Consider the following 144,179-nt stretch of genomic DNA (forward strand, 5'->3'; position numbering starts at 1 on the left):
GGATGAGGGAAGGAGGGGTCTCACAGCTCTCTCAGGCTGATCCCCACAAGCCCTGTTTCACTTTGAGAGAAGCTGAGTCCCTGGGGGCTAAACCCCACTTTGCACAAGCCCCACAAGTTCAGGAGGAGGGTTTAGCCTCCATCTGCATGTCCATCATGCAAAGACAACAAACCCCTGCCTGTGCCAGGGCTCTTTTGGCTGGAGTGGAAGGGGTTTGCCTCCCATTTTTGTGGCTGGGAGAGGCCACAGTGGCCCCATCAGCTGCTTTGTGCCAGGCAGGTGTAGGCTCAGGCCACCAGTTACCAAGAGCAAGAATGACTACCTCTTTTGTGGGTCTTGGCTAAAACTGTCAAGTTTGAGGTAAAGCTCAGCTGGGGCAATGAAAGCCCAAACAGTTTCAGTGTCTAAAGAGCATCCTCAGAAAGGGCTCCTGGAAGTCTGTATTTGGCAACACCCTAGGCTGACCAGGAGAACCAGAGCAAGTGACTGAGGCATGGGACGCCTCCTCCTCATTGCTGCCTTCAGGATGCTTTTGGAGATGGGCTTAGCTGAGATGCTTAGCTTTCAGTATGACCACTTTTATCTAAAATGGACAAGCTTCAATGTTAAAACAATAAATAACAACAAAGTTGGTACTGAAGCACATATTGAATTCATATTTGTATGGAGAATGACAGAAAGGAAACAGAGCATCAGGTAGATAAGGATGGGAGCGTGAGCCCCAGCACTGCTTTACTCGCTGGAGGAATATGCAACGTGGACAAAGAGCACTTGGAAAGGAAATTACACATCGTGCACCTTGCCTCCTTCTCCCCAAAGGATGTGAAGTTAATCAGGGGAGGCCATGCTCCTATCCAGCACATCAGAGACTCAGACTTGTGTCTACTGGAGTTTTTTTATTCCAACACACTGAGATGAGGCTCTTCCATCCCTCTAAAAAACAAACTATTTGGTGGAGCAGAAGGATTTGGGAGTAGATGTCTCTATTTTCAGCTTTCAACACACAAACCAAGGAAGAATGTAACTTCCATCAGATCACATATTTTTTTTTGTCTTTCTTTTTTAGGTCATGCATACATTTTCTGCTGTTACTTTTTATCTAACATCTGTAAGGCCTTTTACAGTCGGACCTGCAGGAGCTCACCACTTTGCAGAGGGAAGGAGTGGGGGGAAGCAGTCTTCTTGCCAAATGGCCGCTCTGGATGCTGCTGACCTTCACCAGCTATGTAAAGTACATTTCCTTCCTATGCCAGAGGATCAAATCAGCTGTCTGCAGAACAATGCTTACATGGACGTGGAAAAGGCTGCTGAAGCCCTTTGGATAGGGAACCCCTCGCTCTGGGCTTGGCCTCCTGCCAGGCTCCGCATGCATGAGCAGACACTTTGATGGCAAGCGCCTTCGAGGGGGGATCTCCGCCAAGCCATTCAAAGGCATTTTGGAGTTGAATTTGCAACGGTTTCAGCGAACATTAGGCAGCAAAATACCTTTGAAGTTTCCTGCTCGGATTTATTCTTTCTGTGAGATTTGGGCTAGGGGTATTCCCAAGTGAGCAGATGATTAACTTGAACTTTCTACTAGACTGGAGATGTAATACTACACTGACTTGCAGACCCTTCTGCTGTGATTAGATATGGTCCCACATGTTTACAGTTCCTGTGACTTTTACAGCCCATGCCTATTAAGAAATCAAGGGGTCCACGATTGCTGTTGTAGCACAGGACCAAAATCTATGTGCCAATTGGAATTAACTTATTCTAAACCCTACCCCTTGTGGGGGGGGGGGGGGGAACCCACCCAAAAAAAACCCCCACCAAACCAAAAACCAAAACATTGCATCAATCTGTTTTTGTTCCTGTGGGCAAGGCTTACACACTGCATTTATTCATGCAAAATAATGCTGACAGCCTGTAACTCAGCCCCGCTCCACGTGGCAATCTCACTGCCCGGGGGCTGGAGGGAGGCCGTGATCTGGGGGGACGCAGCCCCCAGTGGTGTTCCCAGCCCTTGGCTCCGCCTCGGTGGGAGCGCTGGGGGCACCACGGCAGCCTTGTGCTGGGGCAGCAGGGCCCTCCAGGGCCGGGACACAGCTCTGCCTGCCTGGCTGGACAGGGAAGTCGCCGATGAGAGCAGGAAGGGGATCATCTGTCTTTGTTTCTCGCTGCCACGTTGGTGTCTGGGCTCACATTGCAGAGAGATGGAGAAAATGTGAAGAAATTCTCCACCACAAGTTCACAAGTTTCTCTCCCCTGCCCTCCCCCCGCCCCGATCTTTTTTTCTATCTGGGAGAAAACGCCCTCATATTTTAAAGCATGACAACAGCCCGCGGCTGTATAGTTTTATGGAAAAACATGATTAGGAGGAGTCTGGGTGCCAATTTATAGCCAGATCTCTCTCCAGAAGCAACTATTGCATGCTCACACTGCCTATTTGCAACCAAACGAGTGTGAGGAACCCGTGGCTGGCAGCACACCAGGTTGGCTGTGGACATGTCCAGGGCTGGTCCCCTCCCCAGGGCTGTAGCTGTCCCAGGCAGCTCATTCCCCACAGGACTACACACACCGCTCTGCAGGGCCTGAGATATGTCGTGCTCTGGTGTGTCTTAGCAAGGTAATAAAGGCTTCAGTGCTAGAGTATAAACAGAGCGAGTCATTTATAAGGCAGAAGTATTTCCAGGATAGAGCCTGGCGTGGCTCTTGCAGGAGCAAATGTGTTTCTCAGCTTCTTGCCAGGCAGTGCCACGGCATCTGTGAACTCCTGGCTGAATAGCAGGGGGAAATGATGGACTTTCCTTGCAGCTTTCTAATAGAGGTTTTCATTAAATGTGCTATTTATCTGCACCTGCCAGATGCTTTATACTAGGAAGATGATGCACAGCACTGTTGGGCAAATAGGAGGGTGGAGGAGGAGGAGGAGGAGGGAGGGATGAAGCAAGGTGGCTGCAGAGGTGAGCCTGGGGGCTGCTGTGGATGGGAAGGTTAGGCTCAAGCCAGGTGCCAGACTGCTGGATGGGGCACTGCGGAGGTGAGGAGGCCAAACCTCAGCCTCTGCCTTCCCGGAGGTTTTCAGGAAGGCAGCAGGGCAGGGCAGGGCAGGGCCATGCTGTTCCTCCTCACAGCTGCCCCAGGGGCCCCTGCATTCCTCCAGGAGGCCTGTCCTGCCTGCAGCCGGCTCTGCCAGCCCTGCCTGCAGCCTGCCGTGCCTGCTGCCTGCACCCTGAACCCCCAAGCTGCAGGGGCAGCCTGGGCACTGGGACAGCACAGGTGCCCACCATGCAGCCTGGGTGGGTGCATCCCATGCCCTTGGGATCAGGGCAGAAATGGATCCAGACATTTCTGCTGGATCCTGCTGTGCTACAAGTGCTTACCACAGGGCATTATCTCTGGCAGGGAATTATGCTAGGAGTATTAATTAACACGAATGTAATTAACACTAATGGGAGATAAAGGCCAGGGCAGTACAGGCACACCTTTGCACACTGCCTTTCAGGAGAGGCAGTTCCTTCTTAGCTGCACCTGCAGCATCAGTTCAGCAGGGATGCTGTGGGCCCTGCCTACAGGTGGGTAAACTGAGGCAGGGAGGGTTACTTGGCAGGCCACACCTTGGGAAGGTTAGAGAAGCCATGGGGAATGACCAAGATCCAAACAGGAACCCAGGAAGCAGCAGAGAGAGAAGCTGTAGATCCCCGAGCTGCAGCAGCTCGCTCTCTGTGAGGAAGGCCAGAGCTGGGTGCCAGGCTGCTGCTCTGGGGCAGACAAGAACCTTTACCTTCCTCTCCTCAGTTTCCCCAGGTGCCAGTGGTGTTGGAGTCATTGGTCTCCCTCTGCTGTCATGGGGCCAGAACGCTTCCTTTCAGTGGCTGCGGATTTACACCAACTGATGCAGACAGCTCTGTCGGTTTTCCTACCCCTGCTCAAAAGAATGTGGAATAGTTTGTTTTCTCCATTTTCTACTGAAAAGAGCCTTTTATCAGAACAAGAGCTCGCCTGAAGAATTTTCCAGCTCTGTTTCCCTGCCTCTTTATCAGTGCATTAACACAAACAGCACCGTGACCTTTTTAACCAACAGACGTGGCCTCCAGTAATGCTGGGCTGGAAGCACTCCACAGGTCAGACGACATCCTGCCATCAGTCATCGGCCTCACGTGGCCTGCTGGACTTCGAGTGGATTTGCCAGATGCAGTCAGTGCATCCACTCTGTTCTTCCGTGCATGTCCTAGGAGAAGCTCTCTGACTAACAGATGTTTTTACATGCTCTTTCACATGGGAAAATTGGGAATTACATGTTTTTGTTGTACCCTTGCTATTTCATCCAGCGATGTGGCTCTCCAGGGATGGAGACGTACTTAAGGAAAATATTCACTTCTAAAAGCTTCTACAGATCTTTTCCTTGGCTTAACCAGCCCAGCAACACACACTTGTGTTTCTGTTTTGTGGCAATTAGTAAGATTTGCTAATTACACCGCTATGTGCTTAAAGACAATTGATTTTCCTTTGTAGCAGAAAACAATTTCCTGTTATGCCAATTCTCTTAATCTTCATCAGAAACAAACCCAGGCTGCCACTGCCAGTAATGTGTCACGTTCCTTTATTAAATCACTCTCTTTTTCTGCCCCAGTTATGTGTCCTGTGTTTATTACTCCTGATCAGTGGATTATGTTATGACTTGTATGTATTTTGCTTCATGTATTGCTGGCACCAGGCAGAGTTACTGAAAAGCAACTCCCTTTGCTCAGCAGCTTGCGTGTCTCCTTTGGCAGTGGGACACGGGTGTAGGGACAACCCCGGACCTCTTACGCTTGGTTTTGGCACGTGTAAAAAACTACTGGCAGATGAGGAAGTTCAGAGCCTTGTATGTGAGTGTGGGCCCCTCCCCTGCAGCCAGCCCAGAGAGCAAGCACAAAGCACACATTTCTGCTCACGTAAATGCACAGGTTTTGTTTAGTTATAGTGAAGAAGACCAGGCTCCTCATATAAAAGAATTTCTTTTGCCCAGGCTGAGCACCACTAGTACAAGCAGTGTGTGAATATTCAACTCATTGTACTTAAGCCTGCCCCATTTACACATTCCTTTGCTTAGTGAGAAACGCAGCAGCTCAGCAGAGAGAGCAAATTGGTGTGGCCCAGGCAGATGAGCATGCCAGGAAATGTCCTGGATAACTTTGTATGGAAGATGGTGATGGATGGCAACTCCCCAGGGCTTCAAACCAGACCTGAAGTTTTCCAGCCCGAGGCTTACCTGAGTGAGAGAAGTGCCACGAGTCACAAAGGTGGTGTGTGACTGGGGGCCTCCTGGGACAGACAGGGTTAGTGCACTGAAGACTGCTTTGTGATACCGGAAAGCCACATTATTCAGGAAAGGGAAAAAAATTCCCACCTTTCCTCCACATGTCAGGCAAGATCTCTTTTATCATCTGGACTGCAGATGAGAGCTCTGATCCTCTCCCCTCCTACACTGAGATAATGCTTCAGCTCATTTCTCCTGCTGCTAGGGCTGGGAGATGCTTAAAACTCCCTCTGATTGACTGTGATCAGCTTCATCCTTCTTTGAGACATGAACCCCATTTCCATGAAAAAACCCCAAAACTAACCACGGTGTAGTTCCAACAACATTTTTTAAGGTCAAAAGCAGACTGATAGTATGTATATTCACCACTCAGGTTCTGTGGTCATAGACCTGGTTTAACACTGAACACTTGTCCAGCTCAGTCCTTGGGTACAAAATCAGCTCAGATCATTGAAGGAGAGGACTGATGAAACATGGAAGCAGAAAAAGCATCCAGCAAAGCCAGCATATATACTCTTCCAAGTGGGTAAATAAATATGAATAAAACCAATCCCATTGTAAACTGTATCCCATCTGTAATCCCATCTGTAAACTGTAGTAAGTATTGCAAAACTACAAAAAAAAAAATCAAAACCAAAACGCCAACACACCAACCAGCCCAAATTCTTCATTTATAGCAAGCTTTTAGAAAAATCTCCCATACTGCAAACCTCCCTAGGAAGGAACCAGCAGTGCATTAGTTAACATTCTTTCTAGTGCATGTTGGTTATGAAAGGTTTATAGAATAGGAAAAGCTTTCTGTGAGGCTTTACACAGAAGGAGAGACAAAGAGGAGAGACTGTAGGACCTGCCTTATCTGTGGAAATTCTCCCTCCAAAATAAACAAGCAGGCTTTACAAAGTCACATCAGAAAATGCCATTATTAACCTGATTTCAGTTCTGGAGCATTACTTTAGTCTGGTAAGAGAGCACAGAGTTTTTATTCTGCACCAAATCTCCATGTTTGGGTTCTGATAAAGATCATGAAAATATAAATGCTTGTCCAGCAATGCCCCTGAACAGGGTTTTTTTCCAAAGAACAAGCTGGATAGAGATCTCTTAGCTAGTGACCTAACCTGCAGCAGTGTCCTTTAATGTGATAGAAAAAGCCCTGTTGCCTTGCTGCAGAGCACCACGGGTGTGTCCATGTCACCTCCGTTCTCACCCACACCAAATAACACATTTTTCTACACAGTGGTGTCTTCCAGCACATTTCAGTGCCCCCGTCGTTCCAGCATCTGAGATCCTTTCTCATGAAATCAATGGAATAGGAAAACTACTTGGTGACCTTTCAGGACTTTGCTAGTTTTTATTTTTCCGGAATCAATGTTTGGGGGCTGGATTTTTTTTAAGTTTAGTTACATGAACAATTTTGAGTGGAAAGTGTGGCGGTAATTATTCTTTAAATCTGACATTACTTAAAATAGAAATTTAGTATACATTGGATCAGTGCAACAACCAATCCTCTATCCCTTAGATGGACAGGATGCTGAAAATGCCCTTTCTGTGTCATGGATTTGTTTCTTGGAGCAGCTTGTCTTGGGTCTATCCCACTGGGTTTAGCAAACCTCCCACATCATCTCTGGATCTCACTTCATGGAATAAGGACAGTGGCACCATGTCATTATTAACGTGTGTGAATGCAGTGCAATTTGACTGATCACCTGCCAGCACCTTTCCTTCTCACTTCTCAAGAGTCCCCTGCCCAGACTCCAGCACTATTCACCCACTGAGCTCTCCAAGGGGGCACAATCTATATGTACCACCTTCAGCATCAAGATGCTTCTCTACTGTGGCACAAATAACAACTGCCAAATAATTAACACTTCTGTGCTGAGTTATTTTACAAAGGCTTGGTAACAGGCTGCAGCCTGTGAATCATTATCAGACCCATCTAGGCACAGACCGAACCTGTGAGTCACAATTACTGTAGGACAAACGGTAACTGTGCTGCAGAGCAGCTCACCCTTGTAAGAAATGTCAGCACACAGCAAAGCTCCGCAGCTGGCACCTCTGCCAGCCTTCAAACATACACTTAGCAGGGGATTAGGCTCTGTCACACTGTCTGCATCATCTCTCTCACTCACTCTTTCACCACCTTTTTTGTATCCTCTGGACCACACTGAATTACAACTTACTGTAAACACACTGGCGGGACTTCTGACCTTACGCTTTTTCTGAGTCTGCTGTTCACTACCTTTCCTTTTTTAGCCTGTAGAAAGCCATTCCCTATTTTGATTTTTGCCTGAATCACCAAGTGACATCTACAATTCACTTCCTCAGGCAAGAGCAAATATCTTCAAGTGCTAACAGCAATAAACACTGTGGGCTGCTGCCTGGCCCTGCAGTGACTGCAGCTTTTGTTTAAAGGCACCACGGGGTTGCTGGCCTTACAACATCTTTCTTCATCCTTGAGAATTTATAAAGTTTTTATTTACATCAAACATGTCACCTTTCCCCCAAAGAAAAACTCTGTAAAAATGGTTCCACAGGGTGTGGTAAGCCTTGTACATAAATTAAAAAAAAAAAGAAAAAAAGAAGAAAAAAAAGAAAAAAAAGAAGACAAAAAAAGCAGAACTGGGCTGTGCCACAGATTTTACTTCAAAGGATCTCTTTCACAGTCCTTTTAGGGGCTTCAGAACAGGAGTTTTATAAATTTATAACAACATATATGTCAGGCAGGCACTGGAATTCAAATTATTTTAACTCCAACTAAAGGCCTGTGTTCAAATGTCTGAATGGATTCCTTTGTGGCTCAGATTTCTGGAGTCTTAAAACTGCAAATACCATATCTTAATTGTAAATATTCCATTTCTTAGTCATTCTGCTGTCAAAGGACTGCTGGAGAGAAAATCTGCACAAGTGTGGTCCAGGAGGAAGCAGGAATCAGAAGAGTTTTATTGCAGGGGTGGAGATGTGTAGAGCCAAACATACTTGCTAAGCCTGGCATCTCTGTTATGCATCTGGATATTCGGTACCAAAAATGCAAAAACCCCAAATGAATATTGGCATTGCTTAGCTAGTGCCCACATGGCAATGTGATCTGTCTTGGGCCTGGTTGCTGAGGATCTGTGAGACTTATTTACTGTTATGTGGGATATTTTTCTTGGTTTCCTTTCAATTCAGTACAGAGTTTGGATGCCTGCTGGGCTGGAAGGTTACTGCAGACCTCTGTATTTGCCTCGCTGGTTGTTACTGCTGATTTCTTAACTGTCAGAATGGCTCAGAAATGGCTGGCTGATTGGACTAGTTAGTTGGATGACTGTTAAAGAAAAAAACATTATTTCACAATGAACCCTGCAACTGTTTCCTTGGAAACTCTTTTTCAAGCCATGTGCTGAAGACAATAAATATTTCCATGTGGACATATCAGCAATGCAGTGTACAAATAACCCTGTCTGGAATCAGGCATGAGAATGGCTTTATGTTTTAGGAATGTCTGATTGATTTTTAGGAACATGATGGCTATTTTCACTTAATAAACCCCTCAAAAAAAAAAAAAAAGTCAATTCAAGTTTCACTACAAGAGCCTTCCCCACTGCTGCATTTCTAGCAGCTGACTGATTCCTCTCTTGAGTGCCCTGAAAGTCTCTGAGATGGCTCATGCATAGGAAGTAACTTCCCTGCTGTTCCATGCAGAAACAATCATCAATACTTTGCTGAAGTTGCACCTCTCATGCATGTGCCAACACAAATACATCAGCTAGGAAGGAGAACCCTGGCTAAGGCAGGGCTTGGCTAAATAATCTGACCTTTTTCTTGGCTTGGCTCTGAAATTTATGTGAAATATATCAAACCACCCCATTCTGGTTACCTGCTGTGCCCAAGGCCATTGGTCAGCACAAAGAAATTATTTTTTAAATTAACACTCTAGTATTTTATAGTGTTTTGTAGTGTTTCCTTATAACTTTAAATGCTAGTTAATGGTAGGGTACCCAAACATGAAATCCAGGGAGAAAAGCACACCATTTGGGGTAGCACATACTCAGGACAGTTGTTTAGTCCTGGAATCACATTTATGCATCTGAAATTAGCCAAGCTAACTTTCCAACAGGATATATTCCTGAGGCTGACACTAAGCTCCATGTGCTTTCTTCAGTTACATTCTCTTACAATTGTTTAGTTCTGTGCTTCCCTCTCATTCTCCCAAAGAATAAGGACAAGCAGCATCTTACTGTGACTCAGTAAGAAACTTTAATTCTGCACATTTCTCCATACTGAAAGGAAGATTTAGCAGTAACCTGATTTTAATAAGATTTGTTTCCCACCTTTACATGAAGTGAAATAACCATAATTGCTCTTTTTGCATTGGTTTCCACCTCAAAAGATTCCAGATCCCTTCTGCAGCCCAGTAGAGCCTTTACTATTCTTGCACTAAGAAGTTGATAAGGGCAGTTCTGGGAGACAGAAAGGCCTTTTTAATGGCTCGTCCCTGGAGATGCTTGACTCCAAGTTCACTCTGAAGAACGAGCTCATGGACTTCTTCAAAATTGCGGGCTGCTTGCTGAGGCACAAAAACTTTGCCACAAGCTTTGTTATTGATCTGAAAGAGAGACACGAAAACAAGAAAAAATCAGAAGTTTAACTAGACTGTTTCCTACCACTTAATTTCCTGTATCCAACCCATCTTTTCACAAAAGGAAAGGGGGAAAGTGGAATAAACTCTCTTTTCTCCAAACCCACACTTTCTAAGCAGAGGATAAAATTCTTCCTATCTCCTGTCCACCATAAGATAAAACTCTGATTCATGATGCTCAAAAAAAAAATTGGAGAAGTGGCCACAGGAAGTCTCAGTTTTGAAGACAGCAAGCAGCATGTGACTATGCAATGCAGTGATCTTTTAATTTTAAAAACATGACAGTCACATAAGCTGCATAAAATGTCTGGTGGGAGTCTTGGTTTGTACATACTTCTGGGCAGCAACTTGGATTCTTTACAGCTAAGCAATGTCTTGCAGACATTCAAATGGAAGATTTATTATTTTTAGAAAAATAGGCTTTAACTTAGTGTATGTTGCACTCATTGTTATATGTTGCACCCAACCCATGGCTCATTAATCCAACACTGACCACAAAGACGTCAGCTACTCACTAAGTAACATTTTCCTGTGTGTGGCTGGTTTTCAGTGCAGCCCCCATGCTGGTTTTGCTTCAGTAGGGCAGAATCATGTAAGTAAAACTGAGTAAGTCCTTTGGTGGGAATCACCTTAGCCTATAAAATGGTTTTATAAATCCTTTCTGTCATCTAATAAGAGTAGATAACGGAGACAGACTATAGAGCCTGACTGAGTACCTTTCTGGAGCTGGCATGAAATTAATTATTACAAAGGTTTTCAGATTTATATGGACTATTTTTAGTGGCTTAATGAGAAGAAGGTCAATCACATATTTTAGAAAATGAAACAATTCAAATTTTTTAATGCAGTTGATTGCATTACTTGCATAATAATCTGTATAGGTACTGCAGATTTCTAGGCATCATTTCAAGGAGATTTCAATCATCTAAAAGAAACACACATTGCTTCATGCAGTTTGGACATAAAAATGTTCATGACTTGGTTTTCACCTGGATTTTATCCAGGATATCTGGATATATATGACAAATGAGAAAGACCTAGTTCACTTACCTAGTTTGTATTTTGTTTTATTGAAAATAAAATAATTTGTGCAATTCTCTGAGAGAGGAAGTTGGGACAGATTTTTAAGGAACAAAATGGAGTCTCAAATGCAGGAAGGATGAGCCACTTCTGTTTTTTGACTAGTCTTGACAATAATTTGCAGTGATTATGTCAGTAGGCTTTTAATTACTCCTACACGCATCCATAACGTGGCGTCATAAAAGGCTGGCTGTGTTAAACTTTGCCTTTAGCATCTCATGTAAAGTAAAAATCCTTGAAAAACACATAGGAGTTAATTTTTAAAGTTTTCATGAAAAATAAATCCAAACAGTTCTTTTTGACAGGACACTTCAGAGAAAAAATGCATTCCACAGGAAGAAGAAAACAGTAAAATTCAAACAGATACACTTTTAGTGGGAATATAAAGCAAGCCTCTCAGCTTGCTGCTAGGACACGCAGCCTGCAGTTCAAAGCTATGCCTGCCTAGTTAAAATGTCATTCACTGTCCTCCATCATGCAAATTAATATGTCCCAGTGGATCGATGTTGGCAGGGGGAAATTTTCCACAACTAGCCTATTTGGTGCTGTTCTCAACAGAAAAGCCAAGCAGTCTAAATCAACTTGGTAAATAAATGCCTGCTAGTGGTTGTGTTTTCCTAGAAAGGCTGAGAAGCCTGGGCGACCTGGCACTGTGTACCTTCCCACAGCACATCTCCACCTTCCCACAGCATGTCTCCTGATCTTCCCACACTATGCTCTGAGCTGGGACCATAACTTTTATCAAACAGCAGATTGGTTATGGTTTCAGCACGTGTTTGAGCATGGCTTTCATTATACTGTAGGTATCATCAAGCATTTTAACACTATTCTTAAAACAGGCAGCTGCAGATTTCATCACATGCTGTGTGTAACAAGCATCCTATTCTCATATCCTTTTAGCCCAGGGCTTAGTTTCTCAGCAGGAGAATTGCCTTCTGCTATTCCTCCATCTCTCTTTCTGTATCTCACTAGACCAGCATAACTCTTGGCATTTCCAGGTAGAAGTGCCACACAAGAAAACTGGGTACTGGCAGCCTTGTTTCTTTGGAAAACCATGGCAAACTGCAAGAGGAGAAATACACAAGTCTTGGGTCCTTTCTTTCCCCGAGGAAGGAAGCTGTTGCTTTTTTCTTCTCTTCCTTAATTTCTTTTTTTTTTTTCTGAAAAACATTTGACATTTTACACTATTCCAGATCTACAGGGAGCCAGTGGTAACTACAGAAGTTATAAAAGTTGAAATGAAATCACAAAAGACTGAAAAATAAGCACCTTGAGGCTGCAGAGAGGAATTTTTAATTCAACTCAAATATTTTTTTACCACTGATGCATAATCCTTCTGAGAAGCTAGAAAGAAAATAAATATCTGTGCACTGTTAGGCCTCTCTCATATGCCAAAGCAAGGAAAATGACACCAAATTTTTTTTTATTTATAAAAACATCAGTTATAAGACCACATCTGCTAACAGTTCTGCACCACTTAGAAAATGTGAGGAATGCTAGTCAGAAGTATTTACAGGATGAAATGCACACTACATTCAGGTCAGATTTTTCAGAGCATTAATAATATACAGTATTATTAAAAATACTCAACTTTGCAATAATATTTAGAGGAACAGATACTGTGCATACCCAGTGAATTTAAATGTCTTTCTTGTAGGCAATTTATATTGTTTCAGCCAAGGATACAGTGAGCTGGTTGCTTTTGTTGCTTTGGGTTAAATATGAAAAGACATAACTCCAGCACAGACAGGAAATAATGAAGCATTTGTGTGAAGAGAAATAAACCCAGAATGTCTCAGCAGACAAATCCCTGGCAGCCTGAGGCAGTTTGATGGCTTGAGAAGAATAGGGTTGTGGCCCAAAGACTTGCTTTGACTGTACAGCCTTGTGAAGAGACACTGACTCTTTGCAAAACCAATTCCTCTGTATGGTGAGTGTTTCTTGGTTTAATGAGGGCAATTTATTTTTGCAGCCATACAAAAACCTTCAGTGTCCGCAAAACTTCCCACATTCCGTGCACATTCACATTCCCTGCTCCCCCATATTTCCCTTTTGCTTTACTCTTACAGTAGAAAGCCAGATACACTCTGAAGGCACTACTGATGAGAATTATCTCCAGTTCAAAGAAACAACTTGTCTCTCTGGTTCTCCAGTCACTTGCTTTCTCAGGAGGAAGGTGTTTACATACATATTTCCATGAATATATGACTAAGAACCCAGGGGATGTTTTTTTCTCTTATTACAACAAGACTTACACAAGGCTATGGCTTTGACAAAGCCAACCAGGAAAAGAAACAAAAATAATTTTAATAAATTAAATTAATTAAATTAATTTTTTTCTTGTTCCTTTTTATGAGAAGGAAATTTTCATGTCAGCAGAAAAATATCAGTGAAATATTTAGGCATTTTCATGTTTGGTTGTGTAGTCTTAAAAACATTGTGTCCAGCGCTTTCCCTGTGTTGCTGAAGTTGTTATTTCAAAGATATATTTAATAACATGTTTGCTTTTACCACAACTGCGAAGATGTTTCTATAATTACACAATTTCTCATTCATGACTTCCTTATAAACTGAACACTGGAATTCAAGATGTTTGCTAGCTGTGCTTGGATGTGAAGGCTTATTTTGGGCTTCAGAGAACAAAATGCTTATCACTTAAAGAAAGAAAGAGAGGGCAAGAAAGAGGAAAAAAGCAATTCACCCACAATGACTATTAGGCCAAGTCTTCTATTAACCCCAGCTGGCAACTGAGTCCTTCTTGGCTTGGAAAGATGACAATTGAAAATTTCCTTAAAAAAGACATACTCCTTGGTCTTTCTTAAGTGCGTATGTTTAATGTTGGAAAAACTAGTGCTTTAACATTATTTCTCATTCTGTTCAAATAAACTGACTGAGAGATTGGGTGAGATATGAAATTATTTGCAAAGATACTTTGATTAAGGAAATCTACAGCAAAATGGCTTCCCCTAAATTCAACCAATCTCCTCCCTCCTCAAAAAACTCAACAAAAACAACCCAACTGCTTTGCTCCCTCACCCAAAGGGGAGAACAGAAAAAAATACAACCAAAATGCATTGCTTCTGTTTCTTTTACACACACAGAACATACAGTTTTACATGACCAAATGACATTTCTTCTACAGGCTCCATTTTCACTGAATATCCAGAAACACAGAAAGTGTTTAAGTTGAAGCGTTAATTTTAATTTAGAACATTAAAATTCAGAATGTTAGCATTGAAGATTATCCTTTGGGCAACAGTGAAAAAGGCAGGAGTCCTCAGATCTAGTTAATTACCGACTATCACAGTGCCTGAGCATGAGGAACTTGAAGGCAGGTGGAGCAGGAGTCAGCCAGTGGAAGAGCTGAGTCATTGCTCAGGGATCCCACACCTCTGGCTCCAGGCACTCATTCCCTCTGTGGCCTGCCTAATGACCAAGCTTTAGGATGCCTGGGAGCATCCTGAACACACACTAGAGCCAGAGGAAAGAAGACAGTAAACTACGCCGTGCACATGCTGGGAAACTGGAGGTTAACTAAAGGTAGCTCCATGTGCACTCTTCCACTGAACAGCCAGCTCCTTCCCTGGGCCATAAAGGGCTTTGAGCCCAAAGAGAAATTGGAAGTTATAACATTTCCAAAGATAGCTGATTTTCTCAACTCCACTCCTGCAAATGGACTCTCCTGACATGTGCCAGAAATTCAGCCCAAGGCAGATGGGAAACATCATTTGGCAAAAATCACAACTTAACTGAGTTTATGGTTGGCTCTGTTAGGGAGCCATAGCACTACTGGTACCACAAGAAATATCACTTAATTACACATTTGTGTACAGGGCTGGGTGAATAAATGCACTGTCAGGCAAAACATCCGTATTGTGATCCTAGTTTTGACTGTATCATCCTTGCCATGGCTGTTCATTGGTCAAATCCCCACAGGTACTAATATGCAGTCACTCTGAAAGGTTTATATTTAGGGCACCTCTCTTCCAGACTCACTGTATCTTTTTGTTTAGGAAATAATTTTAATTACTCAGCACAACTGTAATAGCAGCTTCTATTTTGAACTTTCACTGGATCATCTACTATGGGCACAGACTTCCACAAGAGAAGAAATTCCATCATGCTCCAGGCTCATAACACATTACTTGGCCACTACTGAAAATAAATCAAAATGCTCTTACCAGTACAGACATCTCCACAACATCTGATGGCTGAAGGTAATCTGGGTCTACTTTGGGCCAGGACTGATGCAGAACATCAACATCCCAGTGATGATGAGTACAAAGTTTATTCTGTGTATGTGCCAAACCTAGAAAATGAAAACAGTAAAACATTCATCTGTATGGTAACCAGAACATTTGGTCTCTGGAATTTGTTTGACAAATTAGATCAGGATAAAGTTGACTTTAAAAGCAAGTGCCATAGGAGGAAATAACATTGTTTAGATTAGCATACAACACATTATAAACAGAAAGATTTACATCTTTGAAGCATTTGTTTTATACCATGAGTAAGGATATTAACAATGTGGGCACACTTTAGATTTAAATTAACACTCTATAACTTTGCCAAGAGCACAGAAGATTGCTGCTTATTATTTTAAATTGTAATCCTACAACATAAGCTGACCTCTGCTTCTAAAAGTCAACCATAATACTGCATTTATTTTCAGTAATGCCACCAGTTTGATTAGAATTTTACTAACAACTGAGAATGACAAATGATTATGCCTTATTTTACCACCTATAATATGCTGGGTAGTTTCTAAATTTGCAAGTCAAGCTACTTGCAAGATTTTCTCTATTTTGTGTATATTTTCTCACAAATTAAAGGTGATACAAAGGAATGCCTTGCAGATCTTTCTCTCCTTATGATTTTTACATTCTGAAACATTTTATCCTTCGATTTTATTTTAAAAAAATTTCTAAAATGGCTATAAGTGATCTCCTTTTATTAAACTGGTCTTCTCAAGATAATTAATTCCTGATTTGTTTAAGTCATAGGAGAATAGGATGCAAGTCATTCTGAAGCTGCATTCTATAACTGAATAGAAACTCCTGAGTGGGATTTATGTTGCTGTTTACTGCAGCTCTATGACAAAATACAAAGATTTCTTTTAACAAGATGCTGTCAAATATAACCAATACTAATGATGACTGCTCTTGTGATTCTCACAGAGCCAGGAGATTTTTAAATTAAAATAATTCTCTGCATGTGAATAAGAACACAGACTAAAACTTTTTATAAGCACATGCTTCATTCAGGACTGCAAAATGAAATCTCTTCTGCATGTGAAATCTCTTCTAGTTTAGGGAAACTCCATCAAAAGCATAAAGAAAACACATCCACACAAGACTCACTGGTGAGACTGAGGCACTGAAGCTGTTCAAAACAGCACGACAGCAGCCACAGGCATTCACCCAACCCATGCACAGTGCACACATCAATTCAGCTCGCTGGATTGTTTAGACTAATACGGTGAGTAACAGCAAACAGGGGCATAAAGACCATGCAGCTCCCTCCAGAAAAGTCCACCACATTTTTGTCAGTGCTTTTTCAGACAAAGTGCTTCGGTAAAATGACACACAGCTCTGCTATTTGCTGAATGACTCAGAGAGGGACAGTGGGAAGGACTGATGGGAGCTATTTCTAATGGCAAGCAAGAACATGCACATTTCCTAATGACAACAACTATTTGTCAGGCAAATAATTTAATATCAGTGGCTCTGATTTTGTGTATTTTTTCTTTTGCAGCAACAGCTCAGAAACTGAAAGAGCAAAAAATAGGAACTCAAGCAGAAAATAATCTTCATATTGATGATTCATTATCACATTGACTGTAAAGAAAACAGCTGTTAGATTCTTTCCTTTTTGGCTTTTGAACGTCCAGATGACCTCATTTCTTTCCAACTGATCACACGCCTTGTGGCAGAAGCATGAATGCTGGCCATTCCTTATTTTACTGTTGAAAAGAATTCTTCAAACTATTTAAAACCCACTTTCTGATATATGAGTTTCTATCTACAACAGCAAACCAGGGTCCCTTTTAATTCCTGTGGAGGCTGTCAGTCCTAATAAACCGACCAATAAAAAATAATTAAAATATGAATTTAATTATGAAGCGAAGTGTGAGTAAGCCCAGTGTCAATCCTTTGGTTCATTTTCTTGCTGCAAAATGAGTTATGAGCTCATCCATAGAAAAACAGAGTAGAAAAGTCAACAGAACTAGTTTGAGAAAACAGTTTGACAGGAAACCAAAATGAAGGTTTTAGTTATGTTGCTCATTTGGCTTCCTGCCTTAATTCACATTTTGTAAGCTGAAGAACACAGAAAACATAATGATTTGGTTTGTATTTTCAAAATTCAACATGCTAAACAAGAAACGTCATCACCCTGATCCAGAATAGTGATTGATACATTAAAAATGGACCTTTTCTGAAACTTTGATTGTGAAAACATGAAAAACATCTTTTATTGTTTTACTGCACAGGAAAGCACCTAGTGAAGTGCATTTGATGAAGTGGTGTGCATTTTGCATCATATTTTTTTATGTATTTTGCTTTTATGGCTATAGATTCTCTTGCAGATCCACGACAGAAAGCTAACAGTATATTTTTTACTTACTGTAAGCTTTTTACTTATATGTATCCATCCATACAGGACAGATCAAAGACAATACTTGTGCTCAGTCTGAAGTCCTGATCTTGCTGTTGGATCTGCTTCAATGGACTTCTACTGACTAGCAAGCAAATATTAGAGCAAGTTTTCCCTAACCAGTAACTCACAGCATTGGAATCCATTTTAAAACACCAAGTTAAACGAGTCCTATAGTACTGTAAATTAGTGTGTTGAGAGAAAGAGGGGACAGGACCAGTCTAACAACTTTTTAGCTCAGGGCAATGTTTTACTCGCATTACAGGAGTATTTCATAAGCATAATATTTTCCTTAAGGTCCTATTTGACAGGGCAGAGCAGATTCTCATTTTAAACAGATTTAAGAAGGAAGACGTGGGAGCAGTCATGTATCAACAAGGTGTTAGGATGGAAAGGTAATGAGTCTTACAGAAAAAAAGCACTGGAAAAAAATGATCTGTAAAATTCCAGTAATTGTGCAGCTGCATAATTTAGACACAAAGTTATGTAGGCCAGAGGAAAAGTTGTGATTATGAAGTAAATTGAGAAAGAGCTGGCTTGTGACAAGCCCTGGAACAGAGAAGTTAAAGCAGAGAAGGAAATGAAGATGGAAGTCTTAATGGGTGATAAAAGGAAGCTAATGAAAGCATCTGAAACAATGGCAGTATCAGAGTTTAGGACTAGGGATTTTCAAACAGAAGGTATAAGAATATCAGAGGAGGAAGTACAAGATGCCTCTGAGGGTGAATATCCAAACACTGCTAATTTAATTAAAAAACTCAGATCAGGAGTGTGTAAGGGCAAGTGGAGAGACATTTTGGGTGATTATCAACTTGCCTGTGCAGCCTCTTTCTGGCATTGTTACCATGTTACTTTGTTCTTGATATTCTCTTTACTATTTAATGAATCTCCCTATTTGATAGATTTGGGCAAGTTTCATATCTGAAATTTCTTTCTGCAGCTCAGGAAGAATATGTCTGTCAGTCATATGTGAAACAATTTGCAATCTCAAAGAAATGGTAACAGCTGTTTCCAGACAGCTCTGAAAAAAGCTGTATTATACCATTGGTATAGTAGTACAGAACTAGGATGTGAAAAGCCTGGGTTACTGTAAGCTTACTCTAGGATGTGCTTGCAATCCAGCAAACTCCAACCAAATCCTTTTAACTTTCTTAAAACAATCTGTCTTCCTCGATTTGAAAAAACTTTCTCTCCTTCCTTTTATGCTATTACTCTTGGAGAAAAAAAAAAAATTGAAACTCCAAATCACGTTTCTTATTGGATTTGTGAAGGGGGATCTCTTCATTCAGATTTTCAATTAAAACCTGCAACATCAATTAGCTTTCATTCAACTCCATTATTTTCAGAAGCCTTTTTGAGCAAGGGCTGAATTCAGAAAAATTCTTGCAACAGAGCTATTGTAATTACAGTTAAAATATTGCTAAGACAATGATACCATTAAAAATTAAAAAAAAAGTTTAATTTCAGTATTTCCTAAGATGTGTTTATCAAAGGTGTACATATCTTTCATGTGCCATCTCTAATAAAAATTTAGCAACTCACAATAAGCAGTTTCATATCCTTGTCTGAACAGCAAAACACTGTACTACTACAAACAAACTAAAAAAAAAAGTCTCAAATGGTGTCTGTATATTCCTTAGATACAAGGTTTCAGGAAGGAAACAGATTTCCTCATCCTGTTAGTGTTCATAAACTGCCAAGATATCAGCCGGATGAACTCTTCCCACACTGAGGGGCTACGGCTGCTTTTTATGTTATTGAGCGATAAAGCAGCGCGTTCTCTGCACGATTAACACCGTCAGGCTGGCACACCAAAACACCAAAAACTGCTCGTCCCCTAAGGGGGCAGAAGGGCTTCTTCACACACACAGTACCAAGGGTTGCTGTTGTTCAGCTGCTGAAAGGTGAGGCACTTACAGAACAGCACTCAACCAGCTTCCATCAGAGTGGGGTCCAGTGCTATAGGTGCAATTTATAGAACTAACAATATACAAACTCCTTTTCCTGACCGATTTACGAAAGAGGAAGTAGCATTATCCTGACATTCTGATGCAAAGCCAAGGTACAAAAGGAGAAACTTATTCTCTCTGAGTATGGAGAACTAAAGCATAGAGAAAACTAAACAGAGTATTTAGAAACCTTAATTTTCATATTGAAATTATTTAAAATAGTAAAGCATCATCACTTATACACAACAGAGTTTGAGAAATCGGTTACATTAGAAGAGCAGCAGGACTTGGTGGAACTAGAGTGCAATTTAAAACTTGGGGAATCTTTAATCTGAAATCTCAGTCCCAGGACAGAACTGATAGATGTTGGCTATTTCAAAATAATACCGTATTCTTACCACAATGCAGTAGTTAAATGTATGCACATTCTCCTGATAAAATTGTTCAATAACTTCAGTATAATGCAATGATTGCCATGCTAAAAGATACTGTCATTTTTAAATTTAGTAATAAAATTCTTCAGGCAATAATCAACATACAATTTTTTTTTATGATTGCTGCAATGAATTACAGTGCACATGTCTTTGGACCACACAAGTAAAATTTTATCTTTAAATGCAGACAGAGGCTGAGGACAATACACTTTCAATTTTTATATGCTTCCTTTTGATTCTTACATCAGAGAGAGATCCAGAAAATGCTTATCATTCTCATTCTCCAGTGATTTTAGTAGCAAGAAAAGACTTCCTTATCTAACATTCAAAATGCTACAGGATTAGGATTCATGTTAAACAAGTTCTTAATTACCCTAGTGCTCTTTGTCATTTTATCAACCATGGCTGATAATTCTTTTTTTCCTAACATATATTAGAATTTTAAGTTCAGAAGACACTGTATGTATAAGTAATTATCCTGAATCTCTTCCGTCTCCATCTCAACCACTGTAGAAAAGTCATGCTTATTGCTTTTATTTAGCATTATTTTAATTAGATGGCACATCATAGTATAAGACCAGATGGATCATGTCTGATGCCACTCTTTATTCCAGACAGTTAAACCTCTATTAAGACATTTTTAAATCACTTGAAATGAAAACACATGCAATAAACCCAACCCACTCTCCCCACCATATCTTGTTGTTTCCACAGGCTTTCCTTCTTTTGTTACTGCTTTGAACAAGAGTGGTCTTTCCTTGGCAATTAACATTACAGGCCATGCACAACACTGAAATACCTTCAGTTTAGTAGCTCTGCAAACACTTGAATGCACAATGCTTTTTGGGACAACTACTGAAAGTAAAACCATTAAAACACCATCCAAAAGCTAACATTAGGTCCAAAACCACACAGCAGTTTGTGGCCAGCCATGATGCAGAATATATTCCTATCTTCCCACATGCATCTTGGGATTTTTCCCAATAAGCCTTACAATCAGTTGTAAACTCTGGCATGCATATCCCTTATTTCATAGGCTTTAACTGTATCAGCACCATGCAACTTAGCCCATTTGGTATTCAGACCTGTACAACTGTGACAGGTCTTAGAAAAGATACCCTGTCTACAACTCCCATTCTCCATGGCAGGTTAATTTAAAGCATAGTGTCCCTCAGTCTCTGGAGCATCCTAAAAGGGCAGGATTTTTATCGAACATTCCTTTAGCCTTTTTAGTACCCAGCTCTCTGATATGGTTTGCTTTGTCTGAATTCCTGAAAGAAAATATTTATAATCCAAAGGCTCTGACAGAGTTATTTAAAAAAAGGCTGGTTCTGCCCTCGTGTTCAGATCTTAATAATACCACCCATATTCAGGAGCAGTTAGCAGCTGACATATGAATTCCTCATGCAAGTCCTGTCTTGAATTTTTCTTCTAGCTGCCTTTCTCCACCTAGTTTCAAGAAATCCACCTCTCTATGCAAGGAAAAAGAAACCAAAGGCAGAAAAGAGGGATGTGGGAATGACACAAAGTTCAAGCTTGTTTAACAATTATGATGGAAGGCGACAAGCTAGATAAAGAATTCAGAGGTAAGTGACACATGTGCTGAGTTACAGACATTTTTGCAAATTTCTTGTCCTTTTTCCTAGAACAGCTGCATGAAGTTTATAAATACCTTTCCACATCTCTGACGCAATGTGGGGAGCCATAGGTGCGACCATAATGCAGAGTGAAGCCAAAGCATCTTCAAATTCTTTGCTGTGGAGAACAAGGGGCTGAGGAGCATGCTGAGTAAAAAAAAAACAAGAAAAAATAAACAAACTATGAACATTCTGAGGTGGGGAGGAAAGTAGTTTAATTAAGAAGAAAATGCAGTAATAAAACCTACAATCAATGTCTATGCTAAGGAAAGTGCAATTTCACAACAAATTGGAAACGTACAAAAATGGATAATTAAAATCACAACTCTTGGTCACAGAGTGCTCTCTAACACTTAGAAGCTAATCCTGAAGTGGCTGATGAAGACCCTTGGGGATCTGCTCTAGCACAGAACTCTGAACACACACACATGTGGACAAGAGTGGCCCAGAAAACCATTTTGAGTGCTGCCTTTTCTAGAAGTGCAATCTTAGGCAAAACCAGAGCTATCTGAGAAGAGGTGAAGCACTTGTATATGACAGTCAAACTGTGCTGAATGCAACACACGTTTTGTTTGGACAAGGTTCCATTCGACAGGATCATAGAGTGGCTTCAGTAAAGCTGAATTTAGTGACAAAGTGAGGTTTTACAGCTGAAGGAAGCTTTGGGAATGAAAAGCACATAAAAGTCTTTTACAGTTTTATATTCTTATTATTTTAGTAGAGTGTCTGGCTTCTTTAGTATAGAAAATGTGCAATTTCTGGAAAAAGGTAACTTGACTGACAAAATTTGAACTTAATTTCCCCATTTAGCTTAACTTAGGGAAAACTTAATAGAAAAGATGCAGCACTAAAAGTAATCAGATGAACTTTTGTTTCTTTGCCTAAGAGATTACATCCCATGGCAAATTCAGCTGGTGCATTTATTTTGTAATCTCTCTAATGAAATAGCATAAAAAAAGGTCAATACATGTCAACTTATGAGAATTATTTGATGTGAAGAAAACCCATTCTCATCAACTAGAAAATTGTCCAAAACCAGTGATTTGCTTGACTGCAGATGTTGTCAGAGGGCATCTTACCACTTATAGTGCAAACTATATTTGAGTAAGTTTTAGCAACTACTACCCACTTGCAATGTTTAATCCTTGCCCACCTCTCCACTTCCTCCTTCTAACTGGGAGCAAAAGAGGAAGTGTCAGCATGCTATGTGGAAATTCATTCTTCAAAGACACTGCACTGTCTTCTTCACTGCTCAAGAAATATATCAGAGTTCAAGTATCTGGCTGTCTGTAGGACCCTGAATTTTATTTTTTTTTAACATTCATTCCACCTTCCATTAACCCCAAATGCCTATGAGTCATTGAGTTGAAGAACTGTCTGTAACCTTTCCAACACCATACAGGATGCCAGACTTAAGTTGTCTCAATACAGAACCTGTGCACAACGTACTTCACTTTTTGTTAAGTTCCTTGATTGTGCTAATAAGCACCTTGGAATCCATAATGTATAAAATGGTATTTCAATAAAGAAGCTAAAGCTTTCAAAATTATATTTAATTTTTGGTCTATATCAGGTTACCATTATATGCCTGAAGGATTGCTCAACCAGATCTAAGAGTAGTAATGAAAATAATACTAATAGTTTATTATATTTCATCTATCACCGCTGGCTGATAAACAACATAATCTAAATTAAAAATCTTAAAACTTAAGTTCAGCAGTGTAAGCTGTCTTTGAGGACTGACTATGTGTGATTTTCCTTGCAAAGAACAACCGTTTTAAAATCAGAATGTTTGGTAATTCTATAATGTACTACTATACCTAGCTGCTTTTGCAACTTGGCTAAAATCAAGAGACGAACAGAACTAAACAAAATGTATCCTCTTCAAATTACAGGATGCAGACATAAACATCAGAATCTGGTGGATCTAATACCATCAAGCTCCTCCTGCAAAACTGTTTATAATTCAGGGTTACAGTGATACCAGAACATATTTTTTCAATGCTTTTGAACTGAGTGTAACTCAGCAAGGCTCTTGACTTAGTAATACTGTTTATGAAGTTAATGACTTACAGAAAGCTGGACCTAGAGTTCGGGTAGTTCCTGCTTTGTAGAAAGACTGACAGGAGCAGTGTCTGAGAGAAAAATACCTTCATTAATATCACATACTTACATGGAGTACATTTGTGAGGCTCATCAATCGGGAAATAGCTGCATTGAACAAATGATCCTTTGTGAAGTACTCGGTTACCTTGTATTAGAAGAAAAGGTCTGTCATTAATTACTTAAAATTCTCCAACTCAGAATACTGGGTTTTTAAATGGAAAACAATTACTGGTAATCAATTTCAATTGGTGAAATATGTGCATCTTACCTCTTATATGGAAATTACTTTGGTATGCAAACACATCATATGTACAATCACATGTGTTGAGGGGAAAATAGCAATCATATAAAAATTTGACTGATTAGCTTCCCTTCTGTTTCAGGATTTAAAAAGCTTCAACCAATGCTATGAAAAATGTGCATTAGTCACCCTTTATTTCCTTCAATATAATATCTTCCCTTTGCCCCTACAAGTGCCTTCTCTCTTGTAACTCGATTTATACTGGTGAAAACTTGTTCATAGATTACAAGATTAGAATTATAAAGTCTGTTAAATGATCTGGAATATCCCTCACAGCAGGGTTTAAACTGGCAAAAGTTTTTATCCACAGAAAATTACTTGAAGTTAATTTTGCACGTATTTATGTTTCCTTCGAGTCTTGGATAACTGAACTGATACTAATCACAGCAGGAGATAACAAGAGATGAACAACCACTTCAGTATTTTTTTCAAGGCTATGCTAATATATTTTCACCAGTGGCTTTTTTCATTCTATATGAAACAGCAGGCATGATAATGAGGAATGAAACAAACAGACCAAAGCTTTTGTTAGGGTAACCTACAGAACTCACCAACTGTTTTGTTACTTGAAATGGAGTTATCTGAATTCCAGATTGATAAAACTTCAATGTCATAACATTTCATTCCTTACATGAGGCATACATCCTTTAAATAATTTCTGTCCCACAAAATTTGTAGGTAGATAAAATTATTTACATAGAGAATAATTCATGTAGAAAATTAGCTACTCATCTTGGAAAAAAGCTTTTGGCTCTCTACGTCAAACCTATGGTTTTAGCATAAGAAGCAACTTATTTAGTAATTTAGAAACTATGTAAGTGTATCTTTTAACCTCAGAAATGACCAGATTCTTCTGCTCCCAGATCTTTCTGGCTTCAGCCTTCTCTTTCTTATTCAGAAGCTCAGGATTGGGCATGGTTCCTGAAGTCCTTGCTTCAATGAGTTTGGTTACAAGTGCCCAGAGGCGCACCTGCCATCTCTGAACGCCGGGCATGGCATCAGCTGAGATTAATGAAAAATTTCAGAAACAAATGTCAGTTGCAAGTAAAGAATTCAAAACTTTAAAGAAAAGCAGGAACAGAACATTGGAGTTAAACATTAAAAAAAACCCCAAACTCTCTATTTTAAATGAAAGACATCAATAAAATTAAAAATGTCTTTACAAGTAATGCTGAGTTGCTTTAATTAGGAAAATCAGTATTTTTCTGTAATGACTTTAAAACAGATATATATATATATATACCAAGAATACAGCATAGACTAAAATCTGTAAAATAACCCAACATTATGTCAATGCTAGAATGCTCATCTGTTTAAATGACTTCACAAAGGAGTTGTAGGTGCTCTCATTTTTTGAACTCATGGCAGAATATAAACACATACACATATTTTTTCAAACTGAGAAGTTTCTTTTCAAATTTGATTTTAGCAAGTATGTATACTTTGGTTGCTAGAGATGCTATTGTGCTAATGGGTATAGGCTCTGCCCCTTGGTACTCTCTTTTGACTCAGCTTAGTTTGGGATGGGGAGACTATGAAGCTGTTGACCTTGACCCTGCAACAGCATCACTCCTACTCCATGGCTGCTCACACCACAGGAGAGAATGATGTAAGCCCTGCCTTGATGTCCTCCACTGAAAGGACAAGGAATCTACTCTGAAGGGCAATCATCCAAAGGCTATTACATCCAGAGGAGAGAAGGATCATGATAACTGAGAACCACTATTTAACACTCTCTGAAAGAAAAATTCCTGTAATGGCTTTGCATGGCAAAGTTTTGGTAGGGAGGGGCTACAAGGATGACTTCTCTGGGAAGCTTCTAGGAGCTTCCCCCATGTCTGACAGACCCAGTTGAGCACAGGAAAAAGGGAGGGATGAAGGGAAGGTATAACTTTGGTTTTACTTCTCATTACTCTAATTTTAATTGGTATTACATTAAATCAGTTTCTCAGTCGAGTCTGTTTTGTCCATGATGGCAAATGCTGAGTGATCTCCTTGCCCTTACCTCAACCCACGAGCCTTTTGTTGTAGTTTTTTCCCCCTATCCAACTAAAAAGCAAGGAGAGACAAAGCAGCTTGGTGGGCACCTGACATCCAGCCCAAGGTCAAAGCCAACACAAACTGCTTAATTTCTTTCATTTAAACATTCATAATGTTGTTATAATTAAAAAATTCAGAACAAAGTGCAAAGATATTAAAGAGATGCTTTTCACCTAACTTTCTATTTTCTTCTCCCCTGGAAATATCTTTAGGCAGCTAAAATCTCCTTCTGTTCACATTTTCCAATCCTTTTAACATGAGATGATGCCAAAATCTTCCTTTGTATTTCTCAAGTGGTAAACAGGTTGGCTTGAATGACACAATACATTTTTGCTAGCATTATAACTGCATGTAATTAGCTTTCTTACAAAAATGTTTAATCACCAAACTCGTATACTTTGCAACTAAGATTTGGTACACACCATCCTCACAGTAATTTAATTATTCCATCTTCAATATCAGAAAATACAGCAAAAAGAGTGTGCATCACCAAATTAGCTGCCTCAGAGGGAACTGTGTACCTGTGTAGTGTTTGGGATGCAGCTGTTAAGGCTTGATTCTAAGTGACTCATTTTTTTAAGACCTTTTCAAATGCCTAGCTCTCTATTGCTGTGATTAGGTGGTGACAGAAAGCCAGCTGAGAACTCATAAAGCCCATTCCTCCAGTACATACAGTAGTGCAAGAATATATAAAGAAACACAAATGAATATAAAGCATGACAGACACAACTGAAATAAAGTTTAGTGCAGGCTGAACAAAGTGGCAAGAACTTAACATGTGAAAGAATGAAGAAGTACACTTTTTGAGATCAGGAATGGAGTGTTTTATTAAAGCCTTATGCAACAGGAAGGTGAAATGTAAATGAATGTATAAGACTACATTAAAATGTATGAACCACAGTAGATGAAATTAAGACCTGTCAGTATAAGGAATTGCATGACAGGAGTAAATAAGTGCACAGGAGAGTAATTCTTAACTTATTCAAAAAGTAAGCTCATAAAAATGTTGTATCTAGAAATATCAATTACTAGGAACTCTGATTATCTTCTAATGAGATTCTTTCTGAGAACTATTTCATAGTCCATCTTAAAAAAGCCATTGCATATGTGTTAATAAACAGAAATAGCAAAATATTGTGAAGTTGTATCTCTGATCTGATATGATGAGGAAAAAAACAGATTATAAAGAAAAATAATTTTCAGTTAACCAATTACTGCTAATTTAAAAGAAGATAATGAGGTCCAAGTTTTCAGAAGAAAATACAACTTAAGAAGTAGTTTTCTTATGTGCTTTTAGCTTATGAGAGATAAGCTGCTTGCAATAATCTTGTAAGTTTGCCTCTTAGTGACAGCTTTGTGACCCTCCCTCCTTTAAAGGAAACAAACAATAAAACCTGTTTAAGATACTTTTTTGATTCATTTTTCCAAAACTTGGACATCAAGAACTGTATTAATTTTGTGTTTAAAATATACTATTTGAGAAAAAAGAAACAAATCCGCAAGAAAACAAACTACAGAAATAATGTGACTTACTTTTAGCATCCCACAAAATGTCTTGCTCTGGAGGAGCAGCAAACAGAATGTAAAGACGCAGGGTGTCGATGCCATACTCTTTCACTATTTCCTCAGGGTCTATTCCATTGTACTTAGATTTGCTCATTTTTTCCCAAGCAACTTGGAGCTTCTCACCAGTTTTTAGGTGAACCGGTTCACTTCCTAAATATTAAGACATACAAAAACTACTGAAACAAATTTTGCTCACTTGTAACAGCAATTAATTTTGTTCCCTGAGCATGAGAAGAAACAACTGTTGCTAGCGTTTTGGTTTTATTTTTCCAAAATAGCTTAAAGAAGAATACCACCCATTCCAAACACTCTTTTCCTTCCCAAATTTCTCCTGTGTTAATGTTTTTAACACCAGTAATATCCTAAAGTTTCCACCACATCATGACAAAAAGTCTCCTACCATTTGGAAGCTGTATCTGGCATGCATTCTAAGTGCTGCCTTGAGAGCTCTTGATATGTAAACTTTTTTATAACCATGACATTTAAAACTTCCTAGATAGGTATATTGATTTGATACAATTCTGACCTGTACTTAGCTTTTGCAAATACCAGAGTTATAGGTTCCAATTGCAGTAAGTTATCCTGAAAAGAGTGTTTTCTCTTGCATGAATTTAGAGACAGTGGGACATCAACACTGAAAAAAGTGCAAGTGAGTAAAACCCTCTGCTAAAAAACCCCCATCTTTTCTAGAAGAAAATGGGGTAGCAGAAAGTGGCAAAACTTAAGAGGGTGGGGTTGGTTGGTTGATTTTTAACTGTCTTGCAGGGTTTGTATCCAGTGAAAACAAGGATGTATGAGAGGAATGCTTAAGAGAGGCAAATACAACCAAACCATTTTTGTTAATACAGGTGCCAGAGGAATGACTGGTCCAGCTAACGCAGTGAAGGCTCTGCAAAGAACTTGAGAATGAGCACTGTTTCCTTAAAGTTTTACACTCCTCATATCTACTGAATACGCCTGCACCTGTGTTAGTTTTGCTGTAATGTTCTTGTAGGTTGCCTGTTTGCTGGGACTAACTGGCTCCATTCAGCAGGCTGCTGAGCACTGTCTTAACAAAACTGACTTTTGATCTTTTGGACTACACTGGAGCCAAAATAATACCACAGCACTGCTTCTATGTTTGGATGCAATTAAAAGCTGCTGTATTAGTAGGATCTCTGTGTACTCAGCAGTACGTGGAAATCCAAAACTCACAGAAATTGCTCTCCAGTTTAAATATTAGCTTCATTTTCTCTTCCAAATTTTCCCAGCACTGAAGCAGTCCCTGGCTTTAGGGATGCATCTATGCTGATTTTCCCATGCAGTTTCTCTTACCAGTGAGATCAACCTCCTCTCTCTTCAAACACTGGCCTGTTGTTGTTAGTCTGAATGTCTGATTCTTGATAAGACCTTGAACCAAGAGCTTATGGAAAGGCTCCCTACGGATGGAAGGAAAAAGAAACTTCTCTGTTGAAAAGAGCTGTCAAAAGCATACTTTATGGTAAGCCTCAGGTGTTGAGCCAATCAGGCACAATTTTTTAACGAAACAAGAATTTCAAATTGACTATACATAAATAGTTGTCACCTTAGAGTATTTTGTGCATTGATTAATGGTGGTTGGCTGGCAAGTATTTATATGCATTCTGCTCACATTCTTGTACCCTAATTTACTTCTAAGTTATTCTAACATCACTTTTCAAATTAGCATATGGATAACACACAGAAGTTTCTTGGCCAACAGTACAATTCCCCTAACTTCAAGCTAAATCTCTTGCGTGAAAGCATTCAAGTACCTGGCCTCATTGTCTTACAAATATTTAGTTCTAGCTTCTCTCTGAGGAGTACAGAATTTGAAATAAATCAAAATGCTGTTGCACATTTCTTGCTATAAACAGATAAGACAGTTTCTCTAACATAAGCACCCACATGCCTTGGCCCTTTGCAGAACTAGCCAGGAAGGCCTGGCTGTATGAAAAAGTGTACTAGAAAAAGGCCAATGCTGAAAAGTTCATATCTCAGTGTATCAATTTTTTAGCACCTTACTTTTCTAGCAAAAATTTACATCAGGGAGAGTAAACTCACATGGAATTAATATATGACAGGGCTAAAAAGAGCCTTGAAAGGCAGTAGTGCACTCAGCAAGAAATAAACTCTAAGTAAACACTTCTCTGGTTGACACACTATTGCGGCCCCCTCCTTTAATGATCTTGCATTTCTAATGCATTCAGTCACATGTCTGTCACTGTTTTCACTGAAAAAAAGGCAACAAAATTAATCTCTAAAGCTTTTGGTTCCCACTCAGTAGAACAGGAAACAGTTTTAACACAGTTTTAAGAACAGTAGGGGCCAGGGAAGGAGGCATGGAGCCAGTCCCAGAAAGCACAGAGTCTGGAATCCTCCTCATGGACCCTCCAGCACAGGGACATCAGTGACCATCACTCTGGAGGACATGATCATCAGCACTGGTTAATACTGACTTGCACCTCCTAATGCTGACATGTGTGTGCAACATTAAACAATCTGAATTTTCTACAGTTTTTACCTAATGAAACCTCAAATGTGTATAAAAAAAACTTATGTAAAAAGGACGCATTATTTCTATAAACTTTTCTTTAAAAAGCCAGAGTGTACCCATCTAAAACGAAGTAACAAAACCAGACTTCCACATTTTATTTATTATGTGTACAAAAAAGTCATAATCCAAAACATGATTCACTGTTAAGGAGTAAATATAGAATTTTAAATAATTAAGAAATATAAATTACATGACAATTTATCTCATAATTTAAAATGAAGTAATTTAATGAAACAATTAAAGTATTATTTAATTATAGAACCATTAGGCATGTTTCTATCATACAAAAGCAGGTATATTCCAAGTACTAGTCCTTAAACACTTTTGATGACTCTGAAGTAAGAACATATTTGAAAACAAAACTATAAACTGGGAAAGAAAGTGACAGGCTTCATACTTTATCTTCAGTATGCTCAAGTTTGAACATGAGTTTCCTTCCTTGCATATTTTGTATACTTATAAATATTGTGCAAGTACTGGCACATATTGATGTATCACTCAGTCACAAAGAAGTATGAGTCTCTGCCACGCTACCTGGTTTTATCACAATGTTAACTAAGAGCAACTCAAGCATCTCTATAAATATTTTGTAGATGATACTTCAGAGGTTGATGAAAAATCTTGTTGTTTAGAAGTAAAGGAACTTAAGGGAATGAGAACTGAAGTCAAATTTAGAGTAAAAATTTAGAGTAAAATGAAGAAAAACTAATTCAAAAACAGGATGCAAAAATAATCTAAAATGACAAAAGATTATTATAAATTATCCAAGTGAACTAGAAGGTAAAAATTTGGAACAAAAACTTTCTTATCCTATCAACAACAATGGTGGGAAAACACCTCAGGATAAATCAGGTTACGATACATTTCTTCTGTCTGTGCAAACTAGAGACATAACGCCACAGGAAAAAAAAATTCCCTCCCTATCATTCAGTACTTCAGTCTGTTTAAGATCTCAAACAGTTATTAAATATAGCTACACTTCCTGCTATCTAAAGTAAAGCTAATGAGGTAGCCAGATCATCCAAATCAGATAGGACTCTCCACTGGAAGTGATTTTTCAAGGAACACTTATTTTTAATGACAAAGATTTAGCTCAGATCATACGCCAAGTTACTAAAAACTGAATGCAGGAACAAGCATTTCTTATTTTTGTTTATGCTGACAGAGGCTACAAAAATGCAACACAAAATACATTACCAAGTATGGGGAAAACAAACCCCAACCATGTGTCCCTAGTGGGAGACCGCAGGAGTATGGAGGCATGCCCAAAACGAGAAAGCCAGAGCCCATCTGCTAAACACAGGGCTCTGAACCAAACTGAGCCCTGCACTGCATGCACAGTGATTTTGGCAATGTTCTGGTGGCTCCCTCTGATGTTCACATGCAGAGTTACACCTGAATTCATGTTAATAAAACTGCACACCTCAAACAAGCCCCTTCAAAGGCAGGGATGCACTTCTTGGCTGTGTAAGGGAACTGCCAAGGGGCTGAAGCACAGCAGGGATGATGCCTTTCTGACCTCAATACTGCAGCACCCGGTCAGGGCATCATAAATACCTCCTGATCCAAAACACCAAGAATAATGAAATTAACCCATTTTCAGACACACTGACATTTCTGGCACAGAGGAGGAGTCTGGAGTTCCTCTGAATGCTTGGTTGTGTTTCAGACTGTAGGTATAATGGAATGGGATAGGCTTTCACCTGCCTGTGAAGTTTGTTTGTGCTCATGCTGGGGTGTCTGCACTGAGACCTTGCCCGTATTACAGCTTTTGATCATGTTGTACATCCCACCTGCAAAGTGTGCCTGACACCTCTGAGAAGGATCAGCTAGCCATGAAGTCTGTAATCCATCTTTTCCTTTCTCTAATGTTCATATACAGGTTCATCTCTATGAGACCAATCTAGGACCATGCAATGGATGGTAGGGCAAGCATGACAGACAGACAGATCCGGAATTCCTGCTCAGTGCCATGTTCTCATGCTCTTTGCTTTGCTCTGTTCAGGGTGAGCAGCAGAATTTTCAATCCTAGTACAAATGACCTGGCTGGAAGAACTCTGTGCAGCCTGCCACAGTGATAAAACAGTGAATTCAGAAGAAGGGATGGCCCTAGCAAGGGAGCTCACTGCATGTATTTGTACCCTGCACCTTTAGAAAGGCTGAGGGAGCCTGACTGCTGTGTCCTGGAGTGAAGACAAGAGCAGGTCAGTCACTATTGGCTGAGTCCAGGAGTCTGTGAAACCTGCTGTAAGATACAGCTCTGCAGCCTTGTGGAGGTGACTGAAGAATGTGGAAACCGATAATCTTAGGGAAAAAAAAACCAAACCAAAACAAAACAAAAAAAACACCACCACCAACAACAAAAAACAATACTGAATGTTCAAGATTCCACATATTTAACAACTGAGAAATTTGGCTTAAAATCAGCACTAGAGATAAGGTCCTAAATGAATGCAGAGAAGCTGAAGCATCGTTCCTTCACAGAACAAGCTATTTCTGTCACACACACATCTTCTTTTATTCTGTAACTCAGGTATGTGAAAAATAGTGCCTTCTTACTCAGCAGATTTGCCCTCTATAAGAGTCAAATCTGCTGATTTAACAGCAACAATAAAATTTTTTTATTGCTTTGTAACTCTTCGGGGAGAATGTGCTAGATTCCATTTCCAATTATTCATCAGACAGAACTGATTACTGAAGTCTAGGGCAGAACCAAATTCTGTGTAACTTGTACTTGCACAGCTGAGCAGGTGCAATGGAGAGTGTCAGCACACGCCTGCCAGGGTGGATTAAGCTGGAACAGAGGAGGAGTTTTCTGGCCCCAGCTGCCTACCTGGCCCCTCTCCCAGCAGCGGTCACAGCTGGGAGGGCTTGCTGCCTTGTGAATTATTTATAGAACCAATGCATTTTACAGACCAGACTGCTAGAACAAATTGACATCAATTTGGGCTTAATCTGATATCACATGTATGAATACCCAGAGGGTACCACTTATTCTGCCTTGTCATTACTGAGAAATTGAGCAGCATTTCTTTCCCACCGTCTCCAGTCCAATGCATTAAAAAATAAAAGACCATGCCTCATCTTGAGGGAATATTTAAGCTATACTGACACCTTTACAATTCTAAATTCTAATTCTAAATGTCTACATTTAAACACTACATTTTCACTGCAGGTATGTGTGTCTGTAAATGCCTATTTCATACATGTTGCCTGTAATATTTCTGTAATAATCATTACATCATATTTGGAAAGATTGCTTTGAAAATCCAAACTACAGGAATTTTAATTTCTGTTTTCAACCACATTACTATATAAATAACCAGTTAAAGACTACCCATAATTAAAGACTACCCAGAAGTATTTCAATGGATTTGAACATCACAGGATAGAGTTAAACAATGAAAATTTCCATAAAGAAAACATATAAAAATGAAAAACTACTACAGACAAGTAGGGGAATAATAAAAATTTTTAAGGACGCTAGATGACACTTTAAATGTGGAAGCTCTTGTTAACTGAGATATAACAGTTTTATTTATTTAATCAGTGAAAAAGACCTAAGCTACTAGAGAGAGATTGAAAATGCACAAGAGGGCAGTGTTTTTTAACATTTTAGTGTTTTCCCTCAGATCTGTAGGTTCTGACATCATGACTTTGAGCTTCCTAACAATAAGCCTGTTGTTTCTAATTACACTTTTCAAATCTTTCAGACCAGCCTTGAGCAGTTCAAACAGAAGACTGAGCAAAAGTGGCTTCTGATTAACACTAAAACATTTAAAATACATGGTAATATTTATAAAGGAGTTATGATTTCCATAAGAAACCAAAATCCTCATTTGACTTAATGGCTTCAAAGCACCAAATGCTTTACCTTGCATAGAGCTAAAGCAATTGAACAATTTTGTGCATGATGATGAATTTGTTACAGTCATCTTGCAGTCTGAGCACATGCCTAAGCACACGCCTAAGCATTTCATACACCCAGCCCTCAGGGCAAAGCTCTAACACAACTTCACATGTGCAACAGTTCTTGAGATTGTATACAATGCCAAAGGAATTCTCCACAATCTTGCAAACTGCTTCTGCAGAAAACAACTTCTGTTTTCTTCTGCCATTGTCACTAGACGTAGTCAGTGCTTCTTAAGGATTTTTCTTCACTGAAGGTAGAGTTTTCTTCTGTAATTTACCACATTTAGACCAGGCTACACTACACAGTTTTTGTGCTACCTCTCTGTCACACCAGAGTGTGAACAAAACACATTCCAATGTAATGCAGGTACAGAATCACAGACTCCTTAGAATAATGCAGGTTGGAAGGACTTTTGCAAGTCATTTGGTGCAACTCTTTTCTCATATCAGACCTAACTTCAGGTTGTTCTGGGCCCTGTCCAACTGCATTATGAAAATATGTGATGATGGAGATGCCACAATGTCTCAAGTCAAATGGTTCCAGTCTCATCACCTCCCCTGCCAAAACTGTATTCCTTCTGTCCAGCTGAACCTTGCTGCAATCTGTGACTGTTACTCCTTTCCCTTCTCTGTACATCTCTGAGAAGAGTCTGGCTCTACCTTCTCTAAAAAACCTCCTTTAAGTAGTAGAAGATAGCAATTACATTCCCTCCTTAACATTCTCTTCTCCATGGGGAACACACTCAACTCCCTTAGCCTCTTCTTGTGTGTCCTATGCTCCAACCCTGACTGTGGTGGTGCTCCTCCTCTAGACCCTCTTCAGTTCCTCACACTGGGGTGAGGGCCTCAAAACTAGACACAGTATTCCAGTTTTTCCTGAATGATGAGCAGAGATAACCAAAGCTGGACATGGTTTTGCTAGCAGAGTATATTGTCATGCCAGCTGCTGACCTGCCTCTAACTTGCTGTTCATCAGGACTCCTAAGCCCTTCTCTGTTGTAATCCTCCCCACACAGATGGCACAGCCCCCAATGTTCTGTTGAAGTCATGGTAAAAGATATGCACAGCTCTCTCCTCATCCACAGATGGAATCACCTCACCACAGAAGAAAAGCAGATTAAGTTGGGCAAAATTTCTTCTTGGTAAATCCTTGGTGGCTGCTCCAGTCACCTTGCCTTTCATGCCTGGAACTTGTATGTGTCTGATTCACTTAAGCGAACCCTAACTCAATCCTACTCTACAATGGGCAGTATCTCTTGCCTTCAAACTTTCCTACTAAGCACAGACCTTGACAGCAAAGGCCAAGGCAAAGACTTTTCTTTCTACTTAGGCTCTTTGTTGGATTTTGCATCAGGCCAATGTCTTCCTTGCTGCTCTTTTCAATGTATGTCCAGAAGCTCTTCTTACTACCTTCACATTCTTCACCAGCTTCAATATCTGATGAGCTACGACCTTTCCATAATCCATATTGCCTATCCACTAAAGGCTTCTACATTCCTCCAGGGGTAGCCCCTCCTTACTTTCCTTGCACTTATTTTGGTCTTCTTAAAGTCACACAGGAGGTCCCATTTCCAGCTGGCCTCTTTCCATGCCTTTTTTTCTAGCACACCACTCACTTTGCAAGAAAATCTCCCCTGCCCTGTGATCTCACTTTATTTTGATAACACTTCAGCCACTAATGTGGTTAATGTTATTTTGGAAGGCTGAAGAATTTGACTGGTAAAAGAACATTTTGCTGCTGTGTGTTACAGCTCCACTAGATGGCTGATGGGATAGGATTGTAAAATCTTTTGCGAAATTAATAAGCCTAAAATTGCTTGCAAGGGAAAGCTTTAAAATTCTCTGCTTGAAGGCATAGCACCTCTGAGAGGAAGGGTCTGCTTTGAAAGGTCCACTCAGAGAGAAGAAACAGCCTTCCTGCTGCAGCTACAAACGCTGCAGACAAGAGTGAAACAGGTACACAAATCATCTACATCCAATATTTCAAGCAAACTATTGCACAGCCAAGAATGAGTTATTAAAACACATTGCCTATTTTCATCAAAAATAAGAAATACCTTGGGAAACATTCTGCTAGCTGCAGCAACTTGTCCATCTTTTTCTGGCACACAACTACTTAAATTCCAGTTTTGTAGCAAAACGACAGTATTTGAGTGAGTTTAGTGATATATATATTTAGACTCCTCTTTAACATCAAGGTTTTAGAGGGAATACTTGTAAGGAATGAATTTATTTATAGGAGTTGTGGCTGAGAAATCACTGAGCAGTTCTTCTCATGGGGCCACTCATTTTGACTCAATCTATTCAGTCATCTCTGTTGATGGGAGAACAGAACAGAGCATGGACCAGAATTTCATTGTTCTGCCACTAGTATTCTTCAAGCTGAGGATGGCATTTTAGGGTAGAAAAGAGCTGAATTTCAGTGGAAATGGGGATGTCAAGCTCAGAACCTATCTAAGAGGACAAAGAACAGAACAACATATGACTCACCTTCTTCCATCACACTTTACCTCTAACCAAAACAGAGAACAGTGAATTAGGCTATAGCAGCAGCATCAACAAGAAGAATTAAAAGTAATTATATAAAATTAATTAAATAAAAAATAAATTGACATGAGATAAATATATTGCTTTTGCCTATCAAGAAGTGTTTTGTACTGCTCAGCTCCAATTATACAGTGACTTATAAGAGTGCTTTGTTTTTTACATATGCATGGTTCCACTGAAATTAATGCTATTACTGGTAGGAAGTTACCTAATTTGAAATAATAGCACTATACAGAATGCCTGAAGTTACTCATTTGTGCATGCTTTTGCAGGCTGGAAATCTACAGCAGCTCTTTATCACTCGCTCTGAGCCAGTTAATACTCATGCAATAAAAACCTTTGTATGAACACATACAGGAAGTGCAATTCACTGTGAGAAACCAAGTACTGACAAAGCAGGAAAATTCAGGCTTATTCAATGTAATGTTCCACTGTCACAACAATTTCCACTAATACTCTTGTGAGTCAAATGAAATATGAAAGATTTTAATAGAAATATATATAAAGCTTACTTGTGTTTAGTCATCTTTAGATCATGGCAAAAATGGCTGAAGAACCTTGCATAGAATAAGTGCATAACTGCATGTTCCTTTCCTCCGATGTACAAATCCACAGGCATCCAGTAGTCTGCTAAGTCACTATTAAAGGGCCTGAGAAAACACAATTATAGGAAAAAATCCAGTGTTAAAAAGAAAGATCAGCACTACTCAAGTAGCTCATCATCCTTAACTGGGCAACACTGTTTACTCTGAGCAATACATGTGTAATAAAACTTTCAGTTTGCTATCAGATATTTTTATTTTTTTAAGACATAAAATGCTTATTATAGACAAAAATTTAATTTCCGCTGAGATGTAGATCCACAAAAAGATTATTCTCCTATATTTCAGGCAAGCAATTACCTGAGAAAGCAATGAAAATGCTTGACTGCTCTTTAAATGATTTTTTGTAAATACCCTGTGGCTGGCTTTAAATTTTTTAGTATTTATCAAGCTTTATATACAAATATATTAGAATGAAAGACAAAAGACATGACCACTTAAAACCAGTTTTTCAAATTGACGGTTTGCATTGTTGCCATTAGGGGGCAATGATGTAGTTCAAGGCTGCAGAACCCTCTGTAGAGTGAGATGGGTCACAGCACTCCAAGTGAAGTATGCTGGATGAAGTGACAGTAAATTTGCTATTTACAGCATATTTGCATATCGTTGGAGGTCACCTAAATGGTTTCCCAGCATTGCTTACTGCTTCATTCCCTATTTCCACGTCTTCCGTAGTGGACCCACAAAATACAATTTGTACAAAAGTTTTTCTCTAATGTAGGCTTCAAGCCCCTGCTCTAACAAATTTATTTATTTTGTCTGTCTGATTATTCCATCTGTAATTTTTGTTACAGTGACACTTCCTTCCTCACAGATGAGCCCAGAAGCAAATAATGGATCTGGGATCATGTCTTTGGTGGAATACATCAAACCTAACTTGTTCATATGGTACCAGAATCAACAGAGTAATTCTCCTGAACTGTAGACCAGTGAAATATGGTTTATGGAAATGAAGGGTTTACATATGCACAGCTTAGTTAAAAGAACTAACTAAATAAATCAAATGCAGGCAGCAATTTAGTGCACAAGTCCATATAAATGTTCTCATTTGAGTGTAAAACAGATTAGACTACACTAAGCTGTTACTTTGACAGTTAGATGTTACAGCTGACTATTTATTCTTCAGCTTCTGGAAAAGTCCCTCTTGCCCACACACAAAAAATACTTCAAACTGTAATGGAGAGGAAGCAATCTGCCTAACTCAGTAATAGCAGTAATATATTCATGCTATCACTAGAAAATAATTAAAACTGGCATGAAATAAAAGAGTTCACAGAAGATTTTTCTCTAGTTTAACCAAACTAGTGCTGCCAATACAAAAAGAAATTATCAGCCCAGAAATACTAAGTCACTGAGTATATGTAGTATGTTCCCAGTCACTGCTCTGCATAATAAATAAACAAATACTTGCCCAAACAGCCCATCATGTGGTACCAATGTTTTAAAATGTGATTCTTCCTGTCTTCCTCAGACTGCAGAGTAGGGATGTTGCACTCATTCTTCTTTGGAAAAAAAGGGTGCTATCAAGCAGCGCTACTACAGCCAGACTATGAAGCTGAAAAACAGCTAAATAACTACATCTGTCTTCCCACACTCTCCATGCTGCAGACACTAGTCCACAGCACATGAAAAATCTCCTTTCATTAATTATGCAGTAGTGGAAGTGCTGACACAGCAGGGCATTGCTGTGATGCCTTTTCACTTGAGGTCTGCACACAAGGAAATGGCAAGAGTCAAGAATGGCAAGAGTCACCAGAATTTAAAAGGAGAGAAGAGAAGGTTCCAGGTTTGGCAGCTGGATGTTTCACTGGACTATTCCTCTTCTTACCAGTGGATCAGCACTGCCTGTCCACACACTGGACTACTCAGTGCATTGCCAGGGAGGGTACAGGCCAAGCAATTTACCATGGCAGGCTGTCATTCCTGATGGCACCCCCCACTAAGGACTTCAGCTCCTCAGCTGAACATTTTCTCTGTGCCCTTCCCCATAATTCCCATTCATGCAAATTTCTGCCCTTGCCCTGCAGCTCCTGTGCTTACACAGTTGTGCTTACACATCCTGCTCTTCTAGATCTCCTGACATAGGAGCAATCAAAGACCACATTTTTAGACCAGCTCCATATATTGTCCTGCTTTTGGCTGCGACAGACTTCTTCTTCTTCTGAATAGCTGGTACAGTGCTGTGCTTTGAATTCAGTATGAGAATAACGTTGATAACACACAGATGTTCTGGTTGCTGCTGAGCAGTGTGTACCGTAAATCAAGGACTTCTTGGTCTCTCATGCTCTGCCAGAGAGCACGTGTACAAAGAAGCTGGGAGGAAGCAAGGCCAGGAAGGCTGACCCAGACTGGCCAAAGGGATATTCCATACCATGGAGTGTCATGCCCAGTAGATAAACCTGGGGAGCTGGCTGGGAGATGCCAATCTCTGCTAAGGGATGAGCTGGGCAGCAGTCAGCAGATGGTGAGCAATTATATAGTGCATCACTTATTTTTCATGAGTTTTCTCTTTCTCCCTCCCCTTTTTATTATAATTATTATTATACTTCGTTTCAGTTATTAAACTGTTCTTTTCAAGCCATGATTTTTACTTTTTTTTTTCTCCTCCTAACTATCCTCCCCAGCCCACAGGGTGTGAGCAAGCAGCCGTGTGGTACTTAAATGCCAGCTGGGGTTAAAGCACACCACCAACCCTGTGCTGTGCTCAGGCCCAAAGGGCAGGCACATAATGAGGGCAACACAGGGATTTACCCTGCCAGTAGACTGCAGCTAGGAGCTGGAAGCAGCTGAGTGTGTGGTCTTTTTGTTCCCTTGTGTTCTGTGTAGCAGGCTTGCCCCCAGTGGCGCTGTGCCTGCAGCCCTCACCTGTCGGTGTTGTGAGGGTCAGTGTACCTCAGGTAGTACCAAGCAGAATCAACAAATGTATCCATGGTATCGACTTCTCGCCGTGCTGCTGCCTTGCACCTGAGCAAGAGAGGAGAAAAGCTTTCTTTAGATAAGTGACAAGCTTGGAAAAAAACCCAAACAAATATGGACAGAGTGGTCATAAAGATATTTAGATTGAAAACTGAGCAGCCTGAAGAGTGACATGTTCAGAAAAAGTGCAACAACAGTAACAGGACTGACTTCTTCCCTCTCCCTCCCAAAACACAGCAAAAGCAAGCCGAAAAGAAGCCTGAGCAGCCATCAGATCCAGCAACAGCACAAGACGGCACTGCACTGGACAGCCCTCTCAATCTTGGAATTTTTTAGAATTGCCATTTTAAAAGCTACAAAGCACAGACAAGCCTACTTTGCCATAAAGTTAATGGGTACTGAATATAGCGACTTCTCGCCGTGCTGCTGCCTTGCACCTGAGCAAGAGAGGAGAAAGGCTTTCTTTAGGTAAGTGACAAGGTTGGAAAAAAACCCAAACAAACATGGACAGAGTGGTCATAAAGATATTTAGATTGAAAACTGAGCAGCCTGAAGAGTGACATGTTCAGAAAAAGTGCAACAACAGTAACAGGACTGACTTCTTCCCTCTCCCTCCCAAAACACAGCAAAAGCAAGCCGAAAAGAAGCCTGAGCAGCCATCACATCCAGCAACAGCACAAGATGGCACTGCACTGGACAGCCCTCTCAATCTTGGAATTTTTTAGAATTGTCATTTTAAAAGCTACAAAGCACAGACAAGCCTACTTTGCCATGAAGTTAATGGGTACTGAATATAGATCACACTCGTTAGGTACCAGCAGATTTAGCAGAAAGGTCAGGTGGTTGCCTCTCACTGATTGTCTGTACAAAATGGTCTTTGCAGATTCCATTTATTATCTCTAGAAAAAATTAACTTAGTTTAATTTCAGCTTTCACTGAGATCAAATCTCTTCTAGACCTTGTAGCACAATTTTAATTTGTGATTACAGCAAATTGATTTTTGCTCATAATTATATTGGCAGCCCTAAGGAACAGTTTCAAAATAGATTTTAGGAGCTCAGGTTACTTTCTGTTAATTTCTCCTTGAATATTCGTTGTTTGTAGGGGCCAATAATCACATTTAATAAACTTCCATTTGTTGTAAATGATCCCTCTTAAAACTCTTACTGTTAAAACAATGGGATTATTCTAAAGTCAATGAAACTTTGCAATCTGTGACATAATCTTGTACATAAATGCCACTGCTTATATGTAAGAAATGTACACAGTTAATAACTGTATGTCAGTTTAAATGCATGTATATAGTAGTAGTAAGTACACATAATGAACAGAGACTAGCTATTTCATATTTACTAACTGCATGTTTAGTCTCAGATCAGTATTGATGAATGAGCTGCAACATGTATCTCTGCTTGTCTGTCTGATACTTCAGCTTGGCTTGCCAAGGCAAGTTTACAAGAGCATCACCACTTAACATTTTCCTTCATTCTGTCTCTGTACCTGGTCCTCCTCTACATGCAAATTTTTCTTCCAATGAGAATAATGTAATAAACGAGTTTTAGTTCTAACTGCTTTTTAGAATAGAAAAATAATTTTTAAAAATTGTACACATAAACAAAGACTCGGCCATTGTAAAAGAATGGCTTTTCTGTCAAAAGTAAGAATACTTTACAGTCATTGAACCATAATTACATCTGCTTCATGCCTCTGTGCTCTAAATGGACATGGCTCACCAACACAGAGACAGCATGGGCATCTTTCAGAGTTTATACAATTTATATCAATATTGTGATTACAGGCACAATACAGTAATCTCATTAGACAATCTTCAGATGACTAACACAATTACCTGGACTTGTATAACAGAATAACTTGGGCATCTCCTCCCATTTATGATTGTTAACATTATTGTCACCCAAATGCTCAGACTTTTGTAGCTTTCCATCTGGTTTTCCTTATTAATTCTAGATATTAAATGAAACTAATATAAAACCCTATTACTGGAGAGAAGAACTAAAGGAAGGAATGATGTCACTCCTTGGACCAAGGAAAAGCAAGGATGACTGCACACAGAAGTAACAGCTCAAATGATTTGAAACTGCAGCAGACATGGATGAGCAATACTGATGATAGCTGTCAGATAGGTGAAAATTAGGAAGACAAAAAAAGATGAGAATTAAAAAAGTTAATTTCAGCAAGCTACTACACTTTAGGCTAAGAAACTAATCCTGTGTGACTTTATTTCTGACTAAACAAATGCCTTTGATTAACTTCTATGCCAAGCAGCCACAGTAACTATCCAGAAACCATAAGGATTTGCTATACATCAAAAGTATGTTATTGTCAGGTAAACAACAAATTAATTTTTAACTAAGGTTGTGGGGCAAGACAAGAGTGCACACAGTGACTTTCAGTCACAACAGGAAAATTTTTCAATTGAAATTAGGAATTGTAGACCAAGGCATTTCTGGGGGCTTCACTAAACCTGTGGATCTTATTCTGTAAGGCTTCACTGCAAAGGCTACACTTTAAAATACACTGTTATGTGCACTTTCAATAGGCACATCTGGGACGAAATTTTCTATGCAGAAACATGGGAGTGAAGGTCTGTTTTACAAAAAATTACATGTTATCAACAAAGTTCAAAATACATGTTTCCAGAGAACCATGGAACTGCTAATAGGAAAAAAATGTAGATGGTATGAATCTGCTGAATTATCAGTGAGAGCCCTATTGCCACTGGGCAATTTATGTCTGATTTCCCTACCAGGCAGCCTGACAACATGCTTCCCGTTAGTTTGGTCAGGCTGCTAGGAGCAGTGATGCATTGCACTGCTGATGAAAAACTTCTTTGGGATACTTTATGTTCTACCAGCTCCTCCCACAGAACTATAGGCAAACTTCAGTGTACAGAGTATCTATGCAGTCCTCAAGATTACACAACTGATTTTTACAACACATCTCTCACTACATCATTTAGACTTTTTATTTCTTGAACAGATGGACTACAAACAATAAGGAATACAGTGACGACAGGATGCATTTACTTTCAAATCTGAATTAAATCCTATCTGTAAGGTACAGCCTCATGATAAAGATTTCTATAGCTGAGGGAACACTTTATTGTTGACTATTGCAAAAAAATAAACACAATGTTAGTTTCCTTAACAAGATGACCAATTCAGTAATCATTATAAGCTTTATATGAACACTTATGAAAGATAATTAAAATGACTAGTAAATGAAGTGATAAATACTGTTAAGAAATGGAAAACAGAGAAAATTATTCTGTCTTTTTTTCTTTCCTCTAACTTAAAACCAGTGAGTTTTGTTACAGCTTGTTTATGTAAAAACAGCAGTAGGCATTGAGTGTTGCAAAAAGAAGGAGTTTTACAGAGTGTATAAGAAAAAAATCCCTGTCCTGGGTCAAACTGAACCTTATTTTGGAGTAGTATCCTGTCTCAGAGCAATCACTCACCAACACTTTGGGAGAGCGCACAAGAAACAGGCAGGTGCAAAGTGATCTCTCCCACCAAACACAGCACTGACTTACCTTGGACAGGAACAGTTCACCCATTCTGGGACGCTTTCCAAAGGTGAGGCTCCCTTTCCTGTGAAGGTGGTCACGTTGGGCAGCACCACAGGTAGGTGCTCGTAGGGCACGGGGACAGCGCCACATGCCTGGCAGTGAATGATCGGAATGGGCGTTCCCCAGTAGCGCTGTCGCGATATTAACCAGTCCCTCAATTTGTCACTTGTTAGGTCTCCACCTATTCTTTTATTTTTGGCCTGCTGAGTAATAGCTTTTAAAGCCTCCTGCCGAGTCATGCCGGTGATCTGATTGAAAGAGAAACAAAAAATGAGACGTGGAAAAAGAAAGAAAAAATTATAGTTGCTGTCAGTGAAAGAACAAACAAAACCAGTCAGTTTTCTGAGAGTCAAATAAAATCATAATTTCTCTCTTACCACTGGTTAACATCCTGCTATCCAAGAGACTATTCACATACCAGCTGCTCATTTGAACCTTCTTGCTTAAAGGATTATCTTCTTGATGATCTGAACAGAAGAAGGCTGAGTCTTGTAGACCCCTTCAGCCATTATTGGTAGATATTTGCATTTACAGCTGATATCTTTACTAGTTGCCTTATGCCAAAACTTTCAGAATTCTATCACAAACATAAGGTAGAGACTGAGGAAATGCAAATGAAAACTGCTTTCCTTCTCCTGTGCTCATTTCAGGTTTTTCTATTCTTGCTTTCATAACCATTTTAACCACTTAGACCCTACCTGGGAATTAAAGTGTCTGCTATTAAAACACATATTTTCAAGAGCTATATCTCAAGATAAGATTCCTATGTCTCTTGAGGCATCCATGATACCACAAAGGCTGAAGCCACATTTCAATGAATTTGTGAAAGAAGGATTAGTATGTTCATGTTTAGGTTAAAATTCTATCGAGGTTATGAAATAAGAGTCAACTTTTAACATAGGTTAAATTGTTCAGTTTCCATTATAGAACTGAAACCAATACAGAGGAAAGTTCAACCTTCCTCTCCTGTACAAAAGGAAAAAGGTTATTTTATTGATACAGCAGGGCCAACATATCTCATCATTAAATTACTCCCAGAAATTTGGTAGAATAAGCTTGGCTTGATTTAAAAAAAACAAACAAAAAAATCTGTTTAATCATACAAAGTATTTGGCATTCTTGAGAAAAGAGATTTAGTTTGCATTGTTACTGTAAGCTGGAAAGAAATCCATACTTGTATACCTACCTCTGCAGAATTAATGACCTTCTCCAAACCATCTGGCAATGTCTCAATGACTTCAGTGAAAGAAATGCCCAGATTCTTAGCTACTGCAGCATCTTCTGCACTAGTACTAGGAATTCCTAGAAGGGATGAAAAACCATTTCATTTCTGTGGCACTCTCTTTATAATGACTTACATTGTCCCAAAAGAGTTAAAGAAAATGGTTTAAGAACAGTAAAAATGTTTTTGTATTCTTTAAGCAGTGAAATTCAAACAGAAATAATCGCAACTCAGTAATTTCTCAGTTCCTCTGTAATTCAAACATTCATCAATGTCCTGTCCTTCTTTCAGAAACGTTTGAACATTTTATGGTTTTGAAAAAACTAAAAATAAAGCCATAAAATTTGGATAGAATTATAGAATTTTCAATATAACCACATTATCTAAATATAACATATTTAAACAATAGGAATTTTAATTCTATTTGCTAATATGATAATCAAAGGCTCAACAAAGAGCAGAGTCTTCCTGTTTCAATATTGATTTATCTCTAATTTCATAGAATTATGAAATAATAGAATATTATTAGAATTAGAAGTCATCTAGTTTCACCATAACGCAACAGTCTCAAACATTACTATTCCTTTAACTTACTATGAAAGACATGATTTGTTTATAAACTCAGGGAAACTATTAAAATAACATCAGTTTGCTATTCAGACTATAACTAGTGAGAACACTTCCTACAGCTATTCAGATGAGTTACACAACTCACACTATTTAAGGTTCCCAAAGCTCTCCTTCCCTCTGCATTTTATTATTTGGGACAGTCATGCATTTTAATTCTGCTCTGGAGGGTTTCACAGTGACTTCAGAAATTTCTTAGCTTGCTTTATTATCACATGTATTCTCAAACAATATTAAGATACTAACAGATTTATTATTTACACAGAGATACATCTTTCTGCATATTTTTCTCCCTCAGTAGTTTAATTAATAATTTGAACCATCTTGCAATTACTGTCATCTTTAAAATGCAAAGAAACTTATTCTAACAAGACAATGCCAGCATTAAGTTGGTGAAAACTACACACAAAGTTCTCAAAATATTTGTTGACCACATTGGGATTATTAACTAAACCAGCTTAACAATTGTCTTAGTTCAGGCAGTGAAATGCCAGCTATACTTTAACTCTGCCAATATGTGGAAGTTTGGAAGCAGATGACTAAAGAAAATCAAATAAAACTCCCCTGTGACAAGTAACCCCTTAACTAGAAAAACACAAAATTGCTATTTTATCTTCCCAGCAGATGTACACTCTTGCCATTTCAAGAACAATGTTTGCATCTTAATTTGTCAGAGAGCTCTGCAGTCTGCAACAGGTGACTTCACAATATGCTCTACAAGTGGAAAAAAGCAGGTCCCACTTTTTGGTCTGCTTCCTTTTGCAAAGATGATGCTATTAATGTACACTGGCAAAGCTCAACAGCTGGCACCCCCAGCTTCCCATGAAGAGCTGGGCTGTTTCCAGCAGACATAAGGCCAAGGTATGTGCCAGCAAACTGGAAGATTTTAAGGAAAATTAAGATTAGGTATCTCAGTCATTTGGCTTCTTCTATATGAGGAAAAACTTTTTTTGTCAAAACCAGATTCAAATCTAAAGCGTAAGATGTGGGCATGTTATAAGCAAGGTAGAGAGCCCAAATGGGTAATTTCCATCAGCCCTGTGAGGGTCATCCAAGACATTTTTGCACAGTCAGCTGGTTTAATTCAGTCCAGTTGTGCAAAAATGGCAATATTGACAGCAGTGAAAGCAGCAGCCTCAGGACAGGATCAGCATCAGGGAGGCAACAGCAGGAGTTAAGGGATAAGGAATGCACTGGAAAAAGGGAAGAAGACATAACCATCTCCCATTAGGACTGGCACTGCACATTGCCTTCTCAATGCAGCTGAGACCATGGCAAAGCACAAGAGTAAACAAAGAGCTGGGGAGGTGCAGATTAAAATGGATATGGTTTTTAAAACTTAGTACAATTTCTACTTTGATTTATTAGGAGAATCATGTCATCTAAGAGGATGTACTTAGCTGCCCAGTTTTGGGACCAGGTTCCATATCCAGGAAAGGAGTAAGACAGGCAGATTCATAGGACAACTTTGGGAACAGAAGCTCACTGCAGGCAATTCAGCATCCTCTAGCAACACCCTTCCCCTCCACTAATCAATCCTCAACTCTAAATCAGATGCCTTAAATTATGGGAATGCTACCTTGAGAGATAAAGGATCTAAGATAACTGCCCAAGACTACCTGAAAACAATTATTACCTATCCTGAACTATTTTACTGGCCTCAGAACAAATATTACTAGATAAAAGTCAAAGTTGGAAATTTTGTACATTTACCATCTGAAGCATTTCTCTATAAGCATATACACAATTTATGTAAACTTAAGACACACAAAAAAGGCCAAAAGTTAGGGTGTTTGCCAAAAAATGGTACAGTTCTGTTTTGATTAAGGATGGTGAGAGACAGCCAAACACATATGTTGCAGGTAACCAATTTTTTTAAGACATGCAGATCCTCAAACTTAGCTCATTAAATGAACTAATGTAATAATATTTCCATTTAAAATTATCATCCTGTAAATCTCTTCACCCACATAGATTCCACATAGCTCCTTTTCCCTTCCTTCTTCCCTAATGGAGAACAGAAATCCAAAATCCAGAAGAGATAGCCTCTGTGTTCAAATATTTACTACAACAGTATCTGTGCTCCAACACAGCAACAGAAAACCATACTACTCCACTTAAATATCTAATGTCACATACCTATTTTAGTATCAAGATAATTATCAAAATTGGTTTTTGCTGAGATGACTACAGGAATCTCCTGATTGGTAAGCAAATTCACAGCTGTCACTGAAGTAAGGGAGTCTGAAAACAAATATAATGATATAAGTAAAATAAGTAAAATATAACAGAAGATATGCTAAGAACATCACTTACTATTACAATGCAGTTTATTTTAAACTTATATGAATTTTAAATAACAGTTTTCTTTAAAAAAGAAGAAAGTGACAAACCTATTCACATTTCAAAAAAGCTCAGATGTATTAAAATGCTCACTAAGTCAGACTGATAAATTATCATGATTAGAAAATATACTTACAACAAGCACCTTTATAAAAACAGAGTAAGATTTGGATTATAACAAAAAATTGAGTCATTGATCAAAATACAGGCTGCTGCAAAGTTGTACAAACTGGTTTTATTAAGCCTTGAATTATGTACTAGCATACAGTGCACACAATGCTACAAAATCCCACCAAAATCAGATAAAACTGCAGGGGAGCATATGTCCTTATGATTTAATTTCTTACAGAAGAACTACAAAGCATGTGACATCTTTTCTTCTAACCTGGGCTAAAAAGCCATCTAAGTAACCCACTGATTTCCAAACAGGATATTAATATTAATATCAATATTCATATTCAAATTACAGATGAGGAACCTGATGTCCAAGCAAGGGGAAATAGGAGAGAAGAGAATTAAGGGTTTTATTAGAGAACTAATAAGCTGAAATTGATTTACCATGTGCAGATTGGGTGGCTCAGCAAGAAGAAATTCAAATCTGCATACTTCACATTTTGAGGATTTGAACCCCAGATCTCAATTTGGGCCTATTTCTAACTTTTTAAGTGCCTTTAAGCTTATGATAATTACAATCATTAAAATATGGGCTGCTAAGAGCTTCCTTTCACCTTTCTTCATAGCTAAGCTGAGGCTATGAAGGCTTGCATTGCAATGCATAAAAACTGCTTGAAGTAAAGCAACAGCAATTTTGAGAACAGAGCTGCTGTATCTCATCATGCTTCCTAACACAAATGATACATTTATTTATTTCTGATTACTACTTTTCCAAATTTTAGGTGTCTGAGGTATTCCTATTATAAAGAAAATTTCCACATTCCAACCACCACACGCAGTTTTCCTCTGTTTAAAAAAAGCACAAAAGGGACAATTTCATTTTTTAAAAGCAACTAACCACAAAGCGTCATGAGCAGGAAGCTGAGTGGGCAGGACACTGCTTTTAAAAATAACTTCTCTCTTCCACCCAGCAATAATTTTCATTTTATGCTGGAACCCAAAATAATAACTACAGTTTATGAAGGTGCTCTTTCCTGTGCTCATTTGCTCACAACATTATCATCAGAACCAAAAAGAGAGTGGTACAGGTACAAGTGTAAGACAATGTATGCAGAGTATTATAATGAGACAATGAACTAATAATGGTCAAATCTTTATCTCAGGCACCTCCTGCTGTCCACACCATTAGACTTACCAGATTCTAAATTAACATACATTTTTCTAGGCAAAAAAAAAAATTAAATTGAATGTTTGACAACTGGTTGTTCCATTTATTTAAATAATAGTAGCCTAAAATACAGACATGTACTTCAAGACTAAAGGTTTTAGAACTTTCAGTTACTCTGCTATACAATTACTCTTTTTTCTCTCCTAGAAAACATAAAACCATACCCTCCTAATTATTTGAATGAGAACACAGTGAAGAAAGAGAATTGCAAGACTATGCCCATTGAAAAGAAAACAATTACATTTAATTAAATTAAAATTTCAGTGTTACTGAGGAATTTTTTTTTTAAAGTCTTGGTTAATGTGAGAATAGGGTCTATATAAGGCCATCCAAAATTTCTTTTTATTTAAATGCCATTGTTGGCCTTTCATATGTAAAATGACAATCTCAGCTAATTTCAACTGAAGTATGTCTGTAAGTATATTCACAAGTAGCAGGAGTACACAATAGCAGAGATATGTGAAATTGTGCCTCTTTTTTGAGTACTTTTGGCTGTCATTATTTCAACTCAGTGTTTTGTAATTTAACTCAGACAAAAGTTTTAAGCTTATTGTTAACAGACACACACAAAAGCTTTTACAAGTATTTCCACTTAAAAACCAATATAAAAATGTACTATTGTCCTTATTAAAAGCAAATTTTGCACTTTTGTGGTTTGGCTTAAGGCACAAGATCCAACAAAGGTACAGGCACATGCATGAATGTGTGTTTGTGCAGTTAGTGCTTTGACTTGGTTCAACTGCAAGAACTGCAAATTTGTTCCCCAAAATTCCCCAAGCTTTTCTCATCTCTTAGACACGGACTTTATGTACTCAACACAATCAGGCTCCATGTTTCTTTCTACTGGCAAGCAAACTTTTTTAAGGTAGAAATAAAGTGCTTAACAAAGCAGGTTCTCTACAACCAACACAATTTTCCACAAGATGCTGTTGAAATCAGATGTTATATAGATAATGAAGCCCCATCTTTACCAGTAAGGGAAAAACAAAATATTGAACACCAGCCTGAAGTAGAAACAAAACATATTATATTTACTCTTGTCATTTCCAGGTTTTCCAAACAATAAAAAAATACTAGACCATGGATGCTAAATACAGGCAGAATTGGAGACTTCAGGAAAGCAGCTAACAACACTTAAAGCATTATCAGTTGACTGTGCAACTCATGAACTGCCATAGGGATACTCTGAATTTACTCCATTAGAGTCCTGTATTTACAAAGGATCTGCATAGTAGAGTATTATTTTACTATCTATCAGTTTTCCACTTTGCTATGTATTAGTGATAAAACCAAAGAATCTGTTTTTATTTAAAAATAATTTTAAAACAAAAAAAATTAGTGATATATTGACTTTTTTAGATTCCTTATGACAGGAAGAAATCATTGCTGGTGCAAGAATTACTTCTACTGTCTTTCTGCTAATGACAACCTACCATACAGACATGAGATTTTCCAACGGGCTGACACAGTCAAATTTGGACTATTCATTTCTGGTGGATGAGGAAACAAGAATCTGTTCCATTGCTTTTATATACTATGAAGTGTAACAACTATTATAAAAAGAAGAATTCTAGCAGAGCTGCTCTTGCCACATCTGAAGCCAGGACAGGCTGATGTGACACTGTGTGACATAGCAAGAATCAAACAATAGGAGGCTCTCAACAGGAACAGCTCCTGCTCAGCTTGATGCGCATTCTCTAAAGATCATTCTTTATAATTGTTGCTCTTCCACAACAAATTGCAGTATGAGAAAAATACCACCTTTCCCCGGGATGAACTCCCTCTGAAAGACTTCCTTGAGACTGCTATTCCCATGCAGCAGTCTGTGATTTGGTAAGATATATAAATGGGAAGCTCCATAAATGGCTTCAGGTGTATAGGTGTAAGCTGCTAGCTTCTCTTCTGTGACTTTGCCATTAACCTGAAAAAAAGCAGAAAAAAATTCCCACTGGCAGTGCGGTGGTTATAGATTCCCCTTCCTTTTCATACAGCTAATGAGTCTACATCACCCTACAGAAATACACAGATCCAAATACCAAAGCCAGACACATTCCCACTATAGATGTTTTCCAGAATCAAACTTACTTTTAGGCCTTGATAAAGTTGCTTTACAGTTTTGCCTTAGTTTAACAAAATATATCTATAAAAATATCATTCTAATCTCGTATGTAATATTGCACTGTGCCACTGAGATAGACTCAATCCCCGGCTAAGCCACCCAGAATCCTTATATTCACTTGTAATATGCATGCCTTGCTTCCAAGAAACTGGAGGGAGATGTTGCCTTTGAAACCTGAAGAGAATTTTGGATTTTCTCAGCTACAATATGACTTTACACCATATTTCTCTGATGAAGTGAATACTGCAAATTACATACAGAAATAAAATAATAAAAGGTGGTACAACAAACAACTGGACATAAAATGTAAATAATAAACTTCAAAGACTTTCAAAGAATTACCAGCTGTAACTATCAACAAGATTTATATCTTAGATCAACTAACTGTGGAGTATATGGGAGTCTTGCAAGGTGATTTTTTCTGTAATAAGTATTGATATAAATTTTCAGAAACAATTGATAAAAACAACTTTAATACGAAGTTATATATACAAATACAAGTACTGCATCTTTTAGCAGGGTGTAAATCAGAGGTATTTAAAAGGTTTAATTTGTCTCAATTTGAAGTTCTGAAAAATTCAGTACTTTAAAATAAGAAGTCACTTTTAAAATGTTAGACCAGAGTAAATAATCACAATAAAGCTTTGAAGTACAAGGGCTGAAATCTGATCAGCATCTCTGAAAATCTCTTCTGTCACTATCATTTTCACGGAGCCTTGCTCATATCTTGACAAAAAAGGGGAAATCTGAAGTCCTTCTGTAGATAATTTTTTTTTCAGGTTTCCTTTTCTTCTTTTCCTTTCTTTCTATCTAGACTTCTCTGTAGCTCTGTTACTACCTAATAGTGCTGTTTCCATTATTTTACTTATGGGAATACAGTAAGTGAAATAATGGACAAATGTAAGCAAAGCAGTTTGCCTGAGGTCAGCCTGGGTCTGACAGAGAAGGTGCCATGCAGAGAAAAGCAAAAGCCCAACTAGACCCTAGCTGACATGTGCAGTGCCACTTGATAGTGCACTTGGCACAGATAATCTGGCTTTCAGGGAAGCTTATTAGCTGGCATGTATTTTGGCATAAATATACACAGCCAATTTGCATCCACTTGAACACACAAACCCTTTCCTAAGGAGGATAGCAGGAAGTATCTCTTCAACCCTCAAGTAGTGTTCTTCAGGAATCTGTGCTCGTCTGTGCATGAATAATAATAATCATCTTTTTTAGGAGGTTTCAAGCTTTTAGGATCTGAAAATCCATTCCTATCACACATTTCAGGGGTTGCAGTTAGCCCAACCAAGAGAGCAGCAAATGCAATTTCTGACTTACCTTTAGCAAGAAGTCAAGAGAGCACCCAACACAGTCACCTATCCAATTTGCTTGCATTTCTTTAATACCATACCACTCAGGGAGATCAGATAAAGCATCAAACATGGCCTTAAGCAACAAAAGAAAGAACGAGGACATTCAGCTTTTTAAGCATATTAATTAATACTATGAGTTTAATTATAACTAACAGAAAAATGGCAAGGTGCTGGTAAAAACATTGGAAGAGGTGTTTTATACCTCTGCTACCTCAAATTAATCTCTGTGAGAACAGAACTAACATGGTACAAGGCAGAGGTATGTCCCTGCTAACAGAGCCCCTGTTGTTATTAAAAGAGGTCTTTCTTTTGAATGGACTAGACCTCAAGATACAGGAAGAAAAAACTTAGATGAAAACGAACATAGGATTCCCAGTGTTGTAACTTCTGGGAAGTGTAGATGACGTACTGAGGTGAACAAGACTTAACAGTTGTGCTTGCAGATATGAAGCCTATATTTGTATTAGTTGTTTTAGACAATAGCCCAGAGATTGAAGTCAGACAAAAGGTGTTAATATGTCCTAACATTTTCAAGCTCTTGCTTAAAATAGCATGATAGTTTCTAGCTATCTATTTTTTCATATTTTGTATTGATATTTTACCAAGCACTACAGGCTGCAAAATTGATTGGGATCTTTAGGTTGTATCATCCTGGATGATACATAATAACATAATAACAAAGCTTTGTATAAAATAAAATTATAAATAATACTATAATAATATCATTCTTTGAAGTGACCAGCAATGAAGCTGGGCCTACAGGGGTCAAGGGTCTAGAGCCACTCTTCCAAAGAGTGGCTGATGCACCTGGGGATCTTTAGCCTGGATAAAAGGAGGCTCAGGGTCCCCCCTTATCACTCTCCACAACTGCCCAAAAGGAGACTGTAGTGAGGTGGGGGTCAGTCTCTTCTCTCAGTTAACAAATGACAGGACCAGAGGAAATGGTCTCAAGTTGCACCAGGGGAGGATACTACAAAAAAATTCACCATGGAAAGTGCTGTCAAACATTGGAACAGACTGCCCAGGGAAGTGCTTGAGTCATCATCTCTGGAGGTGACCAGAGATCCAAGACCCACAGACGTGGTGCTTAGGGACAGGGTGTACTGATGGACTTGGCAGTGCTGGCTTGATGGCTGGACTTGAGAATCTCAAAGGTTTTTTCCAACCTAAATGGTTCTATACTATGCAGTAATGAAGAAATTTAGTCCTTTACTAGCCATAACATCCAACAGACAACTTGTAACTTATATGTATATTTGTACTCAACAAGAGATAAATCTATCTATTTATGTGCTTTCTGATGTATGGAATGGAAGCATGAAGGTCTATTCCAAGTCAATTAGTATTTGTCTAAAAAGTTTGAACAGCATGATTTTAATAAATTACATCTATAACAATGTAAAGAAGACAGACAGATAACTTAAAGTTCATCTCATTTTTCACTTCATAACACTTCACATTTTTGTTATGAATACTGTGACTGTCCAAAATCTTTACTTTGGCAGAAGTACAGCCAGAGGCATGAGTCATTTGGACAGATGGTGAATAAGCTGAACAATTACAGTTAAAATTTAAGAATAAGGCAACATGTTGAATAATTTCTCCTTCAGCTGTGACTCTCAACATCAAATGTGCAAGCTCTTTATTATCTCAGTAATTACTGACAACCTGCAAGGATGGACAGTAGCTACTCTGTGCTGTTCAAACTAAACAGTAGGTAGGTGGATAATTAGTGAATGCACACTTAATTTTTCTCCAAGAATGCATTTCAAGTTCTGGTTTAATGACATACTTAACTAATTTCAAAGTGAAAAGTTACTGTAAGAATGACTTTTTAAGTTACTGCTCTGTTGTATATCTGTCATTCAAAATATAACAAAAGCCATGTCCTTTGTAAACCATAATATTACACCACCATTTGGGATTTTTATTGCTTTCTACAATTTTAAGAATCAAACCAATTTATTGATTTATAAATAAAAGAGTGCTAAGCTTTTGGAGAGGTTTTTATTACACTATATCTTTAATTGGTTTTAACTCACAATTGCAAGCATGCTATATCACAGAGAATTCAAAGTTTGGAGTATTCTCATTAATTGCACCATTCTGGAAACAGCTAAGCTTTAGCTACCATGAACAATCTATGTACTTATATAATTATGAAAGAATAAGAAATAATTAGCGATATATAAAATATATCTCAATGCTATCTATGTATAGCTCTATACACACACACATTACCTAGATACATTCTTCGTAATAACTTTATATATTTTAAAAAGAATGAAATTGTGTCAGTACACACAGAACTGGCTGTTCACATTAGACATCCATTTTAATCTATATCACATTTTGCTGCCAGAAGCAGCTAATTGTGCACGTTTTCTACTGAAACTGTACAGTCTGTAACTGCTTGCCAGCAAAGCTTCCTAGATGTTTTTTCACTGCAGTATTCATACACCAAGATTGTCAGTACCAATGTGATAATGATTTTACTGTAATTCATTGGCCTTATTAGAAGCTACAGGCTACAGTTTTACTAAACCCAGTTCTTTTCTTGATAATGCAATTACTTCATGGAACTAAATACAGGAAGAGCCAACTTTACTTCATGTGAATGAAGATAACTAAGCTCACTCTGCATGATGACGAAGCCTAGCAGGGTTTGCAAACATAAACCCTCTATAACTTAATTTATACATAAACAGTTTAGAGTGATATGAAACAAAAAACCCAAGCAAACAAAAAAACTTCAAAAATATTCAAAATGGAATTATGCTTCTCAGTTCTTGGTACTCAACAAACTCCTTAGGTTTGTTATCAAGTCTATGAACAGCAGGTGAAGCAGAAAATGAACATGCAAACCACAAACAAGTTACCTGGTGTTACAAAGGCAAATAATATAGAATATTCACACTGCTAGCATTTTAGTGTTTCTGAATGGTAAATTAACCTAGGGTACTCACTAGCAGGAAAGTAGAGAAACATTCAATTGTTACATGAATGCCCTTGTACATTCAAAATGTACAAAAGTAGAGAAACATCAATTGTTACATGAGTGTACTTGTACATTCAAAATCCATCCGTGCAAACTAGGACCTTTTAAATGACGGCTTAAGGAAAACCCTTTAAAAAAGCTTTTCATTTTCAAATTCAATTGCACTACACCCTGCAAAATACATGCCCACAAATATATGCAAAAACCATTATTAATATTAAAAAAATTACATGTAGACTATTAGGGTCTAAACCAATGCTAGCATAGAAATCCCTGAATATTTAAAGTTACTATTTGGAAAGGTAAATATTAACTCCCATGAATTTTGCTTCCATGTTCTTTTTTAAAAAACACTGCCATGATCAGTAGAACATTTTCTGAATTATTAGTCACATGAATTCTGCTCCAATTTTTATTTTGCAATTTGCCAACCCTGGCAGTGTTCAAGGCCAGGCTAGATGAGGCCTGGGTCTAGTGGGAGGGGTCCCTGCCCATGGCCAAGGGGATTGGGACTAGATTATCTTTAAGGTTCATTCCAACACCTTAACATTCTATGATTCTGTAATTACTGATAATTTCCATTTTAAAAAATGCTGATCCTTATATGAAAATATGTATATAACTTCTCATTATTTCTGCCACAAATTTTTTTAACACAGAGAAGACAATCACCAAGAAGACTCCTAGCACACAGGCAAATAAAAATAAAACCACGTCAGCAGGGGACAAAGAACAACAGCAGCATTTCAATCCAGTAAACAGAAAGTGATAAGATTATCAAATAAACTAAATTTTCAAATTTCTGATGATAACTTAATAGTGAGAAATTTGGAAACTTTAGGTAGCAGAGTCTTTCTGCTTTCATTTTTCATTACTTGGGAAGAGACAAGAAAACTTCAAATGCAAACATCTAATTACAGGAGAAATTACTCCCATCTTAATTAAACATAAGTCAAGGAATAGCATAAATACATTTTGGCAGTCTTTCAGATCTAAAGATAGACAGACTCGGGAAAAGCTAAAGAAATCAAAGTTGTGTTCAGGGATGAGAATGATTTAAAGGCTCTTACACCTGAAGAAGTTGGAGATTGAGGATAAACCAATGTTTTATGGACTCCTTTACGCTTTCAGACCACGCAGAAAATCCTGGCACAGCTAGAAGATGAAAGTCAACTACCTCAGATGATCAGAGAGTAACTAAATCAAGATGAGTTTGCTGAAAATTCATCAAAGACAATGATGACCAAGCCTGAAACTGGAAGTAACACGCTGTATGTACAAAGCTGATCTCACATTTCTAGCTGTTTAGTCTGCTGAGGATCATGACAGAAACAGAACTCCAGTTAAGCAATTCTCAGGCAAGAAAGATCCAGAAAATCCAAGAACATAAGTGCTTTACAATTTCCCAAGAGCATCTCAACTCCAAAAGTCTCCTGCTTGTAGTTCAAAGAAAGATTCTGCTGAACCCCTAAAAAATTCAGTCTCTGACTTCATGAACTAAAAGTTTTATTAGATCAATACCTGCTACTAATTTCATACTTTGTGAGAGTAATTTAACTCCTCTATGACAGAAAATGAAATAAAGTGGAAAATCTAAATATAAGCTATATAGTCAAAAGTATACTCTTTTTTAAACAAAGATACTTCAATGAAGTTTGAGAGATCTGCAAGGTAACAACAAGGTCAGACTAAAAATTCAGCAAAAGGTTGCATTTCAGAAGAATTCAATTAATTAGCATAATAAAATTGTATTAAACTAAATTACAATAAAATTTAAAAGCTTTGCTTCTGAGGAAGAGTCAAATAAATATCCAAGCTCTGTTTGGATTAAAATGAAATTCTTCACTTCATTTGAGCAAACTCCCAAAAGAGCAACCAAATGTAAACTAAAGATTACCCAAAATCATTTAATACAACTTAATATATTAACATATATTGAAGTTCAATAAATTAAAGCTAGGCTGCCCACTGTTTTATTTTGCACTCTATTGCAGTGTTCCAACTGTGATTATATGGTACAGCTTCTGCTGGCATTTAATATCTTCTTGTGTTACCATTTCTTCTTCTCCTTCAGTGGTTTCTGTCTGTACTATTGTAGGTCACTCTTGACTTTTATTTCCCATGTGTGAAGAATACTGAAAACATACATTAAAAAGGAGCAATAACACAGATACTGAGTATGCTGAAAATTCTTTCTCATAAAAGTCTGAACTGTCAGCAGTTTTCCCATTTTCTTACCTACAATTTATGGTCAACAAACACCTCTGGTGTGATTACACAGAGTTGAGGCAAATTGATGTTTCCTTAAAAGCAAAAAGTAAATCCAGAACTATTCTCCAGATTTGCTCTTCAGAGCTGTTCCTTGCTTAAATTTCCGAAGAGAAGATACTCCCTTTCTGAAATAATGAAGTATATATTTGTGATGAGTAACTGAATCCATAAATAGAAAAGCTCTTCAAAACATTTGTTATCATTTTTAGTAGTATTAAGTATCCACTGTTTTGATTAACCTTATGCCAACAGGAACTTAAATGTACATTGCTGTACCATCAAATGACATGCTGTGTTTAAAACAAAGTGAAAAGACCAGCCTGGTCTGGATATCCACAAACAATTTTCTGTCTTGCCAAACTGACAAAGCAGGTGCCATTTCTTAGGAATAAAGTGCTCAGCAAGCTGAGGGAGCATTGCTCTTGGTCCCTGTCCAGGAGAAGCTCTCAGCCTGGCTCAAGAAGAAGAGTTTCCAAGTGAGCTTTATCAGGCCTGCTCTGTTGGGAGAAGACAACTATCAGCTAGACTCCAAGTGTGGGAATCAAAACAAATCACACATAAAGAATGAAAAAGAGCCAACATTTCAGTTCTCAGTGATGAGGCATTACCTCCTGCTATGAAATCCCAAGTGCTACCAAGACTCTTAACATCCTGAAATTCAGTACTTCAATTTCATTACATTTCATTACCATTCTGTTTAAGATCTCAGAAATAAAATACAAAATAAAAAAATCAAGCAAAACACAATTACATGAAATAATTCCAAATCTATTCAGATGAGATAAAAAGGGCTGTCAGATGCAGTGCAAAGCCAGAGAAAACGTGGAGAAGAGCTGTAGTTCATTTGCTGTTTTCCCTCCACAGAGTCAGCACCATGCCCAACATCTGTGTTCCTGAAACCCACAGAAAATGAGAAGGGTTTACCTCTAAATGTCTTTATAAAAAAACTTAACTATGAAAGGGTTCTACTTATCTGTGTAGCAACTGTAAATTACATCAGTAGAATTTTGTTGGTTATATTCCCCATTACTTGAATTAAACACACCGCCCTACTGCTGTCCAAAAAAGGGAGATGATTTAAGGTAAAACTTGAGGTTTTAAAGTTGCTTCTGTTTTATTTTATTCAAGGAAAGATTATTTTCCAGCTATTTGAATGATTTTTTGTACAGTAAAATATGGAAAAGAATTGTGTAAAATTAATTTAGGAAGAATGGTGTCTATAAAAAGACTAACCTTGCCAATTCTGTTTTGAGGACACAGTTGACCATGAATAAAAACCTCCATAAAAGCAATTTACAGGTACACAGAGAAAATACTAACATTTACAGATAGATTTTTCCAATGAATCTGCCTACCAATTCAGCAGGGTAACCATAGCAACTAAATGTTTTAGCTTAAACATCTTAAATGCACAGACAACAATTTGAATAATAATGCCATCAGTTAAGGCATTATACTTTTATCAAAGAAATGCGTCAAAAGAAAAATAACAATTAAAATGTTCTCTAAAAATAAAAAAAAAGCTGCTAGACCATTTCACATGTACTTCACAGTTTAAAAAATGGGTCACAATTACTTTATCACTTTACATAAGTAAAATGCTTTCTGCTAAGCATTAAAAGCATGGTCAATAATCTTTGCCCTTTGAACAAAACTCATTACCAATGGTAAATTGCCATGTGAGCCAACACTGCTTTGTCTGCAATTTTTATTGCAAGAAAGAAAGGGAGCTGGTGCAGTAACTATGAAAAAAAAAAATCAAAGCAAGTCCACAGGAGATGATTCCTCTGGACACAGGAGAAATCTGAAAAATAGGGTGTGTAGGAATGAAGCACTGACTCCTGTAATACCCAGCTTCACAGACCACTACTAATCATGTAACTCCTGGCTGCCATTTGACCCATAATGTAGGTGATGTGGATGAAGATTACCCTGATTAGTTTTTATTTCCATTAAGGTTGTGAGATACAAGGGAAAACATAAAATGATAAATGAGCAAAATAGAGGAACACAGATGACTAGAATAGATCATCAGTATACACTATAAATAGGCTGAAAGCTACAACAAAATAATTTGTGGATCCTACAAGCAGAAAATAGGCTGTATCCATACATATTGAGCCATTATTGCTAGCTGGTAATTTGCATGAAGAATTAAGGGAATGAAGATGAATTAAATGTATTTTAAATGGAACTTTTTCTATGAAACAAGGTTATGGAAAGACTTACATTTTCCTCTAAGCCACAAAGGAATGGAGCAAGTTAACAGAAATAAAGCTTTTTTTTTTTTTAAATACTTTCCCAGTATGACAATTTAGAGAAAACTCAGGTATAACTTTGGGGAAGGAATAGGAAACAGATTTGCAGAGAGCCATTTTTCAGAAAAAATCAGAAAAAAGGTGGTACTTCTGACATTCGATCTTGAATTTCTGTACACTTTTCAGAAGAAGTATTAGTCACCATTGAAGGCACAAGTAAAAGGTGACCAGAATCAAATGGCTTTCCCTATGATACACCAAAACCAGATAAAGGCCTGACTGTACAAAGGTGAGTGAGACATTCATAGAATTCTAACCCTCTAAGTTTGAAAGTTGCCCAAGTCAGAAGAAAAAACAAGTCTTCTCCAAAGGTGCAAGGACTAAGTTACTCTCAGATAGTCTCTTAGTGCCTTCCAATTTTTAAATTTCAAAATAAGAAGGAGTGGAACCTCAGTGGATAGCAGAAATCTAGTCACACAGCTCGCTGAAAGCCTGATCCACTTAGCTCTCTATCTTTTTCCAAACCTAGGAAAAACATCTTGCACAAAGACAGATTAAATCTGCTCTGTGCCTGTGAACTTGTCCAAGCTATGAGGAAATAAAGGGCTATGTGTGCTTGGATACAAATTCTGGCAGTACAGCTCAAAGATCTAAATGCTGCTCTATACTGACAGAAAACACAGATCTTCAGATCCCAATGATTGTGACCATGCTAACCTGACATAATCTTGCCTTAACCTTCTGGACACATTTTTTAAAACAAAACTGAATTGGACAAAAGATGTTCAACAGGCAACTGACTCATAAATGGGGAATAAAGGACTCAGGACCAAACAAGTTCTGGAAGGGCAAGTTTCTACTTCTGTTAGTGTCCAATGCAAAACAAGTTTACCACAGATTTGAAATTCCCCATTTTATAATGCCCTCACAGATTTCCATTTTACATAAGTCTGGCATATGAATTATCAAACAACTGACAAAAAAGGGAAGTGAGATGCATAAAGAACTGAATTGCTGTACTAATTTATCATTAGAGGTACAAATATCTGAAGGCTCTGAACTGAAAAGAATTTCAGGAAAACAAAGCTGTACTGGTAGTGTTTCTGGTCTGTTACATAAGTCAGGAAAATCTCTTTATGGAAATAAGTGTGTTCAAAATCAGGAGACATGAAATAATCCCTCTTGTTGAATTGAAGGTATCATCACCACCAAAGTTATCATCCTGAAATTGTATTAGCAATTAAAGATCTTAAGCTTCTTAAAGAGATGTCTTTATCCTGCACTATAAGGACTAACTCCATAGAAATCTGGACCCTCCACTCCAAGAGGAAAGGCTCTGTAAATGATAAAGATGAATGAAGGTCTCCCTCTCAATAAAGCCCATTCTTCTGGCAAGAGCTTTTGAAAAGAGGTGGGGAAGAAGGTTTAAGGAATAGGCTAGGAAGAGTGATTAGTGTAACCAGGGTGTTCAACAATGCAGGACAATATGGATTCAGATGAACTGTCAAAAGCCTGAATCCAAAGAAAAAGGGGACAAAAGAAATAGACTTAGGAGGAAGGATTCATGGCTCTTACCACTCCTGGAGATGTACTGGCATGACTACCATAAGGAATGAAGAAATGTGTGCAAGGATGTTTTGAGGATAACTACTCAAGTTATTCAGAAAGAGAAGCCAAAGTTGTAGCATTTCAGATCTGTAATTTGGCTCCTGTCAAAATGCTAATGTGAAGCTTCCTGATTATGTCAGTGTGTGCACAGAGTTTCTAAGAGTCTGAAATACTTGGCCACTATAGGCTCAGATCCAGCCTCCATCCAGTGGAATGTCTTCAATTATGGCTTGCAGTTCATGGGCTGTTCAGAGCTGTATGGCCAAAACAGTCCTCCTCAGAAAGTAAACCACAACATGCTATGTTATGTAGTCTCTTGCAACTTGAAAGAAAAAAAATTACCAAAAAAAGGACTTTATTTGTCTTAATCTTCCAAGCATGAACTCCATCAACTGTCAGATACTGGACTTCATAGAGCAGAGCCTGGTAATCTGCTATTCTTATTTCAAGGTGGGGGGGAAGTTATTTTTCCCCCTCTACAACCAAATGTTTAAAAGTCTTGCCAAAAGAAGTGGAGTGAGACTGTTTAAAAAGAACCACAGCAACAAAAATAGGAGTGAGTGGAGGGTGAGTAAAAAGGAAAATCCAAACCACCTGCTGATTCTTGGTAGCATCTGTCACTGTACAAGAAGTGGGAGAACATGAAGGTAATGCTTGCCAAAGCACTTCAGCTGGAAGCAGTATGGCATCACTCACTGATCTGGTTGTATCAGCTAGCAGACCCTCTGGAATATCAATCACAAACAGAACAAAATTTTGGAAAACCCTCACAGAAATCTGTACAGTACTCAACTGTCCTTTGCAGCAATGCTTTAAGGTTTTGTAGGAGTTGCTACAAATGGTCTTCCCAAAATGAAGAGCAGAAGCAGCTCTTATGTCACTAAGATGTTCAAGAAGAAAAGGTCACCGGCCCTTCACGTAGGTAGGGAATATAGCAGTGTCCTAAGGTGACATTTTTGAGGGGAAGATGAAGGGGTGTTGTGGAGGTAAATGTTTCTTCTTATCATAAGATAAGGCTGCTTACTGGGGAATGACATGATGGAGATGTGATCTGCCCAAAAGACTGTAACAGCATTTCCAGGTAAGAGACTAAACACAAAATATAAATCCTTCCTCGCAGAGGGTGGATATTGAGCAAGAGGTAATAATCCCATAAACCAAGGGTGTTTTCAAGATTACTGAGAAACTCCGCAGTCATGCCTTTCGGTCTTGATGAGTAAAAATTTATGGCTGATTCACCCTTTTTAAAGGGATATAAGTAATTGGGTACCAGCATGGATACAGACCAGAAATACCAGTCATTGCTTCCTACAACCTGTACAGAGGCAATGGAGAAAAGACATTTCAGGAAAGACAGAAACTCTAATGTAGCTCCATTGGGGAGCTTTCACTGATGGGGAATCAGTGAGTTGGGGCAGACCCTAAAATATCACAAAGGTCATAATGAAATCTGGTGACAAAGGAACTGGGGGAAAAAAAGCTCAGAACATTGTGTTTATTTTGTGATGCTGCAGACATACTCCATTTTTCCTTCAGCTATTGCAAATGTTCCCTCCTTACTGCCAGAACAGGCAGCACAATCAGAAAATATGTATCTCAAGCACTTCTCTGTGTATGAAGAATCAAAGCATCAGGCAGGATATCTAAAGCTTTTCTCTTTGTTATGAATAGACCTGGAGAGAGACACAGACTTCTCCTAGGATGATAGTGGAAATTTGGTTTCTTGAATCTGAGACTTGAGAAAAGGATAAAAGATGAATTTTTAATATTTTCTTGGGAGCAACTTTCTCAATCTGTACTTGAAGTCTCAATACACAGACCACTCAGAGGGAATAAAAACTTCACCCAGACACAACAGGAAGCTGATACTTTCATTTCAGAGAGCATAAAGCCAGAACTTTTGTTCTGAATTCTGAAGTGTGGAATCTCGCTTGTCCCAGCACAATCAAAACTGGATCTCATAAGAAAAAAAGGATGTTTAAATAACTTGAAAACATTTTTAAAATAACAGATTATCAAATAGAGTAGAGTATGAAGTGAAGTAGAAGATTAAAATGAATCGTCAATAAAAAGAAGTTAAATATAAAGAATTATGGTGCAGACACAGGTGGAACTGGATTCTAGGTGCCAGGTTGTACTCCATTGCTTATAAAATGCCCGCCAGTCAGCAAAAAAGTTTTTTGCACAGCTCTACCCTCAAAATATGCAGAAAAGAACTTGATGGTGAATACAGGATGCTAATGTGCAAATGCAGAACTCAATAATTCACCACTAATTTGTGCCTTTTGATTTCATCAAAACTTAATTCCACAGCAGTTACCTACAGTTTTTAAAGAGGTGAACAGAGGGACTTCAGGGGCAATAATTTTAATATACACACATACACAGGGATAGATCACACATATTATTATACAATTATATATTATTCAAACGAATCTATAAAGGACCACATTCAGCTTAGTATTTCTGGACAAAAAGTCTCCTCTTTGAAGTACTACCATAATTTCCAAAAACTGTATTCTCATACCTTTGCATAAGCAGTTGTCTTGATAAACCACTGTTTGAGGTATTTCTGCTCCACTTTTGCTCCTGAGCGCCAAGAGCAACCATTGTCATCCACCTGCTCATTAGCTAGAACAGTCTGATCCACTGGATCCCAGTTAACCAAGGCCTAAAAAAAAGTTGCACGAAGAAAAAATACTTTCATCAGCTAGTTAAAAACCAAAGTTTTACTTTACAGATGCCAAATGAATTATCCAGAAGCATACCTTCAAAGTTTACCTGAGTTTTCTGTATTTTTTAAAACATCCATTTGAATCAGCAACATGGACTAAGCTGGTAAAGTTTTGAACATTCATCTCTCAGAACTCAGATGACCCAAAAATGCAGTTGGCAAGGTTAGTCTAGACTGATCATGCTAGCAGGATAGGCAGACACCTTACTGCTTGGCTGTAATATGTAATAAGTGTTCCAATTGACTATACTGCAAATAAAATAGTCTGATGCTTAGAAGTTCTTCACTACTAATCCATAAGTGTTGAGTCAGACTGAGGGGGATGAGTAGACAAGGATGTCCAACTCAAGAGGACAGAATCACAAAGAAGTATTACAGCAGTCAACTATATTTTAAGTGAAAGAGTTGATATTATCTGTACGTAACCCATGTCAATTGCATGAATTACTTTTGGAATCCTCTTTCCTTATCAATACACATGCATTAAGTGAAAATCTATAAAGTGAAATTAATGTTGGTGTTCATCTCCACAAACTTTGTATTTTGAGCTTTTGAGTCAACTGAAATAGAAGACATAACATACTGGGAAAGGAGAAAAAATCAAACTCACCCTCCCCTAGTGCTGAAAAATTTAACTGGTCACTTATCAAAAAGGATCCAAGATCACAAAAGAATCCTATCCAAAAGTGGCATTAAATGCTATACACTGACTTGAAAAAATGAACAGAAAGAAAAAAAACTATAATCAGAGCAATAATTATATTGAATGTTATTTAGTATTTAAGCTAAATCTGACTGAAAAACAGTAGCTACAGTTCCATAGAGATCTAATACATTAAACATTAAAAAAACTGGAATTACTTCTTTGGGTATGGGGAGGACTTGTATCTCAATCAAAAATTAGTAACTGCACTTACATTGTACTTTATGTTTTATCTATCACTTATCACCTTCGGACCAGTTTCCAAACACCTAATATTGCTTCATTTTAAATATGCTACATATTCTTACAAATAGTGAATACCACAACCACTTTACAAATCTTATAATGAGGAGAGCTAAAAGCAAGATGCAGGCATCCTCTTTCTTAGAAATATTGCTCATAACTGTGTGAGCTCAAAGTCTGGCTACACTGATTTATAAAAAAAAATTATTATCAGTGCATTAATGTATGTTATTCATTGATAAATTAAAACATGCCTTCAAATGAAGCTCCTGTGAATTCAGACTTGAATATAACTTTTTAGTTATTGCTTTTTATCTGTTACCAACCAAAAATACCACATCAGACTTTATAAAAGGCTTATGAAAATTTATTGTGAAATTAAAAGAAATCAATATATTCCACTATTACAAACCTATTTTCCAGAATTCTAGAAAATACAGCTTCTTCAGTAATAATATAAGACATTATGAATATGGCTCTAAAGTAATGACGTTTCAATTTATAAAGTTCTGAAAAAATGCCACACAAAGTTGAAGTTTGTGAGAGATAAAGAGAGATAAAGAGAGATAAATCAAACAACATTGAGAAGTAATACAATTCCAGTTCCATAAAGTGATATTAGCATAAGCTGGTATTAAGCTGGCTGTGACTTTAAGTTGAGAAAAAATACCATTTCTATTTTGATGATAACATACTAAATTTATGGTGAAAATTTTGGAAGGTAACTGAAATGATTACATAACTATTTAGCATAACAACTCCTGCTGTTACAACTCATGAGGCTGTATCTAAATAAATCCTGCAAAACAAAGCAAATGTACATTTAAGAAATCGTTAGCAGAAAGGTCTTGTCTTTGTATTTTTTAAGTTACATTATCCTGCTGTTACAACTCATAAGGCTGTATCTAAATAAATCTAAATAAAGCAAATGTACATTTAAGAAATCGTTAGCAGAAAGGTCTTGTCTTTGTATTTTTTAAGTTACATTCCTTCCATCTCACGCAGACTTTTGACAATATCTAGAACCTGGCTAATAAATGAAATCTTTAGTTCCTGCTTGTACCTCACAAAGGCAACTTCTTGACAATGACAGCCTCTGCAACGATGACCCCAGGAAGCTGCTCAAAGTCATCTACACAAAGAAAGCACAGAGCAGGAGTGCTCAGAGCACACCAATTATCTCGCTCTCCTCACTACGCCAATGCAGACCACATGCTTTTAAGACAGGATTCATCCTGTCTATCTTCAGGTCTCCAAAGTGTAAGTATCTATCCCCAGGCTTGCTGTGTCTGGGTCCACTATGGATTACAGATATCTGATCAAAGCAGCAGAGCCAGAGCAGGTATTAACCTCAGTGAGGCACTCACATCTGGCCAGGTCAACAACCCCTACAGTACATTGACTAGGTGAGTACTGCAGGAAAAAGGGATGATTTTGCTGCAATGAATAAAGGTGCCCTCTCTGGATGCTGCAGCACTCACACAGACATTGTTAATCCTCCATAATTGCAGCTCCTGGACATATCCTGTGTATCCCTGTATATCCCTGCCAGGATAATTTCTGGTCAGACATGCACACTCCTGGAACAGAGCATTAACTAGGCTAACAATCTACTTGCCTTATTCTTATTGTCACAGTAAGGCTATGAATTATCTCTTGTAGCTAAAATGAAACTGTAATACAGGAGACTTCAAGCTGTGTTTAATACATATTGCAGATACACTGACAACATGAGACAAATATATGCTTTAAGTATATATGACTGTTCAAAGAGACCCAGGGTTATGGGCTCTCTCTGCCATCTGTTTCCTGCCAAAATGCAACTGGTTCATATCCACCAGAGATTACATCCCCTACAGATTGACAGATGCTGATTTAAGTCCTCAAACTGATCCTTGACTTGAAAGCAGATGGAAGTTGGAAGTAGATTCAATCACTGGTAACTGAGCACCTCCAGGATCCCACAGTACTTGGAGTCAGAATGTAAAATTTATTTTATACATCATCCCTGCTTTAAATGAAGCAGCAAACTTTCCAGATTCCTCTGAGTTCACTTGTCAAACAAAAAAATTCACAGATAAAAATAGGTTTGTTATAACAAAGCTGGGGGGTTAATTTTTTTTAATAGAAAAAAAAATAATTACAGAAGGGAAAAAAAACCCCAAACCTCAATTCAGCATGCTAGTATATATCAAACACTGAGGGGTTTTGCTGGTTGTCATTTAAGATCTCTGAATACAAATGCAAATAGGAGAAATAGCTCAGTAACACCCTGCTATCCTAAATGCTACCTTTCACCATCAATCTCTTTTTCCAGGTTCAGAGAATAATTGCAGTACGTCCTTAATTATATCCTATGGGGTTCCCTGGTTTCTACAGAATACAAATGGAATATCAAAGCATATTTAAGAAAACTTAGTTTCCATTTTAAGTTAGAAACATTCACTAAATTGCAGTTTTGTTAAAGTGCAGCTCTTCAGGTATTTTGGAACTGCATTGCCAAGGCTATGCAGAGAGTTCTCTGGACTGCTCATTCAACATCTTTGTTTCATCTCGTGTTTAAGAAATAACTGAAACCTTCACTTTTCAGATAGAGCCTGACACGTGTTATGTACAAAATATTATAATTTCTTAATGTAGTGGTAACTGATGAACAGCTGTGATAGTCTTATGACACCCCATACTTCTTTAATATTTTGAAGATCACAAATAGGGTTCAATTATGCTGTCCAAAACCATAAGTTCTGAGACAGTATTACAGTAATGCTAGACTGGTAAATAATCTCACTTGTGAAGAGACTCCTAATGACCACCATGTCATGTATTTCCATGAGGCACAATAAAATCTAGAAAATATTAAAGCCGGGAAATAAAAAACTAAAAGCTATATTCTGATCCTGCACTTCAGTGCAAATCTCTGACAATAAACACCCCTGATGTGACTTGCTACATTGGCCATGTGTTAGTTAGCTAGTTATAAACTGCTACATAGAAAATTCTTATAAATATATATAAAGAAAATATATATAAAATTAATCATAATTATATAAAACATTAATTCTATTTTAGAGTGATTTAAAACTAACAGAACACAATCACTTTATGACTGTGAATGGACAGCCCAGAAATGTGCCACTGACACGAGTGATCTAAATTAGTGTAGCAGCAAAATGTTGAAGGGCAAAGTTTGTACCTACCTCTTTTTGATACACTATCCCAGCTTCAAAAAGCTTAAGAAAGAGATATTGTGTCCATTTGTAGTACTCTGGTAAGCAAGTGGTTACCTCCTGTAGAAATGAAATAAAATAAAAATTTCTGAAAGTATTCTCAGTATTTTCCTATGCTGTTTTAACTTCAAGAATTAACCCAGGAGTGTATAATATATTCCACAGAGTAAACATTTATGCAGGGATTAATGTACAATTATAATATTAATGTATAATATCACAATAGTGATATTCACCTGTACACAAAACCAGAGAACATGGGCTTTGTGTGGGTTTAACGCAGAAGGAAAAGTTTCCCTGTTAACGTGGGATATAAAACTCTGCAAGATTAAAGCTGATAGACACAAGAACAGAAGATGAATGGAAGTGATCACAGCTGCCTGATCAAGGAAACAGCAAAACTAGAAAAAAAAGCAGACTTCTCTCAAAGAGCCCTCCTAGCCAGGCTGCCTTTTCCACTGTTGCTCAGCAATGGGAAGCAGGAGCAGAGGCTGTGGATGCTCCGAGGCAGCAGGGAGCTGGCTGATGTGAAGCAGGCAGAGCGAGGAGCTCACAGCTGAAACGGTGGGTGCAGGAGGAGAGCGGAACAGCGCTGAGGAACGCGGGCTGTTGGCACACAGACCGTGCCGGGCAGACAGGATGGAACACAGGGTAAGACTCTGAACTTCAAGATGAAAGACTCGGGAAGGGGAGCTCACATTCAAAGGTCAAATAAGCAACTGTTCCAAAAGGCAAGGGAGCTCAAGTCAGGAGGATGATCTAGGTTAAAGTATGGAAAAAATGAGTCATACAAGTCACAAAAGAGGAGGATGGTTATGAAGGAAATAAAGACAGATAAAAATAAAAGACAACATAAGCAGGAGGAATGGGAGTTAAGACAACAGCAAGGTACAATATAATGGATAGCTTTTTTAAAACTCAAAAACATTTGCCAAGTTTTTAGTGAACTCTGATAATTAAAAAACAAGCTGCTTACCAACTGCTTACGAAGCTCCATATTTTAAATGTTTGTTCTTAAAAAACTGACTTAAAATAATCATTAATATGCAAAGACAACTAATGGATTCCATCATTACAGACTCCCTGTTTTCTCAACACAAACACAGGTTTCACAGGTGCAATGGAAACCCACGTACCTGCTTGAAGTGGAAGATGGCTTCTACACCGAACTTCAAACTAATATGAACGTCTCTTGATTTTAAAGTTACAGACAAAAAGTAAGCCACTGATACAATTTATTCCATTTGGAGTAGTTATCAAGCATCAGAAATAGCTTTACATGTGAAATGTCTTTCACGTGGGCTTTCCCATCATCCTAGCTTCCCACTACACACAACTCCTGCAGTATCATCTGCTACTCAAATGACATCTGAAATGCTCTAGCAGGAAATTTTTATTCTTTTTCTACAATTTTATATTCTAGTTGCTTTGAACTTTATATGTCAGTGCTGAAACATAGCTTTTAACAATTAATATGACCTTTGAATAAATGTGCCTCAAAAGTGTGTATAAGAGGCTTTCAAGATCAAAAAGAGACATTTAATGGCAAGTTTTCAGCTCAGCATGTAAAAACCTAGTAATGAAAAACAGTTGCTTGATTAAAACCCTTTTCTCTGCACTGAAAAAAACCCCACTTGATAAAAATCTGATTTCCATGTCTTCAACTAAGCACATTTAATAGTTTTTTCCTCCCCCTGCTTCTTCACACACTGACAACAGTTCTTGTGCCAGTGTGATGCCACTACAGGCAACTGAGTTTCATCACTGGAGTATCAGACACACAAAAGAAGATGTGCAATCCCTTTCAGAAGTACAATATAAGATTATGTGAGCAATTGGCAAATAGGTAGGACAACAAAAGTGAGCTGCCAAATAAAAACAGAAAAGTGAGTGGAGATTGGTCCTTTTGGCACTGAAAGGCAGATGTGTTTCAACTGAAACAAAAAGATGACATTTTCTAATCTAAACAAGCATGTTACAAGCCACACAAGCTTGAGCTACAAGATACAAGCTAATTTCTGCAAATAGAATCCCATGTACACGCTCTCTCACAAGAAGTAAATAGACATTTCTTTGAAAGAAATGCAGCAGACTGTATCACTGAAAAAGAAATCTGCTGTGCGGTCACTGAGATGCAAAAAGACCACTCGAGCTCAGAATTTAACTTTATAACCATGAAGGTTTGGAGTAACATTTCAAGTTAATGAAGAAAGAGAAATTACATCACTAACAAGTAAAATGAGGTGCTGAAGACAAGCCAGCAAACTCCTGCCAATCTTGAAATGTGTTTTGGTGGTTTTTTCCTATCATTTAGCACAGTAAGATTTACTGTTATAAATAATTTTCTGTGTATTCCAGTTACTGACCCTGATTAAATTAATGATGTCTGGTAAAAAGTTTCCATTAGGCTGCCATCATGCTTAAATTAAGGTGAATGTTAACATCTCTATTTATATTCTGTAAGCATGACAAAGATCTGCTGAACATTAACAGAACTATCTTAACTCAGAAATACACAAAAGAGTTTAAAAAAGGCTTTGAAAAATAGCATGCTGGAGCCATTCCAGCCTGCCAAAAACTGTACATTTCTGCTTCTCATTTGTGATCTGAGCACTGGCATAACAGCATACATATAGAACCCCATACCATAAAGCAGTACAGTGAATATATATAACAGGATATTACCATATTTTCCACAAAAATAAAATACCTACTAAAAATCCCAACTCTTCTAAAAATATGTAAGATGCTGCTCAGCTGTCCACTGCATGTGCTCTTCAGTGCTCTGTGGGAGATTTAGTGATCACCCATCACCTCAGCAATTCAGCAGTATTATGAAATGAGAGGGAAAGCCTCTTCCTCTTCTACCCATCCATTTTGCCTTCTACTTTTGTCAGCTTTAAACAGATACTCTCACCAAAATGGATCTTTGTCTTTGGTTACTGTTACTGTTCCTTATTCCTACAGGAATGTCACTCATTCATTAACAGAATTCATTACAACAATTTAAATAAATCACCTACACAGGTTAAAAGAGCAGATACTGGCAAGGCATAGGAAAGACCCCTATCCTTACCAAAAACTACCTTGCTTAATTATTGCAGCACAGTAATTTGTTCCTAAAAAATACCATACCAGAGGGGTTGGTAACATGTTTATTTTTGCAAATAAATTCTCAGTTACAGACTAAATGGGTAGTATTACAATCTGGATTTGATATCACTGCAACGTGGGAAGCAATGGATCCATGTAAAGATCAAAAAGCCATTCACTATTAAAAAATCTGATTTAAAGAGTACCTTTCAACTACCAATAAAAATAAGGGTAACCAATAGTAAAGAATTCTGCATAAAAAAAACAACAAAAAAACAACAACTAAATCTGGGTGAAAGATTTTCTTGCTTAATATAAGAAAAAGTAATTTTCAAATGCTTTCTTTTGAAATTCATGATTTGTTCTAAACCTGCTCCCTTCTTACAATTTTCTATTATGAGTCTCTGACCCTGTAATTAATTTTTGATTGTATTTTTAAGAATAAGGTTACAACTTCAAGCTACTTCCATAGCTATATTTTAAAAAATAAAAGTAATATTTATAGGCTGCATGAAAAGATTTATTTTTTTCTAAGATCCACCAGACTTCATGAAACACATGTAACTAGACTGGAGATAAGCAATTTCCTAGTTTATTAATAATAAATTTATTTTTAGCACAGTCTTATGCTGTCCTGAAGACAGGCATGTTGCACCTCTTTAAAGGGAGATAAGAAGAAAAGTTGGGATGGATTTTTTTCAAAATCTATTTGGGAAGATAAAACAGTCTTTAATCAATTATCTGCCTATTTTGGTTTTCAAGGGCATGCACTACCTCATCTAGAAGTATAATTATTTGATTTTCAGAGGTTTAGAGCTACACCAACCTACATTTCTAAATTAATTTGAGTATTTGTATTTCAAAGGCCTTTAGTTTTATGCTTTATTAGCTACCAATAAAAATGTCATACAGTGCCTACATTTTGGAACACGAATATATTTCCTGAAAAAAAGCAGTCTTGTATCAACAGTTTCTTTTTTTAAAAAAAAAAAAAATTATAATTGGGTCACTGATTATCAATGGTATGTGGATAAAAAGAAAATTTCATAGGTAATAATCTATGTACTGTTGGCTTTATGCATGCTCAGGCAGTACACACAGACGACAACTTCAAAACTAAATAGAAAATTATCTGCACAAAGAAAATCTACCAAAGATTTAATTTTTTAAATAATGTACAGAGCAGACGGGGAACATTAGTCTCATGCACAAAATATGTCACTTGGAATGCAGAAAATGAAATTACTAAAAAACCTTCACAGAAAGAGCTACTTCCAGGGAGAAAGTTACAGATTGATAATAGTGGTGAACTGATGGCTTACTGGGAACACGCATTTGGTCTGATGACACTCTTGAACAAAATAAAGTAAAAACATTGTATGCTTTTCGTCTTTTGTTGCTGATGATATGAATCATTGAAAATGATACTGCTTAATTCCCCTGAAAATCATGTTCAAAAGAAGTCACAGGCAGTTTGCTATGCTGTCTGGGGTGGTATTTTCAAAAAATCTGATCATCAGGAATGCTCAGATTATAGTTATCTTAAAACCAAAACATGATGTTAGGGATTTTTTAAATTTTCCATGTGTTTTTAATGACTCTTAGAGACATTTCTTCCATGCTCAAACTTCAGCTTTTCAACCTTCCATCTGAATGGAACATAAATGTTCAGAATAGAAATATTATCCCACTTACTGATTTTTAAAAAAAATATCTCTCCCCAGAATCACACCATTTTCAAAGCGATTTACAAATATAATACTTCTAACTTGAGGCACTTAAAATACCTCCATGTTTCAGAGGTATTTTTAAAAAATCAGATAATAATTTGTTTTCAAAACTACTCTAAGGCAAAGTACTTACAGAGCTATTTTAGTAATTTAATTTCATTTTTCATTTGCTTAGATTTTCTGTTTAGGAGAGCAATTTTAAAGTGTCATTGTAACCTGACTGAAATAATCTAATCTAATTAATCTAGCTTTTAATAAATGTCTTATTTATGATATCTTACGTGATAAGTAAGTTCACTGACAGCTACAAGACAGAAATACCTGCACATTTTGATTTGTAATACAAAGAGAACAAGGAAAAAAAAACATGGAAAAATAAAAGGAAATTTCTAGTATTGCAAATGCACTGGGATTTGTTCATACTAATTTTATCAAACAATGAGATTTAACTAGTCTTTGTATTCTTGGATACAAATTTCTTGACAACCACATGTGACTTTATAAGCAGGCAGACTCTCTAGGACAGCTATATGCACTAGGTTCTCAAAATGGATTTTTTTTTCTTTTATCCACTTCTCTTTCCCCATACTATATGTAAAAGGTGAAGTTTATGTAAGTTTCCTTCCCATCACCTAAGCATGTACTCTAAGCTGGCCGCAGAGGACACAGCTAACATAAATTCACACGTTAAAAAAGCAATTCACCACACATCAAAATATGGATGGATCTAAGTTAGGAGAACGAGTTACCTCCAGCATTATTTGGTAAGTACTATGCAGTAGCATAATAAAGGAGCAGATTTAAGCTACATCAATGAAATAAAATTTAAAACAGGTCCCTGCTTTGTGTAATGGTCTTGGTTAATGAGACCAACCCATATAAAATGTTTTTCTTGGATTGTTCATAGGAGTCATTAATACTAGTGGGTTTTTTGCAGTGTCACAGTATTTTGTGAGCCACTGATTTAGAGCCATACAAGTACAGAATACTATGAAAAAATACTCCTTACCTCAAATAGCTCACTTTTAAGATAAGCACTTGCACAGCACAGTGCTTTTCTGTGCAAAGATGCTTGAGTTAGCCCAGGAGCAGTACAGCTGAGGCAGTAAGGTGTTCTGCCCAGCCTAATGAGCCCTGCAGAGAAGCAGGCTTTATCAGCCTGTAAAACACCCTGCTACAGCTTAGCCCTTCCATTGCCACAGGTGCTTCTTTCTTGGCCAGCTCAAATATCTGTGTGTTTGGAGGTCACATAATATTTTGAGCTTCATGAATTTTTTTGCAATTAATAAACATATCTGTTTCTATGGCTACCATTCAGGTTACTCTTACTCCAATTAGTATGTCAGGCTTTCCAAGCAAAACAAAACTTAACTCATAAGCTAAGGAGTGAAAACTCCAACATGTGTTGTGTTTCAAGAAAGGTTTTTCAGCTGTTTTGAAATCTCACTTTTCAAAAGCACCAACTATGTGTCCCTAGAGCACTCTAAAGCATTTCAACTACACAGCAGTTCAAATGGAGCTAGTAATAGGGTATCAAAGCCTTTTCCACAAGTATTCAGAGACTCCTGAAAGTTCATTAACCAAAACACAGTTTACTAGCAAACTGAAGGTAACTCCTGAAGAACAGGCACAGAGATGACAAATTACTTTTCCCTGGGTACTTATACTTCTTGCCATGGTTTTCAATACTGCCAGTTTTCCATCTGTTTTTCAGGATGGAAGGGCTAAACAGAAGTTTATACAAGAGACATTAATTTTCACAATTTTCTTGAAATGCAACCTGCATCATTGAATTCGTGTGTGTGTGTGCATGTGTGTGCTCCACAACACAGCCTACACACAGGATTCCACTGCTTTCAGTACTGCTGCACCACACACACAGACAACCTCTGAGATACCAACAGCTGTAGACAGTAGATGTCAAGAATGTGTGCAGTGAAGCTTCCACAACAAATCTTTTCTTTTCTGAGCAATTTTTTTGGCTACCAAGAAAACTTAAATCTTATTCAAAAGGTTTATACTGAAAAATCCTTCCATATATGAGACATGACAAAATGGTTTTTTGGATGCAAGACATACAACTAAAAAACTTCACCTTCATGATTAAAGAAAACAAATGGCATGTCTCAGACTGTCAGAAAACTAATGCTTTTCCTTTTCAGATCCACAATACTGCTATAAAAATCCAAGATTAGCATCTCCATCACTCTATTCAAAATCACATTAAGGTGATAAGCAGCAGCTGTTGCTGAGAATATAAAGGCAGTGACCAATTGATTCACTGGTAAATGCAATAACCTCACAATCGCTTCAAACACTAATTTATTTTTTATCTGGAGAACGACATTAGCTTATGTCTGATTGTGTTTGGTAAGTTTTTTAAGGTGAACACCAGATACTCAAGCATTAGTGTTTTAAATAAAATTTCTGGTTTCCAAAGTGATCCTGATATGAACATCTATGAAAATACAGGCTTATACTTTGAAATTTGGAATAACATAACCGAGCCACTGTTTCAATTTACTATCTTTAAACCCTTGACATATGCATTGGAAACAGCACTCCTCAAAAAACACATACCTTAGCACAAAGGCACTGCTGTTTCATAAATATCTGTTTATTACCTTATTTCCAACACAGAAAATTGATACTTCAAAGAGAGAAAAAGCAAATACAAAGTTGAAATTACTTTAAAGATTCTCCTACACATTGATACTATCAGATGATATCAGCATGTCAAAAATTAGTGAAATCTGATAAAAGCTCAATTTTACAGTTTAACAACTTAAACTGGTCACAGTCAAAGACAGCTGTATCATCATAATAAAATGGTGACATTCCAGGGGTCTCAATGCTCCATCATACAACAAAATAAAGCAGTATCCATTTTAAAAAGAAAATCTTACCCTTTCCCATGTAAAAGACAGACCTAGTGCATCAAACTGTTTCCTCATGTGTTGAATGTTACTGCAAAACAATAATAATAAAGGCAAAATTATTAGCTTAAGATACTTCTAACATATGATCATATAAAAAATCTGGTGCTTAAAGAGTTCTGAGAAATCAAAAGCACTAGTTAACCCCTAGACACTATGATCTCACTAGCAGTAAAACTCAGAATTGTCAGAATACTCAAATAATAATTTTTAAAAGCCCCCAATATATTCTGGCTCAATTCCCATGGCTATTTATATGAGGCAATACTTTTTTTTCTCTATATTTGAATGCAACTTAAAAGTAAATATGGCACTGTAGTTTGAAGGAAGCATTACTCAAGCACCACTTCTTACTATTTTTAATTACCTTTACTACAGTAAAAAGGCCCTCTTTAATCTCAGTGCAGTAGGGAACACTTCCACTTTCAGCTTAATCCTGCTCTGTTCTGGCAATGCTCTCCAGGCTGTATTTTGCTGTGGCTCTGGTGATTGTGTGGCTGTAGAGTAACCTGAATCAGCCTACCCATCCAGTTGAAGATATGCCCTCCAAAAATTCTCCAACAAAACCCCACCAGATTTCTTTCTTCCCTCTGGTCAACAGGCTGATCAAATCAAAATTGTGGCCCACAAAACCAAATGAGCCAGTGCAAAGGAGGTGATGAGAGCTTGTATCCTGGGAGGTGACAAAGAACTACAAAACTCCTGCTAGCAGCATCACCATAGATAAACATTAATCACCTCTGACATTGTCAGGTTAGATGCTGCCCTAAATGGATTGTATTACAAATGTAAAGTAAGATACATCAGGATATACAGTGAAGCTTTAGTTTGAAAATGTACTAAATACAATTTGCCGAAATACCCACAATTACACAATATTAATTAGGAGCTAGTGGGAATTCATTCATATACTGTAAAATTGATTACATTTCTTAGGGACTTTGACCTTTCTACTGAAAGACATTCTGTCAGACAAAGTAGTATCTATCCTCCTAGAGTGGATAAGTTGACAGTTAGGAAAACAAGCATTTAATTATGATCCAGAAAAAACTTGCAGTGCTGAATAATTGAGTACTGCAAGTATTTAATATTGTGATATTTTTGTTGGAAAATTATCAAGAATCTTATGATGGGACCAGATGCATGAACAAAACCCAAAGAAACAGCTTTATCAAAGAAGGAAATTGATCAAGGTCTATAAAGGTACCACAGATAGATTACTGCATCCAGAGTACAACAAGCAACTTCACTTAGGAAGATTGGTTTCCAAGAAATTTTCAGCAACTGTTTACTTATATAACATTTTACTAATTTTAAAGAATATTAGGAGAACATAACATAATAGACCATTCTGTGGTCTAAACCTAAAAATGTTCACAGAAATCAGCAGCAATAATGGCTGCTTAGTACTTTCCAAGATCCAGTCTCAGAAAACCCCAACTATATTCTTCCTCTCTCACATGGTACAAAAAACTGCTAATAAATCTAACCACGTAACTCGTAATTTTCCACTGTGTACTCTATACTAAGGTTTACCTCACCATAATGAAATTTTGATTTATTTATACCTGCTGGTTTGGGTGTTTGGGAAAAGCTTCTCTTTTGATATTGTAGCATTTTACAATTTACAAGTCATTGAGATTAAAACCTTGAAAATCATCCCAACATATTTATCTTTCAAAGCACAGTCATCTGCACAGTCCCATAAAATGTTGTCAACCCTGGTCTCAGATAACCCCATTCTTTCTTTCTTTCTGTACCATCTTCCTGCTATGCTAGTTTTGCTCTGTGTCGTTGATTCATGGGGGCCACAGTACAGGTATTCACAGTGAAAATGCCATATTTCAATTCATGTCACCTTTGTGTCCAGCTTGCAGGGTGAAGGCCATGTTCAACTGCAGCATTTTCTGCTGGTAAACCAAATGCATCCCATCCCATTGGATTTATCACCTGCCAGCAAAAAGAAAACCACAATGTTACACAACTTTCTGGAAGGCCATTGGCAAGACACTGAGAGGCCTCTGAATAATGAATGGTGCTTGGCATTCCAGCATTTGCTTTGTCTGAGCTGAACTTCTTCCAAACCTGCCAACTATGGCCAGATTTGCTTTAAAAGATGACTATGAAGTACACTTGTTACCTACAGTGAGATGCTAGAGGGAGTTCAAAGTATTATGCAATAAATTCTCATGACTATTTCAGTATCAGGTTGACAATGACAAAACCCAACTCTTTGTGAGTTTGTGTCATGGTAAAAGTCAGCTGATGCTGCCACTGGACAGAACCAAATATTAAGTCTAAAATAGAAGATGTTAAGTAAAAACAGTTGAAACATGTTTTATAACTGTAACTGATGTGTAGACTACTATTTTTTACTTTGTGTTGAAAAACAAAATAAAAGAAAAATACCCTATGATAACTTTAAATTCACCAAATAAAATTAAGAAGATGAGGAAAAAACAGTTTTCGTCAAATTTTACTGAAATATCTCTTGCAAATATAGACTACAGACTGACAAATTATTATTTCATGACCACAAATAAACAAAGGTGGGGAAAAAAGTTTACTACAAAATTTAGTAAATAATTTTTGTTGAAATAGAGATGTATTCTTCCTGTTAACATGCACATTATTTAGAAAAATAATCTAGCAATATGGTAAGTATTCAAAAAACCTGTTTAATAACCAACAAAAGAAAGGCCACTACTTAAGATGCTGTCATTAAACACATATATATTGGATACAGGGTAAAGCCAATTCTATTTCTTAACCTACAAATGTGCTATAAATTCAATTATCATTATTAAAATTACACACGTTTAACAACAGCAAAACATGACTAACATTTTACAAGTTGTAAGAAATCAAAATTTTTACCCCTTAAAATATCTCTTTATATAAAGAACATGTAAGCAAACAAGCCATAAAAGAGCAATCCCAGCCATACTAATCTCATAATACATCTCCATGTGCAAAATCTCCTCATTTTATGAGCATAAGAACTACTTTTGTCACTGCTTTGAATTATTTTTATTCTTCTTTGCCACCGCTTTCCAATCTTCTGACTTAATGCAATATTTTGTAAAAAATATTTTAGAGATGTGTTTATAAAGATGCCCTAGGCACCAACACAGTGTAAAAGCAACAGGATTTAATAGATGTGACTCTTCAGCACTCTCATTTTCAGTACTGATCTAAAACTAAACCTGCTCTCTATCATTATGGGTGGAGCAACAAAACCAAAGGTATTAACCTATCTGTGATCCAAGCCAGCCCAATAAGGGCCCATGCACAGCACATTTGTGGTGTCTAAATCTAACAGAAATTGGAATGCTATTCCATGTTACAAACTTTCCTTAACTATCAGACAAGCTATTGTTCCTCACACCACAGTATCAGAAATCGTAAGTCTTAACTGCTTATCTCCTCACATATAGAGGGGGAGTTTACATGGAAAATGTCAGCTGGAGCCTAAAGCACTTCTCAACACCCCACTGAAGCACACCTCTGCCCAGCCCTTTCCCTCCCTGACCATCCACCCACCAGTCAAAACTATTGGTATGAAAAAAAAAAAAAAAAGATGGAAAAAAAAAGAGTTATGCTTTACATAAGCTATAAATATCAACAGAATTTTTCATGGACATCTTAAAATATTAATTTATGCAGCTCAGTTCTTTTTGACCACTAGTATTGCTGACAACCTATCTCTGGACAGATGTGATGGAAAAAAGCAGATTTTTTTTCCACGTATAATACATGTTTTCTCTATTTAAATGCCCTGGACTAATGTCCTGCCTTTACATTCTTACAAATGCCTTGTCTTACTACAAGTTGATGCACATTAAGTGAGATTAGAAAGAATCACTCTTGGTTAATTTTTTGTAAAATTTGGCTTTTGATGATCTCCTGGATACAGACAAATGCAAGGCACAAGCTCATTTCTCATGCTCCTGAGAAAAAGGGTGTGGGAAAAACAACTTCACTACCAGCTACAGACTCCCCAAAAGGGCTGATGGGTGCTCTAGACAGTTCATGTGCAGACATTTTAACATTGTACCATCAGCACTGGAAGGAGCAACCTGTGCTCACAGATCTTCAAAATTCTAGCATTTATCAAAAATACCATATTCGCTCTTCACATTCAAAAGTTCAATTTAACGACCAATAACATTCCCCAAGCTAAAGGTCTGAAGAAGCATGCTAATTCAACTTTCAATCAGAAAACTGAATTTAAAGAGACATTAAAAATATCCTCAAATTAGCCTCCAGGATAGATCTATTTATGTAGTTGCTATAGAGATGAATGTAATATGCACAGTGGTTTAGAAAATGATTTCAAGTTTATTGTCTCTTTTACTTCTCTACCATGAATGGCTTTGAAATTTTTGTGAAATGCATTTGTCTAAACAACAGGTCAGCTCCTTCTGGCTGTAGTCTGCACCAAAAATGCCACAGTCTCCACACAACATTTGACATTACATCTTAACTCTAGTTATTCAACATAAAAATCTGAAGAGAAATGGAAGAGGAGAAGAAAATATGCAACTAACATGTCAAAAGTTGGCACAAAGGAAAAAGAAACAGTTTGAATGTTCAAAACAAATTAAAAATACGAAGAAAAAAATGGAAAGTAGTTTTGAAGATGAAAGGGTTATTCCTGTAGTTCTTTGATGGGTTGGTCACTGGCTCTAACTAGCAGGAAACATGGCTGCTCTCTCTAGCAGCACAGATGAACAGAAGAAAAGTCATCTTGAATGCTGACTTGATTGCTTTCAACAGCAACCTCTAAACCTTATGCAACTGAGGATCCATTCTGCTCACTGCAGTGGCCATTCTTCCACACATCACTTCTCTAAGCCTCAAGGAGAAAGAAAAACAAATAATGACTGTATATTCTTAAACAGGAGACTGCATAACTCCTGTTAAGGGTGCCTACACCAGGTAAAAAAAGGCAGGCTGTAGTTTCAGCCATTTTACAATGGCAGAAGGCGGTGCTATCACCAAAGGCAGCTGTGCATTTATCCTCACAATGAAGTGGACAGGTGAACTCCTCATGCTGAAAACTCCCATGTTAGTCTTGAATACACATAGCATAACTTCAGATCCTCAAAAGCTCACATGACCATGCAGATCAACTACAAAACCCTGGCATTTTCTACCACTTAATACGGTGTGCATAAAATGTTACAAGGAAGTGATTAAATAGTGCATAGGGAACAAAGAGCTCAGTAACTACCACACCGAATGGTCTTTTTAGGAACCAATTATTAAAAATTAAAACAGTTGCATCTTGAAACATTTTAGATCCTAAAGACTCTGGCTTGAAGCATTTCTAAGAATCATTCCACAGGATGGTCAAACACCTGTTGCTGGTAATGGCTAGAGCTCTTTGTTTTAGTTGGGACCAAGGGGAGGAAGACACAGAAACTCCCTTGATTCAACGCTGAGATCTCAGCTCTTCCTCTCAGAGCATTCTCATCTGTTCACTGCTGTAACAATCAGCTCATCACACTGACATCAGTAGGTGAGATCAGTGTGCTATATAACACAGAGCTGACAATGATCTCATAACACTCAGCTCTAAGCCTCCATCAGCATAACCAGGGCTGGTGATTCAGTGAATTTTCCTTGGTGTTTGTAAGGACACAAAGAACATGTTTGCTCTCCTGATGTACTCAGTGTGTTTCAGAACTATGACCAGGGAGCTGACATACTGTTCTTACACCCAGATCAGTGCATTCTAAATTTTAAGAAAGATGGCAAGACTCAGTGTCAGAAAGGTCTGCAAATAAACATATTTTATTCGGAGAATGTGTAATAAAAGAAGATGACCAGAAATGAAAATTAAGAGGTTTGCTGATAAATTAGTGGTTTGAATTGATACACCAAAGTCTACATTCCTATCCCTACTTGCAGCCCCATGACACACTCGACATGAACTAACCAAAAAAGGCTGGCAAAACAGGAGATCCATGATTACAAGTTCCAGCTGCCAGAAAAGACCCCTAGCTCCACCATGGATCTTGCAATTGTGCAATTGCAGACACGTGAGACAGCGAGGACTTGCAGTTGGAGAGGGGAACAGAAAGGAGGGCTGCTCCTTCCACTGGTGGCCCACAGTGGGCTGAAGTTGTTGAAAATTTAATGTAAACTGACATATTACAGCACACTTTAAATACAAGACCTCCCCTTGTGTGAAGCCTAGATTCTCTTTTAACCATTACAGGTAATAGACATCACTGCACAACAAGTAGAAATTACCATCAAACAAACAAACAAACAGACAACTCCCCCAGGTAGATAAGACACACCTGGAAAAAGATAAAAATAAGGAATTTTTGACTAGTGTGTACATCCTAAAAATGACTATTTCAATGCTTCTCTGCAACACAGTGCTGCATATTAGAGAAGGCACTCTCTAATAAACAAACCATACAGATTTCTATCTAAACATAAAATGCCCATTTATTTTTATTCTCACAGAATATAAGATATGAGAAATTACTCAACATCCACAGAGTACCACACACATTTTGAGAACAAAGTTATCTTTTGCCTCCTTAATCTCACACACTCTTGTCTAACATAATTATATTTAAAATTATATCTCATTTTGTCTTTTTCTTTCAAAACGAAACTGAGTGAGCTCATTAACACCTTCAGTACAGGCTGTGGGAAAACTGAAATTAAATAAGATTCAATTCACACACAATATTTGTAATATTTGCTACTTGATTTATACCACATAAAATAACCTGACAAAAGGGCACAACAGCCTCACCAAAAAAAAAAACCAAAAAGGTGAATTATAGCAGCTAGTGATGATCAGAAAACAGATCTGTATTGAAATAATTCATCCTACTGATGATTACTTACAGGGTTTTAATTAAACTTGCCTGTCTGGATTCAATACCATTCACTTTTGCAATTTCAAGAGTATTAAAATTCACTGCTGAAAGGGAAAATAATTAATGAAAACACATCCAATTTAAAAGAAGGTATGTTATGGATAAAAAGAAAATGCTCTTCAAGTAATTTAGGGGTATTGCAGAAATATCACTGACTATATTCTAATCCCATCCATCCCAGTTTAAGTATAAATTAAGAAATAATTAGTATAGTGTGATTCTAGCATGCAGCAATTTCACCCTGATTTGCTTACAGAAAGGACTATTCTCAGTTCTGTACAACTCTCACATGTGACTGCCTTGCTTTGGTACCAGTTTCATTATCAAGATATCACAAGAACTAGTGAACTGAATCACTCTGTTTACTGATCACTAAGGGAATTATTCTCAGTCCTCTGAGAGGCGCAAATTATCCACTTCGGAATTTATCAAAGACATGTTAATGATAGCATGATAAAGTAATGGTAAATACTTTTTCCCAGAGCATATCTGCCATAGTGAAAATCACCATGAATATCTCTATCATTTCTACACAGCAATCTCAAGTAACTAATAAGAAATCACTTCTTACAAAACTCCTACATTTGAATTCACAACATGCATGTAAATTCACAGACTGAACACAACCAGAAACTACACATCATAGTTCTGGATTGATTTACTAATAGCTATAAATTTGTAATTCAAAATATATACATTACTTTTTTATAGCATTTTATAATAAAGATGTTTGTAATAAGATGTAGAACTCTCCATATATAAAAACCATTTTAATTGCACTTCAAGAAACATGTCACTCTTAACACACTCTGGAAAGACCAGCTCTGTGCAGTCATGCTAAGTAATCTATATGGCTTACATTTCCCATGCAGAGACTTCAAACCTCATCTTCAGTAATCAAAATGTAAAAAAGTTATCTTAAAACACATGTACTCTACAAATCATTTATCCAGCAGCCCAATCCAAGTGCATTCCAGCTTGCTTCCCATGCACTGCCTACAGGTCCTTGAGGAGTGAGTGCTGGAACAAGACAATGCTTTACAATGCTTTCATCTACAGTTTTATATTGAAGCAGTATTTCTTTCAGAAACAAGGTGGGGAAAAGAGCAACAGATATTTATTTTCACACTTAAAGTGCTGGTGCAGTACAGGTTTCTGGGAAATATCTGTAGAGTTCAGTGTGTATTATCTCAAGAATATTTTAATTGAAACAAAATCAGACATTATGGAGCCGAAAAAACTGAATACTAAAGTTACATTTAGAAAACCAAAACAACAACAAAATCCAAATAATTAAAAACTTTCCCAGTTAAAATTTCAAAATACCCACAATATGAAGATATTACACAACTGCATTCCAAAGAAGGTCTAAAGGACCTCTAATCCCTTTGTAAATGCATTTCAGCCTGTCCTCACTAAAATATTACCAAATATAGGCCAATTCTTGCCTGTTCAGAGTAAATCAATATGTAACTAATTTATTGTTTTTTCATTAAGGTATTCTTTATGAAAAATACCTCCACCTTATTCAACATAAATTAATCTCTTACTCAATCATATATTCTTGTCAACTACATACACATGATAGACATTTCCCCTCACTGTTTTTTAAATAACAAATATACATTGCAGTCTGAAGCTTTCCCTGGGAACTGTAAATCTGAATGGTTTTGTCTGTAATTTTCATTTTAACAGTCCATCATTTCTCACTGCCTTACACTTTTAATTTGAAAATGATGGATTCAAAGTTTAAGCAACATTGCCACTCAAAAATCTTACCCTAACCTTGCATTGAATGTCTGAAATGGATTCACTTCTACTCAGATTTTTGATTGGAGAAAAATGAGCAGTCCCTAAGCTTTGAAACATGCAATTTTAAAGCTGAATTTTTGAGAACAAAATAGAAGATCAATGGAATAACTTCAAAATTATGCATACTAACAGTTCTGTTTCTAAAGCATTCTTTATTTTTTATATACTGAAGAATTCCAGTAATTCCTTGAATATAGGGACAAATTAATTTTTCTAGGGATTATGTAAAATTTTATGATATAACCATGTCTTAGCCTACAATCATCACAGTATCTTAAACATCATAATAACCTCTGGCAGATTGCACAACCATAAAAAAGGCACAGAGAGGTTTTAGAAGCTGATAAATTAATCTCAAAGAAAAAATCAATTATACAGACTCTAATTTGAAGTGATGGAGAAATTAGCATGGGTAATAAAGCAAAAGTTCTTTAAGGTAAATGTAAGTTCCAGCAAGTTAATGCACATCAATAACACAATGTCTATTAATCTGACATACCTAGAAAATCATCTAAGAGATTTTTAATGTCTCTTAATCATAAATGAAAGTTAAATTCTTTGGCTGCCCACCTTTAGTCAAGAATAGATGTTCAAACTGGTTAACATAACAGAAGATAGAAGTATTTTTAGAAATCCAGCATGTTCTACAGGCACTTCTTCAAAGTAATTTTTACATGCAATATAAAAATATGCTGAAATGCAAGATGTAAAAACTTGAAAAGCCTGGAAAAATTTTTCTAGAAAAAATATAAGCAAATGTGGAAATAAAAACTTGTTTGCATGGTGGCTCTTGTATTTCATTGGAATTGTATTATCTTTTTACTTTTCTCCAAGTATTTCCATTAAAGGTGCTTACTTACCTTGTATTCAAAAATTTGCAACTAGAGCATGCTACTGGATGTAGATAATTATTTTCACTTTACTTTCACAAGTACAAGAAAAAACAAGTTTTCATCTTTCTGAACAGCAATTTATTGGCTACCTTGTCTGCTATTGATAAGAGATGGCTACATTCTGAAATGACATTTCATCAATAGTCTTAACATCAAGCAAGAATCAAGCATCCCTTCAAATGCTCTGTTAGCTCAATTTTTTTTACTGAGATGCAAGTTCTGGTCGTTCAGAGGAGTCAGGAAAGGTAGGTGCTGTAAGAGACATTGAGGTTTCTTCTCATTTAAAGTCTAAGGTTATTTCTTTTCCCTGCAATTTTGAAGCTTAAGATTGCATATCTGTAAAGCAACAGCAAGTATTCAGTGTGTTCATCACTGGCAAAAAACACATAGTATTTGGAAAGGCAGCACGCTGAATAATGCAGTGGCGATACCTATCAGAGTCTCACGGATGGTGATAAATCCAGGAAATGCTACACTTCAGCATTTGTAGCAAGGAAATTGCACTTAGTACCATAACCAGCAACTAACAATTCTTCCTCAATTTTGTCTTCTTAGTACTTTTTTGAGGTTGATACCTGTATTCTTGAGCTGCTCCTTCTCTATTGAACAATAGAAAGACTCCTTCCTGTCCTCCTAGTTCCTTGTCTATACTATTTTTCTCTTTTTGTTCCCTTCTCTTTCCATATTCCTCCTTCCTGTTTTCCCAGCTTCTTCATATTTTCCCTCTACCAAATGTCTTTCCTCTGTAATATGGCTGTCACTCAGGCCACAGCTCTCCTACACCTTACTTACATCTTTCAAATTTTATCCTTGCCAGCCTTTACAGCAAAATGCCAGCCAGGATCCCACTGCAGACTGCAGGGACAAGGCTCTCAGCTACCCCTTCAACCTAATGGAGATACAGAAGGGAGTGAGGAAAAGTTATGGCAGGCGTGTGGGAGACAGGGAAACAGAGAAATGTGGAAGGGAAAATGGGATTTCTCCTTGCAGATGTAGCAAGAAAGTTAGACTTAGCCTACCTCGTAGGCCTGCACCCTCAGAAGACATTTTACGTATATAGGAACAAGAGGCAAGCCAAGGGGTCAGATGCTACAGAACAGAAACTTTCAGCTACACACACATGATGTAACGTGTGGCATGATCCTGTTCGTCTGACTTGCAGCAGTCACAAAAAAAAGAGGTTTCTCTCCCAGCAGGCACACAGGCTGTCCCTCTGTGTCTGACAAATGACAAATGACATGTTCTCAGGAGCAGAAGTGAAAGCAGCTGATTTTGGTGGTACCTATTTTCTCTTGCCAGGCACATATTTTCCTCCTCCTGGTCCCACCCAGTTGGCAGGAGGGTTTTCAGCCTCTTCTCACAGAAACTGTGTGGCCCAGAGGTCTCAGTGACACTGTGCCACACATCATTACAATCAGACACCTCATACATCAACAGCTGTTATCCATCTGAGGCAGCTTCTAACCACTCTGACAGCGAGCTCTGAACACCACTGGCTTTAATAAAACTCTCAAATTTCAATATTCAAAGCTTCAGGGGTCATTATCCACACACCTGTAGCACATACTCCACTTTCACGGATTTTGTAAAATACTAATTTCCTGATCAATTATGATATTAAAATATACAAAACCCCCACCCAGTCCTACCACTGATCTATTCTTACCTGCATCCCTCTCATTTTCTGGAACCGAGCTACTGCATCACTGATGGTGTAGACACGAACATGGCCCATGTGAAGCTTCCCAGAAGGATATGGGAACATAGAAAGCACATAAAATTTTGGTCTTGATTTCTAGAAAGAAATTTTTAGAAACTAGTAACTACATGAGTTAGCATTTCACTTGAACAAGTACACGTGCACATTATAAACTACTACATGACACCATAAAGAAACACGGTTCTGCTGGAACTGATCCAAGTGAGCACTGACAATGTTCATTGGATCAAATTCTTTGGGGCTGTAAATGGAGGTTTTTTACCAGACTTTGCTGCCATCTCGTCAATTTATACTGAAAATTCCATGGCACTTAAATGTTATGAAAATTAATTAACCTTTACTCAAAAAAGCTATATTGACAGAACTGAAGCTTAACAAAGCAGCATTGCCACTGTAGCATCTGCAACTGATTATCTATGTGTTCTTAGTCTGCCCCAACAAAAACATGAAAACATAGCAGATTAAATTGCTCTCATAACAGTTTAAATAATTAATGTTTTACTTTGCATCTACAATAAACACTGAGCTCACTCCTGGCCAGTTGTTTTCCATCATCTGAACTGCAGAACCTCCCAGAGTGACTACATCATTTGCAATTGCATGAACATCTGCTAAAGGGAAACTGTTCAGTTTCACTATGTATGCTCAGATCCAAACACATCTTACAAGCAGGATTTTGCATAATGAAAGGAAACGAAAAATTTCATTTACTTAGGTTTAATTAAAATGACAAAAGTTACAAAGAAATCAGAAATCCTCTTGCACATCAATTATTCCTTATACATCTTGATTACCACTGAATTCATCACTGATACATTGACAGTATCAAGAACCACTGATACTTGTTAAGCTCTTATATTATTTTTATTGTTAATAATAAAAAAAATACAGGCAGCTTTCAGCTTTCACTGTTCTGAATAAAACTCTATTAGTATTTGTCAAACAATATTTCCTTATCACTTTTGTTCAATCACAGCAAAATCAGAAATAATCTGAGTACTTCACTGCAGCACTACACACTATTTGCCTCTTAATATGCTATTAAATCTACTTCAACTGTAAGGATAAAACAAAAATATCACTAAAAATACAATTTAGAACTTAGCATATGCTACATATGACTCCTATGTACATATGCATATAAAAGGCACAAGTCCTAATGAATGCTTTCCCTGCTACAGATATACATGCACATCATTTCAGTTTTCTTCCCCAGAAAAAGCAAGCTCTTTTCTCACTTCAACATTTTGATAGAATTATTTTTTTTTGTCAGAGAAAAGGCAAATTTTAAGGGAGATTAACAAAAAACCATAAAGAGCCACAGAAGTGTTTTTTATCTATTGTGACAGAATAATTGTGAAGGCAAAAAGAGTCAGAGACTGCGATACAGCTGTTTTCAAGATCTTTTATTGCATGGGAAAACTGTTTTTTTCTTTAAGTCACTTACTATTCCTATGAGACTGTAAACCAGAAAATAGTAAAAAATCATCTTCCCTTAACACAGATTTTAGTGTAGTGTAATAGATTTGTCATAACATGGGGAACAGAACCTTGAGAAAATTGTTTACAAAAGTTACAATTCGATGTTTCTTTTAATACTTTAAATAATTAAGTGCCAAATATTGTATAAGATGCAAAGAAAGAATTGATTACTTAAAGCCTTCCTAAATTTACAAGTTTATACTTTGCCTATTACTGTATTTTTCCTCAGGACCTTTAAAAGTATTTTTGTTTACTTATTTCATTAATGGTTTTTAATAATCTACATGAAAGTATTTTCCCCTGAAATGTAATGCACATCTAATCATTATAAGCCATCTGTACTAAGTAAGTTTCAATTAATTTCATTCTAAGAAAACAAAAATATAAACATGTAATCTCCACATTTTTCATAATGCTTACATCAGTTTCTGAAATTCTGCAGAACTGATCCTTTATTCTTGGGAACCACCAATTTTCAACTCGTTTTCTTGTCTCCAACCCATAGTTTTTTTCCCATTTCCCCGTCTCACTGTAAATCGTTCTCACACAAGCAGGAACCACTCTTCTCTGCCATTTATTTAATCCCAGAAAGCCATTTAGTTGTCTCTTCACACATGAGGAACACGGGCCAACTCTGTGATAAACCGACTGCATTCTTAAGGTTATGGTATCTGAAATGACAAAAATATGTATTTCATGCCACAATACATAACAAGAACTCAATTATTATTATGATTATACTGAAAAGTGGTAGCTATTAAACTATTTTAGCTTGACTTAGACTACTCAGCTGCTTTTCATGGAACTTGCATTTTATTTCTGTGTCTGAATTATAAAAGTATGTATTTTTTAGTCAAGAGAACTAACTGTGGCCTCGCACAGAACAAAACCTATTGTGTTAGATGCCTTATCTAATAAAATAAAATTCTTGCATTCAGTCTCCCATAAAGGCATAATCAGCCAATTGAAGGTTCCAGAAGCTCCATTGCCTGAAGAGAAGATGGCTAACAGGGTGTTAGTAAAAATTCAGAATGAAACAGAGAGAAGAGGAAGTTGGATGAAATTATACTGCAAAAATACTGAATTTGTCATCACTGAAAAGAGATGGGGGAGGATGACTATAATTAGTAGATTTCAACCAGATATTCTAAACCAACTATTTTGCTAAGGCTTTCTTTTTTAACGAAAAACCTGGTTAACTCCTCAAATCCTTTAGAGAGAGTCCTCTAAAGCTACTCAGATGGGAGAAAGATCAAACAGTTCCCGTATTTGGGATCAGTCTCAACAAGATATTTGCTGATTTTACTTCCTACACTAGGAAATACGGCAATAAAAGAACCTCTACTCTGAGATTTCCTCATCTTGACTGCCGTTTTGGTTTTAATGGCATTTTTACATCAGTATTTCCTATGGCTGGTTTTGGTGTTGGTTTTTTTTTTAAATTTTGCCCAATACACTTGTACCAAACTAGCTTTTTTCAGCCAGTTCAGAATTTTCCTTGCAGAACTACATCAGTAAAATCCCAGTATAGAGAAACTCTGCATAAGAAAAGATTTTACTTATGCATTTCCCATAAGGTAGGAACATTACCAGTAGAAATAATAGCACCTAAATTAGATCCCCAGCAAGCTAGTGGGAGTTATGCTTCCTTTAACAGTCACCATACATGCATACACAAACCCTCACTGCCTGTCTCATTACCTATCTATAGAATTGCTCCTTTTCTCTCTTATCCAGTAGGGTCTTATAAACACTTTTCCACTTATGCCACATCAGTGCTTTGGATTTCTTGTTGCTACCCTCCATAAATCTCTCTCATTTGTAATAAAAACAAATCCAGGACTGTGCTCAGGATTCCCAGTTCAGGCGCACATGAGTCACTCAGGAGACTCCAACTTCCCCCCTCCATAACATCACACTCATCTCAAAATTAGCATTTCAGTACTTCAAAGTTTTTTGCTTATTTTTACTAATTATTTCCTTATTACTTAAGTCTTATTTCTATTGATTTGTTTTACAACAGAGAGTTTCCTTACGCAAGCCAATTTCATCACTGGTCATTTACAAAGCAAGTATTTTCAAATCCAGGAGCTACACATGAAGGGGAGACCAGTGGATGAGAGGACAGTCTCAAGCTGCACATGGGGAGGTTTATGTTGGATGTAAGGAAGAATTTCCTCCCAGAAGGGGTGATTAGATATTGGAACAGGCTGCCCAGGGAGGTGGTGGAGTCATCATCCCCTGGGAGTGTTTAAGGAATGACTGGACATGACACTCAGTGCCAAGGCCTGGTTGAAAGGGTGGTGTTTGGTCATGGCTTGGACTCTGCCATCTCAGGGGTCTTTTCCAACCTAATTGATTCTGTGATTCTGAGACAGAAAGAACAGAGACTCTGTGCCTGCGCACAGCTCAAGGAAGCCCACCAGCTGATGTCATGCCTGAGAGGGCACATTTGGGTGACCTCAGGCCTTACAGGTCACCCAAGCAGGGGTCAGAGCAGTGGGTGGGAGTGAGAAAACAGCCACAGCCAAGGGCACACAGCACTAGCGCTAAGCTCATTCCAACACATGGAATTTCCGGATGAGAAAGAGAACTGCAGTGTCCTTCCTGCTCCCAGGTACCATCATGCACAAGACGCAATGGTGAGCCAGCAGTGTGTTGGGCCAAGCCAGGATGCATGGCACAGAAGATAATCAAATCCAAAAAGCACGGCACTAAGCTGTTTTTCCTGTCCATGGGACTAGGACAGAAGAGAGCCTCTCCCTGCCCCACTTAAGGGCACTCCAGCCCAGTGCTGTGGGATTCTTTCAAGGAGCAGGTTATGAGCCTAAAACCATCTTACTCGGGCAGGTGTGCCAAGCGAGGAGGAAGGGGCTGGTCTGACAGAGAAATAAATCAACTGTCCTGAACTACAAGGGACGCACAAGGATCGCTGACTCCAACTCCTGGCCCTACACAGCTCACTCCAAGAGCCCCACCATGTGCTCAGGAGCATTTTCCAGGAACTTCTTGAACTCTGTCAGGCTTTGCTGTGACCACTTCCCTGGGGGGACTGTTCAGTGCCCAACTACCCTCGAAGGGAAGAACCTTTTCCTGATACTCAATGTAAACCTCTCTGGCACAGAAAACATTTGGAAAGATGTAGTAAGCACACGGGAGACTGAATTCAAGTCCTGGAAACTGCCTGACGAGGCCCAGCACATTCCACTCAGCCCCGGGGGATGGGGGGTGTCCCGCCGCTGGAGAAGCTTGCACGGGGAGCAGGCGGCTCCACGGGCGGGACAGAGAGAGCGGGGCAGCGGTGACAGAGGGAGGCCGGAGGAGGGGGGGACCTCCATGGGCACAGGACCGCCGGGAGAGCCGGCTGGGCGCGGGCAAGAAGCCCAGAGGAGCGGGCCCTGGGCAGGCGCGGGCGGCGGGATTAGCGCGGCTCCGGCGGACGGGGGCCGGGCGGGGGGACAGTTACCTGCGCGCGCCCTCCCTCAGCTCCCCCGCCGGGCCGCGGGCGCCGCCATCTTGGCGTGTCGGTGTCGGGGCGAGGCGCCGCCTCCGCCCGTGGCACCGCCCGGCGGGGCGGGAGCTGCGCGCAGGGAGGGAGCGGAAAAGGTTTCCCGCTTTCCCGAACGTGATGTGGAAAAGTAGAACAATAGTAAATAATAAAAATTATAATTAAAATATTAACCCGGGTTGAGCTCTCTAAAAAGTGCGCAGAGCATGCTCGGCCTTGAGAAGACGGGCCCTCATTAATGTCTGTAAATATCTAAAGAGGGGGTGCCAAGGGGACGTTTCCAGGCTCTTCTCGGTGGTGCCAAGCAGTGTGACATGAGACAACTGATGGAGGCAGAAACTGCTGCGCAGGAAGTTCCAGCTGAACATGAGGAAAACTTCTTTGCTGTGCAGTGACCGTGCACTGGAACAGATTGCCCAGAGAGGTTGTGGAGTCTCCCTCATGTGAGATATTGGAGATCCGTCTGGACGCAATCCTGTGCCGTGTGTTCCAGGATGATGCTGCTTGAGCAGGGAGGTTGGACCAGTAGGATGATGCTGCTTGAGTAGCTGTGGTCCTCTCCAAGCTGACCTTTTCTGTGTGGTTAGTTTTGCTGCCCTCCACAGCATATACAGATGCCCTGTAAAGTGACTTTACAGGTTAGGGCTAGATTTCAGTAATTTCAATAATTTCACTTACCTGCTGTTTTTTTTTTGTTTTGTTTTTTTGTTTGTTTGGGGTTTTTTTGTTTGTTTGTTTGTTTTTGTTTTGTTTTGTTTTGTTTTTTGGTGATGACTTTTTGACTAGTGGGAGTAAAAAGCAGAAGTCACAGCAGCACAGGATCACAAAATGGGTACCTGGGAGCAGGAAAAGCACTGCAGTTCTCTTTCTTGTCCTGAAATTCCGTGTGTTTGAATGGGCTCAGCTCTAGTGCAGTGTGCCCCTCGCTGTCATCTAACCTCCCTGCTCCAACAGGGTCATGCTAGACAACATGGCACAAGTCAATAAAGGCAATCTAGCACAGCATAATTAATTCTACCTCTGCCTGGAAAGCAGCATCTCATCCTGTTGTCAACACTGTGGAGTTCAGAGTTGGTTTTAATTACTGGAAGTAACTTGTAGTAACCTCCAAGGAACAAGACATAATATTTTTTTTTATTCCTCATGTTTGTGCCCTTTTGCTGCTGGCAACTGTTGATTCTTTTCACTTGTAGACCTTTTTCTTCACAGTTGTGTCTCCAACACAGTTTAAACAGACACATTCTGTTTATGCAGTGCAATGCCTACAGTAAAGTCAACATTCTTATGTGACTAAAAATAAGTATTTACTGAATAAAAGCTTTCCACTTGGTTGTGTGTACCTGTCAAGTGTGCTTAAATTATAACCTTTTCACCACAAAAACCAACAGAGAGCAGCTCTGATGGTTACCCTGCTGATAAAACTAGTACAGTTTCCCCATAACTCTGTGCATAATTTTATTTTGCTTTCCAGTTGATCTCCCTATCAGCAGGTGATGGCAATTTGGCTTTAACAGGACTTCCATCCCAAATTTCATCCCAAATTTCTCCCTGAGCTGCTGTGTGAGTTCCTGGGCTGAGGGAGGATGAAGCATTTTGTTGTGTGTGGGGATAGACAGTGCAGTCCCTGGCTGAGTCCCTTTCCCAGGATAAATGACAGCTCATGACCAGCTGGGACATGTTTTCAACTTACAGGATGATTTCCCCTCACACTGCCCTTAACTCCTGCACTCTCCTGATTCACATCTGAGTGAATGGATGAAAATTATCTCAGAGAGGTTAGCAGACTGGGTGAGACCACAGAAAAAAAGCCAGTATAAGATTTTGGAGCTTTTGTGGGCTTTTGGCTGTCCTCTTGCCACCCTGGAACAATTATTCATTGCCATTTCTAGGCACTGCTGATATGGGGTCTTGACAGTGTTTTTGAAATGGTGCTGCCAAACAGTCAGTGCTTAATAGATAAGTAACTCCTACCATAAATAAGGCAATAAAAAAGTCCAAATACCAAATAACAGTGTATGTCTGGATTGGTTTTGGCCCTCATGGATTATCATACCTTGAAGAATACCTTTCTTCTTTCCTTCTCAGAATGTTTCTGGTTGGTCTTGGTTTTTCTCACCTAATTTCAGTTTCTGTTTATAGAAAATCTTACACCTTTTCTAGCTTGGTTTGATATTGTCTGCCTTCCTCACTATTAGAATCCAGATTGCACAATAAGCTCCAATAAGATCAACAGAAAGTGACACAAATCAAAATTGCAGTATATTCTCCAGGTAAGTTTCCAGTAGTATCTTGACAGAAGTCACCTTTCTAAGTAACGCACAATTTAAACCCGTGTCAAACCTGCTTGACTTGTTTTTGTTAACAGCTAATAAAAGTCATATCAGTAAAGTCCTTCCAGAAGAAAATCAGAGTTTGATTAAATTTTAATTTTTTTTAAATAGTGTCTGCAAAATGGCACTATAGCCAAGACTTGGTACAGTAGTTGCCATTTTATCAGAATCCCAGGACAGATTTGAGCTCAACCAGATGCAGTTTGGGTTGTTGGTTAATATGGTAAACAGAGAAGAGCTGGAGGCGCCACATGGGCCCAAACCTAAGTGAGTGCTCCTCAGGTGTGTCAGGTCTGCTTTTGTGTATCGCATACATCTAACTTTCTAGGAAACATTCAAGATTGTGATTAATTTAGTATTAATCTAAACAGATTATCCTCAGCTTCGAGCATCAAATACATAAGTAGATTGTCAGGATGAGAAAATAATGTTTTAGTGAAATGAATGGATTAAAAAGGTAAGACAAAGGTCTAACTACTGAATCAGCTATAATCTTGATAGCAGTGGGTGAGAAATATAGGTCAATGTGTTTAACGTTAGATACTTCAACAGTCCAGAGATTTAAATGTATTTTAAACATTGTAGATCTAAATTTGAATCAATAATTAGAATTTCAAAATGTTTTCAAGACAGCATAAAATAAACTTCTCATTATTTTGCTAATTTTTCTCACTCTAGGCTCCATGGTGTTTTCCCCAGTTGAGGGGAAGAGCACTACACACACGAAATAAAGAGGTTTTCATTTGCAAACCAGCTGCTCCACATGAGGTCACTTCCCCTTGGAAGTGGGAACCTCTCAGGTTCCTGAGCAAAATCCTGTAGCAATCATGAATCAGAGCTGTAAGCTACACAGCACACCACATGAGTGAAAATGAAACCCAACAATGCCTTGATAGCCCAGGCAAGGGTTGGAGACACCACCCACTCACCTGTCTCTCCTTACTGGGCCAAAACCCATGCATAGTGCAGAGAGCAAGCAGGGACACAAGCCCTAAAAGGACTCAGACTTTTCCAAACAGGATACCTATCCCACTCTCCCATGATCCCCACCTTCCCCACCTGGAGTTTTTCTTCCTAACCTAGTCTGTTTTCTCAGTCTCATTTAATTATGGGAAATAATTGATATAGAAATATTTGTATTTGCTTTAATAATCATAAGCTATTTTCCATCAGGCTGATAGTCCCCTGATTTCTTTTTTTAGACTTTGCACTAATGTGTTTGTTAGTATTTTCCACATAAAATGTTAGTCCGCATAAAGCCTGGAGCTGATTGGGTGAATGGGTAATTCATTAGTTCCTCTATGGGAAATGTGCAGAAGTGCCCCAGTTGTTTGTCACTTAAATAGACATGGTTCCCAGATTTCCGTGCAAGTATAATTTTGCTTTGGCCGATACTTACCAGAATTGATGTTTGTGCTTCCTGGCATTGCTTTTGCTCCTGCATCAACAACATGACTAGTATTTTTTTCAGCCTCCTAAAAAAGAGGATTAAAACCCAGTCTTTCAAATACAAAATTATTTTTACCACCTACTTTAAACATCAGCCTCATTTAATGTACTTAAAGAATTTGTTTGGTTATTTTTTTCCATCCAATTTCTTGAATGTGGCTTTTGCTACTGAGTTCCAATTTGCTGTTGTTTACATATACCCATATTTAGTGATTTTGCTTTAAAACACAATGTCAGATAAAAAATGGGGGTGATTGGATTGCAGGGGGGTGAAGAATATCACTTGAGAATAAAAAAAGCGAGAAATTCATAGACTAAATTTAAGAAAAATCCTTTCAAACTCATTCTACTATCTGACCCCAGATCTCAAAGGAAAGAATTCTGAGTGAGGCCAAAAAGATGAGTAGAAACTTCACTTTTGCAGTGGATTTTATTTTAAAAGTACTCAGGTGTTGTGGTAATGGAAGAATAAATGCTTGGAAGAGCTAGAAGAAGCAGTTAGACTTTTGGGATAGAAAGGAATGGATTTGGGCAAGACTGGTCACATTACCAGGGGTGGAGCTTAGCCTTTAAATTGTGAGTTTTGGTAACTCCTAAGGTATTACTTGTATTACAGGTATTACTGTTTGATGCCCACTTTAGGTGGAGAATGGCCTTGATGACAGAGGAGGTTCCTGTCATCCAAACCAACACAAGATTTGTCATTCCTTGGTTTTTCAGAATTAAGAAGAACTCACACAAATCGTCAGTGGAAGAAAAGATCAGCTGTGTAAAAAGTCAGAAACCTCTCTGCCCCATCCAGTGCCTGGTGACAAAGATAGCCCTGTCTGGTTGGAAAATATATGTGCCTGTCCCCATAACACTCATGAAAACACTGAATGTTATGAAAGAGTTTTGAAAACATGTAAGATCCAGACTCAGTGGAATCATATTTACCAGCATTGTTTTAGCAGGCTGGTGTTGGTACCCTGAGCCTGGAGCTGGGACATGGGGCTGACTTATTTTTCACATCTAGGTGAGCCTTATTCTGAAGGGGTCTTATACAGCACCTGTATTGTCTTATTTACAGAAGGGTGCATTTAACCCAAAACATGAAACCTCCCTGCCCCATCCAGTGCCTAGTGACCAAGATAGCCTAATCTGGTTGGAAAATATCTGTGCCTGTCCCTATGTCACTCATAAAAACACTAAATGTTATGAAAGAATTTTGAAAACATGCAAGATCCAGATTCAGTGGAATCATATTTACCAGCACTGTTTTATCAGGCTGATGTTGGTACCCTGAACCTGGAGCTGGGACATGGGGCTGACCAATTTTTCAGATCTAGGTGAGCCTTATTCTGAAGGGCTCTTATACAGCACCTGTATTGTCTTATTTACAGAAGGGTGCATTTAACCCAAAACACACATTCTCCATGTTCCACGTGAAGGCATTAGACCAGTGACAGTCAGCAGCTTCTTACTGATTCAGAATAAAATCAGTGTGTGAGTAGGTGCTTGCATGTGGCTGGGGAGAAGTTATCAGAATCAATGCACCTTTACTTTTTTGCCTTTCATCAACAGTTCAGTTTTCAAACAAAGTGATTGGTACTGTATTTTAGTCTTGGCAATCTCCTAATGCACTAGAACAATTTTGCTGTTGGCTGGAACTAGTTATATGCAGTGGGAAGCAAAACTACCCCTTTGCAGCTTTCAAAGCTACACATTTCTTGCTTTTCATCTCAAAAGAATTTTTTTTAATGACTGTTTAAAACTTTGAATTTACAGTTATTTACAGGGAGTAAGAGCTCAGTCCTTGTGAGCTGGCGAGCTCTGGTCACAGTGACACCATATTGTCATTAAACTATTTACAGCTCAGGGGCATCTAGGAATATTCTGTCTCCTTATTACAGATAGAAATGCAAGTTTTGGAAACCTGGGTTTTTATTCTTCCGACTTTTTTGAAGTGTGTCATGGCAGATGGTAAGTCAGTTGTATGCCTAGAGGCAGGTAATCCAGCTGCTCAAAGCCCTTAGCAAAGGCTGCCACATTACTGTGGTACATCTCCTCTGCCCATGTGTGGGGGAGAGGATCATCCATCTGGACAGCCACCTTACAGGGAGGCACTGTGCCTCTCTTCCTCCACCTCCTCTCGACAAGAAGTCTTGTATTACATAAGTGTGTGCTACCATGTCAGACAAGAAAGAATAACAAGACAGGCACTTGTTAATGAAACACTTGTCATCTGTTGACCTTTCTTTCATTAAGAACCAGGCCCTCATATTTTAAATAGATGGCAAATGGACATTTTCTATTCACTGTGACTGTTAAAACAGCTTTTTGTACTAATGGACCAACTTCATCATTGCAATTATCCAACTACTAGATTGCACTTGAACTTTGTAATGATATCAGCAGGAAACAGTTTGAGTGCCGGGTAAAACCATCCTGCACACTGGGCTTGTCTTGGTGGCTGTCAGCTGGATTCAGAAGAAGTGGAAAAGGAGGAAAATATCTGCAAGTCTCAAAATTAATGAGTATTAATTAATCCTTATTGTGTAGGCAAGTGAAAATGGTAATATTTCCTTAAAAAGCTCAGTGCAGCTTGGAAGTTGTTGTATACAAATATTTACGTGTATGTGTTGCCCATGTGTATATGTAACACTCATATGTACATACACATATATATATATACACTCATGTTTTCTATCTATAAGCTCATCAACATGCCCCAGATGGAAGTGGATGTGATCTCCCTCAACTTTCTTCTGTATTTCTACACATGGTAAAATTACCAATGGAGAAAGAATGACTAAATTATTCTTTCTAGTTAAGCATAAAACCAAATGAAAGGAGCCTGGCTTTACAAGGTGGACATGGTGCCAGAATAACCTGATAGCTTCCCCTAAATGAGATATGGATTTTCCAAAATAAAAAATGTGGTAAACCTCATTTGCACCTTTGCAAAGTAGTTGATACGCCGCTATATTGGAAAGTACTAATGGAACAAAAGAAGACTGCGTTTAACAGATGACATGAAAGGTAGGAAAGAACTGACCAATGGGAAATGGCAGAGGAAGAGAAAGAAATGAGTCAAGAAAGAAGTCACAATGAGTTCTTCAAGGGTCAATTTTAGGACCAGTGCTGGCAATATTTTCATGAAGTGCATTAGCATATGAAGTCAGCAGGCTCTTGAAATCTGAAGATGAAGGGGCATAGCTAACATGTAAGACTTATCATTTATTAAAACTTTTCTGACTCTTACAGATAAATGTAAGAGATGTTTGATTAGAACAGAATTTCAGTGTGTGCACTTCAGGCTTAATGAGGAATTTGTCTAAGGGGGACAAGAGATGACTCAGATAGAGAGGACTGCGTGGCTATGACTGTGAATTGACCATGGGATGAACCCATGAAGAAGGTGTTTGTGGCCATAGCATACAACAGACAAAGTATTTCCAGCAGAAAGTGAAAGCTCCATTGTAGAAGGTGTGGGTGAATGTGGATCTGCAACACAATTGCTGCCACGTTTCTCTGAAAAAGATTAATTAATCTTCAACAAGTGCAGAGGTACCATAAAGCATGTCATATGAGAGATGGCATGAAGTGCTGCTTAGTCCAAAAAATAAAGGTTATGATAAGATACTGAATTCTTTCTAAGAAGATATTGGTTAGCCTAGTGCCATCTTTTTCCTATTTAAGGAAAAGGAGAAAAAACACAAGTAACCATATCACATTTAGACTGGATAGTAAGAACAGGTTCTCATTGTTGGATCGCAGAAGTCCTCTAACCTTCTAGAGGACTACAGCTGGAAACAGCTTCCTCCCTTCAATAACTGTAGCAAGTTTTAGGGCAAAATTCAGCCCATTAACATCACAATCTCAAGCCAGGGCCTAGTCTAGGTTTGGTAATGCAGATGGTCTCTGGAAACACTATAACCGGTCACCCAAGTTCCTATTTCCCTGGAAAAACTGTAAATTACTTTGAGAAATAACATTTAAATGGGAGCCTTGCTTGCTAGGATTTAGCTTGGAATCACAAAGTAAGGCAGATACAGCCATGCTATCCATCCTGCAGTACAGTGGGAATCCTGAATGTCTCATAGATATGTAACGCAAAGTTGGCATTTCTGTAAATCACTTTCTTGCTACCCCTTCAAAACTTGTTATGCTTTTATAAAAATGAAGATTTACATTCCAACAGGGGGAGGGCTCTTCTGCACATTTTTCAGCAAAACTGCCAGCATGGCTTGCGGGCATACCAGATGTACCGGATAAGCTCGCTCAGCGTTTCTTACTCCCATTGAAATGACTTGCTAGAGACAGGCAGGAGGGGATGTTCCATGCATTCCTCTTCCAAAAGAAAATTCAAGCAAAGGACATGCAATTTCAGCACAGGATATACCTTGATTCATACTTTATTGATGAAAGAAAATCACTTGTTTACTCAAGAATGAGATAAGCCTGGGAATGATGGTTATGGGTGGTGACTCAATGCTGTTCCGTATTACCATTTCTTTACAATCGAGCCGTGGTATCTCCTTGCAGTCATAAACGTAATGAAATAGGTAGTGCTTCAGGGTATAAACTGTTTCCTTGTGCTAGGACACTGTGCCCTTTTTATACCTAAGGTAGCCAAATTGTGTGTGTCTCTGTCCCAGGCCAGTGAGGAGCCACGTGTGGGAATCCCACCTTGGGCCCTGTGGAGCCCACTCTGGGCATGAGGCTGGAGGAGTTTTCACCAGGTCCTGTTTTAGCTAAGGAGGGCTTTACACAAAGGGAAAAAAGTTAATCCAGTGGCAACACCGTGTACCTAAGTCAGACCCTGCTCTTTCCATACAGAAAGAGACCAAGAAGGGAGCTGGCCTCCCCAAAGGGTAGCTTTTGTCAGCCTCACTCACTTGTGCCCTCTGGCCATCATGGACTGTTGTGAAGATGTGAAAGCTGCAGGACATCTTGGCACTTTAAAAATAATATTTTATGTTCCTTTACCAATCTGCTTCTTCTCATGGTGCATGGACAGGCAGAAAAGCCAACAGTGCATGACAAATGAGCATGAGAAATTTCATGAAACATTGAGTGCGATGTTTTCTCCCAACCTGGCTGCTGATCCAGGAATGGTGAAGGCTACTGAGCTGCAGGAGCCCAAAAATCAGCACAAGAGTAACTAGATACTGGACCCAGCAAACCACTATGTCAGGGATTATGCACATGGGGTCTGCTTGCTCACAGTCCAGCAGAGAGTGTTGCTGCTCTAGGGTATTGCAAGTATTACACCTGGGAGAGTTATGATGTTATTATTATGCTCCCCTGCTATCTCATGCAATTGCAGATTGCAGATTATGTTCTTGATTAGTACTATTTGCATCTTGGAGTCCAGTTAAAGGAATTTTTAATTTAATTTCCTTTGCAAAGGAAGGAAAACAGGATTGGTAAAACATTGTGGATGCTGTTTGATGTTTGGCGATCTTTCCTAATGATCATCTACTATGATTTAACTTTTTCCTTTCTCCTTTTTCTTTTTAAAATAATTTTTCATTAATTTAGTATGTGACTATCAACAGATATATTTAATGCCATGTAAACTACACAGTTATTATGTCCATTATATAGAGTGGTCTTTGTTGATAGCTATGATGCATGTGCTATCCAAATCCACTGGCACTAGATAGAAATCCTCTTGCTTCTAAATGATTAGATAATGAACAGGACTTTTGAATGCTCTGGACTGCAATTCTTAAATATCAATTAACACCTCCTTTTCAGGATTTGTTGTTGTGAAACCTGTCTAACCTGATTTTCTCTTTGTAGTTGAAATTACAGGAAAAGATGTCACAAAACCTGAATAAGAAAATGGAGAGTATATTGCTTCTTACAGAAGATATTTGAGATTTGTATGATATAGCTAAAATTAGAAAATATATTTTAAATGTTAAGCAGTTCTATTTCAACAATATAAGACTTTTTAACTGAGTGCAACTTTTCTTTTAACAGTTGAGAGTGTGTCTTTGGAGAGTATGGCTCATTAAAGATTCCATTGCCATAAATAAACTCAACTTTGCCAAGTTTTATTCTGGAATGCAAGGAAATTTTCACTTCTAGTTATGCAAGACCCAGAGGGATGTTGTGGTCACCTGTTTGTATTTCCTGTCATTGTGTCCTTCACGAGAAATACAGGGCTGCTTCAGTAGCTGGCATTCCACTATTTTTTTTGTTTGTTGTGGGTATTTTTTTGTTTGATTTGTTTCTGTTTGTTTTTTGTTTGTTTGTTTGTTTTTGGTGGGGTTTTTTTGTTTTTTGGGGTTTTTTTGGGGGGGGGCGGAGTGTTTGGGGTTTTTTTTGTTCAGCTTGAATTTGTGAAAAATACTTTGCATGAAGTGAACAAAATACCAAAAGAACATTCAGCTACTCTGTCTATTACTCATACAGTCAGATTCCTACTTTTGATTCTTATTTCTAAAGGGTTTTTTTGATATATTTTTTTCTTGTCAACATTCCCAAGTCTAAGCATAGCATGTAATGTTTGCAGTTTTTGCATATGTTTTGCAAACCAAATACTTACACTGTTAACCTCATGTTAATTTAAATATTGTTTTCTACTCTTTAACATTCAAAAGCCCACTAGAGGAGTTAAGATTAAAAGATATCTTGACAACTAGCATCACCAGCCCACATTAGCACTGCTTTTACATGAACATAATGCTAAGATTTCTTAAGGCCTGTCCAGGATATTTAGTGCCTGTTCTTTATAAGAGTGTTTTGTTGTATCTGGATAGAAAACAGCCCATTGCTTGTATAAAGAGTGACAGAAGAATTGAGGATTCTTAATCCTTTCAGGCTTCCATTGAAGTACTTCTCACTTCTCTCCTATCCAACCTGTTTAAACTCCAACCTGTACTTGCCTTCTTGAGGCTGAGGTGTTAATCCAACACAGGGCACTTCCCACAGGACACTGTGGACAATCATTCAGCAGCAGTTTCTGCACTGCAGGACATGGTGTGCCTGACAGCACGCTGTCCTGGTAGAAGTCTATCAAGTCCACAGTTTGGGAGCTGGCTGATGGCTGTCTCTCTATTGATCTGAGCTTTGACAAAACTGGAGAAGAATAACTTGAAAGCAAATTTTATATGCCAGCAACTTCCCAAAAATCTGGAAGATGTGATGGAGAATTAGGTAGGTAAAGATCTGCCTTTAGATGTGCCATCAGAGAAAAAATAATTAAGTTTTTGGTAATAATTTAGAAACTCTAAAATGGTCTTAGTGCATATGTGAACTGCACTGGAGGAGTGCTATGGCTCAGTGTCTTGTAAAGTACCAGCTGCAAACAGAATGATTTTTATTCTCTGGGAAAGTAGATAGTCTTGGCTTTCTAAGGATATAAAGCAATTCATTCCTGCCTTAATGCATCCAGAGGTTCCAAATCTCGAGCCAGATTCTGTTTCAGTGCTTGGAGACTTGCTGTTTGGAGGCTGCAAGCAAGTGTAGTTTTTGGAGATTAAATTAATGTTTTGGGAAAAAAAGAGAAACCTTTGTCTGGCATGTTGTTTTGTGTTTTAAAATTGTAGATACTCTTTGTAAAATGTTGGCGTGAGAAGCCACCATGTGGTCTGTACTTGTTGGTGCTTGTTTTCCCAAAAGTCAGGAGGCCAAATGTCCGTGATAAATGGAGCTTATTAGGCATTCAGCTGTTTGGCTAATTACTTTCTGAACAGAGTGTAACTGAGAATGCTTTTTATCCCAGTCTCCTGGATATCACATGGCTAAAACTGACCACCAGGCTTTGTGAACCATTAATAATGAAATTACTGTTGTGAAAGATGTTGGCTTCTTCATCACTACCACATCACTATATTTTCTGGTTTGCTGTTGCTTCCCCAAAATCTGGGTGCAGCATCTGATTTTGCTGACAAAGATTTGAGTAATTAAGCAATGGTCCAGGGTTTTCTTGTTGTCAAAGATCAAGATCAACTAAGAAGGAAAGGGCTTTTTATAAATTAGACCTTTATTTAGATACTGAGAAGAGGTAGCACAGTACATCACGCCTTGAAAGCATGGGCACTTTCCACAATCCTGGCAGTAATCTCTGGAATAATCTCACAATAGTTAATTAATTTTTGGTTTTCCAATACTTCCCTCTTATCTCATTTTTAAGAAGTTCCCCATATCCAGTGATTTACAGCTGAAGAGTTGAGACTCTGTATAACCTAACAAGGAGTGATCTATTCTAAACATCACTTTCCTTGAGTCCACAGGAAGACATGAATGCCTTTACCAGCCAGGAATTTGCCAAAGCACTCTGGATTTTGTAAAAGCAGTTATTATTAGTAATCAGCTGGACACTGTATGCACAGAAAGGGGAAAAGGAAAGAGTCTCAGACATGATGATTTTCTTTATAGATTGATCTTTGTTTTTATTATGTATAGGAACTAGTGAACAAACCAAAATGCCAGCCATCTCTTCCAGAAATCTGGATTCTCACGAAGACGAGCGTGTAACAATAGTTTTTTGCCCAAATAGGCAGCTTTTTCTACCCTTTTGTATCCTACAGTCCCTCATCTCCTCATTGAGCTGCTGCTGGTAAAACCTGCCTGCTCCCTCTTAAACCATTTTGAGTACTCTCTCCTTTTGATGTTTGTGATTAAAAAATACAATAGGAAGATGACACCTTACAGCAGGAGAGGTTCCCACCTGAGTTATCTTCTGTAGCTACAAGCAGCAATGGTTTCTCCCCCAGAGGAAAGTGAGGCAGACAAAAGGAAACAGTGGTAAGTGACAAATCTGGAACCACTGACAAATCTGGAACTAGAAGAGAGAGGATTTACAAGATTTGTGGAAAGGAGATAAGTAGCAGACCTCAAAACTGAACCCAGATACCCTGACAAACAGCTGTGCCTGTAACTGAGCAGGCACATGCATTGTTTCTTTGTGATTGCCAACACAGGGGTATAAATCCAAGCAAGCAGTGCTGAGCTTTTTCAGCTCCCATCAAAAAAGTTGGGCTCAGAGGTGCCTGCCCTCAGCAGGAAGGTGACATTGGACCTGCTGTAGGCCAGTGTGGGTTCAACCCCTGCCACCCCCAGGCTCTGCTACCTGCCTGCGTCAGCCACCTTCTTCTATTTCTCATATGGCTCTAATCCACCAAACACACACGTGGGAGTATCTAAATTAAAAATAGCAACCAGGAAAAAAAAATGCAGTGCAGTTGGAGAGCTGATTTGCAGCTGAATTATTCATCCCCACATATCCCTCTCATCCCAGGATGATAGTGCTGGAGCTGCGCAGGTGCAGCCTGGCTCAGGGGCTGGTCATGCAAGGGAGAGACAACAACTTTGTGGGTGTCTGTCCCCTGTCAGCAAGCTAAACCTCCCACCTTTCAGTTCCCCTGTCTTTTTATAGCAACTGCTAGATGAAAACGCTTTAAACACCACCTCTCTCCCTTCTATGTCACTCTTTTCACCTATTACTTATTGCCCAATAACCAGATTAATGCAGCTTGGCTCTCTCCAACCCAAAGAATTGAGTTATTCCGACCTTTTAAAAGGTTATGGGAATGTTCTGTTCCATTAACACCAAACTTTAGTGGAGAAACATAAAAAAGCTGCTTCTGTGCTTTTATTGGCCAGACTTGAGCTGGGGTGCTTTGGTGGGTTGCCAGCTTGCGAAATTGCAATTTGCAAGAGACCTGGAGTGATTTTCCCCATGTTTCTGCAGGGGTGACCTCTAGTTTTAATCAGTGCTCTGGTAGTTGTGATTGCAGTGTATGATGTAGAAAAAAAATCTGGCAGTTAATTGTCACCTTTTTTTGTAAAGAATTTTTGTAAATAACATTTTTATTTCCACTAAGAATCATTCAATTATCAGAGCAATCATAAAAATCTCAGAAGCCAGAAGATTCTGCAACATGAAAGAAAGGCACAAAAAACCCCTGGACTTAACTTCAAAGTAGTTTTCGTGATTCCTGGCTGGCATCCTGTTTCCCATGCTTGGTGTGATATATTTGGCTTCTCTCACCACCATATTCCTGGGATGGAGCCTGGCAGCACCCCCATCTCGCATCCTCCCTTACGATTTCACCCTGATGTTAAACTCATGGGCACATGAAAGCTGAATGGCATAATAATTAGAAAAAACCCTATATATTTGGTAGTGCATCTTGGCTTTCAGCAGGCAAAACCTCCCATTTCAACTGGCAATGTAAGCAAAATGTTTGTGTTGCACAAAACAGAGCTTAGTCCTAGATTATTCTGGGCAATATCTTTTATGTCTTCGTTCTTCTCTCCATTGGCACTCCTGTCTGCGGGGTCCCAGCCCCAGTTTTTCTCTTCCATGGTTTCTATAGGATAACCACATGAATGTGATACTCCCCACCTCATTCCTACAACCTGCTGTCATATGCCACCAATTCATACCCAGCCCAGTCATGGCTGCTTTGGAGGTGTGTTGGTGTATTAGAAGGCTAATCTTCCCCCACAAAACTGCAGTTACTTCGTTCTGAATTACAGCAAATTCCAAGAAAGACCTTATGAAGATATGAGTTCATGTAAGGGTGGTCCTACCTCAGTCTGCTGCTGCAGCCCTTTGAAAGGGAAGATAGTGATCACTTCAGTAGCACCCAACACTCTCCTGTGATCCAAGTATCTTTTCAGCTTGCATCTCAGCCTGAGGGTATTGCATAGCTGGAGCAGGAGACAGGGATTGGCTTTGAATTTTAGCCAAAGTAACCATGGGACTGAAGTGACCAAGAGAAATGGGAAGACAGCAGCTGTAAATCAGGGATTATCCAAGGAAGCACTTGCTACTTTGGATAGAAATGCTACAGTCTCTCTCTCAAGTTTCTAACCTACTTCTGCAGCTCAGTGATATGGGAGACTGTGCTAGACATCAATCTGGGCACTTGCCTCAGGCCTTCTGCTTTGCTTTCTTCTAGTTGGCACTCACTAGTGTCATCCCTTCAGGGCAGGGAGATTGTTCCCAGTGGGAGCTGCAGGGAGCAGGACTGCTACTCACAGACACCCAGGCATCCTTTTCTGGGGTGTAAATGCCCAGGCTCATGCACTTCCAATGTACAGATAGAAAGAAGCCCTCCAGTTTTCACAGCTCTCTACAGCTTTTGCTAAATTTTGTATCACCTTGTCTTTAGCTGATAAATCTCAGCTGGGAAGCAGCTGTTCACTAACCACTGTAACAGGGCCAATTTCTCCAAAAAGGGCCATTCAGCAGCAGTGTTCCTACTTTCTGTGTTCATGCATATCCTCCATATCCTTCTTTTTATGCAGCTAAACATTGGTTTTGTGTGAAGATTTGCTGAGCAGTGAAAGATAAAGCAGGCTGGAGAGAGAAGGGAGCCACAGAGTGCTATTTGTGTGATGTCGAAAGAGCACCAGATTTTACTGTTCTCTCTGATGAAATGCTGAAGGGCAAGGTGAGAAAATGGAGATTTATTATTACTGAACGTGGTTCTTCTTTTGCTGGACTCACAAAACAGCAGGAAGTAGAGAAAAGAGAGAATTTTGACTGGCTTTCAGCTGTATATTTAACTATGAATCATCCTCCATCTATTGCAAAGTCTTTTTTTTATGTAGCTGAATTTTCATGAAGGAATATATGAACTTTGGCTACAACAGATGTCATCCTGAAGGGTTTTTTTTTTGCTTTCAATATCTGACTGTAGCCCCAGTATAATAGGCAATATTGGGCTTTCATTTTTCACCACTACTAGCTATAAAATCTAGAGGAGATGATCATTAGCATGAATGACTTAAGAGATGTAGAGCACTCAGTGAGTCAGGATACAGACCAAGAATTAATTGTTGAAGAAATTAAAAAATAATTCAAGGACGTTTGAGAATATTGCAGTCTGTCCAGACTCCAAAGAGCCAGTGCACAGTGACGATGGCTGTGGTAATCCATTCTCCTCTGGCTTCCCTAAAGGGATACAGGGAGAATTTGCTGGGAATACAGTGGCCAGTAGGAACATGTCTGGGTCTACAAAGAAAGTTCTGGTAACATGCTGCAACATGAGTGTGGAGGGTGAAGTTGGATGGTGGGAGCTTCCAGTATTGAATTTTCATAGGAAAATTAGTCACTCACTGAGCTGAAAATGGCCAAGGTGGCTGTCAGAGAGGGGAGCAAGAGCTGGCCAGAGTGCAGGTTGCTGGAGGCAGCCTTTTACAAACTGCTGAGGAGGAGACTTCAGTTTTCACAGCCCACCAGTATGGATTGAACCACATGCAACAGGGTGGTGGAGTATATACAGAATGTGTATGCTTGGAGATGAGTGATGTGCTGAAGAGGCCATGCTCTGTGGCAGCATCCTCAGCCGGAGCACAACACTCAGGGCTGCAGCTGAAACAGAGCCTTTTAGTAGCTTCCTGCATGATTGCCCTACTGAGCTTTCCTTCAAAATATTTAAATCTCTCCTGAACAACTGTCTTGGTGGCAAAGCCTAACCCCTGCCACATTTTAAGGATGCTGGGAGTTCTTTGTTGCTATTATTATTCACCCTGCCCTTTATGCAATGCCAACACTACTGCTGATTTATCTGCTGTATTCAGAGCCTTTTTCAAGACCTCATTTTCTCCACGAGAATATTTCTTATTGATTTACATGGGCTGTAGTGAATCAGGCCATTAGGGACAGGAATGGCCACACAAGTGACCTGAACCTGCAGGCTGCATGGGAAGCTGTACAGTGAAATACTTATGAAAGAGCTGCCCCAGAGCTCTGTTTTTTGGAAGGATAAAGAACAGGTTCAGCCAATGCAGAGTGTTTCTCTCCCCTCCCAGAGTAATTGCTGGGTTCAAGAAGCCAGTATTTCTAACCACCTTCTTTGATTAGCTCATTTCTTTGTAAAGAAATTATTTTTGAAAATAAATTGTTTTCTTCTGCTAATCTCCCACTAATTTCTCCCAGCTCTCTCCTGTCATCATGCATGTGCCCTCCAGATTACATTGTCCTGGTAAGTTCCTATCATTTCTGTGTAAAGAAATTATTTTTGAAAATAAATCATTGTTTTCTTCTGCTAATCTCCCACTAATTTCTCCCAGCTCTCTCCTGTCATCATGCATGTGCCCTCCAGATTACATTGTCCTGGTAAGTTCCTGTTGGTTTCATATCACTGCAGGACAGTGCCCCTTGAATGGCTCCACTGTGGCCTCTGCTCAGCAGATTCCCCTGAGCTTGCTCTGAGTCCTGGCATGAAAACTGGCTCTAGCAGCTGTATATGTGTAAGAATGACAGTGTGGAAGATGGAAATTGAGTCAGCCCATATGTGTACTGCTCTCTGAAAGCAGGGGAGTGTTTTACATTGTGCTCTCCCACTAGCTAAGACAAGAGGATTGCTTTTCTTACATGGACTTTGTAGCACAAGACTCTAGAAACGTCACTCTGACCACTGACTGAGGGTAGACAATGGACTGTCCTTGAGTTTTTGCCAATATGGACATGGGAAGATGTTTTCTCTGTTTTCAGTGCCAGTACTTATTATTCCTCTGATCTAGAAGTATAAATTGCCAGAAGTTAAGTGGTGCCCCATTAAAAAGCCACAATTTCTAGTGAAAAGGTTGCCCCTGCCTTAAAATCAGACAAGAGCCTTAAAAAGACCTCTCTGGTTGTTTCCCTCAGACCAGCCAGATACTGGGCATTTTTGCAAATAAAGGCTTTCATTCATTTGTCACACTAAGACTTAATGACTCAATAAAGCAGTAGAAGTAGGGAGTTAAGTGGTCTATTGCCTTACCATTTTCCCAAACTGTAAGTAGTTGAACTTTTTATTGCCTTTATAAGAGGTTTCTGGCCTAGATCTGCCCCCAGCCTCCTGGCCACAGGGCTCTTGCCCTCTCAGTGATCTTTTAGTGGCCTGTCTCTGACAGAGGGGACAACATTCTCCTCCCTTTGTGGGTTTGTGGGAAAGGATGATAATTGGCAGTTACTGTTTGTGCCTAATGCATTACTGCCCAAGTAGTATTTACAAAGGTTACAACCCTGCCTGAAGCTAAAGAAAGGGTGCAGCTAGGAGTGACAAAAGCCCTGTCATTAGAGCAAGTATATTACGGAGTTGATGTCAGTTTGTTTGTCTCTTGGTGGCATAAAAAGCTCTAGTGCTAAGAGAGACACAAGAAGAGCGTCAAACAGAGATTATAATCTCTGTTTTACTGCCTTGGTTAGCAGTTTGTTGTAGAAGGTCTGTGCTTCATTCAGGGGCACATGTGAAAGCTTCAGTGCCTTCCCAAGTTGCTCCTGTGGAATGAGGAAACTCTCTGATCCTGACCCTTAATCTGACCCATAATGTCTTGCCCTTCCCGTTTGAGTAGATTGGATGTCTGTGCCCTTCCCTGGCCCCTTGCAATTGCACATTCTCTATGCCATGTGAACAAAGGGGAGATTCACACTCCACCACAGGTGAGTGGAGTTGGAACCTTTGTCTGGAGACCCTCAAGGGGGCATTTGAGAATCGGCAGCCAGTGGTCCCAGCCAATGGTCTGAGCACTGTTGTGGAACAGAAGTTCAAAAGTTGCATTTGGGCTGGGAATGGAATAGCATCTCTCTTCATGCCCATGCTATTTGCCTTACAGATAGTCACTGATGTGGGTTATTTTCTGCTACTAACTAGAAGATTAGTTTTAGAGCTACATGTCACTCTCCCATTTTACTTTTAAGAGACAGTACTTATTTTACTTACAAACAGTAGGTTTTCCTGGCCATATCCTCTGATTGAAATGTCTGTATTGCAGATGGTAGCATGTCTAACCCTCCTGAGACAAATTTCCTGGAACTGAACAGAAGACAAAGTGTAAATATCACAGCTTCGAATAACTGTGCTTGTTCAGTAGAAAATCAGTCAGCAATACAAAACAATTATTTAAGAAAGCACTGTCTTGGGCATCCATCTTAAGTTGCATATAAACAGCTCAATCTTTCTCAATTTAGTTGTAGCTGGCAGAAGCAAAATTGGGAAATGAAAACATTCTTTCAAGATAGAAATTAATGAACAAGTTACTTACTAATCAGAGAGATGTTTCTCTGCTGGCACACATTGACGCCCTCTGGTTTCTCTTCCTTGAATGACTATAATAATGAGACAAAATAAAAGCTTTTGCTTCTTAGAGAAATAACAGCTCAAGAACTACCTTGCAGGCCAGCAGAAGAACAGGGTCTTGAAAGGCTTCCTGCCAACTTTCTCCTTGTTGAAGCTGAGTGAAGTAGCTACAAGCTTTCAGAGGTGGGCAATCAAATAACCGGAGGGACACCACAGCTCTAGCTGGACATGCTTATAGTGAAAGCCTAAGCTTGATGAAGACATCTGATTTCAGATTAATCTTTGCTATGCAAGTATATTATAGAAAAAGAATGGTGTAAACAAGTTGAGGAAAAAAGACAGAAGCAGGTAAATAAAACTGAGGGTTTGACTGTCCTAAGAGATCAGGAGTAAAATGCTGATTTAAAAAGCTTTTGCATTTATGTTTTGATATTTCTGGATAACTACAAACTTGTGACTAGAAGGAACCAAGAGTACCCAAGTGTGACCAGTGCAGTTGAAAATAAAGTATTAGCCCAGGTGATGTATTTCAGAGTAATCTGTTTTTCAGAGGGAGGTATGTGGGGGGATTCACTCATATAGTAGAAAGGGGAAAATTATTAAATTTTGTCTGAGGAAGATATTCTTCATATCTCTAAAGAGACTTAATCCCAAGCTGATTCAAGAATAATAGACAAAGCCCAGGAGCAAGAATAATAAAACTCAATTTTTTTTGCTACGCTTCTTTTTTTCTTCTTCATTTACCCTTCTCACATTCACTGTTTAAATCTAAAGAAAAATAATCTGCATACAGTAATAAAGGGAAGGTCAAGATGAGACAGAAGCCCCAGAATTCTGGCAGCAATCACTACGATCTTTTCCCTTACAGAGCTCAGGACAGGGTGATGGAAGGAAAACCTCACTTCTTTTCCTGTCTCCATTTCAGCAAGTTGGGCATTTTCCCTTTTAATCCAACCTTCATTTAGTGGAAAGGGCATGTGACATTTATCCCTGAGTTGCTCTCCTGTGTATCCTTTCCTATTCTGGAAAGCAAGATGTGTTTGGGATACCACAGGTGAGCAGAACCACTCCCAGTACAAGCATGATAAATATTAAAAACTTTCAGCAACGCAATCTGCTGGCAGAGGAGATAAAACTAATACATGTTTATACAAATCAGTATCTTGAGCACAGAAAATACATGGCCCAAAGGCTCTGTTGGCTTTTTTTAGGTTTAGTGTAGGTGGGTGGAAAGCTCCTTTGTGCCTACAATAGAGCAGAATGGCTAATGACTCTGGGAGAGCAGGGAGGTAGGATGGACTGAACACTGTGGATGAATCACTGGAGCATGGCCCTGAGGAAAACTAGGAGTCTCAGGGTTATGCTGCCAGGAATGGACTGGTGCCCTGCTTATACATGGGATGGAAGCTACTTTAATTTCTGTTACCTACTCTGACAAAGAAGATAAATAGCTTCTTTGCAACTTCTTAAAAGGGTTCATATTGTGAGTTACTAAACAACACTGAAGCCATGTGAAATACGTAGGAATTTTATGAGGCTGAAGTTATGGCACTTTTCTCTGCAAAATAATTTCAACATCCCTCATGCCATTTGAATTATATCCTCTGTCACTACAGTGAATTGCACATGTTTGTAGATGTCTCCCTGCATATACCTGTGCACATATTTGTTTAAATAAAAGAACCATCTTCAAATGAACTGCTGAACAGCAGCAGTAAACTGGCTGTAGACTCAGACTAGAAGGATGGCGAATCTAAGTCAGGAGAAGAATTTATTTTTTAAACCTGAATCTCTCTTCTTGATGTTTGCTATCACTCAGATATCTCACATTTTAACATACTGTATTTTCTGTGGGGTGAAGTGTGGGCAAAGGGACTCGTGAGAATGACCCCTCCATATCTGGGCAAACACAGTCCCTAGCCAGGAACACAAAGAATGCCTGGTCTTTGTTCAGCACACAGGCTTTCCTGGAAGAGGAACATTAAGTCAACGAACCACTAGCTCTGAAGACATGCAGCCAGCTTGCAGCTTTAGTACTGCTCCAGCCATTTTAACCAAAATATTCCTTCCAAGACTTCTGTATTGCATATATGGAAAAGAATCTCTTCTGACCAGGAAATTTATCACCATCAGAAAGAATGTGTATAAAATCTTATCTGCCTACAAGCACCAACTGCATAGCCCTTTATGAAACTCCTCTTTGTGACAAAAAAGGAAAATAATTTCTCCCCAGTTTCTTGTACCTCCCTTGCTCTATACATTTCCCCGTCTCTTTTCCAGACATTGTTTCAATCAAAGGAATTTGGGTTTGCTCACTATTGCCTCCATTGACCTACACAAAAAGTATGTGATGGGCAAGATTTTGGAATTCCTCTCTTTTAGCAAAAATTAGTTAAAGAAGAGAGAATGCCTTTTAATACTTACCTACCAATCTCAGGGAAGATGGAAATAATTTTTCTTTTACCTGTGTTTAGCTTTTCCCCAATATACAGAGGAGGAATTACTCATGATAATCTATTTTTACATATTTACAATCACTTGAGATGCAGGTCCCCTCTTTACTTTCCAGAAGGGAGATTATACCAGGAGGGTGATGTGTATGGAGGCTATTTTCTTTGCAGGACCAGATCTACAGAGCAGAACATCTTCTCACCGCCTCACCTCTGCTGTCTTTGCTGAGTCTCATCCATAGTGGGAAAGCTGCATTTTGCCTATCCTGCTCAGAAAGCCTCCCTTCACATTTCTTATGGCCATGGTGAACTCAGACCATGGCACCTCCAAGACCAGAGTGTCTTGCTGCTTTTATCTAAATGACTTATTACAAGGCAGCCTTTCTGGAGGAACAGCAGCTCAGCTAGTCCACAGGTTACCTTACTATGCATTTATCATCTGTGCTTACATTTCCCTGGCGGTTTGCATCATTGTGTGACAATCTCTGGAAATGAAACTTTTAATGCCAAAGCAGCCCCAAACAACTCTCTGCATGCTGGTCAGTGAATCTCAGCCTTTAGCAAGAGAAGTGACTGCAGAGTTTTTCTCTGACTCCTGTGACCCAGCTGCTACTGAGAAAATTAGGCAGGCAGCAGAAAAAGACCCACAAATAATGCCACACATAGTTGCCATAAGGATAATAGCTGGCATTTGTGTCTCATTGGCAACTTAAGGATAGCATCCATGATGCCCAAGAGGTTGCCATACCAGGCTCAGGATTTAGAAGCGAGATTAGAGGCAGCTGTTCCCTTATCCATGTAAAGATGAGAGTTCAGGGTATAAAAATAAAATGCAACTGATGATGTTTTCCTCAGAGGCAGTAGCCAACTTCAGCAGTGGCCCTTGCCTGGAGGAGCAGTGGCAGCAGCATGGCAAGCCCACCCTGACTTTGTGGAGGGTGCCTGGCAGTGCAAGCCTCAGCCCTGTGCAGTGGCTGCTGGAATCTTTGGGGGGATCTCCAAGTCGTTACTGCTTTTCAGCTCTCTGGAGGGATTTATTTTAGGGGACAGCTACCTCTTTGGAAAACCTTTGTTTGGAAGAGCTTTGCTATTGAATGAACAGCCATAAACAACCTTTAGAGCTAGTATAAAGGCACCTAATTTTGTTTTAATCACACAGAATAATTTTTCTGTGTCACAATAGGACACGAAATAACAACATGCATGCTGGAACTTCTAAAGGTAAAAAGAAGAAGTTTATTTCTCAACTTTGATATATATAGATCTCCAAAAGTGACTTTGGATTGGAGGATGAAATTGTCACTTCTCTAACACTGGTCAAACTAACAGTCTGTCAAATTTCTCCTCCTCCAGAAAGGAATGCAAAAACAATCATTATTTATATAAAAGTGCATGAGAAAATGCATTACAAAAATATAGACATCAGCAGGCTTAGAAGAACAGGGTGACATTTCTGGAAGTGTGAAGTGTCCATGCAGGCTGGGGAGAAGCACCTTGTATCATGCTTCCAATCTCCTTGTTATAAGTGAAGAGAACAGGGCTGAACTGCTCCATGCCTAAGGAGATGTGACTTGAGTTCTTAGCACTGGGAGACAACTGCCACAGAAATGCTGAAAATCATGCCTGATGGGCCAGGGCAACCATGGTTTTTCCTAAAAACCAAAAATGTAACTAACTTTCACAATGCAAACACAAATTAAACTATTAAAGCCCAGCTGATTTTAATATGTCTTCATCTGGGTAAGCTGTTTTCTGTGGAGCATAATAAATTATAACTGTTTCTGCAAGCTATGAACAATGAGATGAGAACAGAATACAAACCATGGGAGAGATATTTCAAAACCTCAATACCAAGAAAGGGTACTGAAACACTGCTTACAATTTCTGTAGTGTTTCAATGAACATTTCTTAGCATGTCTCTTGTTTAGAAAAATCAGATTATTCAAAACAAAATAGCGTAAAAAAAGGTCTTCAGCAAAAAATGTTTTTCCCCGGTGGATGTCTCAGGTTGCCACCATCAACTCGTACAGTGAAGCATTTATTGTTGGCCCACAACATTTGTTGAGTTATGTGTCCCCTTAAATCTGCCCCTTATCCTGTACCACCATGCTTTTTCATCAGCAGATACCTCTGTTAATCATACAAAACAGTATGCTTATATAATGTGTTCTTCAAATGTAGATACAAAGCTAGAATCATCATGAACATTTGAAAGGAATCATCTTTGGGAAAGAACTAAGCACTCTAAACTTCATTGCTCAAAATGATTGCATTGGAAAGTTGTGAGATTTTAAAGGTGGACTTTAATGACACCATCCTAAAGTACTGCTGTCTGATTTATTTTATGTATAGTCTGACCATCTGCCTTGAGACAGTATCACTGCTAGTCATAACTCATAAATATTACACTGTGTTACTGGAAATGGCTGGTTTTTTAGACAACTCGATAGATGATTACCAGTTTTCTAAGTAATTGACATCTTTTTACCTGGCACTTAAGCCATTTATTAATGACAGGATTATGTTGGGTAATTAAGAGAAGGATATACTTTAATCCTCATTTTGGCTCACTTCTTGCACTTATCTTCATTTACTTCACTTCTGAAAATCATCAAATCTTTAGTTCCAAGTTTTAATGATATGCAAACTGACATGCCTCAAGTTATATATTTGATCATTTTGTTAAGCTCTGGAGCCCTCTGCTCTGTCATTGCTGGGCAGCTGTACAAAAACCTTGGGTACTTTCTATAAAATACCAGGAAGCTTTGTGCAGTGTGTGTTAATCTCTGGTTTTAACATCAGAATACACGGGGAATCAAGCAGAAAACAAAATCAAAATGTAAAGAAAGAGGAATCTCAGTCACTTAATTCTTCATAGACTCTTGGTCATAAATTAGATCTAGCAGAATGTATCAGTATGTGAAATATGCATGAAAAGTCTCCCAATGGGATCAGCAATTTTAATTGTTCACATTTACTTAATGCTTTCAACTAGGTAAAAAATTGCAGGTGGAAGAACAAGATGGTTACTGGAGAACTGGCAGCTCCACTCTGCTCTGCTCTTTTGCCATGACAGTAAATCTATTATGTTTCAGGAGAGGTATCATACCATGAAGCAGGGGAGAAAAATGCATATTTATGCAAATATTCCCAGTGATTTCTGTGGAAGTGACACAAAGAATAGGTTCCTGTGGTTCATCTGTGAGGGGGGGGGTGGGGGGTGGTCTTGTCTGATCACCCTGGATAGTGAAGAAAGTCCTTGCTAACAGTGAGATATATCATCCTTGCCACTGGACTCTGCCTGTCCTAATGAGTGCCTGCTAGACCTCTCTCTGCAGAAAATGGTCCTCCCTGTGCTAAACAGTACATTTAACACTGGCACTCATCCAGAGCCTAGGGAATGTCAGCTGCATGCTCTCTCTCAGTTCCTTTTCTGCCAGGTAGACTCATAAATGTGATCAAGAGTGCGCATCTTAAAATAGCATGCTGGAGACATAGCACTCTCCAAATGTTAGCTAATTGTCGCAGCAGCCTGGCACAGCACATGCCCAGGACCTGAGCTCTGCACTGATTAGGGATTCACACACGTGGGGAAGAGCAGCACACATGGGGAGAATGACAGCAAGAGACAGAATAAAGAGAAAGAAGATCAAATCAGACAGGCAAACAGGAAAGAAAAACCAATAGACAGAGTTAGGAGTGTCAGGGATGAAGGCAGTGGTTCACAGAGGATGCATGAGTGTTACAAGCAGAGGACAGGAAACAAAGGGTTTGATTTCTCCTTGCTTGCACCAACTACTGCTTCAGTTTGATGCTCCTGGCAAACTGGCCTGTTCAGAGATTACAGAACACTCTCCAACCCAAGGAGATCTCTAAGCAGAGGATGTGTTTCAGGAAGAAACACAGGTTTCTCACTGATAGGCTGGGGGAAGAAACCATGAGAAATGAAAAATGCATCTGCAGAGCCCCAGTGGGTGTCAAACACACACACACACACATGATCAGTCTTCATACCCTGACTTCCCATATGGGCAGAGAGCCACTAAAAAGCCTTCAGAGGCAGAGAGCCACGAAAAAGCTCCCCATGATCCCCTCTTGGTTTAGGAATGAGGAAGCACACACACTTTGCAGTCTTTGTTCAGCCCAGGCTTAGGGCTGAAGTCTCTCAAGTCCTGGTTTTTAGATCTCCCACAGTTCTGGGGTTTCCTGTTCATCAACCCTATACTCACCACAGCATATTCAAAGCATGGTGGTGTAGAAGCTTTTCCCATCTGCCTTGTTAGTGATGTGCTACACACACTTTAATGGCACATATTGCCATAACTAGAAACTCCTTGTAATAAATGTTATAGTTAGGCACGTAGTTAGTATTGGAAGGACCATAACTCCCAGCTTTAGTCCATATCTGGCATGTAACACTTGGATTTTTGTGTTCTTGAAAAGCATAATCATGAAACTCCTGTTCTATATTATTAATAACAGAAAGTAAGCCATCATTTTGTTCACATGCAGGCTGCAGAGTAGCAAATGAAGATATCTGTATTTTCACTGAATTGGTGTCTAGAAGATTAAAGAGGTCTGAACAGCTGTAGGTTCTCCCCTAAAATCACACTTTGAGAATCCAAGGTCAATATTGCCTTATTACGGTGTTTGCAAGAGTGAAATTAAGCTGCATAAGCATGCTGGGCCAGAGGAGTTCTGCCTTCCCCAGGCACCTGTTCTTGTAGAAATGGAGAGAAAACTCTTTTAAGCGACGAAATACAAATCTGAATCATGACATCATCAGAAGTATCTCGCTGGCTCACATAAGCTGTGAGCAGGTTACAGTTACCTAGCAACTCCTGCAAGCAGCTCCAAAGCTTCAGCACCAAAGCATTAGGGTTTAAGTGGCAGACACGGACCTGGCTCTAACCACTTTATTCATCGTCAGAACACGGTGTTCGGTTGGCAGAAATCAGAAAAAAAATCAGGAATATTATTAAAGACCCCCATAGCAGCTTCCAAAGCAAACCTGCTTGGGGGCTCACCCTGTTGTGGTGCTGCATGGTAGATGCCAGGCTTTTTGTCCATCTCTGAATGGCAAGCTCGGGCATGCTGGTGAGACAGACAGCCAAGCAAGAGAGCTCATGAGTGTCTCGCAGATCTGCGAGCGTTGCTTTTAGGTGACACTTGATGCCAACACCCATAAATTTCCCTTTGCAGTTCTGTATTGATCCTAATTGCATGTGGCCAGTTAGTGCACATGTTCTAGGAAGGCAGGAGGTTTTAATAGTAAGCACCAAGCACAGTGAATCGACCATATCCTGCATTCTGCAGCAGGACGTCTGCAAGCTTCCCTGGGAATGCCTGCACAGTCTCCGGGATAAAGAACACAGAAAAGCCTGAACAAGCCAGCTACCAGGAAAACTGCTCCACAGACTTCAAAGTTCTCACCACTTGGTGACTCCATCAAGTGAATTATATATTTATTTGTCTTCACATTTTTAAAGAACTGCAACTCTACTTGCCTTTTCCAACACATGCTGGTATATCCTGAGCCATTCACGCAGTCAGGATTTCACCCAGATTTGCCACTTACATTGGCATCTGCTATGAGACACCTCCTATTTCTACATGTCAGTATCCAAATTGTCTCGTTTGTAGGAGAGCCAAGAGACTGCAGAAGTCTGCAGCAGATAAGGGGTGAACTGATAGCAGTCTGTACTGAGTAGCTGAGGAAACACGAATTGTGTGAGCATGGTGTAACGCAATAGCTGATATTATTTATAATCTCATCAGGCTTTTCATGCCTTCAACTGCTTCCTCTGCAGATTGTCATAGATTTATTTCTACATGACAGTCACAGTTTCTATTCAATAGTAAGGTGCTTTTTCCTTTTCTTGTTGAAACACTGAAATTCTAGCCTATCGCTTAGGTGTCTAGCCCTTTTGATGGACTGTTCTCAGAAAATCCTTCATTAAAAAGAGGTGAGCCGTGATGTTCCTTCTCTCAATATTTGCATCACACTCTCCTCCCTTGCAAGCCTGTAGGAGGATATTGTCATCTTGATTAAGACAGGGCTTTGATGGGGTGATAAATACATATGTAGATAAACTCCCAGAGCAACAGGTATGAGGAGCCCTGCATGTGGTGGTCCAGGCTCTGACACTGCTCCTGCTTGCCCGACAGGTCTCTGGGGACCAGCCAGAGACCATGGCTGGTGTACACAGGTGTGCCTACCTGTGAAAGGAGGGCTTTTTTTTTTTTTTCTTGCCACAGTACCTGGATAAAGATAAGTTGTATCATTACAGAGTGGATGAAGAGGGAGCAAACCATCCCCTGGCCATGAAACCCAGTGGACTGGGTCTGTATTTCACCACACCAAGCTCACAGCTGCATTGCTGCTATTGCAATGTCTTTCTTTAGAGGAAGGAGGGTGGGAAAAGAGAAATTTGCTCTCCATCTACAGCTGTTACTCCTCTGTCTATTTCAGTGGCATTAGTGTGTCTGAAAAATCTTAGTCCCCCAAAAAATGTCACACAGATTTAAACAAAAAATATGAGGCCCAGGGGTGAGATGAGCCATTCATGAAGACACCGACTAACCTTTATCAGTTTTCTTCTTGTTAGTAGCTTCGTAGGTGAAAATTCAAGCACTGCTGTCAAGAAGCAGGTGAGTGGTCCACCCATTACCATGTCACTGATTCTTCCATTTCACAAGACTGTAGAGGAAGATGATGAAAAACCAAAGGAGATGATGAAAAGCAAATAGGAGATTTGCCTGCTCATTGAAGGGAAGACTACTTTTTATCTTTTTGTCAGTAAATTGAGTTCTCTAGAGACACAGAAGATTATAGCCTTACATGAGATGGGACAGAGAAAATATTAAATTGATATTTTATTAATATATAGAAACATCTAATCCTTATTACAGCTTCACTAAGTTCTTGGTTTCAATAGTTATTGTATCAGGTTACCTATACTTTCAAAAAAACTGACTTCCTTTTATCAGATTTCAAATTTGTTGCCTTTAAGTTAACATCTTGTTCTTCTGTTAAATTAACATCTTGTTCTTCTGTTTCATGACCTATAAAGAAAGGTCATTTTACCTTCTCCATGGCGGACACAAGGAGCAGGGAATATGAATCTGTCACATCCTTCTTATCCACACTCTCTCCCAATTCAGCATTGCTAATTGTTCCAGCTTGTTTACCTGCAAAAGCTATTCCTGTGCACTGAGGCAGTCTTTTGAGACACCAGCTTCTCTTTTATCTGTCATGGAGCTTTAACTGTGGTGATCAGAGCTGTTGGGAACTGAGGGAGGAGGTACCACTTGAGTCTCACAATTTAATGCTTTTGGGGCATCTAGTCTCTCTCAGGCATCTCAGTTGTCTTGGGAATGACCGACTTCACCTAAAGAAGATGGCAGAAATTTTGCTTCATTGATGAGCCCATGGCTGGGTTCCCCTAACAAAGACAAAAAATAAAAACGAATGCTGCTGTCCTGTCTAAAGACTTCAGCAATCCTAGAGAGAAAAGGGACTGATTGTTCTTTAGCCTTCCATTTTTCTTCTCAACAAACTGTTAGGAAAGAGTAGGAGCTGCTAGAGACATAGCAAGAATAACAAAAATCCTTGCAGTGCAAGATGTGTGGAGGCTCGGAGAGTCGTGGTACCATCTGTGCCTGTCTATTTACAGCCAGAACAACTAACGCCCAACTAATGGTGAAGAGAAGCAGAGCATCATGTCATGGAGACAGCTCTCTAATCTTACATAAAAGCAGCTCTCTGAAAAACCTGAATTGTTCAGATGGAGAGAGGAATGGTCACAATTTACACTTAGGAGGATTTATTTATGGAATGGTAGAAACACCTTTTTGTTTCAGCCACGTCCTTTAAGCAATCTTCATCTGAGTCTTCCAGGCAAGTTTGGTCAGTGCTTTTTCAGCAATACAAAGTTTAGTACACACAAAACACGTCATTAGAGATAGATCTATGGTGACAGCAAAAGATCGGTAATGAGAGGAAAAGCAAGTAAGCTGTGAAAGCAGCGTGCTTGTTTTGATTTCAGAAAAAGATTTTTATATTTGCAACAGCTTCTGGATGCAAAGAATAGGTATTTACTCAAAGGGAATGAATGAGCTTTTGCTTTCATGCTTTCCAATGAAAATATGTTTTGAAAACATACATAAGACTGACATTTTTAAAAATTGTGTTAGAAAGGAAAACATAGAGTTAAATCCCCTGTATTTATGTCAGGAGTAATTTTAAGCTCTCGATCAATTTGACGCCAACAAGGATCTGAGACTGGATGAGAAGCAATTGTTTTTGGGTGAAATGGTTGAAGGCAATTATCTACCACAGGAACAGAGCTGGGTGCACAGTAAAGGGGCAGGAACATTATATATTCTGAAGCAGGAGAAACAGCCAGGGAATAGAGAATGTGGGGACCAGAGAAAGTCCCAGATGAAGGAAATAAGAGGTAGAAAGGAAAGAAAAAGCATTCAGACAAGGGAGTTCCTGTACAAAGGATGACAAGTTCTGTGTCTATGGTTAAAAACAGTCTGTAGAATAACAAATTCAGTTTTATTCAAATCTGTTATATGTAAAGAAGCCTAGATAAATCAAGACCTTTTTTTTGATTCATAAAATATATATGGATTTAAGAACTCAGCTTCCATCATTTAAAGTTTTAGATGTTAATGATAAAAAAATCCACCTGATTAACATCTGAAGCCTTGAACTCTACCAGAAAGTATCCTAAATTTGATTGCTGTTCTGTCTTCATTAGTTTTAGTGGATCAGGGATTTAGTCTCTTTCTCCCTTTATGTATATTTCATTTATTTCCTTTTTTTCAGAACAGATATGTAGACCTCTAAAAGCTCACAAAACCATAATAAGAAATTAATAAAACCCACAACACAAGAAGAACAAATGATCACAATTAAGACTAGGGACACTCATAGTCACACCCCAGTGGATAGGGGGAGTATCAAAAGTTCTGGAGGAAAATATGAGCTTTTAAGTATTATGTTTGCGCAGAGAGACAGGCTCCTGCAAGCAGCTGGTCATTTTCCCTTCTGACTGTCAAATTTCAAGTGATGAAGAAAAAAATAACTCAATTCACTGATTAATTGTAATGCTATAGAAATGTTCCGTGACCATACAAATTTCTGCCTTGAAACATGTCTGGAGACTTCCACCAGCCTCTCAGTACTCTAATATGAGCAGCTCAAACCTTCTAATTAACAAAAGTGCCTCTGAAGATTGTTCCACCAAATAGATGCAAATTACTCCTTTAATTTCTTTCTTCATTAGATTCCTTGTTTCCTTTGATGCTGCAACGCCTTTTTCTCCCCATGACAACACACCGGCGATGGCTGATAACACCTTGAAAGTAATTGCTAACATTTGAAATTTTGTTTTTAGTCTTGTAAGAACTTCTCTTTACCACGTCTGGGGATTCTTCCTGTTCCTTCTTCAGCTTTCTCCAATCCTCAAAGAATTGACTTCCCTTTTCTCTGGAATTACAAGACTCTTTGCTCTTGTTCTCTGCTTTTCCTCACCCCTGCTTTCTTTTTTCTTCCCCCTGCCAAGGTTTTTTTAACCAAATATGCAAATAGCTATCAGTCCAAATTATGCTGTTTGTACACGCCTGCACTGAATGAGAAAATGTCTGTTTGTTGGGAAAGTAATGGAAATAGAATTAAATACCTCATCTCCTAGCAAAAGTTAAGTTTATTTATATGCATGATAAGAACTTACATGTCTCAATATGTAGTTATGGCTATTGCACATTTTCACCAAAAAAATAAGATTTTTTAGGTAATTATATATGTCCTATAGTTATTTGTTAGAAACAATATTTTCATCTCACAATATTTTGCAGAAGCCAAGCTCTTAATAATAGAAAAATAAAGACACTTGAAATAATTTGGAGTTATGCGAGTTACGAAAAGATGTCCTTGGCTATTCATTGTCTGTGTTTTATGTATTTAAGTTCTTGGCAGTAATACCATTGGAATCCAGCAGATTTTTCTGCTTTCATAATTTCTTGGTTGTTTCTCCTTTTGCAAGCCAAAGATAAGAATTGTAAGCACAGGGGAAAAAAAATCACCTTACATTTGTTAAAGTTAAAAATCAAGCTTATTCCATAAAGCAAGCACAGGGTTTACCATTGCAGCACAGCTACCCAAATCCCACATGGGAGTGTGACCAGAGGAACTGAATGTCCTACGTGGGCTACAGCAAAGGAATTTTTCAAATGCAGACATTCAAATTGTGCTATAATTTGTCTATGAAAGAGGTTATGAACACATTCCTTTGTTTAACAGACCAGCATATATCAAGGATATGCTATAAAATAAGTAACACTGACTTAGGTTTCGGGGTACTGCCAAAAATAAGTATACCATGTACTCTTAGAATACAGTATGAAAGGAAAAGCAGGGCTTAATCTGATGGTACAATGAGTTGTTACTGAATCCATCCAACTTAGCAATTTAATCATTCAGTAATCAGTAATACTGAAAGTAAGTGTTTGTGCGTACTACAGAACAGGTGAACTTGGGAATAGATGTCTCATTGCAAGAAGCAAGATAAAAAGCAGTATCTGGAGTGAAAAAAAATCATCATTAAATGGTAAGAGAGATCAATTTGATGTTCAGCAAATCCCCTTAAATATTGGCAAGCATTTCTGGGTCATGCCAGTTTTCCGGAGTATAGTTATAAACACGTAATAAGGTATGACTGCAAATCTCTTGCCTTTGGAGAATTTTAGGAAACTGGTTACCCTAAGCATTGGCATCACAAATGAAGGTTTTTCAACTCACAGTGCAGCCAAAGGAAATGGGTATGTTAAAAATAAAAACTCAATCCTCTTTCAGTCTTCAGATATCCCGTAAGAACAACATTGGGGTGCGGGGTCACTCGTTAGGGAAGTCTTTGTTTTGGGTTAAGGAAACAGAATAAGCTCCTTAACCTTCTGCAAAGTCATGGTGAACTGGGTTCAAAGAGCTGTTCTTTAAAGAAAAGGACATTGTTTTTCACTAACTGTGGCAGAAACAGCCCCTTTAGTAGATAAAAGAGGTGAGTCTGCTCCCTGCTGACTGTGAACCATTTTTCTTCTGAAGTAGAAATGATCAGATCATAAAATGTATATACCTTAATAGGCACATATATACACACAGAAATTCACTTTGCAAACTGCTGTACCATTCCAGCTGCCTGTCACTCTGTTTGTATTGGTTGCCACTGCTTCAGCTCTGCCAGAGGAAGGGGCCTTGTGAATGATCCATCACCTCCAGAAAAAAATTCTGGTGGGGTCATCTTGGTTTTAAGGAGGAATATGAACCAACAGCCACAACAGATTAAAGAGAGCTGACAAAGCAGAGCATGGGGCAGACAAACTGGTACTTCCAGGTGCTGGGCAGCTCTGGGTCTCCAGACAGCCATGAGCAGAACTAAGGCTGTTCTCAGGCAGCACTGCTGGAACCAAGAAAGAGCAGCAGCCCAGAGCCATGGGCAGATATGGGCACAAGAAGAAGACTGGGAGCTCACTGTACAGCTGACAGCATCCTGATACACCACAGTAATGAGCCTGTTTGGAAAACATCCCTGAGTCAAGCCTGGAGCGTTTGTAGTGATCTACTAAACAAGCTGCTGAACTATGAAGGCAGCCAGAGAACTTGCATTAACATTACCACTACTGAATAAAAAAGGACAATAATTAGTATGATACTCCACTCGGAAAAAGAATGGCATACAATTTTTGATATGGGCTATTTTTTTTTTTTTCAAAAATAAAGTCTACCTACAGTGAACAGGAAGTTTTCATTGATTTCCTCATCCTTATGTATTTTCCCTTCAACTAAAATCAATGTTATTTTAGATTTGATTCCTCTGGTTTCTGTTTACATTTTGAAAAACCCACTGTTGAGTTACAACAAGTGTTACCATGTAGATTTCTGATTTACTAAACTATAAATAGAGACACTTCCTTTCCAGGTCCTGTGCAGTTACTGTAACTGCTCAAGGTTGAATATTTGGTTTGTAATGGAAACTCTACAGGGTGATATAAATATACAACAGGATAATCTGATATAAATATACCACAGGAGAATCACTATGTAGGAAAATCTAGATAAGTCCATCAAGAAATGCACAAATATAGGCATTAGATTACATAAATCTAAATAAAGAATTAGATTATCTCTGTGTCTGGTTCTGATGGGATATAAGCAGGGGTGTCCAGCAGTAGATAGGAATTTGTTTCCTCCTCTGAAGAAAGGGCATAAAGTTTAGGAAAGGGTCTAAATAAAAATGTCAGTGAATGGAAATGAGAGCCTGAATTCATTAGGAGGTTGGACATCAATATTAGTTCAGTAAAGACTGTGTTAGGTTTCACAAACTCTTCCCATATTCCAAGACCAAAAATACACTTCACAAAGCCACTTCGTTCTTGAGATTCCTACAGGCATTTTTATGTCTTTGATTCCATCCCCTTATGAGCTTGACTTGAAGTTTCAGCTCCACAAGTGCCCAAGTCTAAATAATGGAAGTGAATTGATCAGAAATGACACCTGCTGTTTACTCTCACCATTTGCCTTTCACTTACTTCAGAGTAACACACAAAAAAATCTGGTTGGTAAAAATGGCACAGGCCTTCCTTGAAAGGTCCTTGAAAGGTTTTGTATAAAAATTCTGCTAGCCCCAACTGATGGTAAACTCCAATTAGTAGAAAGGTTTCCTGCTGTCTGTAAATCTGGAGCTAAAAGTGAGGTGAGTGGAGCTAGACTTTAGATGAGTTTCCTAACAAAACAGATTTCTATTTAGCTCATTTTGTAAGAATAATTTTCAAGCAAACAGATCTGTGATGAGGCCACAATCTTCACTTTACAACAGATTACTTCTACCTCATTTTCTTTGCTCCAGAATTACCAGTCCTCACGCAATGTGTTCCCCCTTCTCTGCAGAAGGCTCAGGTGTCTCCACAGCTGCACAGCCTTTCCCTGCCTTTGCCATCCCCTGCACTGCATGTCCAGGTTGGTTTCTTTGGAGCTGGGCACAGCAGCTGCTCTGGCATTGCAGGCAGAGAGAAATGCAGCAGCACTGCTCCAAGTGCACAGGGTGCTGCTTGGTGGGGCTTCATGCCCCAGGAGCCTTGCTAAAACACACATCCCAGCTGCAGTGCTGTGACTCACGTCAGCTCATGGACCAACACATCCCCGACCTCATGTCTCTCTCCATGTGTGCCCCTCATGCAATCCATTACTGCAGTGCCCTTCCCAGTGACTCACTGTACTTGTTTCTCCAGCAGGAGCAAAGCTTCAAGCAGGCAGAAAACTAAAGCCACTGAGGTCTCAAATCAGTCAGCTCAAAATATTCTGTCATTTCTGGGAGAAATCTGCAGTCTGTACTAACCCTCAAGCTCAATAATATAACAAAATAAATTAGCTCACGGTGAGCACTATTTTGAAGTGACTAGTTCATTATCTCCTTGCCTAGGGGAGAGGATTGACAAAAGGAAGAATGATCCAGATATTTTCTGGATTCTTCCTTGTGATAAGTTACAACTTTAATTAAAAATGCTGCCTGGGAAGATGGCTGAAGTGCAAAGCCTCTGTTGGTACCCAAAAAGGAAAATGTCTGTCTCCTCAAAGAGTAGCTGTGCACATGTAGATTGTGTACTGCTTTCTCTGTCTTGATTTGGAATGGTGAAATGGAGTTATATTTATTTAGTTTTAGCAGAAATTCAGATTGTGCCTCCCATTCAGGGAGGAAAAAAACCCTGCTGAAAAACCAAGGAGCACCCACTGTCTGTCAGCCATGGCAAGCATTCCAGGTGCTGGCAGAAGTGGTGTTGGTCCACAAGCAGCTCCTACATCACCAGGTGGCTGTTGGCAAGGCTGCAAGACATTCCTCCCCTTCCCCACAAGTACATCCAGCTCCACCTACATGGCCTTCTCCTCCTCCACAGTGCTATTTGCAGCTGGAGTCAAGGCCTCGTGTCCCTGTGCATTCTAAACTGTCCTTTTGAGACAGGCTGGCAAAGAAAACCCCAGGCCTGGGGATGAATGAGCTGGTTTTGGAGGTGGCACCTGTGCTGGAAGGAGCACCCAGTGATTTAATTCCAGAGTAACTTCCTCTTGAAGTCATGTGAAACACATGCATTTTGTTAATTTTTTTTTGTTTGGGGATCATTTTCTTCATCTAGAATAGAGATGGTATTTCTGGGACATACAAGCATCTTCCTGGGTATGGAAAATGGGCAGCACCATGAGTGTTGCTTTGATAGAGACAACAGTAAACTTTTACCCAAAAGACCCTGAAGAAATTAAATAAATGTGTGTGAGGCAACAGTTGCTTTCTTTCTTTCTTTCTTGAATGCCAAATGCAATTCCAATTCCTTAGTTCCTCAAAATGTTTTCAGAGATTTCTGTCTTAAAGCTGCTTTGCTGCTACCATCTGCTTCTTCGTAGCTCATGCAAACCATCACAAGTCTTCTCTACTGGGGCAGGATTGCTGATAACTTTCCAGGGCATTCAAGATGGGATGCTGATTCCTAAATTGATTCCTTTTGCTCATATAAAGTTTGCTCCTTTTGGGCAGTCGTGATTATGTTTGTGATAAGTGCTTATTGCATGGGTTCTTCCTTTGCCTGGGAATTAATGTGTTAGAGGCCACAGATGTGCCACACAAACCTGCAAGTCCCTTCATGTCATGAGGAGGTAGTTGTATTGTCAAGCCCTCCCATCCCTTCAAGCTTACTGGTTCCACATCCAGCAGAACATTGCAAAGCTGATTATGAAGCAAGAACAGCCTGATAGAGGGTTTGGAAAACAGGAACTAAAATGCTGACCTCACTTCTCATGAGGTGTCATAAAAGAGTGCAGCACTAGATTATATTCACTTGCTTGCCCTGACAGATAAACTATAGGTATTTAACCTGCTGGATCTCCACAATCTCAGGAGTTCCATTCATATTCATCTCACTGTACTAAACATGCTAGGAGGACACAAATTCTGTGAACTAGAGCCCAAATCCAGGATATGTGGGTGCTGCAGACTGCTCCTCACTGTGATTGATGCTTCTGTGTACAGATGAGAGCTCCAGAAAAGACTGTTTTCTGAAAGCCATGTCAGCAAGGGGATGACAAGTGAATGACAGATACCCCTGGAGAAGCAACAGTGATATTAGGACTGGGATTTGCTAACACAAGCATTGGTGTTATACACTGTATCCAAATTATCAACAGATCTGCTGCACTGAGATGATGTACAAAAACTGACTTGGCCTTTTTTACAGATACTGGCACAGGCTACTGCTTAATTGGGTCATTATTTGCAGTTTAGTGAGGATGCATTCAGTCATTCAGGTGCCAATATGTCACCTAGCATTTAAGAGTTTAAATAGTTGCAAAGTCACAGGGTCTTGACAGCAAATACCAAAGAGGACACAAATTATATAAGGGAAGAATGGGGGGAAATCTCAGTTCAGTAAAATGTAAGCTTCCAGGAACCAAATTTTTCTTGTAACTTATTCAGTACAACATTTCCACTTCATTTTTTGCACTACTTAAGACAAAGAAATGGCATGAACTCATCTTTGAGGTATCAGGTTATTGACAGGAAGATTTAAGCTTTCAGAGTCTTTTCTACATCATCAGACACAGCTATTCCTGTGATATATTGCCCTTTTCTATAAGCCAATAATAAACAAATGCATCATATTCTTTACTCTCTTTTCAAAACATAGCCATAATTGATGATATTTCCTTGAGGGGAAAAAAGAGTGTAAATAAAAAGAAGTAGCCAAAATTCTTGAATTTGGTTCAAGAATTTAAATAATTCAAATTTACCAATTTGGTAAATTGGTTCAAGCTGCAAGTTTTAAAGCCTTTTAGGGTCCTGGATCACTCTTAATAAATATTATACTGGACCAAATTAGAACGAGGAAAACTGGTACAAAACTTAGCAAAATTTGGGTTCAGATTCTCAAAGACACTTCATTCAGCCTTCAGAGTTCAAGTCTGATAAGGCTGAAGTGTTGCAGAGCAACACATAAAAGCTCTGTTCATAACAAGACCTTTATTTCAAACAGTTTTAATTTGTTGTGGGGCACAGACCCAGTGTTTTGATGCTGCAAAATGGTGTGAATAGAGTTTGCAAAAATTCCAGACTAGAGGGTCACATTCTTTGCTTGGAATATACTCCAGTTCATGCTATACCCCCTTTAAAGTGGTAAAGCTACAACATATGAGAAATAAACCAGTTAGATTAAATTGTAATTTGAATTGAATTTTGGGCAGGAAAGTCAAGGAGCAGAGAGAGAAGACTTCTTATTTCATGGGGACATATTCCTCCATTTCTCCATAATTTCTGCCTGCAAAGAAGGTTTGGTCAGGCACCTGCTGCTTTGCTGAGTATTTCAGGCCTTAAAGGCTCCTCTACACCTTCCTATTCACTTCTCACTTTTGAACAAAGCTTCACATCAAACATGCATTAAAATTGGAATAAATGCCACACAAAAGTATTCAAATTATACATCTGAGTGACTGTAAAAGCAGTGCCATCATCTTTAGCCTGTTAAACTCGGGTTCCAAAGGTACACTGAAGAGTGCTACTTCTAGCTCTCCCAGACCACAGCAGTGCTTGCTCTTCACCCTCTGCATGGCTGAGGTAAGAGCATGTAAGAGAAATCTGTTTTGGTTTGTCCATAGGATGATTACATGACCTTTAGGTGAAGCATGCAGAAAATACCAATTTTATTTAATGATTTGTAAAGTGGTTAGTTCCAGAAGAAATGGGACAGGTTAGATCATGTTTCTAGATGACCTGGGAAACATTTTGCAGCCCTCCACTGGGATAACAGCTCAGCTGCTGGTTGCATAATTCATTTTTATCCTGCCCAGCTGCATACAAAGGTTAAAAAAAGATATAATTAGTCTCCTTCTCCGTTCCCACCTCTGGCCCACACAAACCCTGTCTCTTATTCAAACCTGTCATTGTTGGCAGTATAATCCAGGTCTCCTGAAAAGAAGCAGCAATGAAAAAAATTATGGTAATTTAATTCAGAATGATCTTTCCTTTGTAGTTTTCACATTACTTTTGCAGATACATCTATTAATAACCTGTAGGAATCAGCTTCTATTTACGTAGCACTTTTCTTCCCAAAGGGTCTCTGAGTGCTTTGGTAACCTTAGGGATCATTTCATTCTTTCCTGACAAATGAGGCTCAGTTTCACCTTTGTGGCAAACTTCAGGCAGAGGATGGGGAAAGAAGAATACTGAGCCTGCCCCTCCACACTCTGCAGGGCCTCCAGCTCCCAAAGTGGGGTGCAAGTGTCCAGCAGAAGGTCTCCTGCCCCACAAAGGTATGTATTGTTGCTCCCTTTGTCTTTCTCTCCCTGCCTCCCCTCTGGCTGAGCAGAAGGAGCTGCAGCACCCAAGGAGACTCACACTGCTCCTGTGGTGATGCACCTAGCTCCCACTCCATCAGCACTGAGCTCATCCTGAGCAATGTCTGTGGTGTCAAATGAATTATTTATTCAATTTAATCAAAAAGCACTGCAACCCTCTGGGAATTGTTGGGGAGACAAAACTAGTTGTCCTTGTGGTAAGTGCTGCAGTGACATCCACTGAGGTGTAGCTCAGTGCAGCCCAGTTAAAGGACAAGAGGCAATAGGCACGTGTTGAAATAAAGGAAATTCCATCTAAGTATAGGTGGTAAAGGAGTGGCACAGGTTGCCTAGAGAGGCTGTGGAATCGCCATCCTCAGAGACATGAAAGACCTGACCAGACATGGCCCTGAACAATCTGCTCTAGATGACCCAGATTAGAGCAGAGGGTTGGACTAGGTGGTCCAGTGGTCCCTTCTAATTTACCTATTCTGTGCTTAGCTATTCTTGCTCACATAGAGCAAAATGCATTCCCAGATGTATGCCATCACAGGTTGAAGATGAAGGAAGAAGTGGCAGAATGAAGCATCCTGTTCTGCCCAGTTACCAGATAGGTTGCTCAAAGGATTAAGATTCACTCCAGGACCTTTTCTGACCTCTCTAGAGTCTTTCACCAGACCACATTGGGGACAGAATACAGAAGGCCAGGAACTGCTTCCCATTCAGAGCTCAGTTGTTACAGTGAGCTTCAAAATTACTCAGTGCATTGCTCAATTTCAGCCTGGCTTTTATATAAAACACAAGGGAAAATGAAAATAAGCTTTCATATGAACATAATATTATCTGTAAACAACACAGATATAAGTGTATGAGTATTTATGGGGTCCTCCTGCCTCAGGCATAAGCGTTCAACTTTTGGAATAGTTTTGTGGGCTACCTATGTATAAGAGCACTGCCAAAGTTATCATCCATATATTTTTCTAGTACTTCTTGTAAATCCTTTGAAGAGAGCTAAATGGATCCATGTACAGTCATACTACAAGTACACCATTTATATAAACAGTGATCAACATCAGTGGTGAGCTCCTGGAGATGCTCATTTAGTGCTGACAGTCCCTGTGGGACACAGGAGTAAATACTTTCTGTGAAACAAATACTTTTTGAAGGGATTTGACTTCAAAAGCAGTTTCTAGTAGCTGAAAAACATGCCCCAAAAAATTACTTCTGAAATCACAGAGAACACCATTATTTCAGCAGGTTCCTGGGCATATCGCAAATGAATTTATGGTCTCAGACCTCTCCACTCTCTTGTCTTAATCAGAAATGTGTCAAAACCAACAGGATGATGTTAATGTAAACCTTGTAATCTGGCCTTTGGAATAAATTGTTTAGCATTCCTGTCCACACCTTTTTGTAGCCTTGGCACAATGGACCCAGTATACTATGAGGACTAGAAGAATCTGACTATCTGTGAGTTACCAGATGTAAAATCTCTACAAAGGATTTTTCCAACAAAGCTAATAATCAGGGCAGTGTTAGGTGTGTAAATGAGCCAAAGGCAAGGCCTGTAAAGTTGGTACAAAATATGCCTTTGTTGAAATCAAACCATTTAATGACAACTTGCAACTTTCTAGTTCAGTTTTCAGTGATGTAGCCAAGCCTCTCACCTTTTCAGTTCTGTTTGGATCTTGTAGAAATGCTTAGGTTAATAAAAAGCTTTTGGTGTTATTGCTTGATCATTGGCTTTTGTATGTATTATCTTCTGTGGTTTTTATTAAATAATTAGATAATATATAAACATGATATTGCAGATGTGGGATATTTGAGACATTAATTTGATGAAAAGTCTATGCAAAATTAATCAAGATAGTACAGCTGGCACAAAGCAGTTTCTGTTATTGACATGAGAGTAGTAAGCCAGCTCCTTAAAATCCATATTTCCATAGCTTGGAAACAAATTTGTTTTGAATTTTAATTTCCTGAGGAATTTAATTTTTCAGTTCTACCTCAGAATGATTTTATAGTCATTTATTTATGGTCAGAATGGCCTGTGGAAGAATGGCCTCACCCTAAACCAGTTCTAATTATAGTAAACAAGAATTTTCACAAAAGAAGCTCTACTGCCTTGAAACTGTGGGTTTTCTTTGCTTTAAAAATGCCTTTTTCAAACATCTCAAGCTCCTCTTTTCAAGAATGACACAAAACCCCCCCAGTTCTCATGTCAAATTTTTTTCCAAGGACTGTCACAAGACCACCTGTGTCAGTTAAGTCTCAGATTGAAAGTTATATGGACAATTTTGCTTAAATTATATTATTTTCTTTTACTACTGGGGAAATCTTTGTACCACATCATGTCAATATTTGATGCTTAAAGACACTATTTTGAATAAGGAAATAATGCTACAAAATTAACCGCATAATTTTCACTTATCAGTAGAGCCTCAGTGGGTCCTGTTCATTAAACTCAGATTGTTCCTCATGTGTGTATTCAAAGGTATAAAATTATGGGACAAAAATAGCATCAGCATTTGTAAAATCTCTAGAGAAAACCAGCTACTGGTGTACATGACAACAGGGAAAACAGCTGGAGAGCCTAATAACCACTTCCTCCAACCACATAAAACCCAAAAATTCTGTCAAACTAAGACCAATGCTCCATACTTCTTTCTAATTTTGTTCCTATGATTTTCTCTGCAAGGCACGATTTCTTTATTTTTTTGTTAAAATACAGCACTTTCCCCTTATGCAATTACCAGTTTAACAAGAAACTACCTTTACTTAATGTTCCTGCAGCTTCCTTCTTATCACCACTGACATATCAAATCTGTCTTCCAATTTGTAGGCTAGAATCAGGGAGAATAGAAGTGAGATAAAAATGCCCCTAAACTGAGACTGTGCTCCTCATCTCCTAGGACCAGCCACCCAGTAGGCCCATTTAAGCAGAGTTGCTGGCAGAAAGCAAAAATGAACTAAAACCTGTCACTTTACCCAGAGAGAGATGGCTAAATTGGAGCCCCAGTTAGGCTGTCTCAAAACTGGTAGGTACAAGTGATAGAAGAGAAGGGCTGGGAGTATTGGTTCAGATACTGCAGGCAGAAATCCTGTGCTGCCTGGGGAAACTTCTGCAGCCTCTAAGCATGTGAGTCAGGGTCCAGCCTCCTGGATTTGACATCAGTGTATTAGAAAACAAAATCTCTACAGGGATGATAACGCAGCAAAGTTGGAAACATAAAGTCCAAGAATTATAATGGGGTTTTAAAAAAAGTTATATTGTTACATTGTACATACTATATACTGCTCTGCACATAAAGGCTCTGACATCCATTCAGAGATACTTCAGAAGTCACGATCAGTGGATTAACATCTATCACTTTGTAGCACAGAGAAGCCATCTGTTTTACTGTAGGCAGGAATATGTGTATTGGCAGACATCAGTGTCAAGAGATATGCATCAAAATCCAACGCAAAAGCATGAACACAAGTTAACAGAAAGGAAATGGAGGAACTAAACCAGGATAGTCAGGTAATCCTGAATCAAATTTCTGAGCAAACTGTTTCCCTGTGGAATATAATACTTTCTCTTCTGGCATTGCACTTGTACATGTGCAGTAAAGCTGGGAAAACAGGTTTTGATCTAACCCACTGCTTGCAGAGGCTATTGATCTGGCAGGAAGAAGCAAATGTAGCCAATGAGTATTTTATGTCAGGGATGAAAGCTAATTCAATATTTAAATATGCAGACAACACAATGGAAATCATATTCTCATAAGGCATTAGGCTAATTAAAGTATTATAAACTCTCTCTCAGATTATCCACTTTATTCTAGTGGTCCAGTGGTGTCAGCATCCCTGACCATCATGGCACATGGAAATCCCATGGAGACTAATTAAATTTTCCTGTCTTGCAACAAGAATACAGAGGATTATTTTTAAATCCTATTTTTATGGCTATGATTTTGTCCAACTACAACGGATGTAACCAAAAGCACAAATATGCATATGCCACCTTCTCATAACTGCGAGCTGGGATTTGTATAACAGAGCCTGGAAACCAGGGGGCCATAGCAGTTCCACCAGCACAGTTTGTTGACTGCAGCAGGATTAGAGCATAGTGTATGGGTATAGGTGAGAAGAGAAACAAAGCCTTCATTCATAGCTAGAGTTTGAGAAGAGGAGCCTGAATACACAACAGATTACCATTTACCAGCCTTCATGAGAAGATAAAAACCCAATTGTCAGCTCTAGTGCTTTACAGCAACACAGTAAAAAGAGCCAAGGGCAATTGAAATGATGTGGGTGATGGACTTGTAAATACTAGAAACAGTAGCATTTGACATGATGGTTTAAGCAAGAAATCCCACAAACTAATTTTAGATAAAAATCTAAGAACTGAGATGTATTCCTCTTTAATTTACAGAATCAAGCCAAGATATCATAAATATCCAGGCACGCCTTCTAAACCTGGTCAGTTCAGGAAAGAACCAGGCACAAAATATCAGAGGCTATATTTCCTACTTGTCTTGTGATTATTAGTTCATGGAAAGCGCAGGTAGTGCTGAGTGAATACGAAGATCTTACAGTACAAGCAGTTTGTGCTGCATGCATTTTCTAAGCATCTCCTTCTGCTTCAGAACATTGGGAACATTTGCATGAAAATAGAAAAATTTTTTTTTCTGAATAGCTGGTGTTCCTCTGCTGCTCGTTCAACGCATCAGGCTTACAGGAATTTGTTCTTACTTGGGTACCCCTGCACTAGAGGTGAGTCTGTAATACCATGCAGAGCAGCATTTGTGAGTGCAGGGTCCTGCTGAAAGCCACCTTGTTCATATGCTGACTTTGTTGGACTGGAACAGGAGTTCTTTAAAAGTTAGGAATTAAAGCTCTGGCTCCCTTGGCTTCCATGAAGCTACTTCAGTTGAGCAAAGGTATAAGTCTTGAGGCTGGAATGACTAATTATGGCTCATCCAGATTGTGGCCATTGCTGGGAAAATAAATTGTATGAGCAAGCAAATTCCCTGGAAATTAATAATACTTTTTTTTTTTTTTTTAATCTGGCTGTTATCTAACTTAGAAAGAGCTGAGAGTTTTTTGAATATGACATTAGAAACTGTCTGCTGTTTTGCAAATGACAAGATGCTGTACTGACGAGTGGAATGGGAAATATTAGCACCTTCTCTTTGGCAGTTCAGGATTGCTGCCCAGCTGAAGGAATGGGTGGGCATCAGGCTAGCTGTATATACTTGGATGACTCAGCCCCATTTGCTGGCACTGACACTTCCACAAAGAGTTAATGCTGTTCTGCTGACTCACTGAGGCAGATGAATCTCTTTTCCTGTTTGATGTACAGCAAAAGTGTCTCACTGGAGAAGGGACAGCCAGCAAGGCACGTAACAGGGGCACACATATAACTACTCTGCTGACCACCAAGCACCAAGCAGGTGTTACCTGTGTGCTGCTTCGGAATTCTAGTCTGTTTCTGCATGCCAACACCTTACAGCAGCTCTGGGAGCCCCAGTCTAAGGTGTTGATACATAGTCTGGATGCAGAGAGGAGTTTAGCTTTTAGTGCTAATTTTGCTGATGATGTTGATGCTACTGTACTTCAAATGTGACTGATTTGTTTCATGCAGCATCTCCAAAGTATCATAATTCATCTCAGCTTGCTCTGCTGAAAGTCCTAGCCAAGGCTTGTACATCTCCCCTTTTGTAATCTCCTCTCTGGCTACACCATCTGGAGCTGTTCATTCACATGGGCACATCACTCTTTTTCCGCAGTTCTCCTGTCATTTCTCCTCTTTTCCTGCTCCAAATGCAAACTCCTTGTTCTCACTTTCAAAGCCTTCCACAATTTAATCATGCCTCATACCAGTTCTGGTATTTGTTATCCTTCCACCCACCCTCACTTTGTTGATTGCAGCCTCCACTTTTCCTTCTTTATTCCACACTTTCTTTTATGGCTGGGGACAAAAACGTGCAGTGAAACCAGTTAAGTCCATGCTGTAGACTCCCTTACAATGTCTCTGTCCTGTATCATAGAGCACTGAAGAACCAGCTAGTAACAGAAAGACACAGGATGGTCAGGGCTGCAGGATGGCTAAGGAGCTGCCCACAGGATCTCCTGAACCCAGATTCTCTTATTCTCACTTATGTTTGGGACAAGTTCCTTAGGATGTAGACTGCCACTGACAATGTTGTGTGTTTGTGCGTCTTCTGTAGGACAAAACAAGTGTCAAATGGCCTGTGAACTAACTTGTCTTCCTCTCCTCTGGAATAGAATTGCTTCACAGTCCAAGTGCCTTCAGAGGGAAGCAAGGTTCTGTATTTCACAGCTGCACTTCAAAATCACTGAGATACTGAGGCAACACTGGATGTAAGCGCCAAACCCACATGTGCTTTATGCAGACTAATACCAGACTTTTCCACCTGTCTCTTTTTCTCTACAGAGATAAATAACAGTAAAGATAAGCCCTAGAGCCATGTTCAGAACAGGCTGGAAAATAAAGTATTTGTAGAATTAAATGCTTCCCAGGGAGCTATTTTTCAATGTATTATTGTAGTAAATGTTTAGATTTTCCAAAGGCAAACTCATAAAATAGTCATTAAGCAATGCTATTTTATGTACAAATATTTTGCAGAACAATTTAATATGCAATCACACCAAATGTTTTTCCATTCCTGCTACCTCCACAGCACTGGCATTAAACAACTACTGCTTTACTGGATCTCTTTTCCTTCAAGAATGGCTATGACACCTCAGGGCTTGCTCAGAATCCCAGGGATCATTTAGACATTCAGAACATCTGTGCTTCAAGAACACATGAAGTCTGACACCTGGTCAAACCCACCATGCAATGGCCTTTAGCAACTGGTAGCAACTAAGCCCGAGTCCTGCGATGCGGAACACTCTGGTGGGAACAAAGTTCTTACATTGCCCTTTAGTCCTACATGAGGTTTCTTTAAAATGACCCAGATTGCTGCTCTCTCTACCTGCACCATTGAATTTGGATTCATTTTTTTTTTTCAACATATCAGATCCTAAATTTGCCAGTTTCAGCCAAGCTCCAGCATTGGATATGTTGGCTGGTGAGATAAATATGAGGCAAATAGGTTATAAATATAGTCTGGCTCCTGGCCAATAAAATATAAAATAAGCAAGCGTGGTAGTTACAAGAAAAAATAAATATAGTCCAGGGCTTAATCTTGCCTTAGCTTTAGAAATTCAGTTGGGAGGAAGTCTCACATGAGTGAGGGTTTTGATCAACCTGCAAATGGGAACCGAGGCAAGAACATGAATCCAGTCTTCTGGAACACTGCTTCATGTTAAATCTGATCTTAAAAACTTCATTGTATAAATGGAATACATGAAAGCACTGCATTTAACACTCCTTGTAGGCAAACTAGACCTCCCAGCCTAGATGGGGTGGGGGGGATTATATTTTGTGATTATGTCAAGATCACATTCAGCTGTGAAGGTGCAAAGTTTGTTTACTGTCTTATACCCATTCCCACAGAATATTTTTTTCCTGTTTTTTTCCCTTTGATGTTTGTCTAAAAGCCTCAACCTATATAAAGCATGTTACAAAAACGTTCTGAAAGTCTATTAATACATTCCTGTTAGCGTTCTCTGCATATATTTCACACTGATCTTTAGAATTGAAACAGTGTTTTTAGTCTGTGCTCGTACAACACACAGTCTAGTGGAATACCAAAGATGACTTTGTAAGCAGTCCTCAGAGCTCCCAGAGCACTCATCCAGCAGGCTCTCTACCTTACTGATACCACCTGATGCTCTGAAAAATGTTTTCCTGATTTCTAGCAATTGTATTTACAGATGGATTCCATTTTGTAGCAATTGCCATGGGTAACTCTTCAGTACTCCTTCTAGGAGCCCTGACTGGTGGTTGCTTTCTTTTGGTCCATTTTTCCATCATTTGTGTGGCTTGCAGACCATGGGAGCCCAAGCAGAGCCCATCTGACATCCAGTAAGCAGCCCTGGCCATCACTGCTCAAACCCCTTCCCTTGCCTCACTCCCTCAGCTGCGCAGGTACAGCTTTTTGCAGGAGTGTGTGGTGATCTGAATAAGGGGTTAAAGGTTGTGGTTAAGGCTGGGCTGAAAATGTTTACAGTTTTTTTTAATTAAATAGGGCATGATTATCAAAGTTATCTTAAAATTGCAGTCATCTGCCCCAGCTCTTGCACGTGGGTCATTTTATGGCTTCAGGGACATCTGTTTGTTTAACTGAGAGGGTGGTGCAGAGGCAGAATCTGCTGCTGACAGAAATGCCTGTGAAACGATGAGCTTAGTGTCTTTACTGAGAGAGATGTGTTGACTTCTCTGGAGAGATTATGCACTTGTTGTTGGCCTGCTTGCCAGTTGTCTGTTCCCTTTGTCTGGGCTTCTGCTATTCAGGTAAAGAGTGGTACAGAACGCTGGTCTGTTGTGTGCAACACATGATCTCTGTTCTCTGCAGATAAATCATTCTGACATGATGTAGCAGTAGCAAGCTGCTAGCCTGAACAGCTTCTGTTATCTATTTCAGAAGCTTCAGCGGCCTTTAAGTATTTCATCACAAATAATTTCTGGCAAATCCACAAGAATACCAAGCAAAAAGGAGGAGAGTTAAAGTTCTGATTACTGTACTTACAGTCAAAGAAACACTGATGGGCAGTATGAAAAATCCCTTAGCTACTTCCTCAACCAGCAAATGATTGATTATTGATGACTCTTCAAAGGATACATTCCACAGACATGATCATTTCACTTCCTTGCATTATTCTGAGACTCTCCCTCCATATCAGCTGTGAAACCATTAGCCAACCAAGCCTTCTAAATTGTATCACAGAAACATTTTTCCTCAGCTAGGAACAAGTAGATCTCTCTGAAGAATTCCCAGAATGACCTGATCCTACTCCTTTCACAGAACTGAAACTCCTTTTTTTCTGAGAGGACTCAAGTACCAACTCCTTCTCCTGGCCCAGCCTCCCTCTCCAGCTGTTGACTGTGAAATTCTCCCTGTTTACCTGGCACTTTTACAGGGATTGGTAATGCATCACTATACTTACTTGCTCCCAACATCTTTTCCCCTGGAAATTGACAGCAGGAGCCTTTCCACAGAAAAATATCTCTGTGATGTTACAGCTGTATATCCAGCCCTGTACTCCACTACTTTTCCTGTCTTCTCTCCCACATGCAACTCCTTTCAGAAATGACAACCGCAAAAGCATATCCTCTGTCAAGAAAATTTACACAGTTACTCCCTTTCCTCAGTGCAGAACAACATGAGTTGGCTCAATTGAGAAACACTGCCTGAGCATCACAAGCTCTTGACTTGAATGCAACTACAGATTTCTTTCTGGAATCAGTACCTGCTTAGGATCAGTCTTCACAAGCTGCAATGAAATTTGAGGCTCTGAAACAGCACCCTCATGAGAAGCAATTTTAAGGCTACTTGGGCAGAAATACTTATTCTTGATTTCATCTTACTTGAAGTATTTCCCAAGAAATACTTTATTAAAAATGCTTAGTTAAAATGTCACTAAAACAATTCCAAAGATTCTGATCATCCTTTACTATTAGTCTTCACCCTGCCAACAGCTCTGCAGTCTGTCTCATGAAACTCCTACTGTCTTGTTGCCTCATTATTCCCTTCTAAAATTTTATCATTATAGCCCACTTCACACCTCCTCTACCATACTGTCAAATGCTACTGTGACCTATGGTACATATTATAGTTCTAGTTATAGCTATAGAATCAAACCTGCAAAACTTACGACTCTGATCTGCCTGTGACATCTAGGTCAGCTTTGTCTGGCCCCAAATATCTTTATGCTTCAGCCTCCCCAGCCACAAAACTGCTTTGTTCTTTGAGATTTATGGCTGAAAACAACAGAATAGAGCTATATAATAATTCTGCTTACAAAGTTTTCAAGTGTGCTGTTATCTCTTTGAATGGCTGAATCCATGCAGAGATTAATTATATATGGTAGGACTAGAAATAAAATATCTGTAAAGGGCCCTGCTGGACAGTGCCTTTCAATCAATGATTTAACACACTTTCTGCTTCTTCCACCCACTTGGTCAATTATTCCTTGATGAAGAGGAATAGGTATGAGGCACCCATGCATCTCCAACCTAAAATAAATTGCTGTCTTTTAGCTCTTTGCTATGAAGGTCTAAATGATGCTGAATGCATTTAAATTTCCTGTGGCAGGCTATCCTTCCTTGCAGAAAAAGAAACTTAGCTCAAGTCTTCCCCCCTCCAATTTCTTCACAAATACCCCTGACTGCATTCAATTGGATGCTGGGAGTGGAAACCAAAAGAACTGAAGCTCTGCCTGAGAACATTTGCCACCCACATACTGCAACAGTGTTCAGGAGCTAAATCTTATTTATGAGGCTTAGTTTCATTTCCAGTCCTTTGTGCCAAAAATCCCAATGCAATGTAATTTGTGCACACAGTGGCCACACAGTTTTGGCATTACTTGCTACACACTGGCCCTGCCTCAATCTGGTCTGGGGTCTCTAGACATACCATAGCCCCACAAATGTGTGGGAGTCTGGATATGACAAACAACATCAAGAGAAGCATGTAGAGACACATTCAACAGGCAATAAAAAATATCAGAGAACTCTAAAATGAGAGACACCAAGAAAGGTATTAACTGTATTGCAACATTTGAGCAGGAGCCCAGAACTAGAAGCAGACAGCTTGCTTTCAACGTTTCATCAGGCATCTTTCTCTGTAGTAAGCCAAAGCATAGGTAACCAGTACCCTTTACACAAATTTGTAACTAAACACAAACACATTTTGCTGCGCAGATATCCTTTGAATATAAGGCAAACAATTCTGGATTTTGTCATGATATATTTAGGCACAGGTTTTAAAAGAAAACCGACTCACTACCTTCATTCATGTTGAATAACATCAAATTTAAAATTCACTCTCGACCCTCATTCACTGCCCTCACTCACCTGAAGGACTTGAGGCTGATATTACAGGAACTCATTTTCCAAGTGAGAATGTGTCCATGTGTCACTTTGACATGGGAACGTCTGACATGGGACCAATGCCAATCTCAAAGAGGAGCCTTAAGGACTTTGATTCTATTCTTTGGGAGAGACCAGTGCACCCCTTTTGTATCTCTGTTTGTCAAAAAAGGGCTGCAAACACAAAGAAGACAGTCTCAGCTCTGGATGCCTGCCTGCATAATGTAACTATCCCATCCTCTGCTCTAAGTAAAGACTAAGAAACGTTCATCATTTGTGTCATTGTGTCTGTCCCTCCCCGAGGCTCCGAGTGTCAAACTGCACACAGCAAGCCTCAAACCGTGTCAAGACTAATACTGTAACTAGCACAGGGTCACGAAACAAGCCTGACTATCTGCTCTGTTTATAAATATCACGCTTGTAAAGCAGCGATTCAAAAACGCTGCCAAATCTCACGGCTACCACGCTTAGGAGCTTTGTGCGGCTTGTAAGCAGATTCCTCGTTTAAATCTTTGCGGCAAAGACCGACAGCGCCCGTCGGATGGGTGGGATGTCCAAGGCCAGGCAGATCCTGGGGCCGAGTGCGGACTTGGAGGGCACTGCTGTGGAGGACGCAGCCACCGAGTTTCAACTCTCTTTCTCCGCGTCTCCCCAGTCCTGTCTCCTCCCGTCCCGTCCCGTCCCGTTCCCTTCCTATACAGTGGCAGTGAAAGCGTGTGCAGTCGGTTCCTGGCTGCTATTCCCGGATCCCCGCCCCGGCGGGAGGGCGCTGCCCGCTGCCAGCCGCTTTCCCCGCGCCTTGCCCCCCGGAGGGGCAGCGGCGGTCACCAGGGCAGCCCCGCGGGTGACACGGCGGCGGCGGAGCTGGCACGCTCCGGCTCTCCCCTCGGACATGTTGCGGGGGCCCGGCGGCGGCAGAGGGGACCTGTGGGGGGCCGGTCCCCGTCTGAGGGGACAGCCCCGGGAAGGAGCGCGGCGGCTCCGCCGGGCGCGGCAGCGGGGCCGGGCGGGCGCACGGCTCCTCCCGCCGGCGCTGCCGGGCCGGGCCGGGCCGGGGGCGGAGGAGGCGGGGAAGGGGGGAGCCGCTGCCGTCACCGAGGCTCCCGGCTCGCTCGGCTCGTCGCCGCGGCAGCCCCAGCCCCGCTCCCACCCCCTCGCCTGCCTCCACCCTCCTTGCCTTTCTCTCACTCGCTCGCTCGCTCGGCGAGAGCACTCTGCCTCCTTTCCCAGATGGCAGCCGGCAGCGCCATGCAGCCTCCCGTTCCTCCTCCTCCTCTCCCTCCTCTCCGGCTGTAAGTTAATGCCATGCTGCCGCTGCTCTTCCCGGCACTGCTGGCCGCCTGCCTGCCGCCCTGCCAGGGCTGGAGCCCCTCGGCGGCTGCCAGCGGGCAGGAGGAACAGGAGCAGGAGCTCTTCTTGCCCCCTGCCAACTCCTCCTCCCGCTCCTTGGCCAGCCTCGAGATGGACCTCGACGGGGCAGCGAGCAAGGAGGAAGGCAGCACCGACAGCCCGGGCACGCCGGCTGCCCCTAGCCAAGAGCCTTTCCCTTCCGCTCCCACCACCTCCGGACAGGAGCAGCCGGGGCAGGAGCAGCCGGGGCAGGAGCAGCAGCAGCAGCAGCGTCCCCAGCCGCAGGGGCAGCCGCAGC

At 39.1% G+C, this 144,179-nt stretch overlaps 2 protein-coding genes across 2 annotated transcripts in view; one reads left to right on the forward strand and one right to left on the reverse strand.

Moving 5' to 3' along the window:
* Positions 1-8,191: 8,191 nt before the first annotated feature.
* Positions 8,192-92,967, reverse strand: LARS2 (leucyl-tRNA synthetase 2, mitochondrial). The gene is made up of 21 exons (XM_039715139.1): positions 92,880-92,967; positions 89,834-90,084; positions 87,878-88,006; positions 78,457-78,548; positions 76,569-76,629; positions 68,810-68,899; positions 64,460-64,603; positions 52,763-52,870; positions 51,082-51,241; positions 47,775-47,879; positions 44,973-45,088; positions 43,751-44,034; positions 40,147-40,245; positions 37,192-37,329; positions 28,981-29,084; positions 27,634-27,816; positions 24,893-25,062; positions 23,827-23,904; positions 21,689-21,800; positions 15,161-15,288; positions 8,192-9,866 (listed from the first exon to the last, which is right to left on the reverse strand). The coding sequence occupies exons 2-21, from the start codon at positions 90,065-90,067 to the stop codon at positions 9,687-9,689; spliced, it is 2,715 nt and encodes a 904-aa protein (XP_039571073.1). The 5' UTR covers positions 90,068-90,084; positions 92,880-92,967; the 3' UTR covers positions 8,192-9,686.
* Positions 92,968-143,694: 50,727 nt separating this feature from the next.
* Positions 143,695-144,179, forward strand: part of TMEM158 (transmembrane protein 158) — a 1,760-nt gene continuing 1,275 nt past the window's right edge. The window contains exon 1 of the mRNA XM_039715223.1: positions 143,695-144,179. This exon is cut by the window's right edge and continues 1,275 nt beyond it. Within this exon, the coding sequence (XP_039571157.1) occupies positions 143,837-144,179 (343 nt within the window). The 5' untranslated portion in view covers positions 143,695-143,836.

Source organism: Passer montanus, unplaced genomic scaffold (assembly GCF_014805655.1).
Source record: "Passer montanus isolate IOZ18808 unplaced genomic scaffold, ASM1480565v1 scaffold32, whole genome shotgun sequence".
Lineage (NCBI taxonomy): Eukaryota > Metazoa > Chordata > Aves > Passeriformes > Passeridae > Passer > Passer montanus.

Bases quoted from the DNA above. Each gene is read 5' to 3' on its own strand.
- LARS2 (XM_039715139.1), bottom strand. From the start codon at position 90,067: ATGCAGTCGGTTTATCACAGAGTTGGCCCGTGTTCCTCATGTGTGAAG. The intron at 47,880-51,081 runs GTGGTATTTTTC...ATTTGTTTTCAG, and splicing joins GGAGTTCATCCCGGGGAAAG to ACTCCCTTACTTCAGTGACA. The intron at 21,801-23,826 runs GTAAGTATGTGA...TTTTTTACTCAG, and splicing joins GCCTCACAAATGTACTCCAT to CATGCTCCTCAGCCCCTTGT.